Here is a 144,179-nt window from a genome sequence, read left to right as displayed (position 1 = left end):
CCTTTTAAAGCCAGAATGTACAGGACAGAGATCCTAGGCAGCAAGACTGGTTAAACCATATGACGGTAAGTAACAAATTAAGCGGTGCATCCTTGCTGATGGTAGAGCTAAAGGAGATGGTACAATTAGGTTGTATAATGTATGGTCAGCATATTTCAGAATTTCAACCTGAAGAACTTAAAAAAAAAAAGAATACAGAAACTCTGCCATCTAGTGGTGCTTTTTGAAACTGCTTCTTTTAAAAGACAACTTTGCTCCATCTATGAATGATGGACTTTTTCTCTGCAGGCTCTGCAAACATTACTGAGGTTTGTTTTCAGCCACTTGGTCTATCGATGACACAGTCTCTGGTTTTGCACCTGGCTCCGCTGGGAACATGCTGACAACTTCACTTTTAACCAAATACAGGCCAAATCCCCCAACTCCAAACAATGACCCCAATAGATAGATAAGCATTGTTGACAGCAAAATCAGGATGTAGAAACCGAGTTGGGAGACTGTAGGTCATACCTCTGCAAAACAGAACTGATCATCGTTAAAAGTCGCCCATTAGTCTGGTGTATGTATATGTTTGCATAGAGGTTGCAGGGAGATAATTGGGGTTATTTCCTTAAACTGCACACAGCTCTGTATAGTAACCAATCAGCTTCCAGGTATCTTGTCAAAAGCTTAATTGAACAAGCTGAAGTTAGAAGCTGATTGGCTACCAGCTGCACCCGGTTCTGAGTGCTCCAGTACCTCCCCCAATGCATTCATACTTTAACCACTTCCTGTCTAGGCCAATTCTGACATTTTTCTCCTACATGTAAATTAAACTTTTTTTTTTTTTTGCTGGAAAACTACTTTGAACTTCCAAACATTATATATATATATATATATATATATATATATATATATATATATATATATATATATATATATATATATATATATATATTTTTTTTTTTTTATATTTTTATATATATATATATATATATATTTTTTTTATTTTTTTTTTTTAAACAGATGTCCTAGAGAATATAATGGTGGGTGTTGCATATTTTTATGCCATGCAATATTTGTAAATCTTCTTCTTTTTTTTTTTTTTTAAACGCAAATTTTACGGGAAAAAAATACACTTTAATATATTTTAATGCACAAAAACAGAATATAATACCCATTTTTTTTGCTAAAATAAAAAAAGATTAATATTACGCCAAGTAAATAGATACCATACATGTCATGTTTTAACTACTTCAATACCGGGCATTTTCACCCCCTTTCCTGCCCAGGCCAATTTTCAGTTTTCAGCGCTGTAACATTTTGAATGACAATTGCGCGGTCGTACAACACTGTACCCAAATGAAATTTTTATCATTTTTGCCCCACAAATAAAGCTTTCTTCTGGTGGTATTTGATCACCTCTGCGGTTTTTATTTTTTGCGCTATAAACAAAAGAAGAGCGACACGTTTGAAAAAACATAATATTTTTTACTTTTTGCTATAATAAATATCCCAAATTTAAAAAAAAAACAAAAAAACTATTTTTTCCTCAGTCTAGGCCGATATGTATTCTTCTACAAATTTTTGTTAAAAAAAAAAAAAAATTGCAATAAGCGTATATTGATTGGTTTGCACAAAAGTTATAACGTCTACAAAATACGGGATAGATTTATGGCATTTTTATTATTATTATTATTTTTTTTTTTACTAGTAATGGCGGCAATCGGCAATTTTTATCGTGACTGCGACATTGCGGCAGACAAATCGGACAGTTTTGACACTTTTTTGGGACCATTGACATTTATACAGGGATCAGTGCTCTAAATATGCACTGTATACTGTATAAATGTCACTGGCAGGGAAGGAGTTAACACTAGGGGGCGATCAAGGGGTTAAATGTGTTCCCTAGGGAGTGATTCTAACTGTAGGGGAATGGGAGCGACTAGAGGAGGAGACCGATCGGTGTTCATACTTAGTATGAACACACGATCGGTCTCCTCTCTCCTGACAGGACTTGGATCTGTGTGTTTACACACACACAGATCCACGGTCCTGCTCTGTTACCGGGCAATCGTGAGTGCCCGGCGGACATTGCGGCCGCCGGGCACGCGCATCAGCTCCTCGGTGCCCCCTATGACTATGGGCGGGTAGGGAAGTGGTTAAAATTTGCGCACGCTTGTGGAACGGTGCCAAACTATGGTACCTAAATAAAAATCTCCATAGGTGACACTTTAAAAGTCTTTACAGTTTACACAGGAGGACTGGCACTAGAATGATTGCTCTCGCTCTGATGTTTGCTGCGATACCTCACATGTGTGGTGTGATCACCATTTACATTTGCACCTGGGAGGACAATGGCACTTTAACCGCTTCCCAACCAGCCGCCATCATTATACTGCGGCAGGTCGGCACGATCCTGCGAGCTATCATAGCTGTACGTCGGCTACTTAAGCGGGATAGCAGGAGGCGCGCATGCGCCTGCTGCACTGCGGGGGTGCCGATGCTCGTGGCCAACGGTCGCGATGACCGCCGCCCACGAGCGATCGCAGGCACGAGAGGCAGAACAGGGACGTGTGTGTGTAAACACAAAAATCCCTGTTCTGTTCTGTGAGGAGTGACAGATCGTGAGTTCCTAATAGCTAGGAATCACAATCTGTCATTTCCTCTAGTCAGGCCCCTCCCCCTACAGTTAGAACACACAGTCAGGAAACACAGTTAACCCTTGATTGCCCCCTAGTGTTAACCCCTTCCCTGCCAGTGACATTCACACAGTAATCAGTGCATTTGTATAGCACTGATCGCTGTATAAATGACATTGGTCCCAAAATAGTGTCAAAAGTGTCCGATGTGTCATAATGTCGCAGTCCCGATAAAAATCGCCGTTATTACTATACTATAACTTTTGCGCAAATCAATCAATATACGCTTATTGTGATTTTTTTTTTTTTTTTTTACCAAAAATATGTAGAAGAATACTAAACTGAGAAAAAATTAGCTTTTTTTAAAAAAAAAATGGGACTATTTATTATAGAAAAAAAGTACAAAATATTGTGTTTTTTTCAAAATTGTTGCTCTTTTTTTGTTTATAGCACAAAAAATAAAAACCACAGAGGCGATCAAATACCACCAAAAGAAAGCTCTATTTGTGGGGGAAAAAAAAGACGTCACTTTTGTTTGGTTGCAACATCGCACGACCGCGCGATTGTCAGTTAAAGCGACGCAGTGCCGAATGGCAAAAAATGACCTGGTCATTCAGCCGCCAAATCTTCCGGGACTGAAGTGGTTAAACATTATTTACATTTTTAATATTTATTTTATTTAAAAAAAACATTTTTTACACCGTGTCTTTAATTTTTTTTTTTTTTTTTGTCAACTTTATTGCTTTCACAAGGAATGAACAACATGACGACATGGGCCACGACTAGGGTTGCCACCTTTTCTTCACGCCAAATCCGAACACATTAGCAGCACACAGCCAAGTGCACCACTAAAAATTTTTTTTAGCATACACTATAGGATTGTAACAGACCTGGTATACCTTTGGGCGTTCCAAAGAGAATAGTAATGCGGCACACATAGTGCCCCATCGCCCTCCTATCAGGCCCGGTTCTGAGCCACATTCCTGTCTGAATATTGTGTCCGGGTTTCAGACAATCTGAAACCCGGACACACGATTCAAAACCCGAACTGTCCGGGTGAATCCCGGACAAGTAGCAACTCTAGCCCATGACAGGTCCTCTTTATGGAGAGATCTGGGGGTCCATTAGAACTCAGATCTCTCCTCTGGCCTTCAATGCAGCCGATCAGATACAGATCGATCATATTGGCTGCTTCACTGCCTGATAAAAGCCAGGTAAACAAAGAACCATAGCTCCCAACTGTCCCTGATTTGGAGCAATGTCCCTCTGTCCCTCGTTCCTCCTCATTTGTCCCTCATTTTGATCCGATCCAAATAGATGTATATAAAATGCACTTTTTATCTATCAAAAAGTATTTTCCAGTGCTAAACCTTTCATCTGATTTCTAAATTGCTGCATTTGTAAATCCCAAAAGCCAATATAAAGGAAAAGTAGTGGTAAAAAAAAGCACTTGTGAGTTTAACCAATTATGTTTTTTGTACAGTTCTCCTTTAAGGGGGCGTGGCACGGGGTGTGTCCTATGTCTGCATACTTTTGCTGATAGGTGAACCTCATTCCCATCTCAAAAAGGTGGGAGGTATGAAAGAACCCATAACATAAAGTAATGAAATCCTCATCACTTCCGGTTTCTGATGTCACACAGGGGGGAGGAACAATATCAGGACCTCAGGATGGGTCCCAGGAACTGGATGCTGCCGGTCGCCTCCTTACCGGGCTCCAGGTAAAGGCGATGGTGGCGGGGGTGGGGGTGTGGGACCCCCTTCCACCTGTAAAAGGAATCCAGCGGCTCCTTAGCTGCTAGAATTACTTTTACTTTGAAGGGAATCGCCGGCTAAAAAAAAACTCTTGCTCATCGCTGCAGCTCCCAGAACTAGTGTCCCCATTGGAAGATTTGCCGTTATTTAGTGTTCTGGTGACAACCCAAAATGTGTTTTCTTTTTAAATTTTTACTTTCAATGATAATGGTAAAGAGGAGGAATAGAGAGGGTGAATCTCCCTAACAGGGCTACAGACAGCGATAAAAACTGACAGGGGTTCTTATCCCTCTCTGCTCTATCCAAATAAATAAATAAATAAATAAATAAAATAAAGGTTTGCCTTTTAGTTATACTTTAATTTTTATCTTGTTATTATTACCCGGAGTAACATAATTGGTGCTGCAATTTCTATGTGTTCCATTCCTTAGTAGAGTCAAACTGTGAACACTGCTTCCATCTAGTGGCAAGACACCATGATTACAGAAATATATTATAAAACAGTTCTGTAGATGCTACATACATTACCAATAAAAACAATAGCTTCTTAACGGCTTGACCTCCGGGAAGATTTCCCCCCCTTCATTAGCAGGCACAGCGTTACTTTAATTGACAATTGCGCGGTCAAACAACGCTGTATCCAAATAAAAGTTATGTCATTTTTTACCCACAAATAGAGCTTTCTTTTGGTGGTATTTGATCACCTCTGCGTTTCAAATCTTATGCAATATAAACAAAAAAAGACCGAAAATTTGGGGGGAAAAAACAATATTTTTTACTTTCTGCTATAATATACAATACAATATATATATATATATTTAATCACATTTCTTCATCAGTTTAGGCCAACATGTATTCTGCTACATATTTTTGATGAAAAAAAATCCCAATAAGTGTATATTGATTGGTTTGCGCAACAGTTATAGTGCCTACAAACTATGAGATATATATATACTGGAATTCCATAGTAAAAAAGATGAGCTGGTGTTCTATCGAGAAATGCCCACCCGTCGGATAATGTGCAGTACGCAACGTCACTCCAGCTGATATGTTGATCAGCTGGCATGATGCCAACACAGCGCATGCGCAGACCGTCTGAGGCATTATCCGATGATCTGCAAAGCGCCAAGGGAGAACGTAATTGTCAGATTCTGCCTCACTGTTGCAGGGTGGGTAATGCACCTGACGATCTGCGCAGAACTGTCAGAGGCATTATCCGATGGGGGGGGGGGGGGGGGCAGTATTTGATAGGACACTGGCAACCCAATGGCTTTTTCTTAAAGGGGTTTTATTAGCACAACAGCAATGAAAGATCCAGCACAATGGTAAAGCATTTCGGCCAAAGCCTTACTTATAGCCATGCTATGAGGAAGGCTTTGATCGAAACGCGTTAGAATAATGAGGGATCTTTTGTTGCTGTAGTGCTAATAAAATACCTTTAAATAGAAACTATTGGGTTTCCGGCTCATCTTTTTTACTATGGACTTTCAGTGAACGACACAGCCAGTGCACCAACTCCGCTTATTAACTTACAATACAGCGGTAGAGCTTGGGTGAGTTCCCTCTTTTGCATACTGTCAGAAACCATGAATCAGTGCAGTAAAAATCACACTAGTTTAATAATAATAATAATAGTAGAAGGTAAACAGAAAACGTAGTTAAAACATAGCCAGAGTTCGGGAACCGGAACGGATAGTCAGACAAGCCAGGAGGTCAGGGAGCCAGGAATCAGCGTACTTCGGGACAGGCCAGGAATTCTGGAAACCAGAGAATCAGCGTAGTGGAACAGCAAGCAGGATCAGGAACCAGAAGAGACGTCAGCCAAGCAAGTCTTTAACCACTTCCGGCCTGCCACACGCCAATATACGTTGGCTGTTTAAAGAGGGATATCTTTGTTATGGCAGCAGCGAGCTGCCATAACCCCGGTATTCTCTTCTTCAGTGGGCGGTCCAATTTCCGATAATAGTGGTCTCTGCAGCGGATTCACTGCAAGATCACTTTTATCAGTGGTGGGAGAGGGGCTCCCCCCTCCCGCCACTCTCCGGTGCCATCCGACGCTTACCTGAGCCTGAGCGATCGGGTCCTCTTCCGTGTGTGGGCGGAATATCATTGCAGGGCGGAAGCGATGGCAAAACGTCTCTTCCACCCATAGCTCTTAAAGGGCCATTTTTTTTGTTTTCAAAGGCAAATTTTTAAATTTTTTTTATTGCATTTTAGTGTAAATATGAGATCTGAGGTCTTTTTGACCCCAGATTTCATATTTAAGAGGTCCTGTCATGCTTTTCTTCTATTACAAGGGATGTTTACATTCCTTGTAATAGGAATAAAAGTGACACTTTTTTTTAAAAAAAAAGAACAGTGTAAAAATAAAAAATAAAAGGTAAAAAGAATAAGAAAAACATTTTTTTTAAACGTGCCCCGTCCCGCTGAGCTCACGTGCAGAAGCGAACGCATACGTGAGTAGCGCCCACATATGAAAACGGTGTTCAAACCACACATGTGAGGTATTTCTGCGATCGGTAGAGTGAGAGCAATAATTCTAGCCCTAGACCTCCTCTGTAACTTAAAACATGCAAACCTGTAGAATTTTTCGCCTATGGAGATTTTTAAGGGTAGAAGTTTGTCACCATTCCACGAGCGGACGCAATTTTGAAGTGTGATATGTTGGGTATCAATTTACTCGGCGTAACATTATCTTTCACAATATAAACAAAATGGGCTAACTTTATTGTTGTCTATTTTTTTAATTAAAAAAAGTGTATTTTTTCTAAAAGACCGCTGCGCAAATACGGTGTGACAGAAAGTATTGCAAAGACTACCATTTTTTTCTCTAGGGTGTTAGAAAAAAAAAGTATAATGTTTTGGGGGTTCTCAGTAATTTTCTAGAAAAAAACCCTGCTTTTAACTTGTAAGCAACAAATCCCAGAAAGAGGCTCGGTCCTTAAGTGGTTAACAGGTACACAGGAGAGAGTCTCTGATATGTTGACCAAGTCGAAGGCAGAGAGGATCTGAACTGAACAGCTTAAGTAACCAGCAGGACTGACGAGCAGGATATCATCATCGGGGGAGTCACTGTGGAAAAGATTGGAGCTGGCAATTAACCTACAGCTGAGTGGCCATTTCAGAGAAGAAAGGGCTGAGCCCAGTCCTGTCACATATATACTGGAATATTTATTTATTTTTATACTAGTAATGGCAGCAATCAGCAACTTATAGCGGGACTGCAATATTGCAGCGGACAATCGGACACTAACTGACAGTTTTTGACACTTTTTGGGCACCAGTGACACTAATATAGTAATCAGTGCTAAAAAAATATGCACTGTCACTGTACTTATGACACTGGCTGGGAAGAAAATATAAGAAATAATAGTTCCGTGCTTAGGAAGTAAAAGAACTGAAGCCCCCCCAGCACAGACTACCACCTAAGTGAAATTCTAATCAGACAGAGTACTAAATTGGGGTGATAATAGGAAGTGCAGCGCAGTGTAGCGTGCGTTCCACCGCCCGCTGCCTAAACCCGGAAGTCAACTCAGCACAAGGAAAGACGTATGCGTATCACGTGGCCACGCCTTTTACGCGTTTTGTCAAGACGTCATCTGAGGCGTCATTTTGGTCTTTTTTCACCACTTGCTTTTATCAGTGTTTGTATTGCTCGCAGAGTTTTATTGATGTATTAGTATATATGTGTTATTGCACACTGCACTTTATTGTTATATATTGCCATCAGAGCATTTTATATATGTACATATAACTTTTCCCACACTCTCGTTTACTTTTATTTTTCGTTTATTTTTTCATACTTATATATTTATGCACATCACTTAGTGCACATATGGTTGAACAGCGCCAATCACCCCAAATTAGTACTCTGACTGGCTGGAAAGAAGTTAAACATTTAAGGTGCTCAAGAGTTAACTGTGTGCCTAACCAGTGTTTATGTGTAAACTGTGTGCTGCTTTTACTAGGGGAAACTATGGATTTTATTCCCTGCTTTGCAAGGACACAAAATCCATCACTTCCCCCCTGTCATGACAAGACGCTTGTTTGCAGATGCATGAGGGTGCTATTACAAATTAATGTGTTTTTAATGCATTTTGATACGTTCTCTGGATAAATTACATCACTGACTCCCAGCATCCAACTGTGTATCGTGGACATATGAGCAAAAAACACATAAAAAATGCACCGTGCTGCATTTTGCATTCATTTTGATGCATTTTCCATCTATTTCTATGAAAAGTGCGTTCTTTGTGCACTTTTTCACACAGCCCACAAAAGATGCCGCATGCAGGACTTTTTAAAAATCTGCGAACCCCGCGCACAGATGTGAACATGTACATAGGTTTTCAAGGGAAATCATTTTGATGCGCTCTTGTCTCGCTGCAATGGTGACTTTTGGAAGGGGAGAAGCGCATAGGTGTTAAAAGGTGATAGAAATCAATGAAAATGCATAAAAAATGCACCATGTTGCGTTTTTGATGCATTTTTTGCTCACATGTCCAGGTTACCCTATTGGGAGTCAGTGATGTAGTATATCCAGAAAACACCAAAAAATGCAACAAAAACGCTATATGCTATGTGCTAAAGTTTAGTGTAATGCATAAAAAAATAATATTTGCGTTGTTATTAGACATGTGCACTGAGAAAAAAAAATTAGTTTTAGTTGTATTCGTTTTTTTGCTTTTTTTGGAAATTTGGAAATTCGAAAATTAGCAAAATTTGGAATTTCTGAAATTTCGAATTTCCCATCTTCGATTTTTCCGAATTTTCACATTTCCAAATTTCCAAATTTTTCAATTCCGAATTTCTGGATTTTCGGAATTTTAAAATTCGGGAATTCAAAAATTCGAAAATCCGAAAATGTGAAAATCCGAATAAAAGAAAGAAAATCAGTAAAATTTGAAATAATAACTAACTATTAAATTATCGGTATTGGAATTTCCTTTCAAATGTGGCTGTTTGTGAAAGTAACGAATACAAATTTATCTGAAGTTACGAATTATCCAAAATAACGAATGCTGCATCTAAACAAATGGAACATAACAAATTAATAATAATAATAATAAAAAGGTTTTATTATGATTATTGTTATTTATTATTATTAGATCGTTATGCTCCATTCGTTTAGATACGGCGTTCATTATTTCAGATAATTTGTAAATTCAGATAAATTCGTACTTGTACTAACAGCCAAATTTGAAAGGAAATTCCAATACCTATAATTTAATATTTATTATTAGTTATTATTTCGGATTTTCAGGTTTTCGAATTTTCAGATTTTCATTCTTATTCTTGGATTTTCAAATTTCCAAATTTTAGAATTTTTAAATTTATGAAATTTCCAACATTTGAATTCTCTAATTTCGAATTTTCAAATTTTCGAATTTCCGAATTTCCGAATTTCTGAAATTTTGAATTTCCAAAATTTGAATTTCCAAAATTCAGAATTTTCGGAAATTTGAAAGTTCGAAAATTTGAAACTTCGGAAATTTCGGAAATTGAACAATTCAGAAATTGAACAATTCAGAAATTCAGAAATGTCGGAATTAACGAATTTGTCAAAATTCGTTAAAAAACGAATTCGGAACTAAACGAATTCCACATGTCTAGTTGTTATGTGTTATAGTGTGAAAGTGCCCTTAGAGAGCACCAGATTGCATGTAATGCACGGTGATGGCATGGTAATGGCCAGAGGTATCGCAGCCTAATACCCTGTACACACGGTCGGATTTTCCGACGGAAAATGTGTGATAGGACCTTGTTGTCGGAAATTCCGACCGCGTGTAGGCTCCATCACACATTTTCCATCGGATTTTCCAACACACAAAATTTGAGAGCAGGATATAAAATTTTCCGACAACAAAATCCGTTGTCGGAAATTCCGATCGTGTGTACACAAATCCGACGCATAAAGTGCCATGCATGCTCAGAATAAATAAAGAGATGAAAGCTATTGGCTACTGCCCCGTTTATAGGCCCCACGTATGTGTTTTACGTCACCGCATTTAGAACGATCGGATTTTCCGACAACTTTGTGTGACCGTGTGTATGCAAGACAAGTTTGAGCCAACATCTGTCGGAAAAAATCCATGGATTTTGTTGTCGAAATGTCCGATCAATGTCCGACCGTGTGTACAGGGCATTAGACAATTGTATCTCAGCTGGTTTTACTCCTCTCCTTGGTTAGGTAGTCCCAGAGGGCTTGTGTTCTTCACGAGGGGACACAGCATTATCAGGACTGAGATCCATGATATGGAACTGTTCCTGAAAATCTGAGATGGTTGTCATCAATGCCAGTTTAATAGATCTTTATGGTTCTTTTCAGCCCGTTTTAACCATAAACATCCTGGTTATATTGTCTTATATACAAGTAGCGCACCCCTGAAGGAGCCACTGGTTATAACTGATTCCTTTCCCTAAGATTAGTGCTCACCCAGCCAGGCACACAACATTTTCTCTATTCCACTGACTCAAACAGATCAGTCTAGGGGAGTCTTATATACAGTATGTTTTATTGCCAAAATAAACTTGGATGGGGTGAAGGGAGCATGGGATAACCCAAAATTTGCTGAACTAACTTCTTTGAAGACTCTTCTCTTCACACTGATCTGCACAAAAAGTCCCACATGACTCTCTACTAACTGAAAGGTGCCTAAGACTTTCTTTAAAGACTTGAGAACTGCACACAGTCATTAGGGCACAGCACTTAGGTCATCTACTCACAATGCCACAGGATCATCGGCTGCCTCCTTTTGATATCCACCAGGCACGCTTCTGTGAGGGAGACACAGACTCACACCCTCATAGGACAGCTGGACACTCTTCGCCCACAAACTCCAATGGGTACTCATCGGTGAGCTCTCCAAACAAGACCTTCTAGGCCAGACTTTGCAAATAGGCCCCCTAGCATAAGGTCCAGCTGGGACCTTGATGACTCCCAAACAGCGCCTCCAGCAGCCTGCCCTCAGGGGCAGATCCCCCCCCCCCCCCCAAGCAGGGAGTCTCCTCTTTGCCGGACTGGACCTGGGATCCATACACCCTGCCCCAGGTCTTAGTATTTATGGGCTCTCCATTCACCTACTGAACACACCTCCCCAGGCACTGGCTGGATCGCCATAAATAAGTAAGCTGGAAAGCTATGAGATCAGCAGCCTGTGAAGCACTGAGCAGACCGAAACAACCAACCCCTGCTCCACTGATTACTGAGGGGCCAAAGTAAATTTACCTAAAAACCTGCATTAACTGGGAGGGTGCTACACCCATATAAGGAAAATACATTTTCAGGAAGGAAATGTGAACTTGGGCTACAACCTCTTTTAACCTGGACAATTTTTGAGCGATTTTACGAATGGCCTGAATTTGGTTTTCGATTAGTACAAAAAGCTCACTAAAGACCCTCCAATCCTCGAAACAACCCAGAAATGTTTTCATCAAGATTGGAGATCAAACCGAAAAATGTTTGCAGTGTTTTCCTTCTAATTAGTGAGCCGATGCCTAATATAACCGCCGCACATTACCAATAGATTAAACGGCGACACTGAAGCAGTTAAGATGGAATGATGGAGCTCTGGGGAAGAGGAGGAATGTATTAATGTGCCATTACCTTATCATTAACTGGCAGACTGAACTGACTGGAGGGGCCTGTGATAGACAATAGTCCTCAAATCCGGTTTGTTTTATTGTAAAGACAGCTGTGCACCGTATTAAGTATGTAAAGGGCTACGATGGAACCATCCTCAACTATCCTCCCTCTGCCCAAAATGTCTACTTTTTGGGTTTTATTTATGGATGTGTGTAAGAGTACCCATCAATCTTTAAAAGCTGGAATAACAATAAGGCACTATGTCTAAAGCTGGCCTGTCATGAGAGCCACGTACCTGATGTGAGACCGAAGTAGTGGGGAGGCCTCCGTTGCACCTCGGATCCTTGAAGCCTCTGGAGATTGAGACAGCGACTTGGTGGACACCGAGTGGCATGGGTGCCAGGGGTGCGGAGCACCATGCAAGCCTTAGTCCGAGATCTGAGTCAAGCTCAAGTCCAGCTGGGCAACGAAGTATAAAAGGGTTAATCCGAAGAAGAGTGGTCGAGATACAAGCCGGGGTCGGTTCCAATTTGGCAGCTGAGTACAAAAGGGGCAAAGAATGGTCAAGGTACAAATCCGAGGTCAATGGCAAGCAGCAATCAAGAGTAGTCAAACAGGTTTCCAGGTCACAACGGGTTCAGACAGAGCACACACTAGCACAGGAACAAGGGGGGGCTGAAGATATTCCAGCAATTTGGCAGTGTCTGGGCTGGGCTTTTATAGGGAAATTTGAGGTCACTTCCTGTGCGCCACCATGGGCATTTTGCCACCTTTTTCCATCAGGTTGATGTCACTTCCTGTGCGCCTTTTTCCATCAAGTCTTCTGCGCAGGTGCGGGTTAGCGTACTAAGGCGTCTTTGGTGCATGCTCAGTTGGCACGGATTTCCTCTTGCGGCAACGTGCCATTGGTGCATGCGTAGTAAGCCCTGGACTCTTGGATGGCCATACACTATAGAGGTACAGATCCCATGTGGATGGATGGCAGATCACTCCATTCCAGGAAATGGCTTCACCACCGCTGGCCAGGTGGAAGAAACCAGGAAGCAGACTCAGAACCAGGAACTAGGAAACTAGGGATCTCAGTGGAGGGCATGCAGGAATGGAAGTGATGTCAGACATTTCCGGAGGGCAAAAAGCTACGCGTTTCAGAGCTGTCCAGGCTCCTTTCTCAAAGCCTTTGTAGTTGATGGCATATCTACAGGAGATCTACAGGAGATTATACAATCAATTTCTTATCTATCAAAATGAAAAAACAAAATTGTTGGCTTTGGATAGATTTTAACTGGTAGCCACCCTCCCACCGTCAAACGACGGCGGTGCAGCTCTCGTTCTGGAACGCCGTCATATGACGGTGTCCCAGGGCGGCCTCTCTCCGCCGCCGATCGGGGGGCCGCAGCGTGTTGCTAGGATCTCTGTAAGGAGCCGCGTCCGCGGCTCTTTTATACATGTAAACAAGGAACTGCCGGTAATCGGCGCTCCTTGCCTCTCATTGACAGAGTGAGTTGGGGAGGAGAGCCAATCAGCGCCATCTCCATGCAGGGGGACATGTAGGAATGTAGGAATGTAATCAGGGCACTGATGATCAGTGCCCTGATTACAGTATAGTAAAACAGTGTCACAAAACAGTGTCACCATACAGTGCCCACCAGTGCCCACCAATGCCAGCAATTTGTTTGGGTACAGTGTAGCACGACCGCGCCATTGTCATTCAAAGTCATTGTCATTCAAAGTTCAAAAGCTCTGAAAGCTGAAAAATGGCTTGGGCAGGAAGGGGGTGTAAGTGCCTGGTAGGCAAGTGGTTAAATTGAGTTTTCCACAGAAGCAGGATTCCAGAGAGCACCTCACAGGGTCACTGGGAGAATACTTCCTAATGTCTGTGCTTTGTAACCTAATCTCTCAGTCTTTCTCTTTCTTAGATGAATTGATTAATTTACGTATTTATTCCTTTCCTCCTTCCTCCCTTCTTTCATTTTTTTTCTTCCATCCTTATTTCTCTTCATTCCTCCTTTCTTTCTTTCCTTCTTCATTATTTCATCTTTCTTTCTTTCTTTTTCTTTCTCCCCTTACTCTGCTTTCTTTCTTCCAGACTTCTTTTTTTTTACATAATACTTTTTCTTTTTTCCTTCCTTCCTTCCTTCCTTCCTTCCTTCCTTCCTTCCTTCCTTCCTTCCTTCCTTCCTTCCTTCCTTCCTTCCTTCCTTCCCTCCTTTTCCTCATTTCTTCCATCATCCCTCTCTCCCTTCCTTCCACTTTCTTTCTTTCTTTCTTTCCTTACTTCTCTGCTTTCCTTCTTTCATTCTTCTTTTACATAATCCCTTTTTTTTCTTCCTTCCTTCCTTCCTTCCTTCCTTCCTTCCTTCCTTCCTTCCTTCCTTCCTTCCTTCCTTCCTTCCTGACTCCCTTTCCTCATCTCTTCCATCATCCCTCCCCTTTCTTTCTTTCTTTCTTTCTTTCTTTCTTTCTTTCTTTCTTTCTTTCTTTCTTTTTTTCTCTTCCTTTCTTTTTTTCTCTTCCTTTCTTTTTTTCTCTTCCTTTCTTTTTTTCTCTTCCTTTCTTTCCTTCCATCCTTCCTTCTGTTTCTATCCTTTCCTTTTATCCTTCCTTCTGTTTCTATCACTTCCCTTTCTTTCTTTTGTTTCTTTAATTGTTCCTTCTTTTTTTTTTTTCAGTTCTTTTCCTTCCAGCCTCCCTTTCCTCATCTTATTAGTATAATCAGCAATTCTGCATAGACCCATCCCCTGGCAGTGTGCAGTCTTAGATCATTCAGCGGACTCTGTGTAGGCAGAGTGTTTGCTGTCAGATGACACATTTTGTGACCTATAAAATCAATCAGTGACGATTTCCACGAGGCGATCGGTAATATAATGACTCAGTCCTGGGCGGAGCGCCTGCCCTCTAACAGATGGTGTTTGTCTGCCTGTGTGAACTAATTGCTATCAATAATTAAAGCAGGGCTCTGATTCATGAGCACCATGGCAGGGACTCTTAAATTAACTATTTTATGATCATTATGCATCCTTTTATGTTTCGTTTTAAGTTAAAGAATTCGCCGGGGATCATTACCTAAACATATGGGCGCTAAATTGCCGATTTACTTAGAAGCTGTAACTCTGAAGTCAAAGGATCCCTCATCTAGAAAGAAGATGTTCATTTAAATGGAAGTATGAAAAACATAATCAAAAGAGATTATATTTCCCTACAGAATTACTGGAATTGGGAATCAAATCAGAAATTCCCCACATTACAGTTATTGGTTGAATTAAGTGGCGCTAATGGTATGAAGCAGCAAAAATTAGATTGCTTTTATGCTTCTAATAAAGAAAAATTATTGTCTTGGTTTTTTATGATAGAACAAGACATTTCCAGTCTCTGTAGAGGAAGACTGCAAACATTGGGTGCAGCGGGAAGGTCTTGGAAGTCTTATGCCCCGTACACACGGTCGGATTTTCCGATGGAAAATGTCCGATCGGAGCGTGTTGTCGGAAATTCCGACCGTGTGTGGGCTCCATCGGACATTTTCCCTCGGATTTTCCGACACACAAAGTTGGAGAGCAGGAGATAAAATTTTCCGACAACAAAATCCGTTGTCGGAAATTCCGATCGTTTGTACACAAATCCGACGGACAAAGTGCCACGCATGCTCAGAATAAATAAAGAGATGAAAGCTATTGGCCACTGCCCCGTTTATAGTCCCGACGTACGTGTTTTACGTCACCGCGTTTAGAACGATCGGATTTTCCGACAACTTTGTGTGACCGTGTGTATGCAAGACAAGTTTGAGCCAACATCCGTCGGAAAAAAATCCATGGATTTTGTTGTCGGAATGTAAGAACAAAGTCCGACCGTGTGTACGCCCTATTAGAAGCGCTAAAGGATCCTAGATTGGATCTTCTGATTCCATATTGTGCAGTTGGAGCGTACCACACCAATAAGAACCAAAATTGTCTCTTTTAATTTAGGAGTGATGGTCAAAGACTACAACTCTTCATAGGCAAGTTTGTCTGTTAAGGAACGGAGAGACATTCAGCATTACACAGCATTACACTAAGCAACTGAAGGCTTGAAGGCCACAGATTGGAAATAGAATTTGTGGGAGAGGGTGGAGGAGCCAATGTGTACCCCATATGGTCAGAGTCAAGAAACATTTAAGCAACTTGTCTGCTTCTGCTCCAGCTTTGCAGATCCACCTGGAACTCAGATCTTTGGTTTGTTCCTGGTGCACACCTACAGTGACTTGGTCACCTCCAGCTGTCCGACTCTACACTTGTTACCAACGTTTGGGTTGTGGGAGTATCTGGGTCTTGTGACCTGCCCTCCATAAACAGAGCAGATGAGGCCACCATGCCTGATGGAACTACTGAAGAGTCCATAGCTTTCATAGATGATGGTAGCAGAGGGCACAAGGATTCAAAGCTGAAGACATTGGCCACATCAGTAGTGTGCTGCAAGAAGCACTGGAGCTATTAGTGGATTGTGAGCTGGGAGCAACTAATGCAGTGGGGCTGCCCCATATATATCTTGAATCAGATGTAGCGCACCCACTAAGGAGCCACAAGAAGAATGGGATCACCCACTCTGCACAGCCAGGAAACTTTTTTTTTTTTGTTCTTGTTTTATTGAGGGGATATAACTTGGATAGGGATTGGGAAATTATGGGATGCCCACTTGATTGCAAACAACTTCAGGGACAACTTTCCTATACACAGTCTATATATACTCCTTACCTCCTCCAGCACACACAGAATTTCAGCTGGCACACTGCTTGTGGATCCCACAAAGCCCTCAGTCAGATTTAGAACAAAAGCCTGTTATAGGCAGGAACCCAAGGCCCCTTTAAATGTGTAGCAAAGAAAAAGTCAGTGTCCAACTTTCATCCCTGTGGCAACTGATCCCAGTACCACCTCTTCTGGCACTGCCAGCCTGTCTGACTGCAGCTGCCCCTTTCACTAGCCCTCCTGGCTAACTTCTCCACAGTCCTCCCAGACTGATCACTCACCAACCCACCCGGCTGACTTCTTGGGACACCATCTGGATATGCTCACCTGCTCCTGCTGTCCTCTCCTTGCTCCCGTGCCCCCAAGAGGTTACTCCATGTGTTGTGGTGGATCCTTCCAGCACCCGAGCTCTAGGCCCGAGGTCACCCTTTCAGACTAGGGGGCACCCTCAAGGGCCACGGACAGCCTCCTCAGCACTCCGTCTCCAACTTCCACCCAACTGCCCCTGCTGCCATGCCTCAAGAGTATTTATGAGGTGGCCTTCCCCCCTGCCAGCCCATTTTGCTGGGGATGGGCTGGGGCCCCCATCAGTACTCAAAGCAGATCCTCCACCCTCTACTTCTGGAAGCTTCTCCAAGGTTCCAGAAAGCAGGGGGAGTCACAAGAGAAGCTGCTTGCTGAGTCATCCAACCTCCCTAAGTCACTCAGCCCTGACCCAGATTCAACCCAGGCCTGGCACTCAGCCAGGCCTAGGGTTGCCACATCATCCCTTTAATCCAGGACACATATTAATTACACAGGTTCTGAGGCTAATTTAATGCAGATAAGGAACCAAGTGGGTTTAATTACCACTTTAATCAGCCACAGAACCTGTGTAATTAATGCATGTCTTGGATTAAAGGGATGAGGTGGCAATCCTAGCAACGCCAAATTTTCTTAAACTACAAACTAACTATGTACACTTAATCTAGCACACTAGAGGGTGCTATATAGACATCCCCTGATGAAGTTACGTGACCCGTGACGATACGAGTTGGGATTGGCTGACAAGCACAACTGGAAGTGACGCTGGTGACGAGCTTGGTGCAAGTTGAGTTTTTACTTGCTTTACTACAAACAAATGTAAGTGTTACTTATACTGTGTTTTTATGAAATAAAACTCTTTACAAGATATACTACACTATTTGGGCATTCCTCCCCCCCCACTTTTTTTTTATCCCATTCGGGGCGTATGTGGAAGCGGAGTATATCAGCCAGTACCATTTGCTGGAATTACACAAGGAGAACCCCCCCCCCCCCCTCCAGGAGATAGGATTCACCAGACATCCATGAAAGGACCCGCAGAGGAAATTAGACCATTGCTACACTTTCATGCTGTTACCTTACGGCCGTAAGGTAAGAGGCCATCCCCGCTAGAGGTGTCACTGCATGGAAGGAAGAGATACCCACCACACCTGCTTTATTCGCATGATATAGATTGGGACAATCATGTTTTTTATTGAATTCAGAGAACACCATTATTGCACTTTACATATCTTTCAAGCACTTCGTGATTTCATAGACTGTGTGGATATAGTCACTTCATATTTTCTGTATTTGCACTGAACATTTTATTTCACTATTGCACTTTAAAGAGGAGTTCCACCCAGGGGGTCCAGTAAAAAAAAAAAAAAATACAAATACTGCAGCTGCTGACTTTTAATTGGACACTTACCTGTCCCTGGGTCCAGCGATGTGGGGGGTCGAAGCCCCGCTCGTCTCCCCCTCCGTTCAGCGGCGCCGGCATTGCAACTGTGGGCGCCGGGCTGTGGCTTCACAGCCTGGCACCCACTGTGCATGCGCGAGCGGCGCCGTGCGCCGTGATTGGCCGCTCAGTCACCTGGGACCTGTAATGGGTCCCAGATGATTGACAGGAGGGAGGGAGCAGAGTGGAGCCCTTCCTGTGCCGAGGGGGAAGTGATGTCACCAGCCCAGGCACTGGAAAGGGCAGACTACGAGGGACCCCCTAGCAACAGGCATTTAGAGGTAAGTAAAAAAAAAAAAAAATATCCAAATGTTTTTTTTGGGGTTTTTCTTTAGGATTTTTTATGTATTTTTGTTTTTTTGGGTGGAACCCCACTTTAAGAAGTTGTATACAGTGGTCATTGGATTTTCACTGCCATCTTGTGTTCATATTGAGTAATACACTGTTGCATGTCAGAGGCTATATATAGTTGATATCAGTGTTTGTTTGCCAGTTGGTGTTCAAATTCTACTTGTATTTCACATCGTTTTTTTAGTTTATTACTTTGTTTTCAACAGCGCAGCACCATTTACAGCATATCACATTATTTTTGGTTTTGAATTCACCTATCTGTGTTTGCAGCAGTTGCACTATTTGTCTATTTTCGTTTCTTCCATAGTGATAGTGTCGGAGTACCCGCTTTCTATCTACACAGACATGGAGCTCCAGGTATGACACAAGGCCTCAGGTACCCACAACACCCAACTGCTGGTAGCAGGTGTAGGGTTGGAGAGCTGAAAGTGATAGCTCACTATAGAATGACAGCAGGAATAGACTGAAGATCGGAGTTTCACATGGTTTTGCAAAGCAGAAGTAGCAGCAGCGGGACGATGCTTCTTATTTGCCTCGCTGCAGAATGGCAGAAATAAAAGCCTAAGGGAACACTCAACGAATGACATCTGCACCAAGCGTTAACCTCAATCTGCAGTGAAATCAACAAAAGTGGGAAATTCAAATGAAAATAACAAGGTAGCTCCCAGTGCCCAGGTCTTAGTCTACCCATAGGGTGAGTCTTCAGGGACAGAGTAAGCACTGTGGTGATGCCAACAGCTTAGGACCTGAAAAGAAGCCATTGCAAATTTTAACCCAATCACTAAAATCGCATATAAGATACTGTGCAAAAGTTTTAGGCAGGTGTGAAGAAATGCTGTAAGGTATGAATGCTTTCAAAATATACATTTTAATTGTTTATTTTTATCAAGTTACAAAATGAAAAGTAAATAACTAGAAAAAAAATCTAAATCAAATCAATATTTGGTGTGACTACCACTTGGCTTCAAACGAGCATCAATTCTCACATTTGCAAGAAGTCAAAGATTTTGTAGGATTAGAGTCAAGTGTATGAATAACCAATTATACCATGAATCATCAATTTCATAAGTAGGTTGAAACACAGTCATTAACTGAAACAGAAACACCTGTGTAGGAGGCTTTAAACTGGTTGAGGAACAGCCAAACTCTGCTGCTAAGGTAAGGTTGTGGAAGAGAGTTTTATGTCACAAGTCATACACTATGGCAAGCATAGGTGTGCACAGCCTATTGCATTAGGGTGTGCAACCCAAAGCTCAAACACACATGAGCGCCACCTTCTGTCACTGGGAGGAAGCTCTGGTGGTGGGAGACAGTTGATTTGGAGCATATTACGTTACACCTTAAATACGGGTGTAATGTGTTCCTAAGGTTGAACCAAGCTTTTAATATAATGGGGGCATTTGCACTGGCCACTGGCACCCCCAACCACCCAGCTGGTGTCGCCCTGGATAATACTAAGGCACATGGGGGATTAGGGTGTGCCCAGGCACACCTTGTGTGCATGCCTATGATGGCAAGACAGCAAAAAGACACAAGGCAATTATACTGCATCAGTAAGGTCTCTCCCAGGCAAAGATTTCAAAGCAGACTGGGGTTTCAAGATGTGCTGTTCAAGCTCTTTTGAAGAATCACTAAGAAACAGGCCAGGAAGTTTTCATCCATAGTTGAGTCCTTTAGCCTTGTTTCCACATCACCGTAGACGAAGCGGTTGGCCAAGGAAACTTAATGAAGCAGATGAAAGACACATCATGCTTACTTACCTTTGACGTTTGAAGATCTCCAGCAGTGCCATCAGCACAGAACTGGTGGAAACCAGTGGGACCCAGGTACCCCCATCTACTGTCTGTAGAGGTCTGGTCAGAAGTGGTCTTCCTGGAAGAATTAAGGCCAAAAACCAATACCTTTGATGTGGAAACAAGGCTAAGGGACTCAACTATGCATGAAAACTTCCTGGCTAGTGCTACCTCACCCTACTACACTGCTCCATTGCCCCCACCCAATGCCCCAGTTAAAGCCTATCCCTCCCTGGCTGCCTGTAAATACACTCACAGAACATCCCTATCTGGCCACCTCACCTCCCAGATATCCCCCCACTGTCAGTGCAATTCCTCCCCAGCCACCTTGGCTTCAACACCACCCCTCTGCTAATAGTGCATCAAGCCATGCTTCACAATCTACCCCCTGCACAATTACTCTGACAAAGGGCAGTGCTAAGGAACGTACTTCTAGAATGGGCACACTTTTGCTAGCCAAAATATAAAAAGGAAGGAATGGATAAGGCCTGGTATATTATAACAGAGATAAAAACAAGAACATAGTTACATAGTTAGTCAGGTTGAAAAAAAAGTTCATCTAGTTTAACCAATAAAAAAAAAAAAATACCCACAGTTGTTCCAGATATATAGATACTGTAAATCTACTTGAATGAGAAAAATGGTAAAACAAATATGCAAGGTGAAGGATAAAGAAAGAACAGAGAACAGAACAGCTTTGGAACACAGAATAGCTGTTTAAAAAAGAAAGAATGTGGCAATTTGATGTAAAAGTTTGTACAGAAAGAGTTTTACTCATGAAGGACAATGTGGTGACACAACATTAGAAACCCAAATTGGAAAAAATACATTAAAAATAATAAAAAATAAGATAAAAAAATAGGATAAAAGATGAGTGAATAACAGAATAGCTGATGTTTCAGTAGAGTAGACGACATTATTTGCTCCATAAGGTAAATATTTAATACAGTAGTATTAGTGAATATATTGAGAATTAATTTGGGCAAAAATGTCTTAGAGACAAAATTAATATTTTGCAATCTGGGGAAATAATCACTACAAAGCTGAGACACTCACTGGGGTTGAATTACTAAAGGCAAATGTGTACTCTGCAGTTGCTCCAGAGCTTAGTAAATGAAATAACAGTTTGAGCTTTATGTGTATTTAATTGCCATTTGTGTACTGTTGCTTTTAGTTTTCATTTGACTTTTTTTGTGTATTTTTTTTCTTTCTTTCTGTAAAAAGAAATTAAAATATTGGGATTAAAGAAGGACAGTTTTTTTGGCACAAGGACAGGTCCAGAGTAGTTAAATAGAGCTTTTGTTAACCAAAGAAGTTGTTTCAAGCCAATTTCACCAATAACTTTTTGCAAAATCTCCCGGGAAATAAAAACTCTCAGTTTGGCTCATTCCTTTTAGACAACAGGTAAGCGGTGGTCCAAAAAAGCAAATGCTGGTTTCCATAAAAAGTGTGTAAAGTCCCCCTAAAAATTAATTATGGACCCTTAAAGTGGTTCTAAAGTCTAAACATGTTTTACCTTAATAGATTGCTGGCATTGATTTTGGTCTCTCACCCCCTCTATACTTACCTGAGCCCTTCATTCAATCCAGCGCTGTGCACGTCTGCAGCTCTTCTCTCCCCTCACTTCCGGGTCTCGCTGGCTTTGCTTGTGCACCAGGACCCCTTGGCTCCCACTGCTGTCAATCCAAGCCAATGAGGAGAAAGAGGGGGCGGGGCCAAGTCCCGTTGTCTGTGTAAATGGACACAGCAGCAGGGCTCGGGAGCAAGCATGCACAAGTGCCCCCATGGGAAGCAACTTCCCATGGGGGCACTGGACAGAGAGGAGGGGCCAGGAGCACTGGCAGGAGGCCCAAGAAGAGGAGGTTTGGGGCCACTCTGTGCAAGTCCATTCAAGTATAGAGATGTGTTATTTTTATTTTTCCTTGATCATCACTTTAAGCTGAGCATGCAGTCTCGCTGGCCAGGAAAGGGGGATACAAATTCCCTCTCCTTCCTAAACCATACCAGGCCACATGCCCTCATCATGTGGAGGGGGGGTTCCTTGTTCACCCCTGGCGAAGCACCTTGTCCCCATGTTAATAGGGACAAGGGTCTCTTCCCTCCAACCCTGGCCCAGTGGTTGTGGGGATCTGTGGGAGGAGGGCTTATCTGAATCTAGAAGCCCCCTTTATTAATAAGGGTGCCCCCAGATACCACCCCCACATGAATAAGTATAGGGTACACAGTAAATGTGAAAAAATAAATAAATGACACTCTCGTGTTTTGGCAAAAAGAGCAATCACCCCTCTGGGTTAAAACAACATCCCATCAGATAGAGGTCCAAGGAAAATCGTAATATGTGAAGAAAGTAAACTCCAGATAGTGTGATACCGTAAAAAGAGTTTATTTAAACATAGCATTACATCCCCAGCCTAATGGTAATGCACTTACCAGAAGGCCATGAACAACTCGCATAGGTATCGTGTATAATGCCAGAAATATCACCTTGCGACGAGCAGCTACAGAATCCTGATATCCACGCCCTTATTCTGGCCTCCTGCTGTCACCTGTCTTTCTCAGGACCCTGAATTTTCCCAGCCTCACCCAGAATGTCCTGCATCACCATGTCAACAGGGAGGATTTTACTCTGTAAGGATACCTGACACCGTGCACTCCACGTGAAATAACGGACTACTAGACTAACTAAAAAAAATGTTTCCATATCATAATCCCGATGAGTTTGGAATGCCCCATACACCCACTCTGCATAACCCATATGGGGGAGGAAGGGTATACTCAGAGCCCTCCCCACCCTCTTGTACACCTCTATATTAATAGTGCACTGAAGTAGAAAGTGATCCATGGACTCCACCACTCCTCCACACTCCACTCTCAGGCAGCCCTGATCACTCATGGAAAAAAGTTGCCCTTCACGTGTAGTTTTCCATGAAAGGCAAGCCAAGCCTGATCCTTGAACTTCATTGGGATTCTCTCCAAATGAATCAATCGCAAACCCACCCCAAAAACCAGGCTTGGGCAATCTCTTCAGGCCAGTGGCTCGCAATAAGCAGAGCACATGATCCGCTTCTCAAGAAGTTCCCTTAGAAAAGATCTGACTTCTCCTGCTGTTACTTGCCACTGCCGAAGCATTTTCAAACATGGGGCAACATAAGCCAGGAGCTTATCATGCTTGACCCTCAGGCTTTTCACTGGCCCACCATTTTCCCAGTCTCGCAGAAAGGGCCTAAACCAGGACTAGAAAATACCAACCCACCCAGGCGATCTCTCTGCCAACATGTTACCAAGATTGTACTTCACAAACATCAGAGAGAAAAAGACTACAGGATTGATCATCCCTAGACCACCCTCCCGTCTAGGAAGGTAAGTCACATTCCTTTTGACGAGGTTTACTTTGTTCCCCCATAACAGCTGGAAGAAACAACTATAGACCCTGGTATAGAGAAAAACTGGCAAAACGCAAACAAAACTGACATACAGAAAAATCTGAATCAGGTGAGTCTTGATCAGATCAACCTTTTCCCTCAAGGAAAGCCGCCAACCTTTCCAGCTTGCCACCTTGGCATTGGCATTCTCCAGCCTGTTCACCCAATTTGCATGACCATAGTCACCTGGGCCAAATTCAATGCCTAGAACTCTAATATTTTGTTAGGGCTCCAGGAAGTCATCTGGGAGAACAAAGCTCTCACCTTTCACACCCATTCAGAAAGCTTCACACTTGTCCTGGATGACCTGTGAACCTGATGCCTCTAAATACTGCCTTATCACTGAGATCACCTCCTGCGCCTCCCCAGTCCCAGAGATAAAAACAGAAACATCATCAGCATAGGCCACAACCTTCAAAGGATGCTCACCAACGATACCCAAATGTACCCCACACAATGGTCCACTGTAGCCTTCTAATGAAGGGGTCACTTGCAAACACATATAGCAGAGGACTCAATGGACACCCCTGACGCACACCCGAGCTGACCACAAAGGGCTGCCTGACCCAACCATTAACCAGAGGAAAGCTTTCATCCCCTTTGCAAAATCTTAAGCCAATCAATGAAACCCCCTCCAGGCCATATTTGCCAAGAAGAGCCATAAGTACTCATGATTTACCCGATCAAAGGCCTTAGCCTGATCCAATGTCAGCAAAAAATTACCCCAACCAGCAGCCCTACAAGGCTCCAAGGCCTCCCAGACAGCTAACACTGCTGAGAAAGTGCTTCTACCCTGGACCGAATAGTGCTGGTGGTGTGATAACAAACCGCCTGCCACTGGTGATAATCACCAGAAAAAAATCTTTGCCAATATCTTTCTATCAACATTAAGAAGATTAATGGGGCGCCAATTCCCAATCATCGAAGGATCTTTACCCTTTGACAGAAGGATCACTGCAGATTGCCTTATTGAGTGAGGGAGAGAACCCTCATACAAACAGCCATTAAAAACCTCTGCAAGGTAAGGAGCCAGGATTGTCTTAAAACATTTATAAAATTTGGCTGTCAAACCATCTGGCCCTGGCATTTTCTTGATGGCTAGTTTATCAATAGCCTGGATTACCTCATCTGCAGTGATTTTATCCGTCAAATTCATCAAAGGAACATTACTTTCCAGACCTGGTGTAGAGTCCAAAAAACCCAACATCCTTGTCAGATCAAGGTTGCTTCCTCCCGGGAGATCGGCATAGTATGACCTGACAACCTCCTGGATCCCTGACCTAGACTTCATCAGAGAGCCCATACTGTCCTTCAGGCCATTGACCATCTTAACTGCTACACTCTGTTTACAGTTCTGGTAAGGGTCAAGCGAATGGTATTTCCCGTAATCCCTCTCCTGAACCAAAGAGACATGCCTGTCATATTGATGTCTCCTAAGGAGGAGCTTCACCTCAGAGATCGCCCCAGAATCTCCTCCATTCGAAACAAGGCGGTCAAGTTTCCTCCGCAAACACTGGTAGGTGATATACTTATCTTGCTGCTTCCTTCTTCCTATGGCCTTGAAAAGCCCAACAGTCCACTGTTTTACAAGCTCCCACCATTCTGACTTACTGTTGCAAAAGTCTAGGATTGTTACCTGTGCTTGAAAAAAATCCTCAAGGGATTGTCTTACTTTCTCATCTTCCAGGAGGGCCGAATTCAATCTCCAGATACCCCTCCCCCTAGGTGGCACATCTGAGGCATTCAGAATCACATATGGAATATGTGACTCTGAAAACTCCACTGCCTGACACACAGGTGCCGAAAAAGTAGAGTTTCCCTTTAAAAAAAACCTATCTATCATACTCTGACCACTACCTCACTGAAACGTGAACCCCGTGCTGTCTGGGCAGCGCTTAATGTGCACATCTACCAGACCTGCTTCCCTAACTATTGCATTTAGAAAAAGGCTGTCATAGCCCAGCTTATCTCTGAAGCCTCTCCTGTCTTTAGACCTAGTAATGGTGTTGAAATCACCTCCAAAGATAACCTGCTGGGCCGTAAAATGAAAAGGCTTAATCTTTGTAAAGAGGCATTTCCTGTCCAACTTCGTCTGGGGACCATAGATGTTAATCATGCGCAGGTCCTGCCCCCTCACAGAGATGTCCAAGACCATGCATCTCCCAATCTCTACCTCAATTACCCGCCGGCACATTACCATACCAGAAAAAAGAACCACAACCCCGCTGTAAGGCTCAGCCGCAAGAGACCAAAAGGAGGGACCATGTCTCAACTCCTTCTTTGCCAGATGTATATCGGCCAGACTACTCAGATGGGTCTCTTGCAAAAACAAAATGTCAGCATGAAACTCGCTAAGTAAAAATAAGGCCATATGACAAGCACTTACTGATCTTAAGCTGGCAACATTAATGGTTGCCACTTTTAACGGATTGGGAACTGCCATTAGGGTAATTGAGGCAGCCGTTTCTGAGCCTGACTACTCCCTCTCCCTGGAGAACCAGCGCACTTCATTGCACCTTGGCATTCATCATAGAGGATACAGTACTCAATGAGTCCCATTCATTGTCATTCTCTGACAGGACCTCAAACTTATTTGCCAAAGGCAAAACCTTAGGACTTAAGGTAACCAAACCCCCTTTTTCTTATTTCTTTTGCCCCTCCTCCTTTTATCTTCCAACCACTCCATATCATCCTTGGACAAACCGGAATCAACAGCTTCCCTCCTACCCTCCACTTCACCCCCTTCCCTCCCACTCACCCTTCCCTTACCCACCACTAGTCCAGCCTCTTCACCATCCTCCCCACTCCTCTGCACCCCACGATCCTTAACAGAAACCCTGCAGCATCGAGGGGGAGGACTGACACTGCACTTGATGCATCTGCCTCAGCACCTCGTGCTGCCTCTGCAACTTTGGAAGACATAGACACAGAAGGATTGGACACATTCACGGTAACTGATATCTTACCTAGACTGGGAAAATACTGGCACACTAGGCAAACGCACAGACTGGGGCACCACAGACTGGGAGACACAGACATATTGGGTATTGGCACAGACTGGGGCACCACATCCTGGGAAGACCCAGACATATTGGGTATTGGCACAGACTCAGAGGGAATCACAGGCACCCCAGCTGCTGAGCACTGAGCATCCTCCATGTCCAGGCAGAAGAACTCTCTCATGAGCTCAGGCTTGTTATGCATTGCCTCAGGACGCTGACTATAAGGATGTCCCACTGCATTGCACAGGTTGCACCTTATAATGTTACAATCCTTTGCCAAATGTCCTACACCCCGACACAGAGAGCATTTCATCACCGGACAGGAGGATGCAAGATGCCCTTTATCTTCACACTTGTTACATAGCTTTGGCTGGCCCGGGTAGAAGATGGTCAGCCTGTCCCTCCCCAGGAAAGCTGAGGATGGCAGATGCTGGACAACATTGTCAATGATTTTTAACTTTAACTGCACAGACCACCCCCCCATCCATATTCCCCGATCATCTAAAATCTTCTTTAGGGGGCTCAGGACATCTTCATACCTCCTCAACCATACAGTTAAATCCCCTTGTGGTATGGACTCACTGCGGGCAAGAATTGTCACCATTTTAATGAGTGGCTGGCGTGATACAAGCTTGGGGATGAGCCCTTTCCAGTCCGGCAGGCCCCTACACACATGCTCATATTTCGCCCAAAATAGACTCCAGACGGAGAAAGGACAAATCGTACTCATATGAACCTGTCGGACTGATCAGGGCGAAGATATCTGTGGGCTTAAACCCCATCTTCAGAATCTTATCCACCACTGCCCTCCTATGCGGAGGAAGACCAGCCCCCACCAACAGAGCTGCACAACATTTCTCCTTTTAGACATTGAGGAAGATTACATATTTCCATGATCCTTCCCTGCCTGCTCCCTCCTCCCACATCCCATAGCAGCAACACCAGCATAAGTTTTCCCCACAGACACAGCACCAGCATACGTTTTCCCTACAGACACACCAATTGCAGTCTTGTCCTTAGACACAATCAAACCTGCTGACAGAGAGTCTGATTCAGCTGGGATAGCAGTCATTGAATCAACAGAGGCAGGACCCGCCCTCTCCCCTTGCTCTGAACACTCAGCTTTTTTCCTGGGTTCAAGCACAGTCTTGGCTACTGCAGACTCCAGGATAGTTGTAGCACTACTGCACCCAGCATCTCCTCCACTATTCTCAGAAACAGCCGCTGTGTCTGGTCCAGGCAAAGTCACTGTATTGTCCATGGCGCTTCTCTCTGCAGGCTCTTGCCCAGAAGTTGACAGCTACTCTCACCAGTTTAATTTAAATCTGAGGTTTTGTTTTCAGCAGGTAAATCAGACTGTACATTGTCTATGGGTCTGGGCTGACTGCCTGTAGCACTACAACCCTCAGCAAGCCCATTGTCACTAATAAAGTCCACATCACAATCCTGCACACACACTGTACCTGCTTGCTGTGTTGTTACCTCTGCGATGTCATGGCTGACGGTGGGATCAGACTTCCCCCCAGTTTTTGGAAACTTCATGGTGGATCTTGCTCTCTCCACAGGTCTCTCTTTCACAGGGTGAGGAACGATATCTATCTCCTCATCATCATCCAGGTAATCCGCATCCAAAGAGTATTCCAGCTCAGTGATGAAATCCAGCATGCCAGTACCTCCCTCAACCTCCTGCTCAGATGTTCCATATTGCTGCTGCAGAGGGAGGGGGACAGAGGCATCCGCCATTGAGGGTTCAGCAGATGCCTGAGGTGTTGAACAGCTGGGCTCATCCTCTGGGCCCACTTTCTCACTCCCTACTGATTCTGTCGGTACCTGCATCTCCTTAGTGGTTGGGTCACTTTCCATGCAGGAAGCAGCTCCTCTCCTCATTCGGCTAAACCCGTCCTCGTTTCTATATTTTTCTTTAAATATTCCACTATTCTCCTTCAGAGAGCTCACCAGTTCCTTCTGCTTTATCACGGCTTGCTCCAAGTCCTTCAACTCAGGCCTCGGAGCCGGTCTCTTCTTACTGTATACTTTGGCACAAATCTATTTTTTCTTCCTAAATTCAGCCATCAAAACTAACAATTTCTCCTCTTCTTTCTCAATCCGTTTTAGCTTATCGACAATCCTCTGTCTAAAGGCAGACAGGGACTCATCTCTCCTTGGGCCAGGCCCAGTATCTTCCACAGGCTGAGGACTAGTCACAGGCCTATCCAGGGGGCACCCACCTGGGTCCTCCCCAGGATTCAGCATCCTTCCTGGGGCAGAGAAGCAACTTTAGCCCCTGGTCTCTGGAAGCACAGGAGCTAAGAAACCAGCAACCTCACACCTCACTGTCAAGGAGCGGAATGACAGTTTCCCACCATCCCTGTGCTGGGTTTCCAAGTCTGTACACCTGCCGTGCCCATTATGAGGGGTCCCCATCATCCCTGTGCTGAGTTCCCAGGTCTGTATATCTGCTGTGCCCATTATGAGGGGTTCCCACCATTAATTTTAAGGGTGTCTTCTCGCACGATTTTGACTGCTCTGTATTCACCGGGATCTAGGAATGCATAGCTGCCAACTGTCCCGAATTTCCCGGGACATTCCCGGGACTTGGACTTCATTCCCGGATTTGTGGTGTCCCGGGAAATGTCCCGAAAAATTTGGTTCCGGTTTTTGAAACCGCCGCCGCCGCCGCTAGAGGTCGGCGGCCGGCGGAGACATTGTCTCCGCCGGCCGCCAATTTTTTGAAGTTCAGGAAGACGGCTGGGGGGGGGGGCTAGACGAAGCTTCTGCGTCGCCGCCCACCCCCTGCCCCGCTCCGCCTCGGCCCGCCTCGGCCCGCCCCGCTCCGCCTCGCCCCGCTCCGCCTCGGCCCGCCTACCCCCCGCCCCGCTGCCAGTTTGATATGGAAAGGGGCGGGGGTTCTAGGTGGGGGTGAGTGCGCGCACCGCTGTGGGACACCTGATGTGAGTGGGGGAGGCACTGGGGACACTTGATGTGAGTGGGGGGGCACTGGGGACACCTGATGTGAGTGGGGGGGGCACTGGGGACACCTGATGTGAGTGGGGGGGGCACTGGGGACACCTGATGTGAGTGGGGGGGGGCACTGGGGACACCTGATGTGAGTGGGGGGGCACTGGGAACACCTGATGTGAGTGGGGGGGCACTGGGGACACCTGATGTGAGTGGGGGGGCACCTGATGTGAGTGGGGGGGCACTGGGGACACCTGATGTGAGTGGGGGGGGGGCACTGGGGACACCTGATGTGAGTGGGGGGGCACTGGGGACACCTGATGTGAGTGGGGGGGGCACTGGGGACACCTGATGTGAGTGGGGGGGCACCTGATGTGAGTGGGGGGGCACTGGGGACACCTGATGTGAGGGGGGGGCACTGGGGACACCTGATGTGAGGGGGGGGCACTGGGGACACCTGATGTGAGGGGGGGGCACTGGGGACACCTGATGTGAGGAGGGGCTCCGCCGGGGACTCCTGGTGTGAGGGGGAGCTCCGCCGGGGACACCTGATGTGAGGGGGAGCTCCGCCGGGGACACCTGATGTGAGGGGGAGCTCCGCCGGGGACACCTGATGTGAGGGGGGGCTCTGCCGGGGACTCCTGGTGTGAGGGGGGCTCCGCCGGGGACTCCTGATGTGAGGGGGGGCTCTGCCGGGGACTCCTGGTGTGAGGGGGGGCTCCGCCGGGGACTCCTGATGTGAGGGGGGGCTCCGCCGGGGACTCCTGATGTGAGGGGGGGCTCCGCCGGGGACACCTGATGTGAGGGGGAGCTCCGCCGGGGACACCTGATGTGAGGGGGGGCTCCGCCGGGGACTCCTGATGTGAGGGGGGGCTCCGCCGGGGACACCTGATGTGAGGGGGGCTCCGCCGGGGACACCTGATGTGAGGGGGAGCTCCGCCGGGGACACCTGATGTGAGGGGGAGCTCCGCCGGGGACACCTGATGTGAGGGGGGCTCCGCCGGGGACACCTGATGTGAGGGGGAGCTCCGCCGGGGACACCTGATGTGAGGGGGAGCTCCGCCGGGGACTCCTGATGTGAGGGGGGGCTCCGCCGGGGACTCCTGATGTGAGGGGGGGCTCTGCCGGGGACTCCTGGTGTGAGGGGGAGCTCCGCCGGGGACACCTGATGTGAGGGGGAGCTCCGCCGGGGACTCCTGATGTGAGGGGGGGCTCCGTCGGGGACTCCTGATGTGAGGGGGGGCTCCGTCGGGGACTCCTGATGTGAGGGGGGGCTCTGCCGGGGACTCCTGGTGTGAGGGGGGGCTCCGCCGGGGACTCCTGATGTGAGGGGGGGCTCTGCCGGGGACTCCTGGTGTGAGGGGGGGCTCTGCCGGGGACTCCTGGTGTGAGGGGGGGCTCCGCCGGGGACTCCTGATGTGAGGGGGGGCTCTGCCGGGGACTCCTGATGTGAGGGGGGGCTCTGCTGGGGACTCCTGGTGTGAGGGGGGGGCTCCGCCGGGGACTCCTGGTGTGAGGGGGGCTCCGCCGGGGACTCCTGGTGTGAGGGGGGCTCTGCTGGGGGCACCTGCTGCAAGGACGGACTCTGCTCGGACATCTGAAGCAAGGATGGACGGCTGGTGGCAGGCGACACGCTCAGGGATCCCACTGATTCTGCATTATGGTGAGTTGAATGATTTCATTTTATATTACAATGTAATAATAGAAATAATGCGCTTCAATCATCCTGACACCATAACAACCATGGTGCCGGATTGATTGAAGTGCTAACACCAGGTGTTTGGAGTATCTTTATCTGCTGATTGTTAAACTTTCTAGAATACACATATTTCTATTGTGTAGGATCTGGACCTGCTGTCCCGTCATTTCCCTCTCTCTCCCCCTCTCTCCCCCTCTCCATCCCTCATTCATTTCAGACTCTAACCACACCCTCTAGAGCCACGCCCATTTAAGCCACGCCCACAATTTCGCGTAAACCACGCCCATTTTTCGGCGCTTGTCTGTTTTTGCCAGGCCACGCCTGCTGACGAATGCCCCGCCCCCTAATTATTGGACAGCTCCGCCTACAGCCACAAAAGTGTCCCACATTTTTTTTTTACAATGTTGGCAACTATGGGAATGTGACATCATTCTCACCTAAGCACCAGAATTGGAAGATTGGATAAGGTATAGCTTGCCATACACTGTTCGAATTTCACCCATCACTTCTAGTAGCACATACTAGAGGGTGCTACATGTGGTACAGGAGATGCAATGTTTCAGTTGCATTTCCCAGCATTGCAATGGCATTGTGTCAATACAATGTTAACAACATCACAAATGCATCGCCAATGCAGTGAGGCTTGCCTGCACCTGATCACACTCAAATCACACTGCATTGCACTAAAGAAGTGCCGGCACCTTTTTTGGAGCCACACCGCAACCGGATCGCATGGTCATTTCGTACCATGTGATCCGGTGCAGGCAAATCACACTGCGTTTGCGATGTGTTTGGGGTGTCCTTAACTTTGTATCACAGCAGATCACAAACACAGTGCGATTGCAATGCATAGCTCCCAACTGTCCCGGATTTCGAGGGACTGTCCCTGATTTGAATAAAAGTCCATCTGTCCCTCTTTCCTCCTCATTTTGGTCTGATCTATATAGTTGTATAAAAAATGCACTTTTTATCTTTCAAAAGGTTTCCCAGTGCTAAATCTTTCATCCATTTCTAAATTGCTGCATTTGTAAATTGCAGAAACCAGTATAAAGGAATAGTAGTGGTAAAAAAAAAGCCCTTGTGGGTTTAAATAATCATTTTTTTTTGTATATCTCTCCTTTAACCACTTCAGCTCCGGAAGATTTACCTGCCTTCCTGACCAGCTAATTTTTGCAATACGGCACTGCATTATTTTTTACTGACAATTGTGCAGTTGTGCGACATTCTACCCAAATAAAAATGATCTCCTTTTTCCCCCACAAATAGAGCTTTCTTTTGGTGGTATTTGCGCATTTATTTTTTTCGCTATAAACAAAAAACGACCAACATTTTTGAAAAAAAAACAATATTTTTTACTTTCTGCTATAAAAATATCCCTATAAGTGTAAGAAATTAAATTTCTTCATCATTTTAGGCCAATATGTATTCTTCTACAAATTTTTGGTAAAGAAAATCCAAAAAAGCGTATATTGATTGGTTTACGCAAAAGTTATAGTGTCTACAAACTATATTTATGCAATTTTTATTTATTTATTTTTTTACTAGTAAAGGCGGCGATCAGCGACTTATAGCGGGACTGCAACATTGCAGAGGAAAATTCGGACACCTAACTGACACTTTTTGAGGACCAGTGACACTAATACAGTGATCAGCACTAAAAATATGCACTGTCACTGTACTAATGACACTGGCTGGGAAGGAGACGATCAAAGGGTTAACTGTGTGCCTAGCTGGTGATTCAGTATAGTGGGGGAGGTGCTTTTACTAGAGGAAAACATGGATCTGTGTTTCTGCTTTCCAGGAACACAGGTTCCATGCTTTCCCTCCTGACAGAACGGCAATCTGCCTTGTTTACCTAGGCAAACTGCCGTTCTGCCTGTGTACAGAATGATCGGCGGGTGCTGATCAGCTACCACTGTGTAAAATCACAGTAAGAGCGAGCCGCCGGCAGCGCGCCTTAGCGCCCGATGCCCAGAAGTGCAGGATCACACACACACACATATATATATATATATACAGTATATAAGTGATCTTGCGCAGCGCAGCCACCCTGTAGCAGTAAATGTGCTATGGGGCGGTTGGCAAGTGGTTAATGGGGGCGTGGCATGGGGTATGTCCTATGCCTACACACGTTTGCTAATAGGTGTCCCTCGTTCCCATCTCAAAAAGTTGGGAGGTATGGAATGCGGTGTGGGAAACATGCAGAGATCGCTGTGCTTCTAGGCTTACTTTTGCCCAAGAATGACACATGAGTGCTGTACTTTGCTGTGAGCCCAGGCCTGGGTAAAGACATACCAATAGGGGGGTGTAAACATGACATCCTAGACACACAGGAAGTGGGTTGAATGAAGCCAGAAAGAGAGCCATCTAGTGGAGGACCAGATTTTTTTTGAGGACAGCACCTGATTGAAGGTGAGTATAGCAGTGAAAGTGCATTTTTTTAATTTCAGCTAGGTCTGAATGCAGCTTTGTTTATTTAACTGTGGATGAGCAAAAAAAAAGCATCAGTCAATAGACAGCACCCTTGGGCCCTTCTAAATTTCACATTTGTGTTCTACGTTGTACACATAGAGCATCATTTATGACTCAGTCATTTTCTGCATAGAAAACATCAATCAAGGTAGTAACAAGCAGTGACTCAGCTCAGAAGATATCCCTTTCCTGCCCTGGTGGTTTAAGAACGCAAAGATAAAGAGAAACTTAATGATTTTAGCCCATTGACTTACTGTAATCCAAGTAGAGCTGACATCACGCCTATACAAAGAAATACATCTCCTCTAAACTAATTACTGTATACCCTTATTGGATCAGCGTTGTACATTTAGGTACTCATTGCTTATCTAAATTTTATTTTATTTTTTTGAGAGGCAGAGAAGCTGTAGCCAGCATGTAATGGCTTAAACAAGTAACTATGGAGCTCTTATGACCCTAACAGATTGCATATACACTGTTGAGTTGATCACAAATGTAGAGCTACCCCCGCATGGGACACTGGTAGTAGCTTGTTCTTCCTTAGTGATACAACACTGCCCACTACCACAAGTATCAGTCCATACACTCCGACTCCAATAACTATGTAGCAGCAACTAGTAGGATGCTAAGCAAATTTAGTTTTTGGATCCTTCTGTATGTAGGCAGGTGCAGTCCGTTTCCTCCACGGCTGGTGGTGCTTTTCCACAGCAGCACAGTTGTTGGAGAGGAATTCAGGAGGAATAAAGTTCCTCTGTGGTTTCCTAGGTCACTGGGGAAGCTATCCTATTGGAAGCTGCCACCCCATGTGACTCAAGCATCCATCTTGGGTCAAGCAGAGCCTATTTAAGGACACGGCTCCCGGGTTTTGACATGCTTTGGCGAGTAAACAGAGTAGGGACAGGTACCCTGTCTGTGAGGGACAGTAACAGTGCTAGGGGAAAGTCCCTGATGAGGAGGGTAAGCTTGGGTCTTCATCTCTGCTGGACATTCTCCCAATCGGGGCCAGACAGGCAGGCTGCATTCGGTTCATCTTTTCAACAGACTCTGTCATTCCAGCTGGAATCTCCCTGTCGCATTACTGAACTGTGAGTGTGCTTGACTTGGTGGCCTTCCCACCAGGCTTGTTGTGAACTGTTGTTGCATTTCTTCAATATAAGTTTTATTGCTCCTGCCTGTGTGAATTATTGTCACCACACCATGCTGTACCCCACCCGTAGCACATGTACCACGTGCACCACATGTAGTCAAGGGAGCAGAGATTGTTTATTCTGGTCTGTTCACGGTTTCACAGACCGGGAGTTTGATTGCTTCCCCCTGCCTCTGGAAGAAGCTTTCAGAACACAGGGAGGGAGATACAAATGACCAGCCTAAATATTTATCATGGCCTGGCCAATCCATGGAGAAGGGTGTCCAGAAGGTGGCTGATAAACATTCTGAAGCCCCAATGAGATGGTTCCCTCTTTTCTGGAGGGTTCCAAGCCTTAGTGGGAGCTGCTGCCCCTCTGAGGTAGCATGTGGACTGTGTAGCTGTTTTATACCAGAGGCAGGGGGAAGCAAGCAAATTCCCAGCTTATGAATTCCTGAACAGAGCAGAACAAACAATTACTGCTCCCTTAACTACAGAAGGAGCCAAAAACGAAATTTGCCTAGCATCCTACGCTAGGAAGGTGCTACAAGGAAATTCAGACAGCCATCCAGGTCCAAACTCTACATATTATCTTACTATCTCTAAATAGGTTTGTGAACAAGTGAATTTTAGCTTAGGTCCCTTTAAGGGTGGCTCCTCCTTTCTTCTTCTGGGGGGCTTCAGAGGGTACCTTTACAAGATTTGTGAAGCTGGAGCTCAGGGTCTTGCTGACTAGGGAACCTTAGAAAGTCCTTCTGGAGGTTCTCTTGTTCTCACCCTTTGTGGAAGAGGGTGTGGAGAGGATCCTTACACTGAACAGCAGGTGATTTCAACCTGGGGATGGAGCTGATTTTTATGAAGAACAGTAAACCAAGAGTTGGTGTTCCTCTTGGTTCTCCCCTCCAGGGAAAGTGAACAGTTAGGATAGTGTTCCGGCTGTGGAGAATAGGCAGAACCATCTCAGGCTCTTACAGGCACCTCTTAGCCAAAGCAAACATACAAGTACCTCACCCAGTATTTGGACAGTTGTTACCTTATGCCATTATATACTGTAGATCAGTGTTTCTCAATTTTTTTTCAGTTGCGGCACCTTTTAAAATTCTTCACAATCTCGAGGCACCCCATTCTAAAATGTAAGAAAATGAAACTAATAGTTTTCCATATCGTAGCAACATCCGCACACGTGGGCCACCCAACATTAGAGGTGATTTATTTCTCCACCTTTACAAACTGGTACTGATTAGTCTTCTTCCTCAGTTTCTCGTCTTCTACTTGCTAATGTCACCCCAGTGCTGATGGAGAGGGAGGGGTAAACAAAGATGCTGTGCAGGCACCCATCGTTCTCCTTATTGATGTCATTGGTTGTCAGGATGCCAGTGGCTGCCGCTTGACACTCACTGTGCCCAGGGTTATAATGCTGCAAAGGAAAAACCTGTGGCAATATGTTGCAATTTTTAGGCATTTTGCAAAAGCAGCCCGAGGAACCCATGGTGCCATGGCACCCTGGTTGAAAAAGGCTGATATAGATTACCCTGTATTAACCACTGATTTAAAAGACGTTTATTGCAAGATCTGGCGATCGTGTGAATATCTAAGACAGACAACATTATAGACAAAAATGGAACATGAGATGAAAGGAGTGTTTCAATGTGCAACGCTGGATGTGAATCCTGGAAGCTGATGTTTAGACTAAGTATGTAAGTACTCCGGGGAGAGAAGGAGTTAACCATACAGGGCAGGAGGATGGGAAGAGTAAGCCTCTGGCCACCATTCCTCAATGTAAACACGTCACAAAGGGGACTGCATTTGGGGGCTGTACAGTCAGTGTGCATTTTCTGGGATGGGGTCTGGATGCATGGGACAGCCATGTACAAAAGAGTCAGACATGCCCACAGGTTATAGGAATGGGTGGCTCATGCTTCTTGTCCACCTATGCCGACTGCTTTAGTTACCTTGCCACCCCAAGGCTCCTGCCAATTTACAGGCCCAAACCTTAGTACTGTATTCCTGTTGGAAGTCCCTGAGCCCTGCCCCGCTCAAACCCTGCTTGCCTCTCTGGTTCACAGGTGGACCAGATGCATAGACTAAGAGTGCATCCCAGCTCTGCATACACAGCAATAGTTCAGGAAGAGGCCGCACACTGATGAAGTCACTCTATAAAAGTTTATTCCACAATCCGGCTTGATGAATGTCCCCGCCTTTGTCCACTTCCCTTGATTACATGTAAGCAGGGGTTAGTACCCCGTTTAAGGGAAACCCTGCCCCTAGGTGTATATTGTGGGTTGGGCTATTCTATTCCTTAAGAAACTTGGGCTGGAAAACTAGAGGCAGAAGTCTATGGGAAATGATAGCCTGCGCAGAACCATTATGTAGGCTGTAGTCTTGTGTGGAGTACACCCTGTACTGTAGATCTGGACTAGGCCCAAGCAAAGAACCCATCTTAGGGAACCTATAGCAGAAGATAGTGAAAGTGCTGGCTGGCATCGCCATGTTAAAATTGAACTTGACTAAAACAGCATTAGAGATGTACAGTATCTTTGACAGGACCTGAATCACCTGCTGGTGGCACTATGATTCCCAGAGTGGAAGGCCATAGTTCTGGTGTCCAGATCCCAGTAATCAGTTTCTACCTAATGCTGGCTGCTGGGAGGGTATTTGGGTCCTCCCCTACTAATGCTGCTCGCTCTAGTGTTTTGCTCTGCTGCCAGATAAAACGTGGCATTTATTCTGACCCTGCTTTTGCTCCTAACCTGTACCCTGCTGCCTTGTACTTGCTTTGCCTTGTTCCTGATCTAAATTTCGGTTCCCCATTCCCATCTGCTCCTTGCACCTCCAGTTTTCCCCTGCTTTGCTGTGTTCCCCATTTTGTGTATATTGTATATAGTTAGTTACTAGTTAGGCTTTCTGTTTGTTAGGTTGTTTAGTTAGGTATTCTGTCAGTGGGTTTTTGGTTCACTTATATCTTTATGTTTGCTGTGTGCTGGTGTTTGGATGGATTTTCTTTTACTGTAAATACATCTGACTTTAAATATATGTAGAACCCTCTAGTGTGTGCTACTAAAAGTGAGAGTAGGCAAACTATAGCTTGGCCCAGAGATAAACATTAGTCACTGAATCTGGGTAAGGGTTATTAGAAGCCAGGCAGCTCTCCTTGCAGCTCCCTGGTGCCTCCCCCTGTTTCTAGAATGTTGGAGGATGTTATAGAAAATAGTGGGCGGAAGCTAGGAGGGATTGCCTCCTGCCTGGAGATTGGCCAGATACCCATAAATATGAAGATCATGGACTCTTTGCCTCCATCCACTAGCTTCTAGAAACCTCTCAAAGTTTCTAGAACCAGGGGGCGGTACCAGAGACACAACCTGTAGAGCCCTCCAGCCTGACCTACAATAACCCTCACCAATTAACCAGGCTCACGCAGCTGCTGTGAGTCAAGATAAATTTTCCTCACACTAAACTGCACACTAGGGGGTGCTACAGGTAGCGTCTACCTCTATAATTAAGCCCTACAGGGGTGAAAATGCATTAACCTAATTTAATAGCCTGTGGCAAAAGAGTTCAACCTTAGATTGTGGCAGAGGCATACAGATACTGAGAGTCCACTGAGATGATACTACAGAGTGATTTTATACTACTTTTTTGGGTATCCTTTAGCCCCAACCCTCTTTCTCTTAGACATGTGAGCCAATGAAAGCTGCACATAGAAGGTTGTTGCTGTAAATGTCTGTCTTATGCCGCGTACACACGATCGGAATTTCAGCCCGCAAAAGACCAATGAGAGTATTTCGTCGGAAAATGCGACCGTGTGTATGCTCCATCGGTCTTTTGCTGGCGGAATTCCAGCCAGCAAAAGATTGAGAGCATGCTCTCAATTTTTCGGTCGGGAAAAGTTCTTATCCGAAAATGCGATTGTCTGTGGCAATTCCGATGCGCAAATTCCTTACGCACGGAAACAATTCGATGCATGCTCGGAAGCATTGAACTTCATTTTCTCGGCTCGTCGTAGTGTTGTACATCACCGCGTTCTTGACGGTCGTAATTTCAGCGAACTTTTGCGTGACCGTGTGTATGCAAGGCAAACTTGAGCGGAATCCCGTCGGAAACCGACGAGAGAAACGATCGTGTGTACGCAGGCATAACAGTTGTTGCTGGTGGGCCAGTGAGTGTCTGGTTGCAGTCACAGGGAAAATCACCAGTAGGAGGGTCCATTAAAATCCAGACTCTCAGTGCTATATATATATATAAAACCACAAACATACAACGATAAGTTGGGACAATATAGGGAGACATTCTTCAAATCCTGGTAAGCATTGTTCTTAATTATTCAGAGGGAATTCGGTGCCCTAGTTTCTTGTACTCCACCCTCTGATGTCTGCAGCCAAGCCAATGTGCTGCATGAATCAGGTCAGATACCTGAAAGAGAAAACTCTACGCTGAAGGCTCATTCCCGTTCTGCTGATAACACACAATACACACAGCACAACAATGGAGATGAAAGACAAAGAAGGCAGCGAAACGTAATTAATTTCAGAGTCATTTATCAGATCCACCCCGCAATAGAGCGAAATGACGCGGAGGATGATTATTGATTTCTGATCGCACCCTGTTTTCATTCACCATCATCTTAGTAAAAAGCACCTATCTGTCAATTACATTTTGATGAAGCATTTCTACCTGAAGTATTTTAAAAGGCTCAGCCCATCAAAATTGGAAATTTCACTTTTTTGGTGGATGTGTAGAATCACTCACCGGTTATTATTATATTTATTTTTTTTTTTATCTCACGGATCCAGGTGACATCATGGTGAGGTGAGTCATATATCTGCTTTCCCAACCCCTCTGACTAGGCTACAATGATCACCAGAGGTCTCATTTAAGCTGCCCATACATGGATCAAACGTCGATCCATCAATCATCTTGTGTACAACCAGCCTGTTGGGTTTTTCCTGAATGATTAGTGCCAACAGGGAAGGCTCCTCGCGCTCCTCGCTGGCAGAACACATTAACGCTGCAGAAGGGATTCCCCCATAAACACTGACTGTGTTAATGGAGGGATCAAGCAATTTTTTTTTCTTCCACCCATCGTGGAAGGCAGTAGCTTATCTAGAACCTTCAAGGCCCCAGTGCAAGAAACCATAAAGGGCCCCCCTGAACCCTTCCCTCTCTGCCCGGTGGCGGAATGCCAGGGCCCGGTCGCAAATGTGACCTCTGTGATTTCCACTGGTGTCAGTGGCCTTTTATTTTTGTTATTTTTGTTTTTTATTATTTTTTAACCGTTTTTTTTATTTATCAGCTGCACTGAATGAATGGACAGTAATAGCTCTGTGCGGAGCGTCCCCTTCATGAATGGACAGAGTCGGTGATTGGTATTGATCACTGACTCTCCATTCAGAAAAGGAAAGGGCCGGTAAATTACACATTTACTGGCCCTTTCCCCGCTCTCCACCCTGACACATCCTGGGAGAGGGGACAAGATGGGAGGGAGAGGGGGGAACCCGGCAGAGCTGAGGGGGATGAGGGGGGGGCAGGAGAGAGCACTGGGGCTAGGAAATAGCACAAGGGGTGGAGAGCATGCAAGGAGCAGCAGAAAGAAGCTGGATAGGAGGAGCAGCGGGGGCGGCTGCATATAGGGGAACCAAGTCCCCCAAATCCCCCCTGCAGCTGCAAAATGCCCACTTCTCCTCCTCTCTCTCTCTCTCCCATTCAGCGGCAGGAGGAAAATGGAGAGATCGATTCCTCTATATGCAGCCACCGCTCCTCCTATCCAGGTGTACTGGGGGGTGCACGGGCCCCCTGCAGCATGGGGCTGGGCTGCAATTGCTAACCCCTGTAGCGGTCGCAATTGCGACCCCTATGACTCCTGTAGATATGCCCCTGGTGAAAGGAAATAAAATGTATGGCTTGCCTAAGACAGCCCATAAATAAGTCATTTCTTTTTCATTCAACCAGTAGGTTGAATGAAAAAAAAGGGCTGATTCCTCCTTCCACAGGTTCGAGGTGGATGGGGGAATCGCTCCCACTGCTGAGCTATGGTATTCTGACAGCGGGGCGACTTCCCCGCCATCAGAATACACTGATCAGCGCTGCTGGCTATAGCCAGTGGCACTGATCAAGCGGCAAAACTCCAACAGTACAATCAGCCTGCCTGTACCTGGATTGAAATATGTCCAGTCCCTGCTGAACCGGCCAAATACGGATCCATGTATGGCCAGCTTTGGGGCTTGTTTAGACATGCTTTGAAATTTTAGGGATTCTTCACACTAGCATTTGGGGGAGGGGGGGACGTAAAACTTTGGTTTTACCACCCAACTGCTTCGCCTTTAGTTGCAGAGGCAGCGGCCAGGGGTGTACACATGCCGCAGTCATGATGCTTTGCTTTGTGGCTGCAGCAGGAATTATACCCCTTATTGTAGCGCCCGCCAATTGCAACCCATTCAAGTGAATGGAGCCGCTCTACAAGCACCTCGCAACCACGTGCAATGCACACGTTTGCGGCTCACTACTGCGGGGTCCAAGGGGTTAAAGAACCGCCTAGCAAATGCTCTCTGAAGAGCAATCCAAATGTAGATCGCTTTTCAGAGACCAAAGCACATTTGAATGAGCGCTTATCGCTTTAGGATGCGTTATTGCACTTGCTTTTGAAGTGTTTGCATTAATAAAGACTTTTCAGATGCCTCCCCTGTGTTGATTTTCTATTGTATGGATTCTTGTACTATCTTCTTGGCTAATAACACTTTCTAAACACATCTCAGAAATGCTGTAAACACCATAGGGGTGTTTTTGGGGGGGGGGGGTTTGTGGAGCTTTTGTGGTGTGTTTACATTGACATGAATAGAGGCATTTGAGGAGCGGTAAAGGCAGCTGAACTCTGCATGGCGGGATACATTTTGGAGCAACGCAACGCGGATTGGCGGAAATGCAACCAAAGGAACAACGCTGTCTGCCGCAATGCACAGAACTGACACAGAGCATTGACAGACATTTGTGAGGCTTCAAAAACGTAGTTGGTCAGTTGGGTCATTAAGTCCATCTACTTCAACCAATAGTAAATAAATAATTAAATAAATAGATAGAAAACCTCCATATACAGAATCCTATACCTACAGTTGATCCGGAATAACCCGGAGAGGAGACCGGAGCTCTTTTTTTAACTCTTTAAGTCAAAGTATCGAAACAAAGGTGAGCATGACAGCCAGGCAAAGAACATTTTCAGGAGACATCTTTGCCGGCTTCCATATTCATCTTGCTCCTTAAAATTGAACTCCGGTCACAAAAATTTTCATTTCACCACTTGATCTCCGGAAGATTTACCCCCCTTCATGACTAGGACATTTTTTGCGATACGGCACTGCGTTATTTTAACTGACAATTGCGCGGCCATGCAACGCTGTACATAAATTACATTTATGTCATTTTTTTTTCTCACAAGTATAGAGCTTTCTTTTGGTGGTATTTGATCACCACTGCCTATTTTTTTTTCTTTTTTTTTTGCTCTTTAAACAAAAAAAGGCCGAAAATTAAAAAAAAAAAACAATATTTTTACTTTATGATATAAAACATATCCAGTAAAAAAAATTTAAAAATATCTAATTTCTTCATCAATTTAGGCCAATATGTATCCTGGCTACATGTTTTTGGTAAAAAAAAATCCCAATAAACATATATTGATTGGTTTGCGCAAAAGTTATAGCGTCTACAAGCTATGGGATATATTATGGAATTTTTAATTTTTTTTATACTAGTAATTAAAGTTGGGCTAAACCCCCCCAGGTTTGGTTTGCGCCCAAACTCTCAAACATCGCAAAAGTTCAGACCCGAACTGCAAACCTTATTAAAGTCTATGGGATCCGAGCTTGAAAAATCAAAAGTGCCCATTTTTAAAGCTTATATGCAAGTTATTGGCCATAAAAAGGATATGGGGATCTGGGTATTGCCCCGGTGCCCTGGGGGGTCAATGCAAAACATTTTTTGGAAAAAAGATCATTTTTACAGGAGCAGTGATTTTAATGATGCTTAAAGTGAAACAATAAAATAGAAACATTTCTTTAATCACTAAAGGAATTTACCCCCCCGGAAGGTTTACCTTCCTTAATGACCAGGCCATTTCTTGCAATACCGCACTGTGTTACTTTAACCGACAATTGCGCGGTCGTGCTACACTGTACCCAAATTAAAATGATGTTCTTATTTCCCACAAATAGAGCTTTCTTTTGGTGGTATTTGATCAACCCTGCTGTAAAACATATCCAATAAAAATATGTAAAAAAATTTCTTCATCAATTTGGGCCAATATGAATTCTGCTACATATTTTTGGTAAAAAAAATCCCAATAAGCATATATTGATTGGTTTGCACAAATGTTATCACGTCTACAAACTATGGGATATTTTTATAGCATTTTTTTTTTACTAGTAATGGCGGCGATCATCGATTTTTTGCGGGACTGCGACATTGCGGTGGACAAATTGGACACCTAACTGACACTTCTGAAACTTTTTTGGGGAACCAGTGACATTATTACAGTGATCAGTGCTAAAAATATTCACTGTTACTGTATTAATGACACTGGCTGGGAAGGAGTTAACATCAGGGGCGCTCAAAGGGTTAACCTAGCTTGTGCTTGCTAACTGTGTAGTGGGTTGCTCTGACTGGGTGAAAACAGAGATCCATGTTCCTGATCTCTGTCAGGAACATTCTGCCTCTCTCAGGAACGATCACGGGTGGCTGGCAGACCCCCTGGCTGGCTCCCCCTGTGTCCAATCAGCGTGCGATCGCGCCTCTGGCAGCGCACACACCCCCCGATGTCTATGGCACGAAATGACGTACAGGTAGGTCATTCTGCGCAATAAAGCCGACCTGCCATAGTACAAGTGAGTTAGGTGGTTGGCAAGTGGTTAAATATAGAGCCTGGGGGGTCCACTTTGTCTGCCTGTAAAGTGGCGCATCTGTACTGTGTATAGAACCTGCTGCAGCAAAACTGACATTTGTAAAGAAAAAAAATTACATTTGAATTGCTGGCAATACAAAAATGTAAAAAAAAAGGCATGCGGTCCCCCCCAAATGCATACCAGACCCTTATCCAAGCATGCAGCCCGGCAGGTCAGGAAAGGAGGGGGGATGAGCGAGTGCACCCCCCCTCCTGAACCATACCAGGCCGCATGCCATCAGCTCTGCCTCCCCCCACCCCAAAGCACCTTGTCCCCATGTTGATGGGGCAAGGGCCTCTTCCCGACAACCCCGGCCTGGGCGGTAGTTGTGGGGTTCTGCAAGCAGGGGGCTTATTGGAATCTGGAAGCCCCCTCCTTATGTTAATGGGTATGGGGTACACATAGTTGGCAACATTGTCAAATAATCTATAGGGACACTTTTTTGTCTGTGGGCGGAGTCTTCTAATAATTAGAGGGCAGGTCATTCATTTCTAGGTAGGCCGTAGTAGGGGAATGCCGCAGCAAAAAATGGCCGTGTTTTAAACTAAATATTGGGTGTGGCTTAAATGGGCCGTGGCTTGTTGTCAATGGGGTGTGGTTTGAGTCTGAGATGAACGACGGATGGAGGGAGAAAGAAAGAAAGAAAGAAATAGGGATCGAAGGAGAGAGAAGGAAGGAAAGAAAGAGGGATGGAGGGACAGCAGTCCCAAATCCTACACTACAAAAGAAATATGTGTACTCCAAAAATCTTAACAATCAGCAGATAAAGATACTCCAAACACCTGGTGTTAGTGCTTCAATCATCCCGGCACCATGGTTGTTATGGTGTCAGGATGATTGAAGCTCATTATTTCTATTATTACATTGTAATATAAAATGAAATAGTTCAACTCACCATAATGTAGAATCAGTGAGAGCCCTGAGAGTGTCACTTGCCACATCACCTGCCACCAGATGCCAGCAGGTGTTCCCAGCAGAGTCCCTTCATACATCAGGTGTTCCCAGCGGAGTACCTCCATACATGAGGTGTCCCCAGTAGAGTCCTTCCTTACATCAGGCATTCCCAGCAGAGTCCTTCCTTACATCAGGTGCCCCCAGTAGAGTCCCTCCTTTCACCAGGTGTCCCCAGTGGAATCCCTCCTTACATCACAGGTGTCCCCAGTGGAGTCCCTCCTTACATCTGGTGCCCCCAGTGGATTCCCTCCTTACATCAGGTGCCCCCAGTGGAGTCCCTCCTTACATCAGGTGCCCCTAATGGAGTCCTTCCTTACATCAGGTGCCCCCAGCGTAGTCCCTCCTTACATCGGGTGTCCCCAGCGGAGTCCCTCTTAACATCAGGTGTCCCCACTGGAGTCCCTCCTTACATCAGCTGTCTCCAGCAGAGTCCCTCCTTACATCAGGTGTCCCCAGCGGAGTCCCTCCTTAAATCAAGTGTACCCAGTGGAGTCCCTCCTTACATCAGTGTCCCCAGTGGAGTCCCTCCTTACATCAGCTGTCCCCAGTGGAGTCCATCCTTACATTAGCTGTCCCCAGTAGAGTCCCTCCTTACATCAGGTGCCCCAGTAGAGTCCCTCCTTACACCAGCTGTCCCCAGTGGAGTCTCTCCCTACATCACAGGTGTCCCCAGTGGAGTCTCTCCTTACATCACAGGTGTCCCCAGTGGAGTCCCTCCTCACATGAAGTGCCCCCAGTGGAGTCCCTCCTTACATCAGGTGCCCCTAGTAGAATCCCACCTTACACCAGGTGTCCCCAGTGGAGTCCTTCCTTAGATCAGGTGTCCCCAGCGGAGTCCCTCCTTACATCAGGCATTCCCAGTAGAGTCCCTCCTTACACCAGGTGTCCCCAGTGGAGTCCCTCCTCACATCACAGGGGTGTCCCCAGTGGAGTCCCTCCTTACATCTGGTGCCCCCAGTGGAGTCCCTCCTTACATCAGGTGCCCCTAGCGGAGTCCCTCCTTACATCATGTGCCCCCAGTAGAGTCCCTCCTTACACAAGGTGCCCACAGTAGAGTCCCCAGTAGAGTCCTTCCTTACATCAGGTGTCCCCAGTGGAGTCCCTCCTTACATCAGGCATTCCCAGTAGAGTCCCTCCTTACATCAGGTGCCCCAGTACAGTCCCTCCTTACACCAGGTGTCCCCAGTGGAGTCCCTCCTCACATCACAGGTGTCCCCAGTGGAGTCCCTCCTTACATCTGGTGCCCCCAGCGGATTCCCTCCTTACATCAGGTGCCCCCAGTGGAGTCCCTCCTTACATCAGGTGCCCCTAGTGGAGTCCCTCCTTACATCAGGTGCCCCCAGCGGAGTCCCTCTTTACATCAGGTGTCCCCACCGGAGTGCCTCCTTACATCAGCTGTCTCCAGCAGAGTCCCTCCTTACATCAGGTGTCCCCAGCAGAGTCCCTCCTTACATCAGTGTCCCCAGTGGAGTCCCTCCTTACATCAGCTGTCCACAGTGGAGTCCATCCTTGCATCAGCTTTCCCCAGCAGAGTCCCTCTTTACATCTCCATACATCCATATTACATCTCCTTATGGTCTCCGTGCCAGAAGACCAGCTTGTGGAGGCGGAAGGGAAGAACCAAGAGGCGGAGCCTGGTTCCGCTTCTTGTCTCTTCCTCATGATAGCTGGTCTTCTGTAAAATGGCGGCCGGCGGAAACAATTCACAGTGTAGGCTGCGGACCTCTAAAAAAAATTTGGGAAAATGCAGATTTCCTGGGACATTTCCCGGGAAATGGAAAGACCAGGACAAAGGTCTAAATACCGTGAATGTCCTGGGAAATTTGGGACAGTTGGCCACTGTGGGTACATTGTACTCGTTCACCAAAAATAAAAGTGATGTCACTGACTGGTGCAATATGCTAAATACGTTAAATACATTTCTCAATAGGCACAAAGTATATAAATCCACTTTGTGTGAACCAAATGCCTTTGCAAACCCAGATATTACCTTGTAAAAGTAGCAGTGACATCATCAGTGTGCTGTCCAAAGCCCATGAAGAAAGCGGAGCAGTGGGAGGGGCTCAGCAGGCCCTGCCCAATACAGACTGCCTGCAGAAAATTACAGGAGGGGGCAGAGACAAGACCAGTCTCACACTGGATTACTGCACAGATCTGGGAGAAATACACAAAGCACACCAAGATTCAAGGAGGATTACACATGATGAATGAATGTAGACAAAATTTGCTTATCCTGAAGTTTAGATTAAAAAAAAAAAACAACATTTAGCCGAAAGCTGTAAATCTTTTTATACTGCATGGCAGATGGGCGGCAAGCCATTAGGTGATCCAATCCAAATGCATCTGCCCAAATCTGAAAATCAGTTTTGCTGATCAAAATATTCTACAACCTAAAATTAATATAATCTGGAACAGAATGGCATTTAGTTTGCTAAAGTACTGTGTATCATAAAAAATTGGCATTTCTTTTTTTTTTTCTATTTCTTTCACTCTTTGTTAATTTCCTGCAGCCAGTTCCTGATTACAGACACTTCAGCGATGGCCGCATGGCGTGTTCCCTAATGGCAACAAAAGCGGATCCTGCCTGCGTAATGCATATTTGAATGTCTACTTTGCAGCCTGTGTGACATCGCAGAAGCACAATTAAGGAACATTGAAAGAACGTTGTCACTCTGTTACAGGAAGTGCCTTAAAAAGGACCTTCGTGTTAGGATCACCATAGATTAATTTTAATGGCAACTGCATAAAAAAAAAAAAATAAATAAATAAATAAAAATCACATTGTCGTACTAAAACTTATATGGGCAGACTCTTTGCAGCTTTTTCCTGATGGCAAACCAGCGATCGCCGCTTAGGGCGTGTCTCTTAATGGCACCTCATTGACCATGTCTGCGTACTGTGCTTTTGGACTTGCAGTCTCCATGGAAAGCCTGTGTGGCAGGGTGACAACACAGAAACACAATTGGGGGACAGGGAGAAAACGTTGTCACCCTATGACAGGAAGTGCCTTAAAAAAAGGACCTTTATGGCAGCATCAATAAAGATTCAATGAGAGCTTTAAAAAAAAAAAAAAAGAAAAAAAATATTTTTCGGAATGACAGTAACATGTTAAAGCTTTTAAGGGTTTTTTGTGGTTATGGTTAATTAGAAATCAATGCAAATTATTTATTTTATTTATATTATATTTTATTTTATTTATATATATATATATCTATCTTATAAAAAAAATTCTATAATTCTATAATAATATTATAACTAGAATTTGCAGTCATTTATAATTAAATTAATTAAACTAATTAAATTAAATGTTACGACCAAAACTTTATGTATATATATATATATATAGATAGAAGTTTTAGTCGTAACATTTAATTATAAATGACTGCAAATTATTTTTAGAATATTATTATAGAATTATAGAATGTTATTATAAGATATATAAATAAAATAAAATATAATATAAATAAAATATGAGATAGCTAGATAGATAGATAGATAGATAGATAGATAGATAGATAGATAGATAGATAGATAGATAGATAGATAGATAGATAGATAGATAGATAGATATGTTTTAGTCGTAATGTTTAATTATAAATCACTGCAAATTATTTTTATATTATTATTATAGAATTATAGAATTCTCTATCTATCTATCTATCTATCTATCTATCTATCTATCTATCTATCTATCTATCTATCTATGTACAAAGGGTCTTCAAGAAGTTTCTGCACTTTTTTATATTTAGTAAAGTTAAAAAAGTGAGGAAACTTTTTGAAGAACCCTCGTATATATATTATTATTTATGATGATGATGATTACGATTATTATGATTATTATTACTACTAATATATATATATATATATATATTTGTTATTACTATTTTTTTAAATTATGTTAATTCTGTTTAGTTGTAAAACCAATTTCCGGAAAATGACCACATATGATTAGCAAACTCTAGACGTGAGCAAATCTAAAAAAAGAAAGCCTTAATGCTCCATTGTTTGTGGAGCACAGGAGGACCTGGGATTCTGGTAGATCTCCAGCCGGTGTGGTCCTATACATCCCTATTACTATGTCATTCCATACAGTACATACACAGCCATGAATCAGATCAGGACTGGCAGAAATTTGCACAAGTCTGCCTTTCTTTATGTCTGAGATGAGGGTTGTGTTAACCATTTTGGATCCAGGGCTGTCTGTATCCAAGGCAGTGAATCTCTTGTAGTTATAAGAATTGATGAGCATCCTCCAGCTCTCTGGAGAGAAAAAAGGGGGAGGAAGGAGCTGATTCCAGGCTTGTAGCGTCAGCATTGCGTCAATTTGGCCAGCAGCCGTGTCTGCAGCTGGAGCGGACAGACTGGGAGGACAGCAGAGCAGGAGGTGAGCTGCAGTCAGCTTAGAGGAAGCCATCAGCCCCTCCTCATATTGAGATTGCTGGATACCGACAGTTTTTTTTTTTTTCTCTCTCTCGCTATCTCTCTCTCTCTCTCACTGCCATTTTCCAAGGCTTTCTACCAGAGGAACAGTAAGAGCAGCATCAGCAAAGGGAGAGGATTCAGCACCTTGGACAGCGGAGCCAGCAAGATGGCTCCAGTCACTTCCAACACCGGGGAGGCTTATGGTAAGTTTTTTCTTCTTCTTAAACTACCTTAAAATTATGTCTACAACTCTATACTTTAAAAGCGTTAAGCTAAGCTTTAAATTATGTTTTGCAAGGCTAAATTAGGAAACATTAAGCCATTGATCCTTAAACAAAATGTTGGCTAATGACCAGGCAGACCCGATACACAATTTGGGCTTGACGTGATACCTTCTTGAGATATATCAAAATACACAATCTGGGCTTGATGTGATACCTTAATGAGATATCATGTATAACTATATATTCATCCAGAGAGAAGATGACTTCCAGGTTTGAGATGTCATATATAAATATATACCCCTCCCAAAAAAAAAGATGACTGTAAATTATATGTTCCTTTCTTAAGAACCATAAGAGGTTCAAAGATTGAGTCTTTTATATACTAAAATGTTAAGTCTAGACTGTGTGTGTGTTGGACATATCTTGTCATTATTACTGTGTACGCCATCGCTGAGTACAGGAGGGGTGTGGAACCATCAGCTGTCTCCCTCGTTCTCTTCTAAAAGCTGTTTTTTAAGTTTTCATGTTTTGGAATGTTCCCTCATCCATAGCAATCACCTCTTCTATGACTATAGATCTTGTAAAGCTCATCTTTTTCATCTGTAGGGTCTAGGAGACCAATGCAACCTTCAAAAGTTGTCAAAGATGCCAAAGATTCTTGTGATTTATTGTTGGTAAATTTAAGGAACTTGTTTGAGAGAAGGAGGTGATGTAAAACCTGTTATGACTCTAAACAGCTGCAGTAAAGCGCATCAGGCTTTGTATTCTAGTCCTAGCACATGAATCATTAAATGTGACGGTAAAAGACTAACACATCCTGTCCTAGTGACGTCACATAACATCAACAACTAAAAATAGCTTTGCTGAGAGTACTGTATAGTATACCTGCAAAGGATTGATTTAATAAGGCTGTGTAAAGAGTACAAATTATGCTAAGCCACAACAAGGGAACAAGTTCTATCTTTTGGTAGTTAGAGGCAGGCAGAACAATGATGGATGAATGGTGGTTGATGGCCCCTGGACTCACCACATTGCTCCTCGCCTTATAAAACAAGCCTGCTCTTCAGCTTTTAATAATACCATAACATAGTTGGAACAACGAGAGGTGGAAATATCTGGAAACAGTGGTCTGTTTTTTTGGTTCGATGAGCCCATAATGATTGGTTCAGGGTGGGGAACTTGGAGATGCTGAATGTAGGTGGGGCAGGGAAGGGTAAGAGTTGGTGGACAATAAACTTCAGTGATAGGTATGTAGGGTATGAGTGGACAGCAAACTGAGAAGCGGCCAGAAGAGGCAAGAATGATGCTTTGGAAATAAAAAATATATTTGTTAACGAATATTGAAGAAAAGTAACTTCTGAAGTATCAAAGTCTTTCACATTTATGGAAGAACAAAGGAAACTGGTGGGAAGGGAGGGACCCTAACTGAGCCTGCATTGGGATTGTGCCTTTAATTAAATTTTTCTTCCGCTTAAGAGGGTGCATGATTATGGAATGAAAGTGTAACTTTTTATTTCAGCCTCACCACAAAAAGCACACCTAAGTGCACTCATACAATTTATCCTATTTTAAATTACTTTAATAATGTTGACTACTAGTAGAATTTTTCACCGATGTACTGAGTTATGACCATGCAAGGATCCATGATTGTGTGCAAAGAACTCATGGCAGCCAACCCAACTGCGGTGTTTAATAAGACTGGAGAAAGATTATAATTGCCTTTTAGGGGCCACTGCAGTTTCTGCTTTATTGTTAACCTTATTTAAGGAACTTTGATAGCTATTTAATTGTTAACCTGCCTTGATAGCTATTACCAAAAAAAAGGCTTGTTTGGAATTGATCTTCTGCAAATACCTTAGAAGCCAGTTTTGGTGCTACAAAAGAAAAGTGAATGAGATTTTTTCTTCTAGATATGTTTAGGACATTCAGAGTTTTTGTAAAGAAGGGGTTATATTTGAAGAGCCTGTTTAAGGATGATGAATGGGTTAAAGTGTAAAGCTTAGTCTGTGGAAATGTACTGCTGATGAAAAACATCTATGCAAGACAATTACGCCAGTGAGGTCTATATGATGCATTACCAACAGCATTAGAGTAATACGTAGGTTGCTCTAACCTGGAGCTATGGTAATGAAGAGGTTAAGAGAGCGATCGAGTGCTCTAAAAGAAAGAAAGAAAGAAAAATGAATAGGCTGACTTCTCCGATAGCTATGAAGATGAAAAATGGTATTGGGGTGTAGGCTGTTGCAGTCTCTCTATAGAAGTGAAGGAGTTAAGCGCTAGAGAACCAGTTGGAATCAAAAGTAATCATAGACAAAACTACGAAGGACCTGAAGAATATGTAATGACAACATGGGGGTGCAAATGGTTACCAACTGACATCGAAAGTTACCATGGATAAAACTAAGAAGAACCTGAAGAGATACCTAATTTAATATGCTGCCAGGCAGCACTCCGGAGAGTCTTTTTGGGGTTCAAATGGTCAACATTTATAATAAAAAAAACATAAATAAAACTAAGAAGAACCTAAGGAAATACCTCATTTAATATGCTGCCAGGTGGCACTCTTGAAAGCCTGCATAGAGTGCAAATTGTCACCACCAGTTGCAATCAACAGTAACCCTAGATAAAGCCAAGAAGAACCTGAAGAAATACGTTATTTAATATGCTGCCAGGTGGCACTCTGGGAAGCCTGCATGGGGTGCAGATTGGTCACCACTTGGAATTTAAAGTAACCATAGATAAAACTATGATCCAATTTAATATCCTGTTAGGCGGTATTCTTTAAAGCCTTAATGAGGTGCTAATGGTCACCGTTTGCCAAAATAAATTTTGTTATGCTGCCAGGTGGCACTCTGGAAAGCCTGCATGGGGTGCAAATTGATCACCACTTGGAATTAAAAGTAACCATAGATAAAACTATGATCCAATTCAATATCCTGTCAGGCGGTATTCTTTAAAGCCTTAATGAGGTGCCAATGGTCACTGTTTGCCAAAATAAATCTTGTAAAGTTCCTCTTCACTGCTAATCGCTGATTTTCGGTCATCATTGGTTGGTCTTGGTCTAACGTCACTTAAAATGGTTCATATATAATACAGGGGTTGACCTCATGGGGGATTTATATCTCCCTCGTAGCACAGTATTAACTCCTTGTTGACAACTGATACCAAGTGTAGCATGGGAGGTATCGATCAAGAAGTGGTTAATCTCATGCTGTCAAGGGATTAGAAATCTGAGTAGGGAATGAAACATAACTCGTGTTTTAGTTTTAGCTGGAGACTTGGGGAAAGGATTATTCAGGTTTGATTCAGGCATAAGATTTCTACCCCTGAGATTTCAGCCATGAGATGGGGCCATATGCTCACCGATGGACTGTCCAGTATTAGCATGTTTTTTATAATTCATCATGAAGGAGGGGGGCTGAAACCCTTGATGGCTCACAATGGCAAGAGAGCAGACCCGGGAGCAGACAGAGAACATTCACTGCCAACGTATGAACAGATTAACGGAATCTGGTGAGAGATCGGTTTTGGGACTTAGCCATACCAATAATGTAACCAAGGGGTTAAACTCTTTAGGGTTTATAGAAACTAAGTACACCGTATGCATTTAAATGGAATCCATCACCCACTAATATACTTCTGCGATTAGGCTGTGATGGAAGCGGCCACTCCTTGACTCAAGTGACGCTACATTTGGGATGAAGCAATAAAGCTAAACCAATTCACTGAGTCATTGTCCTTGAACAAGTATGCAGCACATAAGTCAACGTATAGACTTTAAAGGACATATGAGGCATATTAAATTAGGTATTTCTTCAGGTTCTTCTTAGTTTTATCTATGGTTACTTTTGATGCCATTTGGTGACCATTTGCATCCCCTTGAACTAGTATGCAGCACATGAGTCACCGTATGGCTGCCTCCATTAATGCTCAAATGGGTCCATCCACTCAAAATTGACGCTACGGTTTTTAGTGATAACTGGAAAAAAATTTTTGGGCTTCACAGGAAATTAAAATCTTTTTGCCGTTGAGAGATTTAACTGCTTGTTGTTAGTTATCTCATAGGAATAACTTTGAGTTTGATGTGCCATAAATGAGATGATGGTCAAGAAGGGTGAGATCTCTACTCTGTGTTACCTGGTCTGCACACCTGCCTTAGCTGCTTTAATAGGAAAGCCACCCTGTCTGCTTATTTATTTTATTTTTTTTACTTTATTTTAAAATATGGAGGGGGGGGGATAGAAAAAGCCTAAAGTAGGAGGAGCAAAGACAGAAACTACATAGGGGAGATCTCATGGCTAGAGTCCTCAAGGGATGCCAATGGGTAACTCAGCAGGCCCCAGCTGTAAAGGAAACCAACAATGATGAAGCACAGGGGGCGCTCTTGTCATTTTCATTGAAATAACACCTGGTGATTCTGCTATAAAGGTGAGTTGTCCTTCTATAGCGTGACAACTCACTGTCACCCTATAGAATATACCGTGTCCTAAGAGTCACCGAAGCCGGGATGCAGGGTGACATCTGAGTCTAATTTGTGAACTTTGCATGATTGAGCCAATCCGGCCATCGGCTGCTTATCTCTCCTCTACCGTACTGACCATCTTGGAGCTGTCGCTCCAGAATCCCCTGGATAAAGGCCCTGGCTGGGTATATAGCCGCAAGCTCAATTAGCTTGCCATCTGGTAAGCATGCAATTTATTTGGTGTCCGGTGCACAACTGGTGGTGGAGGATCACGCATTACTTTCAAGTTTTTGTTCATTCACTCTTCTATGCACATTTGTGTGATTTATGGGCTATTTGCTATTTATCATTGAGCTCTAGACGTGCTCATTGTTATTGCTTCTTCACATTTATCTATGATATTCATATTGGGATAGATTTTTATGTTTTTATTATATTATGGTGATATTAGCTTTTATTTTCTCTCATTAGAATTTTTGTCATCATATACTCACTGTTCACTATACACTACTTAGCGCAGCTATTTTCCTTTTTATTTGACAACGCACTGTATCTGTATCCAGGGCTGCTGTTACAAATCACGGGGCCCCATACAGCTTACCTGACAGCCCCCCCTCCCCGGCCGGAAGTGACTGAGGACATAGATTTATCAGTCCCTCTCTCTGTAGCCTCAGCTGCACAGATGAACGAATTGGAAGCGCTCTGAGGCTTCTTGCTCATCCACAAACTGAACCATAGTAAACACAGTTTACTATGCTTGACTGATGAATGGACACAGGAGTGATTGGTACCGATCACTCACTGTGTTCATTCAGGAAAGGAAGGGGCCAATAAATTATATATTTACCGGCCCCTTCTCCTGCCCTCCATCCCGAAAACATCCCCCTGTGTGCCTGCAGCAGCTGTGGGCAGGAGAGGCAGAAGGGAAGCTGGCAGCGCTGTGGAGGAAAGAGGAACACGGGTACCCGGACAGCAGATGGAAGGGGTGCATGTACTAGAACCAATCCCCCTGCAGTGAAACTGCAGGGGGAAAGAGGAGGAGAAGCCAGCAGCACTGCCGGGGGGTAGCAGAAGAGGACTGGTATCTGCAATAAGACAGTACAGCCGGCCCTCCTGCTCAGCAGGTGCCTGGGCCCCCCTTTTGAACTGATGGGGCCCGGGCCCAGTACGGGAGGGCTGGCTGTACTGCCTTATCAGTGGCCCTGCCTGTATCCCACGTGGGCTCTTGCATTTTCACGTGGGCTTCCGATTTAATACATCATAATTCAGGCGTGGTCCACAGTTGTCACCATCAGGAAACCCCTTCCTGAGAAATGGCATACAGCCATCACTGGAGTGCATGTAGATGGGTGCAAAGAGGCTGCAGGAGATCAGTAACACCGAGATTCAATTAAGAATACAAAAATAGGTTAAACGAAGTATTTTATTTAAAAAAATGGCAGTTAGTTCTGATACACTTTAGCAAACTAAAAAAAAATGGCAGTTAGTGCAGATATACTTTAGCAAACTAAAAAATGGCAGTTAGGGTTTACATCTACTTTAGGATATAAAGCAGCAAATCTGACATTCACTAAACATTTACTACAGGTCAATGTTTCTGGGGCATGTGTATTAATTCACCACCAGTGAATGTTTAGCGATAGTCACATTCGCTGCTTTTACTAATATGCCCCAAAGTATTTTTTTCCCCACTGTGATATGTTGGCGTGCTGGAGTTGGGTGGGGGATGAATCGTCATCCACAGCTGAGGCCGTTGTCTCTGCTCATCAATCACAGAGCCCTGATGTCCCCATCTCCGAGGCAGCAGCTGTTCTGCGAGTCTCAGAGTGCCTGGATATGGTTTTCTACTGAAACCCAAGGCGGACGTGGCTGCAGGACTCGCCGTACAAGCAGCATCCGCCCCCACAATGTGTGTGTGTGTTCCAGCTCCACCGAGAGCGTTCTGTTATCGCCCTTCTGTCCAAAGAGTGGGCAGCAATCCGCAGGGCTCCACATTTCTTTTACTGCTTCTATTAACTAGAGAATAGGGAAGAGATTCTGCAGCAACTTTTAGGGCCCATTCCACCCCGGTAGCCATTTGACCGCAACGCATGTTAACGCATGGTAGAACATGCTCTACAGTGCCATTGACTTAGAATGGAACCCCAATGCACGTGTACAGTATCTGTCAATGCACCAGCATCATAATGCACATAGCGGGCGGTGTGGTGCGTGCTGTTTTGCTGAAAACGCCACAAATGCATTTTTTGTGATGCTTTTTTTTCTAACTGCTTAGTGCAATGCTTTTAAGGGCTCATTCACACTAGTGGTTGAGGGGTGGAAAACACTAGCAGTTGAGCCGTGATCTTACCACCCCCAACCACTCCCCATTTAGCTGCAGAGGCAGCAGCCAGTGGTGTACACATGCTGTGTATGTGATGCTTTGCATCAGAAATGATACCCCCCTACCACCCACTGATCGCGAGCCACTCAAGTAAATGGAGCCGCTCTGCAAGCGACCCACAACCACGTACAACGAATGCGGTTGTAGCACGTTCGTGATCCAAGCGTATGTGAACATGCCCTTAAAGGGTTACAGGTTAGGGGGCATTCCAAATGGAATCTAGACTTTGCTTTGCATCTGGACAGGGCCAGGACAAGGGGTGGGCAGGAGGGGCACTGTGGTATCATCTGAGGTGCGGGGGCACCACAAGGAGATGGGGGGCAGGGGATTTGTGTTGAGAAGGGGAACTTGGGGGGCAGCAGGGGGTAAGAAATGTTCTAGGAGGGGAGTTGGGGAGGTGTGCTAGGAGTGGTGATTTGGGGGGATTTGTGTTGGTAGTGGGAGGCACACTGTGCACATGGGGTTTTCAGATCTTGCTGGCGTCCTCCCATATGAATAAGTCATTCATAAAGCTTAGACTGGGGCTTGAGTATATATGGCCTATATACTTACCTTTGCAGCCTCCTCTTTTCCCTTACCCATCCTCTGCAGGTATTTAACTCTTCCCAGTGTGTCAAATATCTGCTCCCCCACCGCATGCTGTTGTTTCTTCCTTTGGCTCGTATACTACAGGAGGTATGTGCTGGTGGGAGGAACCACGACATGCGGAAGGGGTGCAAATATGTGACCTACCCAGAAGTGTTGAATATATGCAGCAGTCAAGGAACAGCAAAGCAGTGCTGTTTTAACACATTGGTTGCCAGAAAGGTAGGTACAAACCCTCTCCTTCTACAGGATGGGCTTTATTTACAAGTGACCCTGGGGTGAGAGGGTCATTTTAAGGAGTGGAGTGAAAAGGCAGCTTATGCATCTTCAAAAAGCGTCACGCAAAAGAAAAAAAAAAAAGGAGGTTGTTGAGAGATTTTTCTTTGAGAATAAGGATCAACATCAGAAGGGTGGCCTGATCGTCATCTGAGAGTCAGATTGGGCTGTTTATGGCCACTTCAAATATCTAAGCCAACATCAGCTGTCATTAAGCAGGGATTCAAAATCCGATAGATTTACAGATGACCACTAGAGGGAGAATTTAAAAATCTGTATATGAAATACAATAATCAAAATATAGAATAGCAAGCATATATGTTGCAAAAGTCAAAACAGATCTTCAACTTTTTCAACACAAAAATTACCTAAAGAAAGTACATTGTGGTGATACTTTGAGTATAAACTGATGTCAGGAGACATTCTTTGTATCGATATCTGTATTCCTGTATTATCGCTCGCCCATCCCCATTCTGCCTGTGTTGTGTGGCAGAAGATTCCACCTTTCATGTTACCACATCCAGGAGACTTGTTGCACAAATAGATATGACGCCTTTAATCTCAGCTTACCGAGAGCTGAAAATTAAACTGTATTCAATTAGAAGCTGTTTTCCTTAACAGGAAATAGAATAGATGCACAAAAAAAAAAAATCAGTACAGATCGCACAGAGCACTCTTCACCATCCAAAACAGTTTATGTATGAGAGGAATGCAAACAGATGATGTCATTTACATTGATGAGAATCTAAGGAATAAAGTATTAATAGGGAAAATTATCAGAATAAGGAATGTATAAGTTTATACAGAAGCGCTCTTTCATTTTCTAGACTTTGGCACTCAACATTCTTCTTCTCTCTTTCTTTCTCTCTCTCTCTGTCTCTCTGTCTCTGTCTCTCTCTCTCTCTCTCTCTCCCCCCCCCCCCAGTCTCCCTTTCTCCTCTTGTTCTCACCTCTTCACCATGGCCACATTCTATCTCTTACTCTACCTACTTACTTTCTATATTCTCCCTTCCCTTTCTGTTTTTGTCTTTATCTCCACTATTAGTCTCCTATTTTTAAATCTAGATCTCACTTTTTAAACCCCCTGATTCCATACAGTTACCCTTCTCCTTCTGACTCTGTACTTTTAACCTTCTTCTCCTGACTTTGTACTGTTAATCTTCTCCTTCTGACTCTGTACTGTTACCTTTCTCTTCCCAAATTTTTACTCTTCTCCTTCTCTTCCTTGCCCTGTACTATTCTCCTTCTACTTCTGATTCCGTACTGTTCTCCTTCTTTTCCTGACTCCATAGGGTTCTCCTTCTGCTCCTGAATCTTTACAGTTCTTTTCCTCCTGAGTCTGTACTGCTACTGTTCTCCTTCTGTTCCTGACTCCATACTGTTCTCCATCTCCTCCTGACTCTGTACTGTTCTTCTTCTCCTCCTGACTCTGTACTATTCTCCTTCACCTCCTGATTCAGTACTGTTCACCTTCTCCTCCTGACTTTGTTTTTCTCTCTTTCTCCTCCTGACGTTGTACAGTTTTTCTTCTACCCCTGACTCTATATTGTTCTCCTTCTCCTCTTGACTCTATATTGTTCTCCTTCTCATCCTGATTCCATACTGTTTTCCTTCTCCTCCTGACACCATACTGTCCTTCTCCTCCTGATTCCATACCGTTGTCTTTCTCCTGATTTCATACCGTTTTCCATCTCTTCCTGACTTTGTAGTGTTCTTCTTCTTCTCCTGATTCCTAACTGTTCGCCTTCTTCTCCTGATTCCATATTGTTCTATTTCTATGTCTTGCTTCATACTCTTCTCCTTCTGGCTCTGTACTGTTCTGCTTCCCCTCCAGACTCTGTATTGTTCTCTATCTCCTCCCGGCTCTGTACTGTTCTCCTTTCCTCCTGATTCCTAACTGCTCGCTTTCTTCTCCTGATTTCATATTGTTCTCCTTCTCCGTCTTACGTCGTACTCTTCTCTTTCTCCTCCTGAATTCGTTCTGCTCTCCTTCTCCTTCTGACTCTATACTGTTCCCATTCTCCTCCCAACTCCATATTGTTCTCCTCCTCCTCCTGAATTCATACTGTTCTCTTGATTTCATACTCTTCTTCTCCTCCTGACTCCGTACTGTTCTCCTTCTCCTCCTGACTCCATTCTGCTCTTCTTCTCCACCTGACTCCATACTGTTCTTCTCCTGACTCCATTCTGCTCTTCTCCTTCTGACTCCATACTGTTCTCCTTCTTCTCCTGGCTCCAAACTCTTTTCCTTCTCCACCTGGCTCCATACTGTTCTCTTTCTCCACCTGAATCTATGCTGTTTTCTTGATTTTATACTCTTCTCCTGACTCCGCACTGTTCTCCTTCTCCTCCTGACTCCATTCTGCTCTTCTTCTCCTGACTCCATAACTGTTCTCCTTCTCCTCCTGACTCCATTCTGCTCTTCTCCTGACTCCATACTGTTCTCTATCTCCTGGCTCCAAACTGTTTTCTTTCTCCTGCTGACTCCATACTGTTATCCTTCTCCTCCTCAATCCATACTGTTTTCTTGATTTTTTACTCTTCTCCTTTTTCTCCTGACTCCGTACTGTTCTCCTTCCCCTCCTGACTCCATTTTGCTCTTCTTCTCCTGACTCTATACTGTTCTCCTTCCCCTCCTGACTCCATTCTACTTTTCTTCTCCTCCTGGCTCCATACTGTTCTCCTGCTCCTCCTAAATTCATACTGTTTTCTTGATTTCATACTCTTCTCCTTCTCCTCCTGACTCTGTACTGTTCTCCTTCTCCTCCTGACTCAATTCTGCTCTTCTCCTCCTGACTCTTTACTGTTCTACTTCTCCTCCAGATTCCAAACTGTTCTCCTCCTCCTGACTCTGTACTGTTCTTCTGCTCCTGACTCCATACTGCTACCCTTCGCCTTCTGACTCTGTACTGTTCTTCTGCTCCTGACTCCATACTGCTACCCTTCGCCTTCTGACTCTGTACTGTTCTCCTTCTCCTCTTAAATCCATACGATTCTCTTAATTTCATACTCTTTCCCTTATCCTCCTAACATAATACTGTTCTCCTTCCCCTCCAGACTCTTTGCCCCTCTCTCTCTGTTTTTTCTGCCTTGCCCCCAGCAGATCTCCTCTGACTTACTTATACCTTCCCATTTTGACTTCCTCTATCTCTCTGTACCATCCTCCTTTTTTTTCCCCGATTTCCACTCTCCCCCCCCCTTCCTGATTTCTTTCTCCCTCCATCACTTTTAGAAGTGATGGAAAATTTAACCCATCTCCTGCTCCGTTAAAATAAAAGAACAAAAAGTGAATACATTTTAACATTATGTTTTCAGGATCTCTCTTTTGAAAAAAAACCCCATTTGTTTGCTGTATCATATGAGCCTGACAGCTATCCACCCACGGTTTCTGTAACTGATAGTTGGTCTAATAAGCTGTTCTTTTCTTTCACATTCTGCAAAAAGTGAAAACTGCGTTTTTATCATCAGAGCTTCACCCGCAGTTTTGCACGTCGTACATACACGTGATAATTTATTCCAAACGAATCACACACAAAGCAACACCTCTTTACATTGTGGGGTTTTTTTTTCATACTAAGTTCAGTAGCAATAATGCTTTTTGAGGAAATAATGGATATGGCAATGTACAATGTCTCTTCCTTTATATATTTTATTTCTTTTTTTCTTTAACTACATTTTGAGTCTCATAGTAGAACTGAATAGATTTGACATTTCCCAGCTCTTGCCATAATGTGCATATAGCAGCACTAGGGTCGCTGGTTCGAATCCCAACCATGACACTACCTGCCTGGAGTTTGCATGTTCTCCCTGTGCCTGCTTAGGTTTTCTCCGGGTACTCCGGTTTCCTCCCACACTCCAAAGCCATGCTGATAGGTTAATTGACTCCTGTCTAAATTGTCCCTAGTATATGTATATATGAATGTGAGTTAGGGACCTTAGACTGTAAGCTCCTTGAAGGCAGGGAGTGATGTGAATGTAATATATATATATATATATATATATATATATATATATATATATATATATATATATATGTAAAGCGCTGCGTAAATTGATGGCGCTATATAAGCACCTGTAATAAAATAAATAAATATGTACGCCACATACACACAGCTTATGGCAAACCTACCCCATCCTGTGCCCGCCCCCCAGCCATGCGGTATCCGCCTTCACCCAATCATTTCGCCGCTGTCTTCCCCCTTCTCTATTGGTTGGTCATGGATGACACAACTCCCGCACTCCCGATTGCCTCTCGGGGGATCAGGAAGGAATTTTTTCCCCTGCTGGAGGAAATTGGAGCATGCTTTGCTGGGATTTTTTGCCTTCCTCTGGATCAACTGTGGGTATAGAATTATGTATATGGGATTTTTTTAATATATATATATATATATATATATATATATATATATATATATATATATATATATATATATATATATATATATATGTATATTTTCCCTTGGTTGAACTAGATGGACGTGTGTCTTTTTTCAACCTGACTAACTATATAACTATGTAGCAAGAACATGAGAGTTACCTTGTCCTGGCTATTACCCCAGCCTGCCAAGATTGTACTCTGAGCGGTGGGTTAGCTGCTCATTTATTCTAAGGGAGAATATATGCCCTTTTACTTACCCGACCCTCAGGCTCCCTCCGAAGATGGCACTCCCTTATGCTCCGTCGGTAGACTGTCCTTCAGCTTCATCACATGCAATGCAGAGCTATGGATCCAGCATTGGTCTTGATGATATCAGGAGGACCTTTGGCTGCTGAGCATGGTGGGGAAGATGCTGCGGGGACCGATCTAGCAGTGCAGAGAATCGGACAAGGAAAGTACTTTTCTATGCCTCCTAGACCTAAAGGAGCAGTTACATAGTTACATAGTTACATATAGTAGGTGAGGTCGAAAAAAAGACACAAGTCCATCAAGTCCAACCTATGTGTGTGATTATATGTCAGTATATCCCTGTATGTTGCGGTCGTTCAGGTGATTATCTAATAGTTTCTTGAAACTATTGATGCCCCTGCTGAGTTAACTCTTGCAGTGCCCATAAGAAGCAAAATGTTCAGATTTCTCAAAGTTCAGTTTTAAGACTGAGCTCTCAGTTTCCTCCTTTGTCTGACATTTTGTTGGGCACAGTCCACCTTTAAATATATTTTAGCCATTTAAATAAGCCTGCAGCCTCCTTGGTTTTCTGAAAAGCATAGCTGCAATAGCAAGAGTCTCCTGCAGGTGGAGCATACGCTCTATTTTACTCATACGCTGCAATTTAAAATGGTCATGCCTATGCCACATGGATGAATTATTGTCAGATTTTTATCTGAGTTTTTCTGTCGTACGTGACGTGATATTTTCTATGTTTATTTTTAATTTTTTTTTTTCCAGATGAAATCCCGGCGATGGTCGGACTCATAAGTGCCTTCGGCCTTGTCTTTACCGTGTCGCTTTTTTCTTGGATCTGCTGCCAGCGCAAATCGGCCAAGTCCAACAAGACCCCGCCCTATAAGTTTGTGCACGTGTTGAAAGGAGTCGACATTTACCCAGAAAACCTAAACAGCAAAAAGAAATTCGGGGCGGACGAAAAAACAGAACTGTCTCCCAAATCGTTGATATCAAAGACATCTCTCCATCTCGACTTGGAGAAAAGGGACTTGAACGGCAATTTTCCCAAAGCCAATAAAGTCAGAAGCTCTCCAGACCTCGAGGATATTTCACAACCTCAATTACCAGAGAAAGACAAAGAATCCATCTCCCCGGAGAGCGTCAAGTCCAGCTCATCGCTTTCTTTTGTAGACAAACAAGATAAGCTGGGAACGCTCTTCTTCTCGTTAGAGTATAACTTTGAGAAGAAAGCTTTTGTGGTCAACATCAAGGAAGCCCGTTCACTCCCGGCCATGGATGAGCAGTCGATGACTTCCGATCCATACATAAAAATGACCATCCTTCCAGAGAAAAAACACAAGGTTAAAACACGAGTCCTCCGGAAGACCCTAGACCCGGCTTTCGATGAGACATTTACGTTTTATGGAATTCCCTACAGTCAGGTGCAAGATTTGGTCCTCCACTTCATAATCCTGAGCTTTGATAGGTTCTCGAGGGATGACGTCATCGGGGAGGTCCACTTTCCCCTGTCGGGAATTGAACTGTCGGATGGAAGAGTGTTGATGAACAGGGAGATCAATAAAAGGAATGTCCGGGTAATTCTCCAAAATTATTACATTTATTTTTCTTGAGTTTAGCAATCTATTACAAGAAGCTTAGGTGTTTATGCCAAGTCATCCACACTTTGACTCCGAGTGCTATGCAGCTCAACATTGTGCTAACACGGTTGTGATAAGCCATTTTATTAAATTAAATAAAAAAAAAAAAAAACACATAGCAGCACCTGTTCTTTTAAGCCAGTTGCAGAGTTTAACTCCCTTTGGGATTAATTAATAACTTCCTTTTGGGATTAATAATAGTATTCTGAATCTGATTTTAGGTTCAGGGGAATTTTTTCAGGCTGACTTTGACCACTTCAGCCCCGGAAGGATTTGCCCCCTTAATGACCGGGCCATTTTTTGCGACACGGCACTGCGTCACTTTAACTGACAATTGCGCGGTCGTGCGACGTTGTACCCAAACAAACTTGGCGTCCTTTTTTTCCCCACAAATAGAGATTTCTTTTGGTGGTATTTGATTTTTTTTTTTGTGCTATAAACAACAATTTCAAAAAAAAATATTTTTGTTTTACTTTCCGCTATAATACATATCCAAAAAAAAAATATAGAAAAAAACGAATTTATTCATCAGTTTAGGCCGATATATATATTCTTCTACATATTTTTGGTAAAAAAAAATATCGCAATAGGCGTATATTGATTGGTTTGCGTAAAAGTTATCTCGTCTACAAACTACGGGATAGATTTAGGGACTTTAATTTATTTTTATTGTTTTTATTGCTAAAGGCGGTGATCTGAGATTTTTAGCGGCACTGCGACATTGCGGCGGACAAATCTGACCCCACTTTTTGGGGTCCAGTGACATTATTACATTGATCAGTGCTATAAAAAGGCGCTGATCGATGTAAAAATGTCACTGGCAGGGAAGGCGTTAATACCAGGGGGCGATCAAGGGGTTAAGTGTGTTCCCTGGGTGTGTTCTAACTGTAGGGGGGGATGGGCTGCCAGGGACATGACAGATCACTGTTCCCGATGACTGGGAACAGAAGATCTCTGACATCTCACTAGGCAGAACGGGGAATCGCCTTGTTGACATAGGCAGTTCCCCGTTCTGCCTCTGTACACAGCGATTGCGGGTCGCCGGCGGACATCGAGTCTGCGGGACCCGCAGGCACGCTCCCGCAGCACGCCCGCTATACTCCTTGTATGGTCCGACGTACAGGTACATCGGTTCGTGCAGGAGAGCGGACCTGCCACAGTATATCTAGTGGTTAAAGCATACCTCATAACATTTTGGGATGGGGATGAGGGACACCTACTAGCAAAAGTATGTAGGCATAGGACACGCCCCTGCCACACCCCCTTAAAGGAGAACTAACCCAAAAAAAGGATAATTAAATCCACAAGAGCTTTTTTTACCACTACTATTCCTTTATATTGGCTTTAAAAATTTACAAATGCAGCAATTTAGAATTTGGATGAAAGGTCTAGCACTGGGAAACACTTTTGAAAGATAAAAAGTGCATTTTATATGCAACTACAGTGTATATAGATCAGACCAAAATGAGGGACAGATGAGAGGGGAAGAGGGACATTGCTCCAAATCAGGGACAGTCCCTCCAAATCAGGGACAGTTGGGAGCTATGGTTAAAGGCCAATTACAGAAATTTGTAAAAAATCTACCCTTGCATTACCCCCAAGCAGGGACGGGACAAGGGGTGGGCAGGAGGGACGGTTGCCCTGGGCACAATGGTTTACTGCAGGGATGAGGGCACCTTCCTTCTGTTCCAAGGCTGATAGGGGTAGTGACAGTGGCATTGATTTTAAGAAGTAAGTTTTTAAGATTTTAAGAAGCTGGGTGTAGTATCCCCTAAGCTTGCACATCATGAATGGGGATAGGGGGCGCAGTTTGGCATCTTTGCCCTGGGCACTGGATGACCTTGTCCTGGCACTGCCCCCAAGCCTCCCCTCTGCACGGGTTAACAGGTGGTTATGTGTAGGGGGTACAAGAACAGGGAAGATTACTTACCCTAAACCCCACTCCAGCCAGCTCCCACACTGCCCCCTTCTGCCCTGAACCATAACTCCAGTCTGTGGGCTGTCTGTCGGGCTATTAACCCTGTCCCCTTCTATTACCCCTAGACAAAACAAAAATGTAACCCTTTCAGGGAGGGAGGGGGCACTTCAAGTGTAATTTATGGCGTTATGTGCGAGTGAGAGGGCAGGTTTGTTTGTGTGCCCCCCCCCCCCAAAATATTGAGCACCAGGAGCCACTTAACATGTCTAATAAGTGGACTTATAGTAGAAGTTCCTGAGTTATGAGGAATATATCAGTTTTGGGTGGAGATGATCTTTATTAAGTGTATTATGTACTACAGGTTTGTTAAAGGTACATCTAATGAACTAGTAAACGTAAAGTAGAACTACAGTGGAACCTTGGTTAACGAGTAACGCGGTTAACGAGCATTTTGAAAGACGAGCAACTTTTTTTTTTTAGGTTCTGACTTGGTTTGCGAGTGTTGTTCCACAAAATGAGCAGAATTCAAGCCAATGGGGTGTGCAGTACCGCATTTGGCCAGAGGTGCGGGGACACTCGGTAACACCCGGAACGGTTCGGAGCCGTTCGGAAATACTCGGAATCACTCGGAAATATTCGGGATCACTCAGAAATACTCGGAATCTCTTGGCAATACTCGGAAACAGTCAGAAATACTCCGTTCCCGAGTGTTTCCGAGCCTTTCCGAGGCTTTTCGAGTTCAGCCGAGCTATCCCCGAGTATTTCCGAGGCTCTCCGGCGCCCCCCCACCTCTGGCCACATGCGGTATTGCATGCAATAGAAGTCAATGAGGAATGAATTATCTTCGTTTCCATTGACTTCTATGGGGAAACTCACTTTGATATGGGAGTGCTTTGGATTACAAGCATTCTCCTGGAACGGATTATGCTCGTAATCCAAAGGTTCCACTCTATAGGCAAAACTTTTTTTTTTTCTTTCATTTTGGATAGAGCAAGGGAGGGTTACAACCCCTGTCAGTTTATCTTTCGCCATCGGTGTCTCATTGCGGAGATTTCCCTTCACTTCCTGTCCTTAAGCCAAACCAGGAAGTGAGAGGAAATCCCTGCAAATTAAGGGAATCCCTTGAGGATCTCCCAGGTCACCAGAACTAGTGTTCCCATTGGAAGATTTCCCCACTATTACTTTTCTGGGGGACAACCCAAAATTTGGGATTTTCTTTTACATTCACTTGAGAATGAGAACGGTAAACAGGAGAAAGAAAGAGGGTGAATCTTCCTAACAGGAGCACAGTCAGCAATAAAAACCAGCAGGGGTTCTAGTCCATCTCCACTTTATCCAAAACTAAAAAAAAAAGAAAGTTTTGCCTTTAGTTATACACTTTAATAACAATTCTGTTTTCTTGATGTTTAACCACTTCGGCCCCAAAAGGTTTCACCCCCCCCCACCCCCAACTTGACTAGGCCATTTTTTGCGATCCGGCACTGCGCCGATTTAAATGACAATTGCGCGGTCGTGCAACGTGGCTCCCATACAAAATGTTTGTCCTTTTTTTCCCACAAATAGAGCTTTCTTTTGGTGGTATTTAATCACCTCTGCGGTTTTTATTTTTTGCACTATAAACAAAAAAAGACAGACAATTGTGAAAAAAAAAACCAATATTTTTTACTTTCTGCTATAAAACACATCCAATAAAAAAAAAAAAAAAAATCGAATTTCTTCATCAATTTAGGGCAATATGTATTCTGCTACATATTTTTGGTAAAAGAAAAATCCCAATAAGAAAAAATAAAATTAAAAAATAAATAATAAAAATAAAATAATAAAAAATAATGAAAAAATAATATATATAAAAAAAAAAAAAAAAATCCCAATAAGCGTATATTGATTGGTTTGTGCAAAATTTATCGCATCTTCAAAATATGGGATGTTTTTATGGCATTTTTACTTTTACTAGTAATGACGGTGATCAGCGATTTTCAGCGGTACTGCGACATTGCGGCGGACAAATCGTACACTAAGTGACACTTTTTGGGGACCTGTGACACTAATACAGTGATCAGGGCTAAAAAAAAAAGCACTGTCACTGTACTAATGACATTGGCAGGGAAGGGGGTTAACACCAGGGGCGATCAATGGGTTAAAGTGGAAGTCCATGCAAAATCTAAAATCCCTGCATCTATAGACACCAGGGGTCTAACACTAACCTATATCCCTGTACAGAAAAAATAAGAAGCCGATCTGAGCGGATCCCACGCTGAGCTGTCAGCCACGGCTTCTCTGTGGAGGCCGGAGCAGAGGAGACGGAGGACAACGAAAGCCCCATAGTAAGTCTATGGATGACGTCACTTCCCAATTATTTCACAGCCGTTGTCGTCCGTGTCCTCTGCAGAGCTTCCGCCGCTGGAGATCGGGTCAGATCGCCTTCCAAAAAGGTATGTACAGTATACTCCTCTTTTCTTTACAGGGATAGAGAGGTTGGTATTGAATCCCCGGTGTCTATAGATGCAGGGACTTTAGATTTTGCATGGACTTCCACTTTAAGTGTACTCCGAGTCCTAGGGCAGGGATATGCAATTAGCGGACCCTCCAGCTGTTGCAGAACCACAAGTCCCATGAGGCATAGCAAGACTCTGACAGCCACAAGCATGACACCCAGAGGCAGAGGCATGATGGGACTTGTAGCTTTGCAACAGCCGAAGGCCCGATAATTGCATATCCCTGTCCTAGGGGTTGCTTTCTAACTGTGTGGGGGATGGTTTGACTGGAGGAAAACAGAGATCCGTGCTTCTGCTTAACAGAAACACAAGATCTCTATTTTCCTCTCTGACAGAACGGCGGTCTTCCTTGTTTACATAAGTAGACTGCCGTTCTGCCTTACCTTTCCACGATTGGCGGGTCCTGGTGGACATCGCGTCTGCCAGGACCCGCTGATTGGCTCCCCGGGGTGTCCAATCACAGCAGGGGCGGTCCTGCCGGGGGACCCTGAACAATGTACAGGTACCTTATTTCGTGCAGCTGTGCCGCCCTGCCGCAGTAAATGTGCGGTGGTCGGTCCGGAAGTGGTTAAATATGTTGCCTTCCCCATACCTCCCAACTTTTTGAGATGGGAATGAGGGACACCTATCAGCAAAAGTATGCAGGCATAAGACACACCCCTTGCCACGCCCCATTAAAGGAGAATTGTACAAAAAAACAAGATTGGTTAAACCCACAAGTGCTTTTTTTTTACCACTACAATTCCTTTATATTGGCCTTTGGAATTTACAAATGCAGCAATTTAGAAATCAGATGAAAAGTTTAGCGTTGGAAAATACTTTTTGATACATAAAAAGTGCATTTTATATACATCTATATGGATCAGACCAAAATGAGGGACAAATGAGGAGGAAAGAGGGACATTGCTCCAAATCAGGGACAGTTGGGAGCTATGTCTTCCTTAATCCCCCCCCCCCCCCCTCCTTTACCCCTAATCAATATGATAATGACAGTTTTTAATAGAAACCTTCCTGTTTTCTTTAGACATCCATAGCTCCCAACTGTCCCTGATTTCGAGGGACTGTCCCTGATTTCGAGCAATGTCCCTCTGTCCCTCTTTCCTCCTCATCTGTCCCTCATTTGGGTCTGATCTATATAGTTGTATATAAAATGCACTTTTTATCTTTCAAAAAGTGTTTCCCAGGGCTAAAACTTTCATCCAATTTCTAAATTGCTGCAACAAATTTGTAAACTTTATAAACCAATATAAATGAATAGAAGTGGTAAAAAAAAGCCCTTGTGGATTTAATTAACCTTTTTTTTTGTTAATTCTCCTTTAAGGGGTTGTGGCAGGGGGTGTGTCCTATGCCTTCATTAGTTTGCTAGTAGGTGTCCCTCGTTCCCATCTCAAAATGTTATGAGGTATGCTTTAACCACTAGATATACTGCGGAAGGTCGGCTCTCCTGCGCGAACCGATGTACCTGTACGTCGGTCCATAGAAGCAGGATAGCGGGCGTGCTGTGGGAGCGTGCCCGCGGGTCCCACGGACTTGATGTCCGCCGGCGACCCGCAATCGCTGTGTACAGAGGCAGAACGGGGAACTGCCTATGTCAACATGGCGATTCCCCGTTCTGCCTAGTTACATGTAAAAATGTTGGGAGGTATGGACACCTTATTTTATACCCAGTGATGTCATCACTAGGTCTCTGGGCTTCTCTATGTAATGCAAGCAGATTGTGGCTGGTGGGAGGGGCTGACGGGGTACATAGCTTCCTGAAAACATCACAGCACCCTGCCTCAGTACTCCTCCCTTAGTCCTGATGCAATAAGTGGGTTGGCTCTTGGGAGGAGATATGTAAATATCCAAACGCCTTGATGGGTTGGCTGTCAGTGTGGAGGAGTGGGCGTTCCCATACCTCCCAACATTTTGAGATGGGAATGAGGGACGCCTACTAGCAAAAGTATGCAGGCATAGGACACGCCCCCCTGCCACGCCCCCTTAAAGGAGAATTAACTAAAAAAAAAACCACAAGGGCTTTTTTTTTTAACAACTACTATTCCTTTATATTGGCTTTTACATTTTACAAATGCAGCAATTTAGAATTTGGATGAAAGGTTTAGCACTGGGAAACATTTTTTGAAAGATAAAAAGTGCATTTTATATACAACTATATAGATCAGACCAAAATGAGGGACAAATGAGGAAGAAAGAACTGAATGAACGAAAGGGGCGGGTCTGAGACAGTCAGGCCTGCCCCTTCCTCTAGCCAAGATATAAGGTGGGCTCTATCTGACTTGCTGCAGTTTCTAATGCACATTGTGAGAAGCTCACAGTGTGCACTGAAAGTAGAATCAGAAGTTTTAGTACAGAAGAGGAGCCGGTACAAATGTTTTTTTTTTTGTTTTTTTTTCACAAGGGTACAATTGTGCAAGAGTCCAAAACTGGATTGTATGTCTCACGTTAGAGTTACTGCTGTTGGTGTGAGAGACTGCAGACTTGTGGGCCACGTAGAGCGCTCCCTGTGTTATATGTCGGGAACTGCAAGTTTAACGGAATGTCTCTCTTTGATTGCAGAAGTCGGCAGGACGTGGAGAATTGCTGATCTCTCTCTGTTACCAATCTACTACCAACACCTTAACGGTGGTGGTGCTGAAGGCGCGTCACCTCCCCAAAGCTGACACATCAGGATTGTCAGGTACTCCTTCATTTTATTATTCTTTTTTTGGTATTCAGATATTGGCATGTCATTTGTGTTCAAAATGTCTCAGAGCTACTGATTTCTTCAGAAATACAGTATGCGTGTCACCTACCTGTTGGTGGAGCTGGAGGTGACAACGGTGGCCTCTTCCACAATTCCCATCTGAGCTCCCCCTGGTGGTGGAGACAGGGACTGCTAGGGCAACACAATGGTGGGAGTGCCAGAAAGTTGGTGCCGCAAACTTGAATCTGGAGATAGAGAAACAAAATGCGCCGCTCCAGTACTGTACAGTACTATCCACTTGACCCCCAGGCCTTTTACTTCACTTTTTCTTTACATGTTACAATCAGTTTTTTTTTTTTGCTAAAAAAAGTTTCTTAGAACCCCCAAACATAATCTATTCTTTTTTTCATGCAGAGGCCCTAAGAGCAGTGATGGAGAACCTTGGCACCCCAGATGTTTTGGTAATACATTTCTCATGGTGCTCCACTACACTGCAGAGTGCATGAGCATCATGGGAAATGTAGTTCCAAAACATCTGGGGTGCCAAGGTTCGCCATCACTGCCCTAGAGAATAAATTGGTGGGCGTCGCCATTTTTTTATATCACGTTGTCATGTTATGTCATACACTTTTTGGAATTTTAATGTAAAAAACGCAATACATAACCCAATTTTTTAGGTAAAATATAAAAGACGATGTTACACCGAGTAAATAGATACAAAAAAAAAAATGTCAAGCTTTAACTACTTGCCTCCAAATCATGTACCTGTACGTCATTTGACCGGGGTGATGCCTGCAGGTACTGTTTTTAAGCGCTGACGTTCAGCTCTCTTGCAATAACAACCGTTGAGGCTAAGCAGCCAATCAGATGTTATTACAAGCAGCAGGAGGGGATGTTTCACCCCCTCCCTTCCGCCGCTCGCCCGGGCTCTCCCGTTCCACCGGGAGACCAGAGCAACCAGTCGGCACATCCGTCCGCTGGCCTGAGACCCAAACAAAACCGGAATCGGCTTTGATCGGGTCTCGGATATGGTAACCCGGAAGTGACGCCGTGACATCACTTCCGGTTTACTGGAACCTTAAAGGCGCCATTTAAAAAAAATCGGAAGTATCCAAAAATGCAGATCTTGGTGTTTTGAATGCTTTTGAGTGCAAGGGAGGGGTTTGGGGTCTTTTAGATCCCAGATCCATCCATAAAGAGTACCTGTCACTGCCTATTACTGTCACAAGGGATGTTTATATTACTTGTGACTAGGGATGAGCCGAACACCCCCCAGTTCGGTTTGCACCAGAACATGTGACCAGCCATAAAATTTGTGTGAACACGCGAACACCGTTAAAGTCTATGGGACACAAACGTGAAAAATCAAAAGTGCTCATTTTAAAGGCTTATATGCAAGTTATTGCCATAAAAAGTGTTTGGGGACCCGGGTCCTGCCCCAGGGGACATGTATCAATGCAAAAAAAAGATCGTTTTTTTCAGGAGCAGTGATTTTAATAATGCTTAAAGTGAAACAATCCCCTTAGGATCCCCTTAGTCTGCCTGTAAAGTAGCACACCCGCCTGATGTGTTTTACTGTGCCGCAGCAAAATGACATTTCTAAATGAAAAAATGTCATCTAAACTTGCTCACGGCTGTAATGTATTGTAAGGGAAAAAACTGCGTGGGTCCCCCCCCCAGTCCATACCAGGCCCTCTGGCCCTTAAGGGGAACTCCACGCCAAAATTAAAAAAAACAAATTGGCATGGGGGTCCCCCCCAAAATCCATACCAGACCCTTATCTGCAGCCTGGAGGACAAGATATAGGGGGGGCGAGCGAGCGCTCCCCCCCCTGAACCATACCAGGCCACATGCTCTCTACATTGTGAGGGTGCTTTGGGGACAAGGGCCTCATCCCCACAACCCTTGCCCGGTGGTTGTGGGGATCTGCGGGCGGGGGGGCTTATCGGAATCTGGAAGACCCCTTTAACAAGGGGACCCCAGATCCCACCCCCACCCATGTGAATGGGTAGGGGTACATTGAATGGGTAGGGGTACATTTTCCCAAAAACTGTGTTTGAATAATCGCTACACAAATACCGTGTGACCAATTTATTCTCTAGGGCCTCTGCTTTAAAAAAATATATATATATATAATGTTTGGGGGTTATAACAAATTTTCTAGCAAAAAAAAACAAACAGATTTTCACATGTAAACAAAAAGGGCCAGAAAGTGCCTGGTCTTCAAATGGTTAAAATCACGCACGCCCGTGTAACAGCGACAAGCGATGCAAATTTTTCTATCCATAGGTGACGCTTTAAAAGCCTTTACAGGTTACTACTTTAGATGTACAGAGGAGATCTAGTGCTAGAATTACTGCCCATGATCTGACGGTCGTGGTGATACCTCACATGTGGAACGATCGCCGCTGTTTGCGTGCGTGCAGGACCGACGCAGTCGTTCTCCTTTGCGCAAGATCATGGGGGGGGGGGGGGGTGGTGGGCGATTTTTTTTTTTTTTTTTTTTTTTTGCCATTTTTTTGTTTTACACTGTCGCTCTAAGTTTTTTTTATCACTTTTATTGCTGTCACAAAGAATGTAAACATCCCTTGTGACAGTAATAGGGATATGACAGGTACTCTTTATAGAGGGATCTGGGTTCCCCTCCTCCACCAAGACCGGTATGATCAAATTCTTTTCATTTTTAAAAATGGGGCAGTTTGTCAGGTCATCGCTTCCAGTTCTCTATATCATAGGGACAAACAAAGCAGTCTTTGATTGTCTCTGTGACTAGCCGGAGGAAGCGCTGGCTGGTCAATCGGGTGTCCCGAAAAAATGTTATTAGGCTATTCTCTTTCTGGGTCGAATGTTATTCGTTCATACAGAATAGACTGAATCAAAAAAATAATGCATTATGGCCAGTAGATGGAGCTGATGATTATAGGAAATAAATATATTTTTTTACTATGATTGTCAGCTCCATCTAATGTGGTATGTTCCTAATTTGCTCTATTCTGTATGAATGAATAACATTCGACCTGGAGAGAAAATAACCGAATAACATTAGTTTTTTTGCCCCTATTTGCACAGAATGAATGTACATGCGATTTCACAGGAAAATAACATTGCAACTTTTTATTCATAAATACACCATAAAATATCACTCAGTTAGTGTTTTTTTTTTTTGCTAGCTGTGCACTGGCAGTGAAAAGACTCTTGCACTTGGGCGACGGGACCCATTCAAAATAATTGTTGCCATATTTTCTCCCACTGATGTGAATGGCTGTGCACTGCTGTACTCGAGTATACATGACTGCAGGTTGCAGCACGGCCTCATAGACTTGCACTGGTCGCATTAGATGTTGGAACGCTCGCTGAATGTGATGGGCTGTTTAATTTTTGCTGCACTCATGAAGCAAGGCAGTGGGTGTAGCATGTGTAAAGCCCTGACTGACTGCATACCCTGGTTCAAGTATGGGAGGTGGTAAAACCAAGGCTTAACTCAGTGGCGTCGGGGGGGGGGGGCTGACCGGTGCTATAGCCCCGAGTGGGCCCCCAAAAAGCCCCGGGTCTGGTATTGGCTATTGACAATTATTAGCCCTGAGTTCCAAAGCCTTGGGTTGGCTGGGAACTTGGGGCTATACAGGGCCGGACTACCCTGCGTGGCCGGGTGACATACGAAGTCCCGCACCCTGGACCAGCTCCTATGATGGACGTCACACTGGTCCAATGCCGGGACGTGTGACATACATCATAGGCACAGGTCCAGGAGGCGGGACTTAGTGTGACACTGCAGCCACGCTGGGTAAGCGGAAGATCCCCGCTCTGTGTAAACCGGCGTCTCTCCTCTCCCCATGCACTGGCAAGGCTGTGCTGAGGGTCAGTGGCAAGGCTGCGCTGATGGGGATGTTTTAGGCTGCATTGATGGACACAGGTAAGGCTGAACTGATTGGCACTGATCAGGCTGCATTGATGGGCATTGATCATGCTGCATTGATGGGCACTGATCATGCTGCATTGATGGGCACTGATGGGGCTGCATTGATAGGCACTGGTGAGGCTGCATTGATTGGCACTGATCAGGCTGCATTGATAGGCACTGGTGAGGCTGCATTGATAGGCACTGGTGAGGCTGCACTGATGGGCACTGAACAGGCTGCATTGATGGGCACTGATTAGGCTGCATTGATGGGCACTGGTGAGGCTGCATTGATTGGCACTGGTGTGGCTGAGCTGATGGGCACTGATGAGGCTGCATTGATGGGCACTGATCAGGCTGCATTGATGGGCACTGGTGACGCTGAGCTGATGGGCACTGGTCAGGCTGCATTGATGGGCACTGAGGAGGCTGCATTGATGGGCACTGGTGAGGCTACATTGATGGGCACTGGTGAGGCTGCAGTGATGGGCATTGGTAAGGCTGAGCTGATGGGCACTGGTGAGGCTGCAGTGATGGGCACTGGTGAGGCTGCATTGATAGCCAGCTCAAATGAGCCCTCAGCCCAGACTCAGTATGCTGTCACTGAGGCCTGCCAGACAGCACTGGAACAGGCCGCAGCCCAGCCAGGCAGCAACCAGAAAGTGAGTCAACCCCCCCCCTATGATGCGGGGCTTGGGCTGGACTTACTTTAAAATGTGGGAGGGGTTCTCAAATTTAGCTTCGGGCTGAAGCCCCTGGTCTTTTTCCCACCTAACACCTCTGGCTCAACCACCTGGTTTTACCGCCCGTTAACCATGTAAAAAAAGTCGTAGGGTGACATGCTCACTCACCATACTGTATCTATGGAGGAGCAGCATTGTCACTGTCAATTTGTTAGGACTACAGAACATTCCCCCATTCCTTTTCTCCTTTTCATGTAGCATATGAGTAGGAGTGATATCTTACTTTTGAGTTTCATGCTGCCTGTTCATTCTATGCTTGACTCTTCTGGAGTTCATATCGGTAAAATGTGGCATAAAAAAATCTTACAAAATGTACTTCCTCTATACATTTCAAGTCTTCATTTTTCAATATTGACAGGAGTGGCCCTTAAAATCAGACGGGTTTATCAATTTTCTTATAAAGATGAGGTAGAGTTTGAGTCATCATTTTATAATTATGGTTCAAATGATCCTGTACCCCATCCGCAAGGAATGGCAATACAAGATGCCTTAATAATCTTCTATAAACCTCTTCTTTGCCCTCTCTGATTTCATTTTGCTTTCTTTCATGGACCGGACACCGTGGCTGAGCCCTGACGCTCACCATTCTGGTGGCCAGAAAGTGTCTGCTTCAGACATGGGAATGGTTTCCCTGAGCCATGAATTCAGAGAAAGCAAATGTATGTCAGGAGCTGATGAAGCTGCACTGATGGGCACTGATGGGACTGCACTGATGGGCACTGATAGGCTGCACTGGCGGGCACTGATGAGGCTACACTGATGGGTACTCATATGCTTTGGCACTTGGTTATCACTTTTAATGTACAGAGAGGATGAGCTGAAGCTCTAAGAGACAAAGGTGGAGCCTAAAGAGGAAGGGGTGTGGTTTGCAGATGACAGGGTGGGTCTTAAACATGAATGGGTGTGGCCTTGACAGGAAGGGGTGGGTCATGTTTAAATTAGGAGGTGCACAAGTTTATTTAGGCCTTGGCGGACTAATAATACATCAAATACAAATATATGTGACTAAATACATCACTGGGCTGATTAGTTCTATATATAAAAAGTTGAAGCAATACAAAAACATCTAACTTAAATATACCCTGTGACCCTCTTCTTTTAGACATCAGTAAGAAGTACTCACCAAGCCCCCTTTATGGCTTCTATGCTCAGTTGAAGCCCTTCTTTTACTGTTGAAAATAATCAACACTTCCTGGAGTGTCGGATCATTCAGGTTCCCCACTGCTCAAGCCCCCCTCTATTATGTCAATGTTCCCTCGGCTCCCAGCAAAGCTTTGAGTGATCCACAGAAACTGGCAGCAAGAGCAGGGATCAGGAAAGGGCATGAGCAAGATCCTATTGCTGTGGCCTGTTATATCAAAAACAGAATTTTTGGTTTGTTGCAGCCATTTTACTGGTATAATTTTACCCCATCAGATTCCCTTTCAAGTGTAATGGTCCTGGTTCACCTGCTGGTGGCAATGTGGTTCTCCGGACAGAAAGTTGTAGTTCCAGTGTCCACCAGCGGGTGTCTCATAGCAGCCAGCAGTTCCTAGTAACCAGTCTCCATCTGATGCTGGTTGCTGGAAGGGTACTTAAGTCCTTCCTCTGCTGATACACCTTGCATCAGTGTTTTCTTTGCTTGCTATGCTAAGTCAGATGCTGCCATGTGTTTTGATCCTGACCTTGCTCTTGTTCTGCATGCTTTATCCTGCCTTATTCTGTTCCCCTTGTTCCTGATCCCAGTCCTGGTGGTTCCTCCTTCCTTGCATCTCCACTATTTCCTGTGACCTGTGCTCCTCATCTTGTACATATTGTATACCGTATAGTTAGTTTGTTAGGCTTCTGAATTTTGGTTATATGGTTGATGGTCGTTTGTATTTTTTTTTCTTTGCTGTTTGCTGATGTGTGCATGTCTTTTGTTTTACTATTAATGAATTTACTTTATTGTATAGAGTCTGGTCTCAGTTTCTAAGTGTAGCCACGCAGATCTGTCCATTCTTGCTGCAGATTCCTGACAAATGCCTTATCTGGCATATGCTTCTTGGAGTCCATTCAAACATCAAGCAGAAATAATTGAGCTCTGATAAAGGAAAGCATGTTTGGCCCGAAACGCATTGGGCGTTATATGATCATTTTATGAAAAAATAAAGCACCTCTGGACTATTTTAACCACTGGTCCTGTGCTTGTTCAATGTCTACATGCCTTAAGTCATTACTCACTGAAGGAAAGCCTAATTCCAACATCCTTACCAGAGCAAATTATTTCATCAAATGATTATGGCCTTTCCATGCTCACAAAATGAATAAGCTTTGAAATCCCAATGTTTCTGTTATGATTATGACCCTGTGCCTAACCCCTGTGCTCAGGCTCACCTGAGGCTTGGAGTCTAAGCACCAACTGTTTTTTACCAGAGCTTCAGCCAGTGGAAATGGTTTTCGTTGCATGCTGGTACCAGGTTGTGCTTCCCAGGATCCCCCTACCAAGGGGTGAGCGGGAACAAGGAGGCTACACTGTACCCTAGCGGATCATCAGGAGAATAGTCAGGTCCAGTCAGGGGTTGAGGCAGGCTGCGATCAAGATAGAAGTTGTATACAGGCAGGGGTCAGGGCAGGTGGCAAACAAGAGAGCAGTCAGGGCAATCCAGGTCAGCAAAAGTCAGACAATCTCACGGGTAAGTATTATAACTCTTTTGAAACAAGGAGTACCTGGCGAGAAGATGTAGCACTAGCTAACTCCAGGGCTAATGTTTAAATGCTCCACTGGCAGTCCTTTGTGAGCAACATTAAAAGTCCTGACGGGGATTTCTGCAAGCAGCATTGGAAGATTTTGTGGGTGCCATAGGAGGTACTGGCAGGGATACTGGAAGTCTTGGCAGGGATTCTGTGACCAGCATTGGAAGATTTTATGGATGCCATAGGAAGTACTGGCAGGGATACTGAAAATTCTGGCAGGGATTCTGTGAGCAGCATTGGAGGTTTCTGTGGGTGCCATAGGAGGTACTGGCAGGGACACTGGAAGCCCTGGCAGAGATTCTGTAAGCAGCATTGGAAGATTTTGTGGGTGCAATAAGAAGTACTGGCAGAGAATTGGAAGTCCTGGCAAAGATTCTGTGAGCAGCATTGGAAGTACTGGCAGGAATTCTGTATCTCCCAATGGATGTTCTAGTGGACCTGGAAGTCCCAGGAGTCCTGGAAACTCAACAGCCTCCTTGATATATCTTTTTGGATTCTTAGACAAGATGGCACCACCCAGCAGCAAATGGACAGTGTTTTGTGACCTATGGACTTAGGCACTTTTCCAAGACAACATATGTCTACAGTTATCTGGGCTGACATGCCGCGTACACAGGATTGGATTTTCCGACAACAAATATTGGATGTGAGCTTGTTGTCGGACTATCTAGCAGGTTCTCAAATTTTCCACCAACAAATGTTTGTTGTTGGATTGTCCGATCGTGTGTACACAAGTCCGTCGCACAAAAGTCCACGCATGCTCAGAAGCAGAAGCGGTCGGTCTTGTAAACTAGAGTTCGTAATGGAGAATTAATATTCGTGACGTGGCAAATTATGGAATCTCGAAATGCAGCGCACAATTCTCTTCTTCTTTAATGGGATAATAATGAAGCTGCTTTTCTGGTGATACTGATGGAGTTATTGTAAACAAAAGTTTCAAAGGCTTTTTTATTCTAGTGATATCAAGAATAATATTATTGTGCTTTATTTTATTTTTTTGGGGGCAAGTTACCACAACACCATTATCCTGTAGTTTTTAAGGTCAAAGATACAACTATGTTGGTGTCACTTGTTAATTTTACATTGTATTTTATAAACTGTAACTGCCTACTCCCAAACTGTCATTTGAAGTAAAACACATAGCCAAGTATTATTCTCCACAATTGTTTTATTGTGCATTAAAAAAAAAAAAAATTAGACATACTATCTGCCAATAGAACTTAACCAAAAAGTGCATTCTATGCATCCAAAAATGGAGAAAATATACCAAATCAAATCATTATTATTCAACCCAAAAAATAATGTCAAAGCAATAATTCCAAGGTCAATAATAAATAACATGTTATCTCCTCCAATTCCGGTTGGTGAACGGCCGTTCAGAAACAAACTGAAAAGCGATAAATGAAAAACCCAAAAAGAAAAGCGCGAATCAACACTCACCAAACTTCTACTAACACAAAATTAGCAGAAGGAGCCCAAAGGGTGGTGCTAAAGAGCTGAAAAACCACGTAGTACGTCTAGTACGTCACTACGTTCGTAATTGTTGGCCAACATTTGTGTGACCGTGTGTATGCAAGACAAGTTGGAGCCAACACCCTTCGGACAAAAGTTCACAGTTTTGTTGTTGGAAAGTCCGATCGTGTGTGCGGGGCATTACATTTATTAAAAGAAGTGTGAAGTCATTGTAAATATTAGTCTACATCAGCCTTTCATTCCAACTTCAACCTTCAAAATTTTTCAACGCTTCATACATTCAACCTTTTCAATGCTGGGGAACCCATGACCTAATTTTCCGGTCTCAGGGAACGCCTGCTAAAAATGTGTATATTTACAGCACATGATATATTAGTGTGATGGTCAGTGGGAAGAATGCTCTTTTGTGGTCATTGAGAGGAATTATCCCCGTACAAATAACTAAAAAAAGAAGTGGTGTCATTTGGAACCCCTCTGAGTGACAGAAATCGGTCATTGCTCAAGGAAACCCTATCAAACTCTGAAGGAACCCTAGGGTTTGAGGGAACCCTGTTTAAAAAACCCTGGTCTACATAGTCAAATGTGCAAGAAATTACAGGAGGACAATGTCTTAAGATAGCAAGGAACTCTAGCAGATCATCATAAATTATTTAATCAATGGTCTAATATGATTCTTCAGAAGCAGCATGATCTTTGAGAAAGTTGTAAAATGCATATCTAGTCAATATTTGATTAGCTAGCTATTACAGTGCATCGTAAAATGTTATCATCTCTCAGCTATTGCATATTTGAGAAAAGTAACACAGCTTCTCTGAGGCTAATCACTTAGAGGAAGAGTAATATGTCTACATGGATGCAAGACTTTTTATTTGCATCTGTTTTCTGTTTTGGTTTCCAATCTTGGAATGTATGCGAGATGAATGGCTGGAAAAGGGTAATTTTTTATTTGGCCTAATCGGCAGTAAGCCTACGAGAGTAGTTACAGAGATGGATGATAAAATAGGTGGAAAGTAGGACATGTTCTATTTCCTACACCCCTTTGGCTTCATTAGTGCATACATTTGCAAGGTCAATCCATCATTGCTTAGCGATCAATGACCTCGACACAAGCATCCATCTCTGCCCTATACCCCGATCAAAACCTAGTAATAAAAATGGACATATCGATATGGCCTATCGCAACAAGCATACCTAGTGCTTGAAATGTTTCAAAGTCAAATGACAATCTACTTTAAATATCTTTATTATGTTTAGATTTTTCTGTTAGGAAACTATTATTGTTTTGCATCTGTTGTAATTTTCTAGAAGTATATAAGGTCTTGAAATGATGTTATATTTTTTTTTTTTTTCACTTTGAATACTAGACATGTGCACTGCCAAAAAATTTGTTCGTTTTTGTTTTCGTTTCATTCGTTTATTTTTTTGTTTGTTTTTCGGGTCATTCGTTATGATCGCAATTTGTAAATTCGTACATTCGCACATTCGTACATTTGTATATTCGTAAATTCATAAGTTCGTACATTCGCACATTCGTAAATTCATACATTCGTAAATTCGTAAATTAGAAAATTCATATATTCGTAAATTTGTGCATTTGTAAATTAGAATATTCGGAAATTTGTAAATTCAAAATTTGAAAATCCAAAAACCCAAAAAATCGAAAATCTGAAATAGTAACTAACTATTAAATTATAGGTATTGTAATTTCCTTTCAAATTTGGCTGTTAGTGAACGTAACAAATACGAATTTATCCGAAGTTACGAATTATCCGAAATAACGAATGCTGCATCTAAACAAATGGAACGGAACAAATTAATAATAATAATAAAAGGTTTTTATTATTATTAATATTGTTATATTAATATTGTTATTTATTATTACTAATTCATTACGTTCCATTCGTTTGGTATGGCATTGGTTATTTCGGATCATTCGTAACTTTGGATGAATTTGTATGTGTTATGTTCACTAACAGCCAAATTTGAAAGGAAATTACAATACCTATAATTTAATCGTTAGTAATAGTTAAGTTATTATTAGTTAATTATTATTTCAGATTTCCAAATTTCCGAATTTACTAATTTACAAATTCACTAATTTACTGATTTACGAATTTACGAATGTATGAATTTACAAATTTACGAATGAACAAATTTACGAATCTACGGATGTATGAATTTACAAATTTACGAATGTACACATTTACGAATGTATGTATTTACAAATTTTCGAATTTTCTGAAAAATTTGTTAAACGGGTTTTCGTTAATTCGGATATTTCCGAATTAATGAACTTGTCGAAATTCGTTAAAAAACAAATTTGGAACTAAATGAATTGCACATGTCTATTGAATACACTATTTTTTTTTCTGCATGAACATTTAACATGGGGCATACCTATGATGTTGCAGATGTTGCATGGTAAAAGCTTTTTGCCTTCAAACTGTCTTTCTTATTGAATCTCCATACCTACCCATGGGAACAGAGCAAGTAGAAAGGGAGAGGAAGGAGTATAGGGGTCTGAAAAACTAATTTGTGAGTTAAAATTTTATTTTTAAGCCTTATAAACATTATTTTAACAGAGCAGTTAAAATTAGACAGATAAACATATAAAGAACATCCAACATATAGGGCATACCCATGATGTCACAGATTTTCTAAAGCGAGACCATGGTAGAAGCTGTTTGCCTTCAAACATTCTTTCTTATTAAGCTTCCATACGTACCTATTTGAATAGAGCAGTAGGAAGGGAGAGCAAGGAGTATAAGAGTCTGACAAACAAAGTAGATAGATAAACATATAAAGACCATCAAACATATAGGGCAAACCCAAGATGTCACAGAACATTATGGATTTTCTAAAACAACAGTATGGTAGAAGCTGTTTGCCTTCCAACTTTATTTCTTATTGAGCTTCCATACCTACCCATTGGAACAGGGCAATAGAAAGGGGACTATAGTAGTCTGACAAACTCAGTTGTGTGTTAAAATTTTATTTTTAAGCTAATTATTTTTTTAACTGAGCAGCTAAAAGCAGTCAGGTAAACATATAAAGAACATCCAACATATAGGGCAAACCCAAGATGTCACAGAACATTACAGATTTTCTAAAGCAAGAGCATGGTAGAAGCTGTTTGCCTTCAAACTTACTTTCTTATTGAACGTCCATACCTAACCATGGGAACAGTAGTAGAAAAGGAAGGGGAAGGAGTATAAGTGTCTAACAAACTCAGTTATGTGTTAACTTTTTCTTTTTGAGCTTTTTAACTGAGCAGCGAAAAGTAGACAGGTAAACATATAAAGAACATCTAACATATAGGACATACCCATAATGTCACAGATTTTCTAAAGCGAGAGCATGGTAGAAGCTGTTTGCTTTCAGACTTTCTTTCTTATTAAACTTCCATATCTACTCATTTGAACAGAGCAATAGGAAGGGGGGGCAAGGTGTAGAGGAGTGTGACAAACTCAGTTGTGTTTTAAAAAGTTACATTTAGCTTTCTTAACATAGCAGGTAAAAGTAGACAGGTAAACATATAAAGAACATCCAACATATAGGGCATACCCACAATGGTACAGAGCATTATGGATTTTCTAAAGCGAGGGCATGGTAGAAGCTGTTTGCCTTCAAACTTTCTTTCTGTTTGAACTTCCATACCTAACCATTGAAACAGATCAAGTAGGAAGTGGCAGAAAGCCTGACAAACTCATTTGTGTGTTAAAATACTATTTTTGCGCTCTGTAAACAGGGCAGCTAAAAGTAGACAGATAAACATACAAAGAACACCCTAAAGAAACATTTATTGCCATGTTTCATACTTGCTTGACAAAATGAAACATTTTTTATATTTTTATAAGTACTAACATAATAAATGAGGAAATAAGTTATATTATACAACACTGCACAATACCTTTAAATGTATGTAAGTACAGAGAAGGATTCTGTGAAAAATTTGCCTGCTTTCATACTTTTACTGCTTTGTGTTTGGAAGCCTAATATAATAATGCCGCATACACACGATCGGACATTCCGACAACCAAATCCTGGATTTATTTCCGACGGATGTTGGCTCAAACTTGTCTTGCATACACACGGTCGCAAAAATGTTGTCGGAAATGCAGAACGTCAAGAACGCGCCGAGAACAGTGAAGTTCAATAGCCAGTGCGGCTCTTCTGCTTCATTCCAAGCATGCATGGAATTTTGTGCGTTGGAATTGTGTACACACGATCGGAATGTACAACAACGGATTTTGTTATTGGAAAATTTGAGAACCAGCTCTCAAATTTTGTTTGTCGAAAATTCCAACAAAAAATGTCGATGGAGCCTACATTTCCGACAACAAGCTCACATTGAACATTTGTTGTCGGAAATTCCGACCGTGTGTACGCGGCATTATTGTGCAGGATTCCTTTTTTGAAGGTAGCCTATGGACAGCTCTATCAAAAAATATGCGACTGAAGCAGAATTCCAGGCAATCAGCTCATTTTGTACTTGTAATACATAAAGCTATAATACATATATATATATATATATATATATACAGTGGGGAAGGAAAGTATTTAGACCCCCTTAAATTTTTCACTCTTTGTTATATTGCAGCCATTTTTTTTCCTCATTAATGTAAAAACAGCACCCCATATTGACAGAAAAATACAGAATTGTTGACATTTTTGCAGATTTATTAAAAAGAAAAACTGAAATATCACATGGTCCTAAGTATTCAGATTCAGCTCAGTATTTAGTAGAAGCTCCTTTTGATCTAATACAGCCATGAGTCTTTTTGGGAAATATGCAACAAGTTTTTCACACCTGGATTTGGGGATCCTCTGCCATTCCTCCTTGCAGATCCTCTCCATTTCTGTCAGGTTGGATAGTAAACGTTGGTGGACAGCCATTTTTAGGTCTCTCAATTGGGTTTAAGTCAGGGCTCTGGCTGGGCCATTCAAGAACAGTCACGGAGTTGTTGTGAAGCTACTCCTTTGTTATTTTAGCTGTGTGCTTAGGGTCATTGTCTTGTTGGAAGGTAAACCTTCGGCCCAGTCTGAGTTTTTTCCCTCGATTGCAACCAGTCGTCCTGTCCCTGCAGCTGAAAAACACCCCCACAGCATGATGCTGCCACCACCATGCTTCACTGTTGGGACTGTATTGGACAGGTGATGAGCAGTGCCTGGTTTTCTCCACACATACCGCTTAGAATTAAGGCCAAAAAGTTCTATCTTGGTCTCATCAGACCAGAGAATCTTATTTCTCACCATCTTGGAGTCCTTCGGGTATTTTTTTTTAGCAAACTCCATGCGGGCTTTCATGTGTCTTGCACTGAGGAGAGGCTTCCCGTCGGGCTACTCTGCCATAAAGCCTCGACTGGTGGAGGGCTGCAGTGATGGTTGACTATCTACAACTTTCTCCCATCTCCAGACTGCATCTCTGGAGCTCAGCCACAGTGATCGTTGGGTTCTTCTTTACCTCTCTCACCAAGGCTCTTCTCCCCCGATAGCTCAATTTGGCCGGATGGCCAGCTCTAGGAAGGGTTCTGGTCATCCCAAACGTCCTCCATTTAAGGATTATGGAGGCCACTGTGCTCTTAGGAACCTTAAGTGCAGCAGACATTTTTTTGTAACCTTGGCCAGATCTGTGCCTTGCCACTATTCTGTCTCTGTGCTCTTCAGGCAGTTCCTTTGACCTCATGATTCTCATTTGCTCTGACATGCACTGTGAGCTGAAGGTCTTATATAGACAGGTGTGTGGCTTCCCTAATCAAGTCCAATCAGTATAATCAAACACAGCTGGACTCAAATGAAGGTGTAGAACCATCTCAAGGATGATCAGAAGAAATGGACAGCACCTGAGTTAAATATATGAGTGTCACAGCAAAGGGTCTGAATACTTAGGACCATGTGATATTTCAGTTTTTCTTTTTATAATAAATCTGCAAAAATTTCAACAATTCTGTGTTTTTCTGTCAATATGGAGTGCTGTGTGTACAATAATGAGGAAAAAAAATGAACTTAAATGATTTTAACAAATGGCTGCAATATAACAAAGAGTGAAACATTTAAGGGGGTCTTTCCGTCCCCACTGTATATATATATGAATAGTATTACTAGCAATATGTAATACTGCTTAATCCCCTTTGTGCTGCAGGCAATCCTGGCAGCATGCAGGGGGTTATTTACTAAAACTGGAGGGTGCAATATCTGATGCAGCTCTGCATAGAAACCAATCAGATTCCAGGTTTTATTGCCAAAGCTTAATTGAACAAGCTGACATTAGAAGCTGATTGGCTACCATGCACAGCTACACCAGATTCTGAGTGCACCAGCTTTAGTAAATACCCCCCACTGTAACTAAGCCCCTGCCCTCCAGTGAATGTAAAGTGTATCTACTATGAAAATGAAAATCGTATATTCACTTTTACACTGATTTCCAATTTTTTCTAGTCTACTCCTATTATTCTGAACAATCTTAAAGTACTTTTTTGAAGATCTCAAAACATTTATAACTTGAGTTCCATGACATGTAGTCCCTATGTCCAGTGAGTAGGCACTGCTGTGTCACACATTTTATAAAGCCTCCCTTTTGAACAACAGAGATGCTGAGAGAAGGAGCTTCAGGAGGCGAGGTCAGTACAGGAATTAGTGCTTGCACGCAGCAAGGTGCCATGGGATATGTAGTCCTCAGAAATTGAAAGTAAACAGCAGAGAAGAAGAGCAGGGAAGCCAGGACGTAATGGAAAGAGACCACCAGCAGACAGGCAGAAATTACAACATGAAAGGAGATTTTTCAAGTAATCATATATTAGATTGTCAAAAATAACTATTGTTTGCTTTGTTATTACAACGTTAATGTTATCAAATAAAAGTGTATGCAGTGAACAGTACAACGTGGTCAAGAACCCTCTCCCAACATGCTCTTTACCTTTATAAGTGTATCTGTGGGGCAAAGATTGACTGTCCTGCTGTAAAGAAGGCACCTCCTACTCTACCTATTTCTTTATTTGTAGTTGTGCCTACTAGACGCTGACTGTTGGAGGGTGTATTGAGCACCAAGTCTTAAAAGAGAAGTATGGGTTTTTAAAAAAAATAAACTTTTATACTCACCTAGGTGGATGCAGCATTGATCTGATGCTGCATCTGTCCCCCGTCCCCCACATGACTGAGACCTGAGCAATCAAAGACCACTGATCGCTCAGTTCTTGTTCTTCAGTGAGCAGAGAGCCGGAGACTGTCATTCACCTCTCTCTGCTCTTCCCCCCCCAGTGCTCACTGGAGGGCTGAGCTATGGAAGGGACAGGAGCAGCTGCCTCCGTCTCCCTATGGCTGCGAGCCAGCTGCCAGTTGAGGAAACTGAGTGGATCCTGACTGTAAAGTCTGGATTTTTTCTGAGCCTAGATCAGTTAAGTGACGTCAGCCATCAGCCGCATAGGCACACTGTGGGGTTAAGCCCAAGGAGGTGTGTGACATCTCATGGGCTTATTTATACTATTTATATCTGAGGTTTATTGTTCTGCCAGGAATTACACCTGGAGGCGCTCGAGGCTGTGAGAGAGGAGAAAGGCAGGCAGAGCAGCTATGCCCACCCCTCCCCTCCGTTGTCCATTCATAGAAGCCTTGGTAATTTGTGAATATGTTCACATAATACCAAGGCTTCTTTGAATGGGCAGGAGGAGGGGAGGGGTGGGCATAGCAGCTACAGCGACTCTCCTGTTCAGGATGCATAGCTCATAAGTATCAGCGTCACTCTTCCAGAACTACAGCAATTAGACTTGTACACAACGGAAAATTTAGTTTAGTTTCGATTCGTAAAATACATAATTGTTTTCTGTTATATTCGTTATGTTACGTTAATTCATGTTCGGATAATTTGTTGAGTGTCGATATTCGTTATACCGAATCAATTTGTTTTGTATGTATATCGATTCGATTTGATATATATATGTATATATATATATTCGGGATAACGATTCGTAGTTTGGAAAGCCGTTTGTTTATTGAATCCATTACTGAATACAATCACTCAGTTCTTAGGAATGTACTTTGCCAACCTCCAGCACAAAATTAATCAGCTGATTGAACTGTAAGATTTACTCTGAGTTGACCTTTTGTTTCATTAGACCTTTAACGAATGAACGGATCATATCAAATTCATTCGTTATTTTGACTACAATTTCTTTCATATTCATTGAAATTTTTTATTTTTTTCTTTGGACATTTGGATGCATCCGAATGTCCAAAAGATGCAAAATTTGGCCAAATTTAGATTTGTTACGAAACGGATTGCACATGTCTAACAGCAATAGCTGTCTTCTGGGAGTCCTGTAAAGCTGTCGGATATAAATAATAGAGATAAGCCCAGGAGGTGTCATGCACTTCACTGAACTTAATTGTGTGCCTTCATTTTATACAAAGGAGATTCATTCCTGGAATTCAACATTAACAAGCAGTAAATGAGATTTAAAACAAACCCATACTGACCTCTGTGGTTGCAGACACCGTGGAGCAGTTCATCTTCAAATTTCACAGCAGAAGCACTTATGTGGTTCAAGTTGTTCTCTCAGAAGTTCAGCTCAGCCTGCTCATCTCTCCAGCAGTGACTCAGCAGCTCAGCTCACCCACTCCTCTTTCAGAAGCCTTATAAATTCTCATGTAAATACAGGAGAGGTGCCCTGGAGAGTGAATGTGTGTGTGTGTGTGTGTGTGGGGCTTCAGTCTTTGGGGTAAGGTGAGATTCTAAGTGAACGACTTAAAAAGGAATTTCATCTGGGCATATGAAAATGAAAAGACATAAGCTACAAATACTGTAGCTGTTGACTTTTCGCAAAACAGATACCAGCCCAGGGAATCCAGTGCAGGTCTTCCATGCAGGGCTGCAAATATTCCATGCCACCATCTTGACTTCAGGAGCCAGCTGTCACTTCCAGGTGACTTACAGCTAGCCCCCTACTACACATGCGTGAAACATGGGGCATCTCTGAGACCAGTCCTGTAACCTCCTGAGATGTGTGATGTTACCCTACGAGGCAAAAGGGGGAGGGGGGAATGGCTGACCAAGGTAACGTCATCCTCGTCTAGGCAAGATATAAGGAAATGGGAACCACCAAAAAAAAGATACTTAATTCCTGGAAAAGTAAAATAACTGCAATCTTTTAAGCGGCGGAGGGGGGGATAGATTATGAGAGAAACTTTCATGTTCAGGCAGAGGTCTACTTTTCTACTTTGAGCTGCTTAAGTGCTTCTGCTGAGAACTTTAGGAATTTCAATATGCAATGCAATATAACAAAGAGTGAAAAATTTAAGGGGGTCTGAATACTTTCCGTCCCCACTGTAAATTTACATGTTTCAAATTTAAAAAAAAGCACAAAAAAAAAACAAAAAAAACTTTATTTGTAAATTATTTTTTAATGCCTTGTACCATTGCTGACAGCTGAAGTGTAAACAAAACAGTTGTGGTAGGTATCCGTAATTGGTATCGGCGACTACAAAAATAAAAAGAATCTGTACTCATAATCATAAAAAAAAAATGGTATCGGTACATTCCTACCTAGAACTCAAGCTGTTGTAGGGGCTTTCAGAACTTTCAGAACTGGAGATGAAGACTGAAATGTTGAAGCGCAATGACTGGGCTGTCACAAAGGATTAAAAAACAGAAGGATTTGAAGGGTAATTTTTCACTAAAGGCTTACATGAAAATCTTCCTGCTGCAGGTAGCCCCATGGGACCCTGTCCTCTCTCCTCCACAATTTTCATTCCCCTTGAAGGTTTTATGTTTCAAATAGATAAAGCTTCTAGATGGCTTCTCTGCTAATATGAGTCAGACAATACCGACTGTGCAATGACATCATCTGTTTGCCTAAATGACTTTCCTCTGCTAAGTGCAGCTTGGCCCCTGGAATATGAGATGAGGGAGAGAGTCGCTTAAGATTTCGAGCTTAGCCGGCAATATTAATGTGAATCAAATCACATAAAATGAAGTAAGTTTCTGAGGCTGAAAGTGAATGTCGTTTAATCTGGAAGCCAGTTGACTTCTTTTCTAAAGGAACAAACAGCAGTCGATCGGAGGTCGCATGACTCATTAAAAGTAGCAGTGAGAGATGATGTGACTGTTGCAGCCAAAAATAGTTGTTGGTGGTTTCTGGTGGATTGAATCACTTCCTGGCTTATTAAAGAGTCACCGTCACCTTGCCCATTTAGGGCCACTCCAACCCACTGATACTCAGCTCTCCCCCCACCACTTTGTCCTCCAAAATCCACAGTGTTGGCTGGTGTTAGACACTAGAGGGAGCAGCGACATCGCTCCCTCCGTCATGTGACTTGTGATTGCCTACTAGTCCCCAAGAAGTGTAACGTTGGAGGAGGCCACATGCTCCCCCATAGCCAAAGGCACTGGTTGTTTTCCCAGCTAAGGCAGTCGGTGGCAGTGCAGCAAAGGTGAGTATCATCGGAGAGCGGGGCCACCCGTTACACAGAAACTGTCACTTTGCCCCAGATGAGCTAAGTGAAAGTGGGGGAGATTTACTAAAACTGGAGCACTCGGAATCTGGTGCAGCTGTGCATGGTAGCCAATCAGCTTTTAACGTCAGTTTGTTGAATTAAGCGTTGAAAATAAATCCTGGAAGGTGATCGTTTTCTATCTAGAGCTGAACCAGATTTTGCATGCTCCAGATTTAATAAATCACCCCCAAAGTGTTTCTTTAATTGCCTTGAGGACTGCCAGGAGCAGTCTGTGGCTTTAATATAATATAATATCTCCAGAATATTAGACATGTGCGCCGTCAATAAATTTGCTTCGTTTTGTTCCGTTACGTTTTGTATTAGAATGAATTCGTATTTCGTAATTCGTGTCCGAAATTCAATTCGGATTCTTACGAAATACGAACTTTCGTTAGGTTCATTAACTTCTCGTAACAATTACGAATGTTCGTTATGATGAATTTATCATTATGTTATTATCCCTGTGCTGTGCTGACTTCCTGGGTTTTTAACTTTTAGGTTCGTGAACTTTTCGTAACAATTACAAAGGTTCGTTAGGAATTTGGATCCGAAATTCGTAAACGAAATTTCGTATTTCGTACAAAAGTCGGAAGCATAGCAATTCGTATTTCAGATCCTCCCGAATGTATGAATTTACGGAAATTCATACGAAACTAATCGCACATGTCTACAGAATATAAACTACACAGGAAATACAAGCATTACATGGAACAGATAGTTGGACTTTGATATGGACTCTTTTTAACCACCTCAATGCCGGGCACTTTCACCCCCTTCCTGCCCAGGCCAATTTTCAGCTTTCAGCACTGTCACACTTTTAATGACAATTGTGCGGTAATGCAACACTGTGCTCATACTAATTTTTTTCACACAAATAGAGCTTTCTTTTGGTGGTATTTCATTGCCACTGAGTTTTTTTTTACTTTTTTGCTAAATAAACTAAAAAAGACCAAAAATTTCGAACCCCCCCAGGTTTTTCTTCTTTCTAGTAACATTGTACTCCTCCAGCGAAGTGATCGGTAATTTTTTTCATTTTTTTTTTTTTTTTTTACAATTTATGTTTGTTTATAGCAATGAATTTCATTGCTATATGAAAGATTTTTACTGAATGAAATCGATTTATTCAGTTTGTTTTGTTGTGGTGAGCTGTGATTGGCCACAGTTGATCACATGGCACAGATGGGCTGCCACATGGCCCAGTCTGTACCATGTCATCACTGTGACCAATCACAGCTAGCAACACAATTGTGCACAAAGGACGGCTTGAAAGGAAGCCATCCATTGTTTACAACTGTCATGTGACTTGCTGTGATTGGTTACATGGTACCGTCAGCGAACCGGTACGGTGACCAGTCATTGGCTGTGTCCTGTGGACACAGCTGGTGACAGACCACGCTGCAGGCGCGATCCGGGAGCAGGTCCTACGATGCCCACCCATAGGGATGAGAGCCCGGCCCCGGCGTCATTATGTCATAGACTGGGCGGGAACGGGCTAAGCTGAAATTTGTTTTTTACAGATTATATTGTTAAAGAGACCCTATCACCAGACCATTCATTTCAACAAATATCTCCCCGTAAGATTATATGTGCATTTAATGTATTTCCTGCATATTATGTAACTGTAAATTCTTTTCTTGTATAGTTATGCAAAAGCCCTGAGACTGCTGCTGTGCGTAGTTTTTTAGGATGTGATGTCACCAGTGCCAGCAGACTCAGAGCTGTTACTCAAATGACACTTGACTTCGTCATAGTGCCCCATTCACTCCTTCCCCAGTATTGACATAAAGGGTTACGTAGGAAGGTGAGGAAAGAAAGGGAGGAGCTTGATCAGCACAGAGATTAATATGACACCCCTAGAAGAGGAGAGAGTTATGACATTCAAGGAGGAAGGGGGCTATGCTAGGGAATTGACCAGTGGCGGGCCGTCCATTAGGGGCGCCCTGGAGCCGCCCCCTCTATCTATGGCTGCCACATCCTAATTAATGCTCTATGATCCACATGCTGCTACCCCCTATTCATGCGTCCGGCCCCTTTCAGGACACCAGGCGCATGAATTACAGCAGCAGCGGTGTTTTTTTTTAAGCACCTGATCAGAGCCAGAGGCTCTAATAGGCTTCAAAATGGGGTTGGCTCGTGGCGCAGAGCATTGCACCATGAGCCCACCCAGGTGTTACAACAGTGTATCACTGTTGCAACACTGTATCACTGTTGCAACACTGATCCTCCTCCCAGCCAACGGGAAGCGGGTCTGATACCCGTCATCCGCTTGGCTGAAAGGACAGGCGATCCTATTGGACGCCTAGGAGGAGTGGAAGAGATGCACGGCAGAAGCGATGGAGGAGAAGACACAGGAGCCGCTGCCCGCCGTCCTACGCAGCTTGATGTCCGCCGATGCCCCGATCCCCGCCGCCGCCCGGTGTGCCAGCCGATGCCCTGATCCCTTCTGCTACCTGATGTGCCCGCTGCCTAGATGGGGTAAGTGTCGGTGGACCAGCAGATAGCGGGGGGAGTTGAGGTGCCGCGGGAGGGGGAGTGGCTGTTTCCCGCACTTCCCTAAACAAAAAACACCAACCACCACTCTTCCTGTACTGGTCAAATTTTCTGCCAAGTTCAAAGGCACATTGCAAGTAAAAAAAAGTCATTTATGGAAAAAAAAAACCACTGAAAGTAAAGAAACCATCAATTCTAGCCCCCCCCCACTCCATGCACAGCTTTAAGGTAAAAAACACGCTATTATATTTTAAGCCCCCCAGTCCCCAAGCACTTCCTTTTTTTCGCTCTTCAGTACTCCAGCTCCCACTGTATCTCTACCCCTGGTTTATAGAGTCTCACCCCAGGTAGGGGAATGATAGGCTGCTGCAGCTGTCATTCAGTTTGCTTGGAAATGGAGGAAGGAGCAAGGACCTGGCTTGCTGGGAGCAGCTGGGAGCTTGCACGCACAGCGACTCCTTAGCAGGCAGGCAGCTAGCTAAAGGAGAGGGAGGTAGGGCACCAGTCTGAGAAGCAGCTGGAAGAAGTGGAAAGGAACATTTTGAAGGAATAGGACCATTTTTAATAGGTTTGCCTTTTCCTAGTTCAAAAAAATACAAGGTTTTAATATCACCTAAGCATTTAAAATACTTAAGATTTATGTTTTCTTACGTTGGTGATGGGGACTCTCTAATGTGTATACAGTATAATGCAAGATCCCCTTAAAAGGCTTACATGCCAGCTTAGATACACTGTGCAGTTAGTAGACTTGACCCACTTACATCACTGTGTACAAGGAATTAAACGTTAAGCCTGTAACATGCACTGCCACACTGGTTCATTAGTATATGGCTTACTGCTCATTGCTAATTATAGACACACTTAGTATTCAGAACCTTTTTTAATAATTAGCTTTTCCTCAAAGCATTACCACTGTTGGCCATTATGTGTTTGCTATATAACAAAAAGAGTAGCATCTGATAACATTGTTTCTAGGCCATTAATATGTACAGGTCATACGTGCTTCTTCCTTCCTCTAACAATGGAAACAATGAATTTGTACATCTGTAATGGAAAACATATTCAAATGTATGCATTCTTTTTGTTACATAAATATTGTGCCATTACTCATTAGCAATGTATATATATTAAAAAGTATGGGCTCAACTGGTATTGGCAGTGGTGACCATGCACGGTAGCCATTTAGATGAAGTCCATGCAATACAACAAACAAAACACCCGAAATCATCAAAGCCACTAAATATGTATGTCAATTCCTGGCTAATATGGTGCCTCCTAATTGGTGAGAGATAAAGAGATCCCTGAGTCTTGTGAGACATATATCATATACAAGGGCTGTACCTAAAATAATGCAAAAGTGGACATAATTTACATAGGTCATTCAAATTTGACATGTTGGTAGAGTTCCTCTATAGTAACTCTTCTTCTTTCTCATTGCACATAAATAATGGATGCCACATGCCATTGAGTTCTTGGTGAAGGAGGGGTGCAGGCTGTCCAACACCCACAGAAGGCTGAAGAATGTTTAAGGAGATGACACATTGACAAGATTTACCACTGACAACAAATTGCTCTTGTCAATGGGGTCATCTCTGTAAACCATTCTGTAGCCTTCTGTGGGTGTTGAACAGCCTGCAACCCTCCTTCGTCAAGAACACAATAATGGCACATTATTTCTGCTTGGGATTAATTTTTTACCTGCAATGAAAAAGAAGAAGAGTTACTATAGAGGAGGAGTTACTTTACCGACAAGTGAAATTTGAATGACCCATGTAAATTAATAAAAAAGTTATGCCCACTTTTGTATTACTTTCGATACAGCCCTCGTATAAAGGCTCATGGTCAGCTTAGACTAATAATGAGGTTTGGCTTCCAGGTAAGATGTGGATGTAGGAATGGAGGATTTATCCCACCCAAAGCCTTGCAAAGCCTCCAGGCTCCAGGACCTGGTACAGAGCTTACTAATGGCTGACAAAACAAATAAGTTTGTTTTCTGCATAACAGATACAAATCTTGGACCCCTTGACCCTGTGTAGATCAGAAACCTAGGTGACACATATACATCACCACAACCTTACCAGCCAGTGCTTCGCATTTTCTCCTGGGGAGTCTATTGCTTAAGTATGCTTTTGTTTCTGGATCTGGATCTATGCTGTGACTATAATGAGAAGTTCCCCATCTTACTGTTGAATTTATTTATCTACTCTATATTATAGAGAATGTAATAACAAGAGCTGGAACACACAAAGGTGGGTGGGAACACCCAACATTAAGGTGAACAGGAGCAGAGTTTTGATTTATGGCAGGGAGACTTTACTATTGGAGACTTCAACAGTATTAGGTGTGAAATACATTGGGTAAAATGGGAAGTGCTAAACAAAACTAGTGAGATACCATCCCTTCCTTGTACAAAGGTATTCCATGGCCTAAGGAAATAAGGACAACCACAAATGATGAGAGGAAGGACTATGAGATAAACTGTCTTGGTAATTGGCTGTAATTGATTAAGACACTGTAGCCCTCTGTAGTAGATAACTAGGTTTTCATGTGAGCTACATTTTTACCAATCAGTCTATGTCCCAACCACTGTCATGATATGAAACAATTAGTCACAGAATCAAAAATACATTTAGGAATATTCAACGAAATAAAGTTCCACCATCAGAAAACCTCAGAGCTGTACTATTGCCCCATAGAACTTATTCATGAAGTTTGAGCATCTTATATAGATGTTCCTTGGAACTTCCTTACAGGAAAGTATAAATGGGTGAAACTCCCTGATCTTTCCAGAATATAGTGAATGGTTTGTTATCCTCAAGCTGGCCTACAAAAACTTTGGTATCTCTTATGAAGAGTTCATGGTCAACAGAAGACTGGCGTTTCCTTATCTTATGAGGCTGACACCAATGGCATAATTTTTCCTAGGATTCCATCATGGATACGTGATAGTAAACATTTTTGGGGTTGTATTCAATCAATATGTGCAACGGGAAATCACACAAATACATATAAGTATAAACAAAATATAACAATAATACAGATACAGATAAACAAAATATAACAATAATATTTAACTAAAAATGCTCTTCCCGCCACGGGTTCCTCCATTATGGCGTGGCACATAGATGACCAGTTCAGACTCTGCATAATGGCAACTCTAAGATGAGACAAGACCACTACAAGTTCTAGCTATAACATATAGGTCTTGTGTGAGGGAAATGGTCAATGCCCCACTGCAAGCAATTTGACCTTTTCAGGACTTGGTTAGTTTGCAGTGACATTCCTTTGGTATGATGTCAGCTAAAGTAACTAGACTTTGGAGGCTTGCTTTACTTATCGTGAGAGAATATGCAATTTCAGTAAGGAAATATGAAATATGCAATTTCCCCATCACCCAGCTTGGTCACAGTAGTGGTAAATATGCAGATACGTTGAAAAAGAAAACTACAGTGGAGGCACAATTTAGTTTCTCTGGGAAATCACCAGGCAACCAGGTAAATTCTGCTGAAAATACTTTATTGCCCAACTGTAAGATTCATGTTGTTCCTTATAGCAGTTCAGTATTCTGTTTTTGACTCCTTAAGTGTGACTTTAATATTAAAACCCAAGCTATTCTCTTCTTCTTTGTCATCTTCTCTGACCTTCTGCCTGTTTATAGACTCTTGTTGCTTGCCAATTCAGTATTTTGCTTCTATTGGCTCTAGACTTGAGGGATTGTCATACAGCAGAATACAAACTTCCTTGTTGGCAACCATGGCAAATACTCCCCAACCTCTAGGGGTACCTATGCCTGTCATTGAAGACACTAACCAGTGTCAGGGAACTGTCAAGGTGCTGCCTACTCACTCTGCTGCCCCAGTTATCACTGCTAAAAAAAAAAAAAAAGAAAAAAAAAAAAACAGACTCGAAAAATATCATAACCATTCTTTATGGTAATGTCTTGTATGCTATTTTTGTGTAGTCATGCTGTGTAATTTTTGGGCACAGGGACAGAATTGGTTTCTGGGTTGCTGGTTAGTAGGGTTGGGCTTAATGTTCTATCCAAAAATAAGTTTGGACTGAACATTTACTGTTGGGACTTTCATCAGAACACTATACATTTAGGGCATTCAACCTGGATGATAATGAGAGCTTTCTTCTGTCAGTGGTAGCTAAGGAAGCAGTGGGTACCTGAACCCACCATGTCCTAAGCAACTACTGACGTCACCCAGCCCATTCACCTACATGACTGAGAATTGCATAATTTTCCAAAGAAAAGTAAGCTAACAGGGGGCTGTTATTTATAAGCCATTAATTAGGTCAGTGTGCACAGGGGGAGCAGCTGGAGCAGCACCTGAAAGATCACAGCTACCACTGCATGTAGCACAGTGATTTTTAGCTTCCCCGGTAGCCCTCTGGTTTTCAAATATGGATATGTACTTCAAGCCAAGCTGGGCCAATGTAAGTATGGAAAAAAAAATAATTCCTGGAATTCCGCTATAAAGTAAAAAAGGATTGGCTATAGTTGAGCTTTAAAGCCCAACTCTGGGCTCAAACGCGGTGACGTCAGCACGTCGCTCCTCCCTGTCACCGCGTTTGCGCCAGTCCCGGACCACGGGCTGCATTGTGAGCCAGCTGGCTTGTTGAATTCACGCGATTTATACTTATCTTTGATGTAAGTGCAACAGTTTTTCTATTAAACAAAACCCTTAAGATTTTACACTATGGAGGTTTTATTCCTTTTACGGAACCCCCCCGTGATCCATTGCTATTGGGCGGTAGAGGCATAACAGCACAATCCCCCTGGATGATAAAGGCCCTGGCTGAGTTTAGAGCCACAAGTGTTTGAGACCTCCCGTAATAGGACGTCTCAGGAGCTGGTAAGCGGCAAATACATTAGGTGGAGGTGTTTTCTTTGATATTGGCATTATTCTTTGGTGAAGTTATTCAATATAAGGGATGCTTTGGAAACCACGTCACCATATGTACTTGTTTTGCATATTATGCATATAGACTTTTTATCACATTTTTAAGTGCAGTTTATTTTTGATTTATTTGTTGTGTGTCTCACAAGAAAATTGCTGCTTTGCATGGTCATATTTATTTATGATATTATTAAATACACTCGATTTGATAGAGCTGTATTACTTTTTTGATTTTAGGTATTGTGTTTTGTTTTTCTTTTCTTTAAATTCATTAAAGTGTATTTTTTTTTCCAAAAAATTGCGTTTGCAAAACCGCTGCTCAAATACCGTGTGACGTAAAAAATTGCAATGATCACCATTGTATGCCCTAGGGTCTCTGCTAAAAAAAAATTATATAATGTTTGAGGGTTATACGTAATTTTCTAGCAAAAAATATTGATTTAACCGTGTAAACAAATTAGTATTTTGTTTATTTTGATGCTAATTTATTTACTAGATAGGAAAATGGTATTGTGGTCCGATGAGGATCTCAATGATGAATATATACTTGGACCAACGTGTAATATGTTTTGTACTGTGCACTGTATCTGTGTTCGTTTTGTTGATTTAAAGGAAAAAAATAATAAAGAGATTAAAAAAAAAAGCGTTGTAAACAAAAAGTGCCATAAAAAGCCAGGCCTTTAAGTGAAACACTTTACTTTACAAATTTGAAGACGTTATGGCGCTTGTGCTGGATAAGTAGTGCTGTAAAATGTCAAAGCACATAGATTGTTTGCCTGGGCTGTAGTATTGATCGGATTGGAAAATCTTTAAAACGCGTTCAATTTATCAATGTGCTGCACCAGACAATGTGCTGATTGCAAATTCTGGCACATTCTGGCAGCAAGCCTTCACATCTGAGACCGCTTCCTGATTGAACTCTGGGCAAATGTAAAGAACACAAATTATTGCAGCTATGTAATCAGTAAAACATCAATGTATTTTAGTGTAAGTATCTGAATGTGACCTGGTTTCAGTCCCATCCTGCATCTGTTCTCTGTTGGCTCTAAGACTGAGAACCGAGCGATCAAAGACCGCTGATCACTCAGTTCCCAGAGCTCTGTGAGCCGAGAGTTGGTGATTGTCATTCTCCGGCTGTCTGCTCTAACCCCCCCATGCTCACTGGAGCACTGAGCTGTGGAGGGAGCGGCTGGCCCAGGCTCTGAGAGGCTTGCTGAGAGACTGAGCCAGGTGCCGGTCCAGGGTTGCGTGTGGGTCCAACCACATTGTTGCGATCTTGCCCCAGCCTGGACCAATTCTGTGATGTCAGCCAACAGCGGGCTTCAGCCCGCTGTCTGCTGAAAACGGGTCACAGGAGTGCAGAACGCACTGCACTTCTGTGATCCATAGGAGAAGTACAGCCAAATGAGCTTTGGCTGTACTTCTCCTTTAAATGGTAATGGGCATCAGACTGAGGACAGCTAGTAGGCTAGTGGCAGAAAAAATACTGCAAGGGAAATCTCTGGATTAGCGCTGAATATTGCAGCAGTTTTTATGCATTTTGTCTTTTAACAGCTATTCATTTTTATCTTGGATTTTCAAGTTCTGCTTTAAGGCCATATTCAAAGTGAAGTTGCCTGTATTGTTGCATGTATTTAGGTGCATTTGGATGCACCCCATGATGTAATGCCATTCCTACCCAAAGCTGAGCATTGGTGGATGAAATAATGAGCGTTGGTGGATGAAATAAGAAGACATGACCTATTGTATAGATCAGTGATGGTGAACCTTGGCCCCCCAGATGTTTTGGAACTACATTTCCCGTGATGCTCATGCACTCTGCAGTGTAGTTGAGCATCATGGGAAATGTAGTTCCAAAACATCAGGGGTGCCAAGGTTCACCATCACTGGTATAGGTCAACATGCAGCATATATGTGAACTAGCACCATTAAAACCAATAGCAAACATCTGCCCATCTATCAATGAGTGCTAAAACACACAAGTTTAAATGGGTCCTGAAAATATACATTTACCCAAGGGCAGAACAGGGGGGAGGAGGGGAAGAAAGAGCAGCTTACCTAAGGGGAAAACCCTGCTTGGTGAGCACTCCACTGCATGCATGCTCCAAATCGGTGGTGGGTAATTAGTGAACCATGGCCTCCCAACCAGGACGTGACTTTCTGTCTGCTCTAACAACTGTTGCTTACACACCGTGCTTCGACATGCCCACACACTAAAACACACCATGCATGGAAAACCGCCCAGCCCAATTGCTGGATGGCAAGAAAATGACTACACATGCACAGTGCACCCTCCATGCCAACTATGGGCAGCTGAAGCATGGTGGGAGTGGGGAAGAGCAGGCAGGGCAGTACGTCCATCTATGACATGCATTAGCAGAAGGGGGCACACCCTGTCCTGGCACTGCTTCTATTCCATCCTGCTCCACAATTGAGTAGTTCTATACTTCTAGAGTCACATTAAAAATCATAGAACTATCTGCATTATCCTCTATTTTTCATGGACTAGATGCATTTTGTTTATACCTTGGATGTTGGCTAGGGATGAGCTTGATGTTTGGGTCGAGCATAAGTTCGACACGAACATCAGGTGTTTGCCCGTTTGCAGAACAGCGAACATTATGGGGCGTTCGCGGCAAATTTGAGCGCCGTAGAACGCCCCATAATGCACTGCAGTGCATTGCTGTATGATGATTGGCCAAAGCATGCAGCTGACCTGCATACTTCGGCCAATCACTGCTCCCTCTGATAAGAGAGCCATAATTGGCCAAAGGTGGGGTGCCTTTGGCCAATCATGACTCAGGGGGACTAAGTCCACGCCCCACACTATATAAGGCTGCTTACACGGCGGCCCTGTGTAGTGTTGTTGACGTGGACAGAGAGATAGCTTGAGTTAGATTAGGCAGGCAGGTTATTCAGTTAGTGGCAGTGTATTTGACATATATATATATTTTTTTATATATATATATATATATATATATATATATATATATATATATATATATATATATACAGTCAGTCTAGTATATATTTATACAGTATATACTCTGCATTTAGCATAGCCTATAAATTCAGTGTCTACTCTATGCATCCAGTGTAGCCTATATCTGCAGTGCATTCTGTGGTGTACTGTTTCTAATACACATCAAGAGGTGTATATATATATATATATATATATATATATATATATATATATATATATATATATATATATATACACTGTGCATCCAGCGTAGGTTATATCTACAGTGAATCCTGTGGTGTACTGTTTCTAATACACTACAGGCGGTGTGTACACAGTATCTAATACAGTGTGTACAGTGTCTACTACACTTTTGGTGGTGTACACAGTATAAAATACAGTGCAGCCATAGTACAGTTGCTAATACAGTGCAGGCGGTGTACACAGTATCTAATACAGTGGGTACAGTTTCTACTACACTTCTGGTGGTGTACACAGTATAAAATACAGTGCAGCCGTAGTACAGTTTCTACTACTTTTCTGGTGGTGTACACAGTATCTAATACAGTGTGTACAGTTTCTACTACACTTCTGGTGGTGTACACAGTACACAAGGCAGTGCAGCCATAGTACAGTTGCTGATACAGTGCAGGCGGTGTACACAAAATCTAATACAGTGTGTCTACTACACTTCTGGTGGTGTACACAGCACACAATAAAGTGCAGCCGTAGTACAGTTTCTATTACTTTTCTGGTGGTGTACACAGTATCTAATACAGTGTGTACAGTTTCTACAGTACTACACTTCTGGTGGTGTACACAGTACACAAGAGAGTGCAGCCGTAGTACAATTGCTAATACAGTGCAGGTGGTGTACACAGTATCTAATACAGTGTGTACAGTGTCTTCTACACCTCTGGTGGTGTACACAGTATAAAATACAGTGCAGCCATTGTACAGTTGCTAATACAGTGCAGGTAGTGTACACAGTATCTAGTACAGTGTGTACCGTTTCTACTACACTTCTGGTGGTGTACACAGTACACAAGACAGTGCAGCCGTAGTACAGTTGCTAATACAGTGCAGGCGGTGTACACAGTATCTAATACAGTGTGTACAGTGTCTACTACACTTCTGGTGGTGTACACAGTACACAAGGCAGTGCAGCCATAGTACAGTTGCTGATACAGTGCAGGCGGTGTACACAAAGTCTAATACATTGTGTACAGTTTCTACTACACTTCTGGTGGTGTACACAGTACACAATACAGTGCAGCTGTAGTACAGTTTCTACTACTTTTCTGGTGGTGTACACAGTATCTAATACAGTGTGTACAGTTTCTACTACACTTCTGGTGGTGTACACAGTACACAAGACAGTGCAGCCGTAGTAGAGTTGCTAATACAGTGCAGGCGGTGTACACAGTATCTAATACAGTGTGTACAGTTTCTACTACACTTCTGGTGGTGTGCACCGTACACAATACAGTGCAGCTGTAGTACAGTTGCTAATACAGTGCAGGCGGTGTACACAGTATCTAATACAGTTTATACAGTTTCTACTACACTTCTGGTGGTGTACACAGTATAAAATACAGTGCAGCTGTAGTACAGTTGCTAAAACAGTGCAGGCGGTGTACACAGTATCTAATACAGTGCGTACAGTTTCTACAACACTTCTGGTGGTGTACACAGTATCTAATATAGTGTATATGGTGTTGCAAAACAAAATATACATCATCTCTGGAAGGCCACCAAGGAGAGGCAGACACTCACAGTCCACTAAAAGAGGGCAAGCAGCCTCTGTGTCTACAGTCAACAGTGCTGGTTGTGGACATGGTGAATCCTCTGCAGGTGGCCGTGGGGCACGCTTGTCCTTTTTTTTCTGCTGCTTGCCGTGTTATTGAGCCAGAACATGGAGAAGAGTTGGTGGAGTGGATAACAAAGCTGTCCTCATCCTCCTCATCCTCTGTCACCCAGGCTCAGAGTAGTTTCCTTTCAAACTCAGCTGCCAAAGCAGCCTATTCCACTGGCAACTTGTCCACAGTCACTCCTTCCGTAGCTCCACCATCATGCACTGAGGAGTCCCCAGAAATATTCGACCACAGTGTCGGGTACATGCAGCTGGAGGATGTGCAGCGATTTGAAGGCTCCGATTTTGGTTCCCAGGTTAAGGAAGATAGTAATGTGAGCCTAGAGAGAGGGGGTGCTCAAGAAAGACAAGAAACTGGCAGTCATGTTACCCCAGCTGCAGCATACTGCCAAGTTTGCTCCAGTGACGAGGAGGGAAGAGATGATGAGGTCGCTGACTGTTTTTGGGTGCTTGAGAGAAGAGAGGAGGAGGCACAACTCCTATGAGGCAGGATGTCCTCTAGGGAGCAGCTGAAGGGCAACCACCCTATAGCCTCACACTGCAGAGGTCCGCAGGTGCAGGGTGCTGCTGACTCCCTGCTGACTTTTAAAAGTTCCTTGGTGTGGGCCTTCTTTTTGGAAGGCAATGTTTTGGCCTTGTTGGACAGGGCGGTCAGCAGTAAGGTGCATATTACCACTGACTCATGGTCCAGCAGGCATGGGCAGGGACATTACCTTTCCTTCATGGTGCACTGAGCCATGAAAGCCATTTTTGAGTCCCCAGCAGGACTCAAAAAAAGAAAACCTCCACTCTATACAAAACAAAAAAGTTGTCTTTAGATACAGTACGTTCTAGGGGGGTTAACCACAGGGGCAAAGGCACATGACTTTTATGATGGATTATCAGTCATTTATTAGTAATTGATGACAGTGAGATGACAAAGTGGTTTAATGAGGAACTGAACTCTGGAAACAGTGCCAAAAATAGGCTGTCAGAGGGTAAAGGACCAGTAACCTGTATTGCCTTTCGCTCCCTGCAGGTGATTCTTTCCCATTACTGTCTTACCAGCATAGTATAGTCTTACCAGTGTCGTATACCAGTATAAATAGCTATAAGGGTAGTGTCACGCACGCGGGCTGAGTCCGATTTGACGAGAGGGCTTCCCTTGCGGCTAAGTTCCAAGCACCCATGAAGGTGAGAACAAGGAGTGCTAGACTCAAAGACGCACAGGTGCCATTTCGGTAGATCTGCTGAAAGCTGCTGGCAGCACAGCAGAACTGGATAGCTGACAGCTGGCCTGTCAGGACAGTTGGCAGGACCTCCGTAGCCCCAGGTGTGTAGCAGAACCAGGGCAGCGACCACAGGCAAGATAGCACCCGAGGAAGAAGCAGGAACAGGCTGGCAGGCCCAGACTGAAGAGGCATAGTCAGGATGAGAGCCAAAGTCCTACACAGGAAGGCAAGCCAGGGTGTATGCAGAAGGGTAGTCAGGAGCAAGCTAGGGTCATACACGGTAGAGCAAGAGAAGCAGAGTCCTTAGAGCAAGCCGGGGGCATAACCAGGTATCAGGCAGCAGAGAAGTTCAGAGGCAAGCTGGATCGGTAACAGGTAATCCAAAGAATACAAGAAACACAGGAGCAAGGAGTACTGGTAGCTGAAGATCATCCAGCAAAGTCTAAGTGCAGCCACTGACCTTACATAGTGTGTTTGGCGCCAATTCTGGCAGCAGGTGTGCGTGAACGTGCATTTCTACGCAAACGAGCACGACCATGTAAAGTATTGGCAACTTTGCCAGGTCTTTTCCTCAGCACCTGCACATTTTTATTCTTCTGTCTCCTTTTCAGCACATGTTCATTTTTATTTTGAATAGCACCCTGACAGGTAGATGTACAGGATCGCCTAGGCAGAGGAAGTACACTGCTATTTTGCAAGAGGAATTCAAGACAAAGGGTACATTTTACATGGCACTACATACAGTAGGCACAATTAATATTTCCAGATGTTCCCTATAAAAAAAAAAAACACATCTTTACTTTTGAGTCGGGTCCAACCTTTCTTAAAATGCAGATCCAGCCAGATATTTTTGTTACTGTTTTTGGATTGTGTAAGGAAATGTTGAACATTTTTCCTGTTCTTATTGCTGCTGGAGTCTCCATTTAGAGATACATTTCCTACCCTGGCCACACTATTGCACCCTGGCACATGGCATCCCCAGAACAGAAAGTGAGGAAACATCTCCCCAAAGGGAAAAAAACACCAACAAAAACCTGACATCCCCACTATATCCAAAAAATAAATTGGCTTTTCATAAATCTTAAGTTTACAAAGAAAGAGATCTTTAAAAATTATAAAATTGATCAACTTATATTTTTGCAGGTATACTTATCATATTCATGTTGACCTTTCTCCACTCTGGGCTCTTCACAAATCTTACGAGAAAACACTGTTCTTTTTCAAATTTCCAAAGAAAGAGATCTTAAAAATTTAGAAAAGCGATCAACTTATATGTGGGCAGGTATACATATAAGATTTGTGTGCCGATTCTGACTGCAAGTCCTTTATGTTCAGATTTAAGATACTTCAAAATATCAGGGGAACTGAACTGGAATGCTTCTAGGACCATCCTCATTAGTGGAAATCCTCATCAGATTTGTGGAGCATTAATTACCTTAATTACCTTAATTAAATCCTTGAATTGCGAAATTCAGCCTTTTGTTTGTGTGTATGTTTTTTTTGTTCACAAAAACCTAGCATAAATAATCTTTTATTAAAGCCCAAGAGAAGTCACAGAAGTAGATATGAAATCAGATATACTGAGAACCTTTATATTCCTAGTCTTACTTCTACATCTATCAGCTGATTCACCAACACCATAAAGCCAATTATTTGCCCTGATTCAGTTGAGTGCTTTCCAGGTTGAGAGGACTCTTTCCTGCTTCATAAATATGTCCCTTAGTAATTATACTGAACAGCCATAACTTTATGACCACCCACCTAATTTTGAGTACGACCCCTTTTGCCACCAAAACAGCCCCTTTTGTCACCAAACCAGCCCGCTGAGGCATAAACTCCACTTGACCTCTGAAGTTATGATGTGGTATCTGGCACCAAGCCGTCAGTAGCAGATCCTTTAAATCCTGTAAGTTGTCTGGAGAATTTGGAGGTCAAGCCAACCCCTCAAACTCATTGTTGTGTTCCTCAAACCATTCTAGAACCATTTTTGCAGTGTGGCAGGGCACATTATGCTGCTGAAAGAGGCCACTGCCATCAGGTAATACAGTTTCCATGAAGGGATGTATTCGGTCAGCAACAATGTTTAGGTAGGTGGTGTGTGTCATCCACATGAATGGAAAGGCCCAAACAGAACATTGCCCAAAGGCTCACACTGCCTCTGTTGGCTTGTCCTCTTTCTATACTGCATCCTAGTGACATATTTTCCCCAGGTAAGCGAGGCACACGCACCCAGCCATCCACATTATGTAAATGAAAATGTGACTCATCAGACCAGACCGCCTTCTTCCATTGTTCCGTGGACCAAGTCTAATGCTCACGTGCCCATTGTAGGCGCTCTTTGGCTGTGGACATGGCTCGGCATGGGCACCCTGACCGGTCTGCAGCTATGCAGCTCCATACACAACAAACTGCGATGACCATTTTTCTGCACATCAACTTTAGAGACAACATGTTTACTTGCTGCCTAATACATCCCACGACTTTCAGATGCCATTGTAATGTGCAATGTTATTCACTTTAACTCTCAGTGGTAATACATTTATGGCTGATCGGTGTATTTCATGGCTTCTAAAGAAGACATTTTATAAATTATTACGATTTCAAAAGAGGAAACTTTTAAAGCCCATGCAGATTAAAATATACAAACTAATACAGTTCTATGGTCATTAAATCGGAGGTCCGCCCACCCCTGCAAAAATTAAAAGCCAGCAGCTGCACATACTGCAGCTGCTGACTTTTGATAATAGGACACTTACCTGTCCTGGAGTCCAGCGATGTCGGCACCGCAGCTGATGTTTCCATCAGCTGTTGTGTGCTGCCGCCGCCAAGGGAACCCGGTAGTGAAGCATTACGGCTTCATGCCGGGTCCCTACTGCGCATGTGCGAGGCACTGCTCCTACCTCCTACTTGAAGGAGGAGGAGGGAGCCGAGCTGCTGACTGAATTGAAGACTGGTCTTCCAGAAGTGGGGACAGGGTATCCGCCCCCCCCGAAAGGCCGAAAGGTGCCAAATGTGGCACCAGAGGGGGGATGAGACAAGTGAGCGGAAGTTCCACTTTTGGGTGGAACACCGCTTTAATAAATAATTTAAAGTACATTTCAATGCAACTATTAGCCTGTTACAATTTGCTATAATAGGGGTCTCCAAACTATGGCCCACGGGCCACATATGGTATGCTGCTATATATTATCCAGCGCCCAGCTGGGGTTAGTGGCGTATCCTTAATGTGCAGTGGTTGGGGATTAAGGTCAACATGGTCTCCACTGCTGATGTAAGGGAGACACCGATGGGGAACTTGATAAAGGGAAAACTCTGATGGGGACCCTGATATAAAGGGGGGGGGGGCTTTAATGGGGAATTAGATGTCAGGTGGGGACTTTGATGTAAGGGGGACTCTAATGGGGACCCTGATATAAGGGGAGGGGCTGTGTTGGGGAATCTGATGTAAAGGGTACTCTAATGGGGAATCTGATGTAAGGGGGGAATCTGATGGGGAACTTCATATAAGAAGGGACTTTTTTTGTAAGAAGGGAGTCTGATGGGCAATCTGATGTACAGTGGGGAAAATGTTGGGGAACCTGATGTATGGAGGGACTCTGATAGGGACCCGATGTAAGAGAGAACCTGATGTTAGGGGGAACGCTAAATGGCAAAGCGAGAAGAAACACAGCCAGACACCACAGAGGTTCCAGATTCAGATCCGGATCCTGAAAGGTTTGGACTCTGATGGAGAATCCGTTGAAAGGTGGGTGCTCTGTTGGAGAACCTGATGTATTCAGGAACTCTGATAGGAACCCTGATATAAGGGGGCAATCTAATGGAGAACTTGATGTAGGGGGGTATCTGAAGGGGACCCTGATATACTGTAAGTGGGGGAAATCTGATGTGAGGAGGATTTATTTCATCCTGTGAATATTTGTAAAATATACAATGTGGCCATCATAATGAAAAGTTTGGAGACCCCTGCCTTATGTAGTAGCACACTAACTGGGAGATGGAGTTTTAGGACTGTGAGCCAATCGGGTGTACTGCATATACACGTTGCTGTTAAAGGAGAAGCTCGTTTGGCTGTATGTCTTCTGTGGGTCCCAGGAGCGCAGTTTGTCCTGCACTCCTGTGACCCGTTTTCAGCAGACAGCGGGCTGAAGTCCGCCATCTGCCGACATCACAGAGACGGTATCCGGCTCAGCCTCTCAGCGAGCAAAGAAATGACCTCATCTGCCTTTTGCTGCTTTTTTCACTGTCCAACCAGCAGGTTAAAAAGCACTCTATCCCTAGCTGTGTGGCAGAGCTGTGTAAATGTCACGACTAAATGGCCAGAAATACAAATATGTTAGCAGGTAAAACAGCTCCAAATATTTATCTCATAGGTGTATTTACATATTTTCTTGTTCGGATTTGAAAATATAGTGCCAACTGTTTGCTTATTTATTTTTCATGAGTATGTCTTTTCTTTTACTGCTCATTAATAATGCAATCAATACTTTATTTTCACATTAAAAAAGTCTTTTATCTGCTAATTAATATTCATTACGCATGTTTTATTTTATTTTTTCAGACCCATATGTGAAAGTGAACTTGTACCATGCAAAGAAAAGAATTTCTAAAAAGAAAACTCACGTGAAGAAATGCACCCCCAACGCCGTGTTCAACGAACTGTTTGTGTTTGACATTCCTTGCGAAGGCTTGGAAGATATAAGCGTGGAGTTTCTGGTGATGGATTCAGACAGGGGTTCCAGGAATGAGATTATCGGTCGATTAATCCTGGGGGCTTCAGCAGATGGAACAGGTGGAGAGCATTGGAAGGAAATCTGTGAGCATCCTCGAAGACAAATTGCCAAGTGGCACATGCTGTGCGACGGTTAGCAGTTGAGAATTCAACGGACTTTCAGCGCCATCTTTTATTTATTTATTTCTTTTTTTTTTTTTTTTATTTATATTCCATGTGAAATAAGGAGCTTGCAATGAAATTTCTTTTTATGCTAACACATCATAAAGTAAAGAAAAAATTTAAAAAAGAGAATAATAATACAATAACAACAAGAGACAAAAAATATATTGTTCAACCAAAATTAAAACCCAACTCGGGGCATTTTATTTTTAAATGGTGCCCCAGCCATACTGAAAATAAAAAAAAGCAGGCCCGGCTGCAATACTTACCTTCGCTCCAGTGCTGTTCACTGCAGGAATTTAATTCTACCACTAGATGTCCTCATTCTTCTGGGTTGAAGAATGCCCAGCATGACTCGACTCCGAAGTCTGAGGAAGTACAATGATGCAGAGTGTTGTGAACATCCCTCCTGAGTGGGCGTAGTTATGACCCCCTGCACTCACGGTGTAATGAATAATGCAAAAAGAGGTGCTGACATGTTGACTGCAGACCACCCACCACCAGAAAAAGATCCATAGAGGTGGAGGACTCTGCACATCGCAGGACTGGCCTGTAGACATCTGGGAAAGGTAACAGTAAGTATACAAATAAAAGTATAGAAAATACTCATGGGTGAGGAATGGGATCACTTTGTGGGGGAGCCTGGAATGCAGATTTGGATAAATAATCTAATAAAGCAAAAACACAAAGCACCTACAAAGATACAAAATTATTCTTGTCATTTAAAGCTGGAAAAATAGTTGAAAAAGCGTTAAAAAAAAGTGTCTTGCCCTCAAAACACGTAAGCAGTGAGCGTAAATAATTTGGGCCTTTTTGTTACCGTGGTCATACATTTTGCACTATCATCAACTGTCCCACGAATAATTATTTATATCATTGGTATAAACCACCTAAATATGAAGTTTCATTAAAAGCCCAGATATTCTCCAAGAGAGTTTGTGGTTGGTCACATAGATTTTATTGTTCACATTTCAGAACAATCTATTTTATTTTATTTTTTGCTTTCTCTGTTTTACCTCATATACACCACTTATTTGTGTTTTGTTGAAGACGGACACATGGTCTAAGTACAGGCAAGATTGCACACTGCCCATTATATTTTCAACTACAAGGGCCCCTACTAGGAGATTAGCTTGGATCCCTTACTCAACACCTTTTCAACCAAAGGGCAATGTGGGCATTTGCCCCAGTTCTTCCAACACAAGAGCTCACCAATGGACCAGAAGTAGAGCCTAGGAAAACAGGAACGTTAGGAAAAAAGAAATGTTACCCTCTGTATTAACATGTATGAAAAATTATATTCAGGTACTAGCAAAGTTTTATAAAAACATCATCTAAAAGGCATCATCTAAAAAAATGCCTTGATGTGTTTCGCACAACAGTGCTTTACTCATAGGGCCTTATGACTAAACACTGCTGTGCAAATGTACTTCCTGTAGACCAGCCTTTTTCAACCAGGGTGCCTTCAGGTGTCTTTGGGGGTGCTTTGGCAAAATGCCTAGAAATTGCCCGAAAATTGTATACCAGTCAAGGGGTGGATCAAGCCCGCCTATTAGTTACATAAAGCCACAGGTTTTTATTGTGCACCATTATAACCTTCTAGCCGCCAGTGTCCTAACAACCAATGATATCACCGGTTGATAAGGAAGATGTTGGGCACCTGCACAGCATCTTTGTTTGCCCCTCCCCATCAGCACTGGGATCACAATAGCTGAGTGATGGAGAGAAACTGAGGGAGAAGAGAAACATTAGAATACTAGTCAGTACCAGTGTGCAAAGGTGTATTTGCTTTGGAAGAATAAATCACCTCTAACGTTGGGTGTCCTACATATGTGGATATTGATGTATCTATATTCATTTTTTAAATTTTAGAATGGGGTGCTTCGAGATGAGGAATATTAAAGGGTATATTCACTGAAAAAAGGTTGAAAAATTCCGTTGTAGACAACCGCTCTCTTTTTGAGAATACTTACAGGTTATTGGAGCAGGCTGTGATTGGTCTACCTCTACTGTTATGCAACTGTTGCACAAAAGCTGAGGTCTGCAACTGGCACCGGATAGAATATGTTTGGGGTTCTCTATATGGTAACAAAATGACCCGTCTGACAACCGTTTGTATATCACTCCCCAGAGGGCCCAGGAAGTGAATAGAGCACCTGTTGAAGAAAAAAAAATGTCTCCATATTTGGATTTGCTTAATCAATATAAACTCAAAAATGTTCAGTAAAAATATAAATTTTGTAAAAAAAAAAAAAAAATCATAAAAATTAGATATTTGCCTTGGACCCACTTAAAGAAACCCAGCACTTCCATCTTGATCAAGTAGTAGAGATCGGTGGGAGTTTAATATTGCAAGGTCAAAAGGTTTTGAAAGAACTATTTTGTATTTACACATTTAAGCTCAGATCTTGCAATATTGGCATACCATTGAGAATTTGGAAACTTTCCTGGCCATTTGAGGGTCCCGATAAATGGAAAAATCCCACATCCAATCCATTGATGTAACAATACCAAATGGAGGAGTGAATGGCTATAAAAATTGGTTGTATAGTGACTGCTTCTGTCAGCATATGTGGTTTTTGCGTTACCTTCAGCTTGCATATGAGGTTATGTATTTTTCTAAATAAGGCATGTTGGTCAAGATTTTCCACAGTTGTATTCCCTTTAAAATTCATTATAATAAGAGTTCTGTAGCTCTTGCTATTGCGTAGGGTTTGACTGTTGGGCCTATACAAGCCAGGGATAAGATCACAATTATTTCTGACAACCATTTGTATGTCACTCCCCAGAGGGCCCAGGAAGTCAATAGAGCCCCTGTTGAAGAAAAAAAAAATGTCTCCACATTTGGGCTACAGTTGTATTGCCTTTAATATTCATTATAATAAGAGTTCTGTAGCTCCTGCTATTGAATAGGGTTTGACTGTTGGGTCTATACAAGCCAGGGATAGGATCACAATTATTTCTTTATAGCCATAAATTACGAAATGTAATTTTGTGTTGCTCCTCCGAAACCTAACACAAACCCTTTAGTTTGTTTAGTGGTACTCACCTTTTACCTGTAAAACTGGGTTCTGATTGAGAAAATTCCACACATGGCACCCCAGCCATGCTGTTCTGAATGCTGGGTTTGTTTTTGTTTTGTTTGTAATTCTGACAATTTGGGGACCTCAAAACAAAGCCTAGGACCCAAATTTGACACCTTTACCTTCAGGATGTACAGCTCTTGTATGTATACCCAAAACTTTTTTTCTGATTTAAATAGAATAGTCAAGGGTCAAAAACCTTGTCAGTCAATTTTTTTTGTTGTCATGTCCCATTGGAGAGACTTCTCTTCACTTCCTGTCATGGAGACAGAACAGGAAGTGAAAGTTAATTTCCACAAACTGAGAGGGGTTCCCTACTTAAACAGTTGTTCCCATAAAAAGTGTCCCTATTGGCAGATTTGCCCTTCCATTTTGGGGGCAGATTTAGGATTATCCATAATTTTCATTTTTTTTTGTTTTTTTTACAATAGTCAAAAGGACATCTAGGGATTCTGAATCTTTTTAGGCAGGCCATACTTTATACAGTTTTTTTGTTCAATTTCTTTTAGATTTACCTTCAACTATGTAGTCCAAGGGCCTGCCTGGTTGCATACAAATTGAAACTGTTTAGGTTTGACCTCATATTATATTGTTTTGGTAAATCTAAAGGAAAATTTTACAAGAGAATTGTGTAATGTATGGCCAGCTTTTGTGGAGTCACAGACAGCAAAAAAAAAATTGTCAAGGGGCCAAAACCCTTCAAAAGTCTACCCACAACTAAAAAAAAAAAAGAAAATTGGGTTATACATTCAGTTTAGTAGATATAGAGTAAGTGACTAGTTAAAACGAACCACCAAGTTGGGTTGTATATAAATATTTGTACAGAATTTACCACTTTTGATCACTAAGTGAACCCATTTATTTAGGTGAGCTGTTTTTTTTTTAATTTCATTTTTTGGAGTCTTGGAATTATACACACAGCTTTGTTTTTGATCAAGCTGCTGGTCGAAACATTTTCATATTAGGCTGTGCCGTAAACCTCGTCTTTACATGTCCATTCTACAAGGAGAAAATTGAAACCAATGAACTGAAAGACTGTCAATGAAGACTGAATAACCTGCTTTACATGACCCGCGCCCTTGACACATGCATCATTGTTCCCTTTGTGAGTTGTTGTATGAAGTTGTGAATTTTAATACAGTATGTGATAAAATAAAGAAAAAAAAAAATACACAAGTGAAATATTGCACGGTATTTCAAGGGCTTGGACTCCCGAATCAGCGGGGTCTTGTGAGTGATGTGGGCCTGTGCACTACGGTATGTAGCATAATGTTCTATTGAAATATTTACCAGTATGTCCCAAAAACAAATAATGGGGTAGTAACTGTTTTGTGTCATTGGAATAAACAAAAAAAAAAAAAATTCTTACATTCCAACTGTGTAGCAGGTTTGCATTCTAATGTTGTTCTGAATGTTCATGTTTTTTCAAACTGCACTATTGGTGTATACGTGTTGAGATTTTTTTTTTTTTCAAAAATTTTCTACTTTTTTTTTTTTTTCCCCCCAAAAGTCACAAAAGGAGGAATAGATGAAAATTGAAGGGTCAGTCCAGCAAAACTGATTCTTAGTGACGGGCTGAATCAACAACTATGTCTGTTAAAGTGTATGTCTGGCCAATAAATAAATAAAATTATAATTTTTTTAAATGTTATTTTTCTCCCATACATGCACTTAAAACTCAAGGGGACATTCCTTTGCACCTGTTCCTGTCTCCACCTAAATTCCACAGCCAATATGAGTTGGCCCCCAAACTAACTACTGGATTTGGAACTCTCACCACTGGATGACCCAAGAGATATAAAAAAAAAACAGTTGATGATTTAGCCTACCACTATCCACCCAGTTTTTTTGGTGGGTTGATCCTTTAAGAAAACATTGTTTTTACATTGGTGTATGAAGGTGAGACATTTGTTTAATATACCAGAATTATTATTGATGCTAAAGGGGGCTGGGTATTTTTTTTTTCTCCTCCCTCTTCAAGTGTGTATACAACCTGGTATTTTATGTGCAATATATGGGGCACAATTTTCGATTTCACTGTACAGAATATCTAAGTTGTATTAAAGATAAAGGCTATGCATTTTAAGATTTTTTGCCATGCTTGTTTCATTATTATGAAAAAAATAATACATTTTCACTTAAATGAATAGGGGGTGGTTGGTTGGAAAAAAAATACTTTGAACATTAATGTTTTCATTATATCCACATCCACCATTTTTATGACAATCTCAAGCAAACATAACGGGATATTTACTTACTTCCTAACATATCAAAGTGTTCGAGAGAAGAATTGTCTCAAACTGTCTTTAGGGTACATATCAACCATAAGGATGAATGAAATTTTAGCAAAAAAAGGGAAGATTTGTGCTCTTTTGGCAAAATGCATTGGAGTTAATGGGGAAGGTGAAATTAAAGAGACGCTGGGGGTTATCTACTAAAACTGCATAGTGCAAAATCTCTGCATAGAAACCGATCGGCTTTCAGGTTTTATAGCCAATGCTTAAAGTGGTTGTAAACCCTTTTTAACAATTCCAAAAAAAAACCTGCAAGATAAAGGCATAATGAGTTAGTATGCATAGCACACTAGCTCATTATGAATTACTTACCTGAGATCTAAGCCCCCACAGTGTTCCTCGTTCAGCACTCCAGCGGCCGACATCTCCCCGGGAGGGGGGGGGGGTGTTACTTTCGGGTATAGTGGCTCCGGCGCTGTGATTGGCTGGAGCCGCGATGACGTCATTCCCACTGGAGTCGCCGGCACAGTACAATTTGCTTTAGTGTGTATGTGCCGATGACGTCAGCACATGCAAATACAGGGATATCTCCTAAACTGTGCAGGTTTAGGAGATATCCAGTGTAGCTGCAGGTAAGCCTAATTATAGGCTTGCCTGTAGTTTAAAGTGGTTGTAAAGGGTTTACAACCACTTTAACTGAACAAGCTGAAGTTAGAAGCTGATGGGCTACCATGTACAGCTGCACCAGAGTGCACCAGTTTTAGTATATCTCCTCCACCGCCCGTTGCTTTGTCCATTTTGGGCAAATTAACTGTGGGGGTGATTTACTAAAACTGGAGAGTGCAACATTTAGTGCAGCTGTGCATGGTAGCCAATCAGTTTCTAACTTCAGCTTGTTCAATTAAGCTTTGACAAAAAATACCTGGAAGCTGATTGGCTACCATGCACAGTTGCACCAGATTTTACACTCTCCAGTTTTAGTAAATCAACTACAGTGTCTAGACATAGCCCAGCTCCATAAGTATGTATAATTACTCAGCCATGTTCATTTTCCTTGATCTGAGTAAACTCCTGTGTAACACAATACAATCTCATGCGCTCTGGAGTCCGGTCAACTAAGTAGGTGGTGCAGCCAACCCCCTTAAAAAAAGTAAATGGAATGTCGTAGGTCTTGCTGCCCTCCTCAGAACAATGGGTATCCTGAGAACTGAAACATCAGGCTATGCTACAGTGCTCAGGCCTGAGCAATCAATCCTCAAGCCCAAATATTGTTATTTGGGGGGGCTTATGTCATTACCTGTCTAAGCTTGACATCAGTCTACACAGGAGTTTACAAAAAGAAAAGGAGGCCGCACTGACCTTGTGCATTACCAAAGATAAAATGTATTCATAAAATATAAAAAGAATTATACTCACAAACGAGCTTTAAAACAAGGCTTATCGATACTCCAGCAATTACGAGCAATATCTCTAGATGCCTGCAACCTGGACCAGATATTTGGAGGAACCAGATGGCATCGCAAGCGGCTTACGCGTTACGAGGGAGAGCATTGCTGTGGCTCTGAGGAAGAGGGTTCTCCCTCGTAACGCGTAAGCCATTTGCGATGCCATCTGGTTCCTCCACATATCTGGTCCAGGTTGCAGGCTTCTAGAGATACTGCTCATAATTGCTGGAGTATCGATAAGCCTTGTTTTAAAGCTCGTTTGTGAGTATAATTCTTGTTATATTTTATGAATACATTTTATCTTTGGTAATGCACAAGGTCAGTGCGGCCTCCTTTTCTTTTTGTAAACTTCTGTGTAGACTGATGTCAAGCTTAGACAGGTAATAACAGAAGCCCCCCCAAATAACAATATTTGGGCTTGAGGATTGACCGCTCAGGCCTGAGCACTGTTGCATAGCCTGATAATCAGGGCTCCAGCAGTGTGGAGAAGCAGTGATGGGACGTGGCTTTGTAAGTATACATGCCTAGGGTGAGCTAAGTGACAGGTCTGAAATCATCTATTTAAGGTGGTAGGTGATCAATTTAAATCCAATCTGAAATGGCACAATTTATTGATCAAGACATAAAACAAGACATACAGTGGGGACGGAAAGTATTCAGACCCCCTTAAATTTTTCACCCTTTGTTATATTGCAGCCATTTGCTAAAATCATTTAAGTTCATTTTTTTTCATCATTAATGTACACACAGCACCCCATATTGACAGAAAAACACAGAATTGTTGACATTTTTGCAGATTTATTAAAAAAAACCTGAAATATCAAATGGTCCTAAGTATTCAGACCCTTTGCTGTGACACTCATATATTTAACTCAGGTGCTGTCCATTTCTTCTGATCATCCTTGAGATGGTTCTACACCTTCATTTGAGTCCAGCTGTGTTTGATTATACTGATTGGACTTGATTAGGAAAGCCACACCTGTCTATATAAGACCTTACAGCTCACAGTGCATGTCAGAGCAAATGAGAATCATGAGGTCAAAGGAACTGCCTGAAGAGCTCAGAGACAGAATTGTGGCAAGGCACAGATCTGGCCAAGGTTACAAAAACATTTCTGCTGCACTTAAGGTTCCTAAGAGCACAGTGGCCTTCATAATCCTTAAATGGAAGACGTTTGGGAGGACCAGAACCCTTCCTAGAGCTGGTCGTCCGGCCAAACTGAGCTATCGGGGGAGAAGAGCCTTGGTGAGAGAGGTAAAGGAGAACCCAAAGATCACTGTGGCTGAGCTCCAGACATGCAGTCAGGAGATGGGAGAATGTTGTAGAAAGTCAACCATCACTGCAGCCCTCCACCAGTCGGGGCTTTATGGCAGAGTGGCCCGACGGAAGCCTCTCCTCAGTGCAAAACACATGAAAGCCTGCATGGAGTTTGCTAAAAAACACCTGAAGGACTCCAAGATGATGAGAAATAAGATTCTTTAGTCTGATGAGAACAAGATAGAACTTTTTGGCCTTAATTCTAAGCGGTATGTGTGGAGAAAACCAGGCACTGCTCATCACCTGTCCAATACAGTCCCAACAGTGAAGCATGGTGGTGGAAGCATCATGCTGTGGGGGTGTTTTTCAGCTGCAGGGACAGGATGACTGGTTGCAATTGAGGGAAAGATGAATGCGGCCAAGTACAGGGATATCCTGGACGAAAACCTTCTCCAGAGTGCTCAGGACCTCAGACTGGGCCGAAGGTTTACATTCCAACAAGACAATGACCCTAAGCACACAGCTAAAATAACGAAGGGGTGGCTTCACAACAACTCTATGACTGTATCTGAATGGCCCACCAGAGCCCTGACTTAAACCCAATTGAGCATCTCTGGAGAGACCTAAAAATGGCTGTCCACCAACGTTTACCATCCAACCTGACAGAACTGGAGAGGATCTGCAAGGAGGAATGGCAGAGGATCCCCAAATCCAGGTGTGAAAAACTTGTTGCATCTTTCCCAAAAAGACTCATGGCTGTATTAGATCAAAAGGGGCTTCTACTAAATACTGAGCAAAGGGTCTGAATACTTAGGACCATGTGATATTTCAGTTTTTCTTTTTTAATAAATCTATAAAAATGTCAACAATTCTGTGTTTTTCTGTCAATATGGGGTGCTGTGTGTACATTAATGAGGAAAAAAATGAACTAAAATGATTTTAGCAAATGGCGGCAATATAACAAAGAGTGAAACATTTAAAGGGGTCTTAATACTTTCCGTCCCCACTGTATGTACACAGATTATTTCCGTTGATCGTGAAATTAGAAGAGATCTATTTTTATCGTCATGAACATTACCATGAGGTAACTTAACCAGCCCGAATGGCTACAAAAATTTCAAATCTGAGCCCTTCTGATTGCACTTACAGTAATAAAAAATAAGTAGATAATAAGAAGATGCAAAGAGGCCCCCAATTGCCAACAGTTTTCTAACAAGAATTTAGCCCACATCTTCTATCCCATTTTTATGGCAGGGCCAGATGAAAGGAAACAAGACCATTTTCAACCCCACCCCTACCATCTAAGGCAGGGGTCTCCAAACATTTTAAATAAAGGACCAATCCACTGCTCCTCATATATTAGGAGGGTCAGACTGTGGCCAGTGGGAGTAGAAAATGCCCTGGCATCGGTAGGAGTAAACAATGCCATAGGCTTGGTGTTCAGTGGGAGAATAAAACCCTTCCAAATTAGTGTCAGTGGGAGGAACAGTGCCCCATAATTGGTGTCAGAAGGAGGAATAGTGCCCCATTGTTGGTGTCAGTGGGGGGAATAGTGCCCCATTGTTGGTTTCAGTGGGGGTAATAGTGCCTCGTCTTTGGTGTCAATGGAAGAACTAGTCCTTCTGAATAAAGACAAGCAAATAACCACATCTGGCACAGAGGCCGCAGTTTGAATATCCCTGATCTAAGGTAACTGGGACTCAGACATGCACTGGGAGATTTTCCTTCAGTTCCGGCCTCTAAGACAAATCAGGAAGTGGGAGAAAATCCTTCCAAACGTGAGGGAATCCCTGGTTGTCACCATAACTAGTGTCCCCATTGGAAGATTTCCTCTTTCTTTCACTTTTGGGGATAATGGTAAACAGGACAAATAGTGATGGTAAATCTTCCCAACTGAGGCACAGACTGCAAAGAAATAAAAATGTGACAGGTGTTCTAATCCTTCTCTACTCTATCCAAAACTAAAACAAAATTTCATCATTAATTATACTTTAATCTATATGTTTTTATTTTCGGACGGGAAATGTGTGATGACAGGCTGTTGGCGGAAAATCCGACTGTTTGTACGCTCCTTTGGACAATTGTTGTCGGATTTTCCACGGACAAATGTTGGATAGCAGGTTTCAAAATTTTCCGCGGGCAGAAGTCTGTTGTCGGATTTTCCGAGCGTGTGTACACAAGTCTGTCGGACAAAAGTCCAAAGTACAAACACTCATGCTCGGAAGCAAGGGCGAGCCAGAAGCGGTCGGTCTTGTAAACTAGCGTTCGTAATGGAGAATTAACATTATTGACGTGACAAATTATGAAATCTGGAAATGCAGCGCACAATTCTCTTCTTCTTTAATGGGATAATAATGAAGCTGCTTTGCTGGTGATACTGATGGAGTTATTGCAAACAAATTTTCAAAGGCTTTTTTTTCTAGTGATATCAAGAATAATATTATTATGCTTTTTTTTTTTTTTTTTTGGGCAAGTTACCACAACATCATTATCCTGTAGTTTTTAAGATCAAAGATACAACTATGTTGGTGTCCCTTGTCAATTTTACATTGTGTTTTTTTAAATGTAACTGCCTACTCCCAACTGTCATTTGAAGTAAAACACATAGCCAGGTATTATTTATATAAATTATTCCTGCGCTACCTTGGAAAACAATGGTGCACATGGACAGCTGCAAACACTGAGTGGGATCAAACAAAGCCCATGGATAGTGTAAAGAATATAAATAAAAAGTGCTGCGCTGGTCCAATAAGGTGTAACTATGTGATAGTGTGCAGTAAAACAAAATATACAGTGAAAAATGGAGGGGTGTTCGGGTAATGTGTCTGTCTGCACAGTATCCTGTGAAAAAATCAAATGGTGTAAAGGAGTGAATATCTATCCTGTATCTAATGTCAGGACTGTAGCGGTGCAGTGTGTGCAGGGAACCAATAGGGATGATCCTCTTGCACACCTAGTGCTAATAGAGCTTGTGCAAATGAACCTTAAAGTGGAGTTCCACCCACTTTTACAACTCTTCAGCATCCCTCACTAAACTGAGCACTGTAAACGAATTGGATATTTAAAATTTTTTTTTCTCAGCACCTACTGTATATCTGCTGTATTCATTTTTCACTTCCTTCTCCCTGGCCGTGGGCCATCGCATCATTTCCTGTTTGCAATGCCTTCTGGAAAGGGGCGGCAACTTCCTCTGACACTGCCGTTGCTATGGAAACCTGACCTGAAACCTATTAGATCTGCAAGGATGAGATCCAGGAAGAAATACAGTCTGGCTTCAGATGCCCACACTTAAGATGGCCACGGCCTGCTGTAAGTTTATAAAATAACAAACTACTGCTGTAAACTAACAAAACAGACCTTAGTTTACAGACTAACTTTACTAGAATACATTAAGCTTGTGTATTATAGGGGTATTTTTATTTAAAAAGTATAATTTTGCCCGGAACACCACTTTAAAGTGCTGTAGTGTCACTGTGCAACCTGTATCAATAAAATGTAATCGTAAAATATGTGTATAAAAGAATTAAATAATAAATATCACAGAAATAGCATAGGCAAAGAGTAAAATATATGGATAAAGAAAGTGCAAATTCTGCAGGGTAAATATATATGGACACAAAGTGAAAAACTATACAAAATAAATATCGTGCAAAAAACGCATCAGTGCAACATAGGTGTGTGGCATCACTCTATGCGACCCAGGTAGAAAATGCCACTAGAAATATAGCTGCGTGAAGTCCAAACCAAGTCTTTGTAAATACAATGAAGCATATGTGACAGTGCAAACTCAAAGGAGATATTCAGTGATCCTTTAAAAAATCCAAATGTGCAACAAATAATCAGTGGGGTGCCGAAAGAGAGAGGGTGTCTATCCTCTTCGTGCTCAAACACACACAGATAGGTAGTGGCCCCTTACCTTGCGGCAATGGGACAACCGCATAGAGTGTAAATGGAGGACTTCATCAGGGGATGAAGTCACGTGATTGGGTGACGTCACGCGTAGGGACGGGATAGGCACTGACACAGATCTGGATTGACGAGCTCGCCGCTCGTAGGATATACATGGGATGTACACCTGCTCCATGTGAGTACATGCCTTTGACTTGAATAAAAGTATCGTCTTGCTCAAAATACTACACTATCTGGCATCCCTTTTTTTGTTCCTCCATATGTTGACTCTGCTATTTGTTGATGCTGGTACTGAGGGATTAAAGTGCAGGGACCATCAGCTCTGGTCCAGGGACCCCAAAGAGAGACCATCTCCTCCATTTACACTCTATGCGGTTGTCCCATTGCCGCAAGGTAAGGGGCCACTACCTATCTGTGTGTGTTTGAGCACGAAGAGGATAGACACCCTCTCTCTTTCGGCACCCCACCGATTATTTGTTGCACATTTGGATTTTTTAAAGGATCACTGAATATCTCTTTTGAGTTTGCACTGTCACATATGCTTCATTGCATTTACAAAGACTTGGTTTGGACTTCACGCAGCTATATTTCTAGTGGCATTTTCTACCTGGGTCGCATAGAGTGATGCCACACACCTATGTTGCACTGATGCGTTTTTTGCACGATATTTATTTTGTATAGTTTTTCACTTTGTGTCCATATATATTTACCCTGCAGAATTTGCACTTTCTTTATCCATATATTTTACTCTTTGCCTATGCTATTTCTGTGATATTTATTATTTGATTCTTTTATACACATATTTTACGATGACATTTTAGTGATACGGGTTGCACAGTGACACTACAGCACTTTAAGGTTCATCTGCACAAGCTCTATTAGCACTAGGTGTGCAAGAGGATTATCCCTATTGGTTCCCTGCACACACTGCACCGCTACAGTCCTGACATTAGATACAGGATAGATATTCACTCCTTTACACCGTTTGATTTTTTCACAGGATACTGTGCAGACAGACACATTACCCGAACACCCCTCCGTTTTTCACTGTATATTTTGTTTTACCGCACACTATCACATAGTTACACCTTATTGGACCAGCGCAGCACTTTTTATTTATATTCTTTACATAGCCAAGTATTATTCTCCACAATTTTTTTTATTGTGCATTAAAAAAAATAAAAAAAATAAAATTAGACATGCTATCTGCCAATAGAACTTAACCAAAAAGTACATTCTATGCATCCAAAAATATAGAAAATATAACAAATCAAATCATTATTATTCAACCAAAAAAATAATGTCAGAGCAATAACTCCAAGGCCAATAATAAATAACACGTGATCTTCTCAGATTACGCAACACGTATGGTTGATGAACAGCCGTTCAGAGACTAAATAAAAAGCACAAAATGAAAAGTGCGAATCAACACTCACTAAACTTCTACTAACACAAAATTAGAGAGCTGAAAAAACCACATAGTACGTCAGTACAATCGTGTTTGTTGGCTGACTATTCCTTGCCGTTTGTATGCAAGACAAAATCCAGGCACACGCCCAGGGGCGGACTGATAACTCATGGGGCCCCCGGGCAATAGGAGATTATGGGGCCCCCAGGCAATCAGAGATTATGGGGCCACACAGTATACACACACACAGTATACAATCACACAGTATACACATACATATACACACAGTATACACAGACAGATGTAAAAAAAACACAGATTTATACATACTGTCGCTGGTAATACTGAGGCTGGCAACCCTGATGGGCCCCCCTAGTGGCCCAGGGCCCTCGGGCAGTGCCCGAGTGGCTCAATGGTCAGTCCGCCCCTGCCCACGCCTTCGGACAAAACTCAGAGGTTTTGTGGAAAATGTGATCGTGTGTACGAGGCTTTACCTGAAAATTCTGGTAATATGACACGGCGGGTCCCAGGTCTTCTTTCATCTGCAATGTAGTGGGAAAGTCCATTATGAAGTACCCATGGCTCTTCCTGGCGATGTGGGTGTTTCCTATTGGCTGCTACAAGTGTTCATCATCTAGCCCTCCTAGAACTTTGCAAACATTCTTCACTGGGTCCTGAAGCATGATATCATGTTGGGGGAAAGATTCAATTTCAATCAGATAAGCAGCGATGAGCCGAGAAACCAATTACTGGCCACTGCTACCTGGAGGCGCTTTGGGGGATCGTGTAACAGCGGATTCGGGTGAGTTCGGGTGGGCCTTTAAAAAATAATGATTGGGTGAGTGAAGGTTTGGTGGTAACAGATTGTTTTTTTATTTTTACAAGAGATGGACTTTACTTGTTTCACTTGCACATAATAAAAAAAAGGAACTCTGATGCCGCGTACACACGGTCGGATTTTCCGACGGGAAATGTTGGATGTGAGCTTGTTGTCGGAAAGTCTGAACCGTGTGTATGCTCCATCGAACATTTGCTGTCGGACTTTCGGCCAACAAATGTTTGATAGCAGGTTCTCAAATTTTCCGCCGACAGAACTTTGTTGTCGGAAAGTCCGATCGTGTGTACACAAGTCAGTTGCACAAAAGTTCACACATGCTCGGAATCAAGCAGAAGGAGCCGCACTGGCTATTGGACTTCCCTTTTCTCGGCTCGTCGTATGTCTTGTACGTCACCGCGTTCCCACGTTCGTGATTGTTGGCCAACATTTGTGTGATCGTGTGTATGCAAGACAAGTTTGAGCCAACAACCTTTGAACAAAAATCCACGGTTTTGTTGGCGGAAAGTCCGATCGTGTGTAAGGGGCATAACAGTTACATCCATGGTTTTGCACATCCTTCTGCTTTACTGTAGTCATTATTTGGCATTTGGACTTAATTAGTGATTTGAAGGGGGGGGGGTTATTGTTGAAGTCTAAATTGAATTTCACCCAGAAAGCTCTGGTAGTTATGCCATAAAATGGAAATAAGTCAGATAGCAGTAACAATTACCAGCAGACCAAGCCTCATCAGTGTTTTATGTCTACAATATAATTTGCTCAGGGGTCACTATTTTTCTCTGGAAAACAGCACGCATGTATTAAAAAAAATCAATGAAAAGGTCAGAAGTACACAGTTTGTGATAAAGTCATTCTCCCATTAATTAAAAAAAAAAAAAAAAAAAAGTACAGTAGCTTAAACAGCTAAACAATACAAATCAAACTTATTAGTTTAACTTCTATTTTGTTTCTCTTATCCCCTAATAAGTACTGAGTGCCAGTGTCTGATGCTTACTTTACCAGGGTGACAACATTGGTAACATTTCTCCTCATGCCAGATACCATTGCCAATGCCTTGACTGGTGTAACGGTCATCTTTACTCACGTCACGTACAGCTGCCTATATACGAAAGCATATGACAAATCAAATAAAACAAGTGAAGAGAAAAAACAAGGGAGGGTGGGTGGACACCAAAGAGTGACTGTGAAGTAATTTCCGGTGGCTTTGGCGGGCTCACAGTTATGACTCGCCCCTTGCCTCTCTCCATAGGACACATGGTTCGTCTTTTCCCTCCACAGTCATGTTACTCTGTGCTTAAAGTGGTGTTCCAGCCGAAATTATACTTTTTAAATAAAAATACCTCTATAATACACAAGCTTAATGTATTCTAGTAAAGTTAGTCTGTAAACTAAGGTCTGTTTTGTTAGTTTATAGCAGTAGTTTGTTATTTTATAGCAGGCCTTGGCCATCTTAAGTGTGGGCATCTGAAGCCAGACTGTATTTCTTCCTGGATCTCATCCTTGCAGATCTCGCACATGCTCAGTGCAGCACAAGCAGTGTAATAGGTTTCAGGTCAGGTTTCCATAGCAACAGCAGTTTCAGAGGAAGTTGCCGCCCCTTCCCAGAAGGCATTGCAAACAGGAAATGATGCGATGGGCCGCGGCCAGGGAGGAGGAAGTGAAAATGAATACGACAGATATACAGTAGGTGCTGAGAAAAAAAAAATATATATCCAATTCGTTTACAGTGCACAGTTTAGTGAGGGATGCTGAAGAATTGTAAAAGTGGGTGGAACTCCACTTTAACCGCTAGCCCACCGCCCACCGTCAAATGACGTCCTGGGCTTTGGGCAGGTATATCTGAATGATGCCTGTAGTTACAGACTTCATTCAGATATTGCCGGTTTCAGCCGGCGAATCTCTACACCATAGGAACGATCATAGCGGCCGTTCCGCCGCTTGATCGTTCCTATGGGAGGCGAGAGGGGACGCCCCCCCCCTCCCGCCGCCCTCCGGTGCTTCTACCGACTCACCTCAGCGATCGGTGAGTCGGATAGCGGATCCGCCGGCGCCGGATGTAGATCATAGAGATTTCCGGCGGACCAGATGGTCCCCGGAGTCTCTATGATCGTCGGAGGCCGGGCGCGATGTTATGACGTCACGCCCGGCCTCTCCATTCAAAAAAACGGCGCCGCTTCGGCCTGGAAGCGGCGATCGTTTTATTTTTTTTTTTTATTTCAGGCTTCCCAGCCTAGTGGTGAGATATGGGGTCTTATTGACCCCATATCTCACTATTAAGAGCACCTGACATGTCATATTGCTATTACAAGGGATGTTTACATTCCTTGTAATAGGAATAAAAGTGATCAGTTTTTTTTTTTTGCAAAAAAGTGTCAAAATAAAAAAAAATAAAATATAATTAACAATAAAAAAAAAAAAAAAAAATTTTTAAAGCGCCGCTGTCCCCGTGTGCTCGCACGTAGAAGCAAACGCATACGTAAGTCCCGCCCACATATGAAAACGGTGTTCAAACCATACATGTGAGGTATCGCCGAGAACGTTGGAGCGAGAGCAATAATTTTGGCCCTAGACCTCCTCTGTAACTCAAAACATGTAACCAGTAAAAAAATTTAAAGCGTCGCCTATGGGGATTTTTAAGTACCGAACATTGGCGCCATTCCACGAGCGTGTGCAATTTTGAAGCGTGACATGTTAGGTATCTATTTACTCGGCGTAACTTCATCTTTCACAAAATGCAAAAACATTGGGCTAACTTTACTGTTTTGTTTTTTTTTTAAACACAAAACAGTTTTTTTCCCAAAAAAAACGCGTTCGAAAAATTCCTGCGCAAATACTGTGTGAGATAAAAAGTTGCAACAACCGCCATTGTATTCTCTAGGGTCTTTGCTAAAAAAACATATATAATGTTTGGGGGTTCTATGTAATTTTCTAGCAAAAAAATGATGATTTTTACATGTAGGAGCAAAGTGTCAGAATTGGCCTGGTATTGAGGTGGTTAAAGGCACGGTGTGATCCTTTCTCTTCTCCCAGACATTGTAACTGACAACACAGTCCTGTCAACATTGCCTGAAGCAGTGAATGAGCATGGTCCTACAGAATGTCCTCTACGATCTCTCCTCCCAGACCCAGAGACCAGAATGCCGTAGTCCCTATGATGTGCACTGGCTGTGAAAAGGGAATTTCCTGGAACAGGTAATTAAAAAAGAAAAATGTGCAGACATTAATGCACCAGGTGAGGACCTTATTTATTTATTACTTATATAATAATAATAATATGTAGCAACCTCTTCCAGTTAGGCTGCAAGGCTAAATTTAGTTTTATGGCTTGGCTTCACTGCAGTCAGTGGAGCAGTGATAGATTGTTATTTTGTCTGGTCAAGGATTCCAGGTTGAGTGTTTGATCTCTCCCACCTGTTTCTGGAAGAAGCTTCCAGGATATACGTCAGGGATAATTAAATGACCAGCATGAATATGTGTTAACAACATAGAACAAAAGTACCCCCCCCCCCCAATGTACACACAGGGACTTTAAAGGCAACGGAATATGTATAGTGATTACAAAATTGTATTAAATATTTTTTTTAAATTGATGCATACATCACCATACATAAAAATATTAGCTGATTACAAAGCAGTTGTCTCCTGATAATAGCCCGACGCGTTTCAGGACCTGTGTAGAGTCCTTTCCTCAGGGGAATTCCATAAGGAGTTCCTTAAACAACACTCTAGAACAGGGGTCTCCAAACTATGGCCCTCCAGTTGTTCTGGTCATGTCTGTGAATTTCAGAGTTTTACAATGCCTCACGGGATGTGTAGTTCTGAAACAACTGGAGGGCCGTAGTTTGGAGATCCCTGCTCTAGAATAAGGCATAGCAAACATTAAGGGTCCTATCACAAAGAAACATCCATTCGAAGATATTATCTATTGCTCTAGAGTACTTTCTATATTGCCCCAGAAAGCATCCTATGTAATCAAAAATGGACTTCAGCTCAATTCAAGATTTGCTTTGTTATAGGGAACACCTAGGAATGTTAGTAGTGCGTAAGCGGTACTCTGAAAAATTGACTTTAGCTGTATATCTACAGTGTGAGAAGCAGAGGTTAGTCCCACCAAATTTGGAGTAAGATTTGGGGATGTCACTATTGTGTTGTTCACTATTCTCCTTACTCTAGATGAAGCTGTACCTGAGGCCCTATAGCTCAAGGATCTCCCTGCTTCTGCTGTATTCTGTGATTATATGCTTCCTCCACCTCTCCTGCTATTTCTTGAATATTTCCCCACCAATCTTCAGATTTCCGGTCACCAGGGGCAGCTCTGACATGAGGAAGCAAAGCTCTGGCTCTACATAGATAGCTGCCTTCACACAGAGACAAGACAAGAGACAAACCTTCATACAGAGACATTGTAAGTCAGTGATGGGGAAAAGATTAGCTGGAAGGAGACCAGAGGGAATACTGTTGACCAATCCTTTGTCCTCTGTTTGTCTTTTTTTTTGGGCACAGCTTACACAATTCAAGCTCTCTTCAACTGTAACTCTAAGAAAAAGCTAGCTGTCGTGAGAACCCTCAATAACTTATTACACATCTACATCTCTATCTACACTAATAGGAGCTTGCAGCTTCAGACTAATTCACGACAGCTGACTGATTTATTAGGCGCCTGTCAATAACCACTTACAATAAAAACATCTCAAACCTCTGGGGCAATTAGGTAACAGAGATCCAATATGTTCTGAATGGAGGGGAGACACTAGAGGTGAAGACCTTGTTTATTATACGTATTGATGTCTACTTCACTATGGGTCAATCATCACAGATCAGGAAAGTAAAACTCTTGCCATTCAAAACTAAGTAGGATTATTCCAAGTTATTGTTTTGTACAAAAAAGAAGGGGAAACACTAAATACTTGTAGTAATACCCCCAGAGGAGCTGATGAATTGTTTTGTAATTTCTTTGCACACCTGACCCACCTTGTTTTACCAACACACCTTGAGGTACATCAAAGAATTTTTTAGGCCTAAAAGAAGAGAGGATTAGCAAGTGCGCTCATACAAATAATCAATAGGACAATAACGTTAAACATCTGCAAATTCTAACTAACAGTTAACAGAACTGAATTACATATACCTAGCAACAGTATATAAAGACGGTACCTAACTTATTATACCAGTTCCAGTTTTATCCCACTGAGCAGTGACTGATGAAAAAAAAGGTTGGCTGGCAATGTTGGGGCCATTGAAGAAAGCACAACAGTTCCCACCAGACAACAGATTAACTTGTACTATGTTTTTCTCTTTCTAAACCCAGGGTGCCCTCTTCTGGGTCTCCATACACATCCTTCTAGTTCAAGGGCAGGAAAACAGTTACTGTGATTTTCCTCTGTCAATCCTACTGAGAACCTCCCACTTTTCCTTTCTTACAAGGGGTGGGAGTGCTCTCTCTAGTACAGTCCGATCACACACCCTCAGAGGGAGGATTTTCCCAGTGTCTGATGCAAGGTTCTTTGTGATGAGCAGTCTCTTTGCTTCTCTCAGGTCCCACTCAATTGTGGTCAGCTATGGCAGGCTTCAGTCAGCTGCTCAGTATTTTTACAGCACTCCTTCTAGCCTTAATGAATGTCCCACTCCATTCCTCTCAGCAGCCTCCAGACACACTCTTCCTATTTTATTGCATCAGGCAACCACCATCATCTACGATCGCTTCAAAAGAAGCTACTGAAGACAGTTCTGTTGCCTCTTGAAGGAATTCTACAATGGTCCTTTCTTCTGAGTCCCTCAGTTCTTCTTCTACTTGAGTCTGTGGCATGAATTCCAGGGCTTCAGACCTAAGTACAATGAAACTACCCCCCCAGAACAGAAGTGACTGGAGTGACATCCATATGTTTAGAAGGCCACAACCAATCCACATCTAAGTCATTACTGTCACATTCTTCTTGTTCTGCTTCAGCGGGTGGCAGTGGTTGAAACTTAGTGACTGCAACTGGTCTGGAAGAGGACGTTCTGGTTGATGGCATCTCAGTTCTTGGAGGCCCCCTGATGGCTTCACTCAGAGGAAGTAAATGATTGTGATATCTAGTCTTCAGAGGCCCTATCTTCCCATCAGGACAGATTTGGTACAGGAAGGCCAGACAGTTGCTTGCAGAAGATATATTGCTTAGAACTCCATCAGTCAGCTAAATTATGCTATCCAGGGGGTCCCAGATTTTTCTTTTTTTTTTCTCAAACAAAAGGTTTTTATTTCAGCAAGAAGTTATTACATACAGTTCCGGAATAGACATGTTAGAATATACAATAGCGGTACAATCAGACATGTAGATAACACATATTGTATCCCTTATCCCCCATACTTTCCCAATCAAGCATATCATAGTATTGCATCTCATCCATTAAACCTCCACCTGCACATCCTTATCTTCATCAATACAGAGTATAATCGTTTATTCTTATTTATTGGAACAGTACAGTTATCGGTTTTTCTAAAATAAACGGTCCATCACTAGATCTACTGGCGCTAGTCCGGGGACTCCCAGCCACTGTGCCCAGAGTTTTTCGAATTTTTTGGATGTTCCCCTATGTTGAAAAATAATTTTTTCCAAACGGATGGTGTTTCCCATTTGTTTGATCCACTCCTGTTTCGTGGGAGGGTCTTCAGATTTCCAATGCCTAAGAATTAGCATACGTGCCTGAAATAGAGTTCTATTAACGGCTTGCTTAAGGATATCACCTGTCAATAAGTCATCTATTATCCCTAATAGGCATGGTTTGGGGTCTAATGGTATCTGTACCTGAAAGACCATATTAATGGTATCCAGCACCTCTTTCCAATATAAATGAAGTTTAGGGCACCTCCATAGGAGGTGAATAAGATCTCCGTGCTCTCTACGACATCTTGTGCATGTGGGGTCTGTGCCAGCACCCATACGGGCAAGCCTAGCCGGTGTATAGTGTACCCTGGACAATATATACAACTGGGACAGTTTATGAGCAGCATTCAATGAGCACAGGGGGACCGCCTGCAGAGCCTCGTCCCACTGTTCCTCTTCAAACGCGCCAACATCCTGCTCCCACCTGGTCATAACCTTCAATGGCGAGTCCCCCATAACCAAACCCAGAAGCATAGCGTAGCAGTCCGATATGAACCCTTTATATGTATCTATTTCTAGGAGGAAGTTAAAGACAGGCGCGGGTTCTAGGGTCCAGGTCTCTGGACCACCCTGGGCATCTATCGCATGTTTAAGTTGGTGGTAGTAAAAATTCATGGAAAGCGGTAGCCGAAAGGCCTCTCTAAGTTCCGGAAAGGATCTTAGCTTGCCATCTTGGAATATATGCGTCATGTGTGATACCCCATATTGCTTCCATTTCCTCCCATATGGTATTTTTGCTATTTCCATGTAGTGGTTATTTTCCCAGATTGGGCTATATTTAGTGTATCCTTGTACTTTCTGTAGCATCCTGGTCTTATTCCAAATCTTTTGCATAAGAGCATAAGTTGGAAAGAGTTTGTTGGATTTGTTGTAGTGCAACGCCTCTAGTCCTTCCAGGGCCTCACCCTTGACTGTAAAGCGAAGCAGCTGGGCTGAGGGGTCCCGCAGATTTAGTTCTATTTCCTGTGTAGGCCTCAGAACTCTGGTAATGTGCTGTAGCTGGGCAGCTAAGTAATATACCCAAGGATTAGGGAGCGCCAGTCCCCCGTCATCCTTGGGACGTTGGAGTTGCTCAAGTTTAATTCTGGGTGGTTTTGATAGCCATATAAAAGATCGGAAGAGTGAGTTAATAATTCTGAACTTTTTTAAAGTAATGACCATTGGGGAATTATGGAGAATATATAACAGTTGGGGCATAAGGATCATTTTTATTAGATTAATCCTACCTACTTGTGACAGCCTCAATTTGCTCCATACTTTGACTCGGTCGTGACAGCGATTAATAAGAGGGGTTAGGTTTAAGCTGACATATTCTAACACACGGGGAGTAACTTGTATGCCTAAGTATTTGAGAGATGTCGATACCGGGATGTCCATTATGTTGTCTTGAGAGGGGGGGAGCTCACGATCTAACAATAGAAGGGAGGACTTGGTCCAATTAATAATTAGACCCGAGTAGTGCCCGAATCGGCCAATGACTCTCATTGCCTCCGACAGCGACACTGACGTATCACCAAGAAGCAGCATGGTGTCGTCAGCATACATGATAACTTTCTCATGAACATCTCCGTATCGAAACCCCCGAATCGATGGGTTACTGCGTATCACAGAAGCTAGGGGTTCTATGGCCAGGGCAAACAAGAGGGGAGACAGGGGGCAACCCTGTCTCGTACCTCTATATAAATTGAAAGGTGCGGAGATCCGACCCCCCTCTCTAATAACTGCCATCGGAGAAGAGTATAATAGTTGTACCCACTTAATGTAGTTGTCCCCAATCCCAAACTTCCTCATCACTGCCCATAAGTAATCCCATTCGACGCTATCAAACGCCTTATGGGCGTCCAGGGAAAGCAGGGCTCTATCTCCCATACTATCTGACTGGGATTGAATATTGAGAAAGAGTCTGCGCAGATTGATCGCAGTCGATTTCTGCGGCATAAAGCCGGATTGGTCTGAATGTATTATGGTGGATATGACCTTGTTCAGACGCAACGCCAGTACCTTGGCGAGGATCTTCACATCAGTTTGTAAAAGTGAGATCGGGCGATACGATCCCGGGTCTAGTGGGTCTTTGTTGGGTTTTAATATCAGGACTATGCTTGCTCTTGTCATTGACTGGGGGAGATCGCCACTTTGTTTTGCTGCATTAAATACCTTCAGCAGGTGTGGAAGTATAGATTCCCCATACTGTTTGTAAACCTCAATGGGGAGTCCATCGTCCCCCGGAGCTTTAGAGTTGGGGAACAGACTGGTCGCCACCTGTAGTTCCTCAACAGTAATGGGGTCATCTAGCTCATCACGAGAAGCTTCAGAAAGGCTGGGGAGCTGGACCTCATCTAAATATTCAACGAGTGATTCCTGTGAGTAAGTTTGTTTAGATTGGTACAGTGAGGAGTAAAATCTCACCAATTCCGTTAGGATCTGGTCTGGGCTATTGGTTAGTCCTCCCTGAGGAGAGCGTAATGCTCCAATCGATGGAGAGGTCTGGTGAGAGTGGGCAATAGTGGCTAGTAGACGACCAGTGTGCTCTCCCTCCTCATAATGTGCAGTTTTTTGAAAAAACCTCTTCCTCTCTGCAGTAGACGATGTGACCCTATATAGCGCCTCTTGCGCTGAAAGCCATGCATCCTTATTAGCCTGAGTAGGGTCAGCAATAAATCGCTCCTCTAAGTCTACTGCCATATGTTCTATCCCAGATTTTTCTTAGCAACACCTGGTCTCCTGGCTGTAAGTCATGTGCTTAAACTCTCAGATCATAACATCTTTTTTTTCCGCTGATCTCTGGCATCAGAAGCTTCTCCAGCTTTCTCATAGGCTCTCTTTAGGTTCTTCTGTAGCCCGTCCTCATATCCTCTGTAACTGTAGCTAATGTTCTGTCTATGGAGATGCCAAAGTCAAAATCCACTGGCAGACAAACTTCTTTCTTGAACGAAAGTCTATAGGGGGGAATATCCAGTCACATTATTCTCAGTGCTTTTATAAGCATGCGCCTCAGTGGAGATGTGTCAACCGAAATGTTGTTTTTTTTTTGAAGTAAGGATCTCTAGCAGGGATCAAGGAGGGTACGATTAAACCTCTCGTGTTGTGGATCCCCTTGAGGGTAGTAAAGGGTTATTCTTGACTTCTTAATGCCCAACAAATCAAACATCTGTTTAACCACTTGCAGACCACAATACATATATATACTTTGCAAGTGGTTAACAGGGTTATGGCTGAAGCTATCAGCCATTACCCCATTATTTTTCTTTCACCCAGCGGCAGGCTCTCTCATGAAAGCGCAATTTTAAAGCGTGACATGTTCGGTATCTATTTACTCTGTGTAACATCATCTTTCATATCTTACAAAAATAGGAGTATATATTGTGTTTTTTTAAATTTATTAAAGTGATTTAAACTTGTGAACAAAAAGTGACAGAAAAGGTGTGGTCTTCAAGTGGTTAATGAGCTTTCTCTGGCCAAAGTGTTAGACGTCTCAGGCTATCCTACCATTGGGGGAACAAATTCAATTCAGCTTGACTGGGAGGTACCTATGTTTGGGAAGCTTCTTAGTCCCTATACCCCAGATCTCTAGATCTTCTAAGTTCCACAGGGGCAGGTGCTTCAAATATTTGTCATAGAAGTCGTGATAGTTCAGAGTCACTTGGGCTTTCATGTATACACCTTTTACCTGAACAGACACTACAGGAAAAGGACCCACCAATTTATAAGTAAACTTGTTTGGGGGAGCTGAGGTGACTTGTTCTGCTGCTAGAATTCAAACTCCTCTTTTGGTCTGATGGTGGATCTATTGCTATCTAGCCCGACAGTTTTGGGTTTGGTGTGCACTGATCTCTCTCGATCTGATGCCTGAATCTGGGGGTAATATAGGTGGCCTAAGCAAGGCTTTAGACCAGGCCTAACACAAAGGTTTGGGCTCAACTGTCCTTTGTTTTGAATATGGGAACTGGAGAAAGCTGACTTAGTTGGGCACCTGGTTTGCTCCTTCTGGAGTTTTCCACTGGCTTGTAGTGTTCTCTCTGCGACCTTGGTGGGCTGGGACAGTCATGGGGGCAGTGACCAATGCCTCCACACTTATAGTAAATGACTGATCTGGATGGCATTTGAATAGAGGCACATTCTATGGTGCCTCTGTTTGAGTAGGTGTTTTGAAGCATTCTTCCCTAAAGATGTGGCAATCTTGGTGGACAGCAGAGTCATCAGCTTCATCATGTGGGACATCTGTGGCTTTAAAGTGGCTACTTTACACTGAATCTTCCTACCTCTGCAACAGATGAATTTGGTGAACCAACAGCAGCTTTCTTGGCCTTACACAGAACCTCTTCTTCTCAAATAATGTTAATGGATCATTCTGGTCTCTAGTTCAAAATTTCAACATAATGGGATCTAATGGGTGTGTCTCTTTAAGTGTCTGCATCAAAAAGGCCTTGCTCACATTGTCTGGCTCCATGTCGCCTTTTCGATTAATCTGGTGTACAATCTTGTCCAGCTGGATAGCCCATAGGCATTTTGATAGGTGCGTGAGAACATGAAACAAGTTCAGAACCATTTTTAAAGTCAGGACAAATAGATAAGGTGTGATGGAAGTCCATCCAATCATGAACGTCCATCACACCTGATCTGTAATGCCGAGTACACACGATTGGGATTTTGGTCGGAAAAAGATATGATGGCTTTTCCGATGGGATTCCACTCAAGCTTGGCTTGCATACACACGGTCACACAAAAGATCGCTGAACTTTCGACCGCCAAGAACGCGGTGACTTACAACACTACGACAAGCCGAGAAAATTAAGTTCAATGCTTCCGAGCATGCGTCGAATTGTTTCCAAGCATGGGTAGGAATTTTGTGCGTCGGAATTGGTACAGACGATCGCATTTTCGGATAGGAACTTTTTCCGACCGAAAAATTGAGAACCTGCTCTCAATCTTTTGCTGGTTTGAATTCGGCCAGCAAAAGTCCGATGGAGCATACACACGGTCGCATTTTCAGACCAAAAGCCCTCATCGGTGTTTTGCTGGCCGAATTTCCGATCGTGTGTATGTGGCATAAGAGTGTACATTAATGGTATATTGGAACACAGGAAAGCTGAAATGTAGAAAAAAAAAAGGTGAACTTAGCCTTTTTAATAAAACCCTTCCATTTTCATTACATAGCTTATTTTAGACTTGACAATGTCATCATTGAGACTCTGTGCTTCTCTATGCAATGCAAATCCTGGTCCTGATCCTGGTCCTGATCCTGGTTTGTCGGCACGCTGCTGTAGATGAGTCTTTTTCTTTCCTTTTGGGATAAACGTTTTAGATAAATAAAATAAAGCTAATCATTGTAAGCACCCCTGTCAGTGGTAAATGGTTTGTCTCAACCCTCTAACTCAGGGGTCTTCAAACTACGGCCCTCCAATTGTTCAGTAACTTCAATTCCCATCATGCCTAGTCATGTCTGTGAATGTCAGAGTCTTACAATGCCTCATGGGAAGTGTAATTCTGCAACAGCAGGAGGGCCGTAGTTTGAGGATCCCTGGTCTAACTCAATGGTCTCCAAACTGTGGCCTGGGGGCCAGATGTGGCCCTTTGCTTCTCTTTATCTGGCCCTGGGAGGACTATTCCACCAACTGACACCATTGAGAGGACGCTATTCTTCCTATTGATACCAACGATGGGGCATTATTCCTCCTATTGAAGCCAATAATGGGGCACTGTTTATGCATACTAATGCCAGGGCATTTTCTACTTCCACTGGCCAAAGGTCTGTCCCCCCTAAAGCCTGAAGGACAGCAAACTAGCCCTTTGCTTAGAAAGTTTGGGAACCCTTGCTCTAACTGCTACATCTGCAGGTCAGCTTGGTCTGTTGAAAAACAACAGACTTATTCACTGGATCACCAGGTGAAAATAGAGGAAAAAAAAAAAGCCTAAAAAAGGAAACTAATGCAGCCATCACATCTAAGAATTGGTAAGCTGCAATATAATACATTTTAGTGTTTAATACTGGACGTGTTTGTTCCTGACCATATTTTCCATTCTCATTAAAATTATTTTGGGATGGATGTTTCCTCAGTTGTTCTTAATGTTGTGCCAAATGGCTAAAAATGAATATATTACGTTAATGGGGGCCTCCGGCAATCGCCTGACCTTTTCCTTTCATGGGTGTAATGGATTAGCACAAAGATCATTGAACTTTCTACTTTAAATACAGAGGACATCTCTTCGGTGATGTGACCCGGTTGAACAAGAAGCGCTGTGTCATTATTCTTTATCTGGAGGAGAAAATGTCATTATCATAGAGCTCTACAACGCCCTGCAGCCCGGGAACGGGGGGGGGGGGGGGGGGGGGACGTCGGAGCTGACAGCTGTCTGTTGTGCCGCATGCTGCTATTACTGGGAGGAAAATACAAATATAGAACAGAGGTAAGCAAGAATGTGATCAGTAATTAGTCTCATGATTCCTCCTAGGTATAGCTGGTGAGCCTGGGGGGCTGTTTGCTTGAGAGTGGAGAATGGTGATCCGAAATTACAGCTCAACACCAGCTAAATTTGCTGATGACATATATATATATATATTGTAGGGGGTTAGCTCAATGGGGACCACCTTCCCTGGGAAAAAGGTAGTCCAGGTTTTCTTAAAATCCGACTTGTAGCCAGTTTTGTTTAAAAGGTTGCATGTAAATCAAACAAACAAAACAGAAAATAAATGCTTGCCATCCAGGCACTAACGAAACAGTTCAGGATCCTAACTCACAGGTGAAGGACTTCTCCTGGTCACCCACAAAACAAAGATAATGCAAAGCTTTTTCTTTCTCTCACAAAGCAAACTTCACATCAGTAGCTCTCTCAGGTTTTGGTTTCCTGAGCCCCGGGCCAAGAGCAATCTCTTGCTCCAGTCCTGCTTTACTTATACCACCTGCTGGTGGTCACAAGTGGACTCCAAAATCTGATCTGGAACCAACCCTATGGTGGCCTGGAAAAACCTGAGTTTCCTGAACGAATGCGAGGTGATACATAGCATCCACCCATCACCTCACCTTTCATAATGTCACTATATACAGTGGGGACAGAAAGTATTCCGACCCCCTTAAATTTTTCACTCTTTGTTATATTGCAGCCATTTGCTAAAATCATTTAAGTTCATTTTTTTCCTCATTAATGTACACACAGCACCCCATATTGACAGAAAAACACAGAATTGTTGACATTTTTGCAGATTTATTAAAAAAGAAAAACTGAAATATCACATGGTCCTAAGTATTCAGACCCTTTGCTCAGTATTTAGTAGAAGCACCCTTTTGATCTAATACATTCATGAGTCTTTTTGGGAAAGATGCAACAAGTTTTTCACACCTGGATTTGGGGATCCTCTGCCATTCCTCCTTGCAGATCCTCTCCAGTTCTGTCAGGTTGGATGGTAAACGTTGATGGACAGTCATTTTTAGGTCTCTCCAGAGATGCTCATTTGGGTTTAAGTCAGGGCTCTGGCTGGGCCATTCAAGAACAGTTGTTGTGAAGCCACTCCTTCGTTATTTTAGCTGTGTGCTTAGGGTCATTGTCTTGTTGGAATGTAAACCTTCGACCCAGTCTGAGGTCCTGAGCACTCTGGAGAAGGTTTTCGTCCAGGATATCCCTGTACTTGGCCGCATTCATCTTTCCCTCGATTGCAACCAGTCCTCCTGTCCCTGCAGCTGAAAAACACCCCCACAGCATGATGCTGCCACCACCATGCTTCACTGTTGGGACTGTATTGGACAGTTGATGAGCAGTGCCTGGTTTTCTCCACACATACCGCTTAGAATTAAGGCCAAAATGTTCTATCTTGGTCTCATCAGACCAAAGAATCTTATTTCTCACCATCTTGGAGTCTTTCAGGTGTTTTTTAGCAAACTCCATGCGGGCTTTCATGTGTCTTGCACTGAGGAGAGGCTTCCGTCAGGCCACTCTGCCATAAAGCCCCGACTGGTGGAGGGCTTCAGTGATGGTTGATTTTCTACAACTTTCTCCCATCTCCCAACTGCATCTCTGGAGCTCAGCCACAGTGATCTTTGGGTTCTTCTTTAATTCTCTCACCAAGGCTCTTCTCCCCCGATAGCTCAATTTGGCCGGACGGCCAGCTCTAGGAAGGGTTCTGGTCGTCCCAAATGTCTTCCATTTAAGGATTATGGAGGCCACTGTTCTCTTAGGAACCTTAAGTGCAGCAGAAATTATTTTGTAACCTTGGCCAGATCTGTGCCTTGCCACAAATCTGTCTCTGAGCTCTTCAGGCAGTTCCTTTGACCTCATGATTCTCATTTGCTCTGACATGCACTGTGAGCTGTAAGGTATTATATAGACAGGTGTGTGGCTTTCCTAATCAAGTCCAATCAGTATAATCAAACACAGCTGGACTCAAATGAAGGTGTAGAACCATCTCAAGGATGATCAGAAGAAATGGACAGCACCTGAGTTAAATATATGAGTGTCACAGCAAAGGGTCTGAATACTTAGGACCATGTGATATTTCTGTTTTTCTTTTTTAATAAATCTGCAAAAATGTCAACAATTCTGTGTTTTTCTGTCAGTATGGGGTGCTGTGTGTACAATAATGAGGAAAAAAATGAACTTAAATGATTTTAGCAAATGGCTGCAATATAACAAAGAGTGAAAATTTTAAGGGGGTCTGAATACTTTCCGTCCCCACTGTATATATATATATATATATATATATATATATATATATATATATATATATATATATATATTATATATATATACTGTGTTACCAAAAGTATTGACGTCTGCCTTTACATGCACATGAACTTTAATGGCATCCCAGTCTTAATCTGTAGGGTTCAATATTGAGTTGGCCCACCCTTTGCAGCTATAACAGCTTCAACTCTTCTGGGACGGCTGTAGGGTTGCCACCTCATCCCTTTAAACCTGAACGCACATGAATTACACGGGTTCTGAGGGTAATTTAATGCAGATAAGGCACCAAATGAGTGCCTTAATTACCACCTTAATCAGCCACCTGTGTAAATAATATGTGTTCGATTTTAAAGAAATGAGGTGACATCCCTAGAAGGCTGTCCACAAGGTTTAGGAGTGTGTCTATGGGAATGTTTGACCATTCTTCCAGAAGCACATTTGTGAGGTCAGGCACTGATGTTGGACGAGAAGGACCTGGCTCACAGTCTCCACTATAATTCATCCCAAAGGTGTTCTAGTGGGTTGAGGTCAGGACTATGTGCAGGCCAGTCAAGTTCCTCCACCCCAAACTTGCTCATCCATGTCTTTATGAATCTTGTTTTGTGCACTGGTCCAAATCATTTGGTGGAGGGGGGATTATGGTGTGGGGTCGTTTTTCAGGGGTTGGGCTTGGCCCCTTAGTCCCAGTGAAGGGAACACTTAAGGCGTCAGCGTACCAAGACACTTTGGACAATTTTATAAGTACATTTATAGATACAGTATTTATTTATAAACAATTAATACATTTAAAAATGTAAGAGACCTTTCATACTGAGGTGCTTGAAAATTGCCCATAAAACACTGGGTGCTTTTGGAGCCCTTTTGAGGGGCTTTTGAGGCACGTTTGAGGCTGTGAGCTTTTTTGAAGGTCACGTGACTCAAAAACTGTTTCAAGAACCACTTTCAGGCACTTTTCAGGCGCTTTTCAGGCAATTCTCATTCATTTCAATGGAGAGGGAGGCTTTTTTGGCGCTTTTTTTAGTGCTCCAAACTTGCTCCAAAGTTTTTTTCACCTCCCCGCCAGCGCACCGCCCCAGTGTAAAATCATTCATTGATTTTGATGAAAATAGGTATTGCTGAGCTTTTCAGGTGCCTTTTTTTAGCACCAAATCCAAGTGTGAAAGGGCTCTAAAATTTAAATGCATTTATTTATAAATAAACCGGGCTGATCTGATATAGTGTTGCTAAACATTATGGGTTTTCCAGAAAGAAGCTGTTTGTCTTCAGACTATTTTCCTGAAACTTCTTATGGCCCCGCCTGAGAAGAGAAGGGAGAAGGAGACATCGTAAGAAGTCATACCTCCGACACATTTAGCTGTGTGTATAGATTTTCTTAGAAGGATTTTTTTTCTTTACTGATTCTTTAACCACTTCAGCCCCGGAAGATTTTACCCCCTTCCTAAGCATTTTTTGCGATTTGGCATTGCATCGCTTTAGCTGACAATTGCGCGGTCGTGCAACGTTGTACCCAAACAAAATTGACGTCCTTTTTTTCCCACAAATAGAGCTTTCTTTTGGTGGTATTTGATCACGTCTGTGGTTTTTATTTTTTGTGCTATAAACAAAAAAAAGTGACAATTTTGAAAAAAAAGCAATATTTTTTACTTTTTGCTATAATAAATATCCCCATAAAATATATAAAAAAAAACTAATTTCTTCCTCAGTTTAGGCTGATATGTATTCTTCTACATATGTTTGGCAAAAAAAAATGCAATAAGTGTATATTGATTGGTTTGCGCAAAAGTTATAGCGTCTACAAAATAGGGGATAGATTTATGGCATTTTTATTATTATTATTTTTTTTACTAGTAATAGCGGCAATTTTTATAGGGACTGCGACATTATGGCGGGCACATCAGACACTTTTGACACTATTTTGGGACCATTGTCATTTATATAGCGATCAGTGCTATAAATAGCCACTGAACACTGTATAAATGAAACTGGCAGGGAAGGGGTTATACACTAGGGGGCAATCAAGGGGTTAAGTGTGTCCTTGGGAGGTGTTCTAATTGTGGGGGGATGGCCCCACTACAGAATGACAGAGATCACTGCTCCCGATGACAGGGAACAGTGGATATCTGTCATGTTGCTAGGCAGAACAGGGAAATGCCTTGTTTACATAGGCATCTCCCCGTTCTGCCTCTCCTCACCGCAATCGCGGGCCGCCGGCGAACATCGAGTTCCCAGGACCCGCGATGCGCGGCGGGCACGCGCCTGATAGGCAGCAAATTTAAAGGGGTGTACAGGTACGCACATTTGCCTGCCTGTGCCATTCTGTCGACGTACATTTGTTTGCGTCGGTCAGCAAGCGGTTAAAGAGATTGTAAAGGTAACGTAAAACAATAGCAAAAAACACAAACATGTCTATACTTACTTGCTCTGTGCAATGGAATTGCACAGAGCAGCTGCAAACCTCCTCTTCTCAGGTCCCCCGCCGGTACTCTTGGCCCCTCCTCTCTGTCATGTGCCCCAATGGGAAGCGGCTTCAGCCCGCTGTCTGCTGAAAACTGGTCACAGGGGTACACAGTGAAACGCACTACTGTGATCCACAGGAGACGTACAGCCAAACGAGCTTTGGCTGTACTCCTTAGGACTGGGTTCACACTGTTGCGAATTGGATGTGGGTTTCCCCACATCCAATTCGCATGTCAGGAGACTGTGACCGGCACTCAATGGAGCCGGTTCGCACAGCTCTGGGACGGCTGCAGAGTGAATTGCACAGGGGTCCTGTGCGTCTTCTGGTCTGTTTCACGTGGAAGCTGGAATTAGATAAACATGAAGCGTACATATGCAGCATTTTATGTTCATATGAGTAAAAAAAAAAAAAAAAAAGTTAATTGAATATAAGAGCAAAAGACTTATAAAAAAAAAATTCAGTACAATATTCAGTACATCTCTGCAAACTGCAATTTTTTTTTTTAGACGTTGCGCGTGTAGAAAAAAAAAAAATTGTGACCCTGGATTATCATTCTCCTGATATATGACTTTTGTTTTTTAAGCCAAATGGAGCGCCTTTGAGCTATATATATAACGGTGTGTGTACATATTTTTTACATATTCAACAATAGATGTGTGCATATGGAGAAAGAGATGTGTAATAATCTTATTCCTTTTTATTTAATTATAGAAATACATTTTGACTTGAACGAGGATAACTTTTGACAACCGGGCTGCAATTTTTTTTTTTTTCCATCAGAGGAAAAAGGATATTAAGCTGCCTTGGCTGCATACATATAGCACACTAACCTCATTTTAAAAAAAATATGTCATGCGATGATCAATATACTTCTCTAGAAAAAAAAACCCATAGCACCAGCTTATTTTGCCATCAAACCTTTAATCAATCAAATTAATGTCATTTTACAGTTTTTCTTTGTTTGTGTAAAAAAAGAAAAAAAAAACTAAGATTATTTAAATATTGTTTTATTTAATGCTTTTTAATTTGTAAATAGTCTTGACTCAAACAACTTTTTTTTAGCTATTTTAGGGTATCATTAAAGCTGAGATCCAGGCACAAAAAAGTATTTAAATGTATTTTTCAATAATTAAAAAGGATATAAATCTACTTTTGTGGATTTTATTATAAAATAATATCTAGACTTGCATTACATTTTTGGGTACATTTACGCCTGGAGAATTCCTTTCCTCCTATAAGGCCAGCTCACATATCGCTTAGCAGAAAGCGCCATTCCCACATGTTTATGCGTGTCCTGCATACACTTGAATGAGCTGTCCTCTGCGCGTTTGTTTTGAACAAACAAGCTTTGCGTTTTTACATGCATCGTGTAAATCATGGACATTTACATACATAGTTACATAGTAGGTGAGGTTGTAGCCGTTCTCTGGACTCTCTCCAGTTCCAGTACATCCTTCCTGAGGACTGGTGCCCAGAACTGGACAGCATACTCTAGGTGCGGCTGGACCAGAGTCTTGTAGAGTAGGAGAATTATCGTTTTATCCCCTTTTTAATGCATGCCAATATTCTGTTTGATTTGTTAGCAGCAGCTTGGCATTGCATCCATCTACTAGGACCCCCAGGTCCTTTTCCATCCTAGATTCCCCCAGAGGTTCACCCCCTAGTGAGTAGATTGCATTCAATATTTTTGGCACCCAAATGCATTATTTTACATTTTTCTACATTGAACCTCATTTGCCATGTAGTCGCCCACCCCATTAATTTGTTCAGATCTTCTTGCAAGGTTTCCACATCCTGCAGAGAAGTTATTGCCCTGCTTAGCTTAGTATCATCTGCAAATACAGAGATTGAGCTGTTTATCCCATCCTCCAGATGAAAAAATTAACCACATCCTGACCGCCGCACGCCGATAAAAATCGCAGATCACCGCAATTACTAGTAAAAAAAAAAATTATAATAAAAGTGCCATAAATCTATCCCCTATTTTGTAGACGCTATAGCTTTTGCGCAAAACCAATCAATATACACTTATTGCGACTTTTTTTTTACCAAAAATATGTAGAAGAATACATATCGGCTTAAACTGTGGAAGAAATTTGTTTTTTTATATATTTTTTGGGGATATTTATTGTAACAAAAAGTAAAAAATATTGCTTTCTTTTCGAAATTGTCGCTCTTTTTTTGTTTATAGTGCAAAAAAATAAAAACCACAGAGGTGATCAAATACCACCAGAAGAAAGCTCTATTTGTGGGAAAAAAGAACGTCAATTTTGTTTGGGTACAACGTCGCACGACCGCGCAATTGTCAGATAAAGCGACGCAGTGCTGAATCGCAAAAAATGCTCTGGTCAGAAAGGGAGTAAATCCTTCCGTGGCTGAAGTGGTTAAAAAGGATCGGTCCCAGGACAGAACCCTGGGGGACCCCGCTTTCCACACCGGACCATTCTGAGTACTCCCCATTTATCACCACCCTCTGAACCCCCCCCCTGTAACCAGTGTTCAATCCGTGTAAACACCCAATGGTCCATGCCAACGGACCTTAGTTTGTACAGTAAATGTTAGTGAGGAACTGTATGAAATGCTTTTGCAAAATCTAGATACACCATGTCTACAGGCCTTGCTTTATCTAGATGGCAACTCACCTCCTCATAGAAGTTTAATAGATTTGTTTGGCAAGAATGATTCTTCATGAATCCATGCTGATTACTGCTAATGATACCGTTCTCATTACTAAAATCTTGTATATAGAGCTTGCATACTATTGATGTTAGGTTAACTGGTCTGTAATTTCCAGGGATGTATCTTGGTCCTTTTTTAAATATCGGTGCTACATTGGCTTTTCTCCAACCTGCTGGTACCATTCCAGTCAGTAGACTGTTTGTAAAAATTAGGAACAATGGTCTGGCAATTACTGAGTACCCTCAGGTGCAAGCCATCTGGTCCCAAAGACTTATTAATGTTAAGTTTTTCAAGACTATTTCTAATTCTATCCTCTGTAAGCCATGGGGGTGCTTCCTGTGACGTGTCATTAGGATAAACATTGCAGTTTTGGTTACTGAAGCCCCCCATTTCCCTCATGATAATTGAGGAGAAGAATAAATTCAATACCTTTGCCATCTCTCCATCCTTAGTAACCAGATACCCTTCCTCATTCTTTATGGGACCAATATGATCTGACCTCCCTTTCTTACTATTTATATACTTAAAGAATTTCTTGTGATTGTTTTTACTCTCCTCCGCTATGTGAATTTTGTGTTCTATCTTAGCTGCCCTGATTTCACCCTTACATTTCTTGTTGTAATCTTTGTAAAGATGGAATGCTGATGATGATCCCTCAGCCTTGTATTTTTTGGAAAGGCCTTCTCCTTTGCCTTTGTATGCATTTTTTCGTTGGAGTTAAGCTACCCTGGACTTTTATTACCTCTTTTAAATTTATTTCCCATTGGGATGCACTGGCTAATACCCTTATTTAATATGCTCTTAAAGCATACTTATTTTGCCACCGTGTTCTTTGTTCCTGAAATTTTATCCCATTTAGTGTCTTATAGCAAGGATCGTAGTTTAGGGAAGTTGGCTCTTTTGAAATTCAGTGTCTTTGTATTCCGCTTATGTTTCCTATTTGTGTGATTTATACTAAAACAAATTGACCTGTGATCGCTGTTTCCTAAATTGCCCCGTATTTCCACATCCGTTGGATCAGTAGGTCTAGTAAGGCTTTTTTTCTAGTTGGTGCATTTACCATCTGACCCATGAAAT

At 42.9% G+C, this 144,179-nt stretch overlaps 1 protein-coding gene across 1 annotated transcript; it reads left to right on the top strand.

Annotated features, from left to right (window-relative positions):
* The first annotated feature begins 49,339 nt into the window (after nucleotides 1-49,339).
* On the top strand, nucleotides 49,340-113,061 carry SYT4 (synaptotagmin 4). The gene is made up of 5 exons (XM_073618750.1): nucleotides 49,340-49,504; nucleotides 49,631-49,745; nucleotides 62,859-63,670; nucleotides 70,703-70,823; nucleotides 108,145-113,061. Exons 2-5 carry the CDS (start codon nucleotides 49,709-49,711, stop codon nucleotides 108,450-108,452), a joined length of 1,278 nt encoding a protein of 425 aa, XP_073474851.1. The 5' UTR covers nucleotides 49,340-49,504; nucleotides 49,631-49,708; the 3' UTR covers nucleotides 108,453-113,061.
* Nucleotides 113,062-144,179: the final 31,118 nt, after the last annotated feature.

Source organism: Aquarana catesbeiana, linkage group LG01, assembly GCF_042186555.1.
Source record: "Aquarana catesbeiana isolate 2022-GZ linkage group LG01, ASM4218655v1, whole genome shotgun sequence".
In the NCBI taxonomy this organism is placed as follows: domain Eukaryota; kingdom Metazoa; phylum Chordata; class Amphibia; order Anura; family Ranidae; genus Aquarana; species Aquarana catesbeiana.
The sequence above is the reverse complement of the archived record's forward strand: the minus strand, read 5'-3'. Positions and strand labels throughout refer to the sequence as shown.

Bases quoted from the DNA above. Each gene is read 5' to 3' on its own strand.
- SYT4 (XM_073618750.1), top strand. From the start codon at position 49,709: ATGGCTCCAGTCACTTCCAACACCGGGGAGGCTTATG. The intron at 49,746-62,858 runs GTAAGTTTTTTC...TTTTTTTTCCAG, and splicing joins CAACACCGGGGAGGCTTATG to ATGAAATCCCGGCGATGGTC. The intron at 63,671-70,702 runs GTAATTCTCCAA...CTTTGATTGCAG, and splicing joins TCAATAAAAGGAATGTCCGG to AAGTCGGCAGGACGTGGAGA.